General features: G+C 40.5%; 4 protein-coding genes across 6 annotated transcripts; 3 read left to right on the top strand and 1 right to left on the bottom strand.

Annotated features, from left to right (window-relative positions):
* Window positions 1-23,065: 23,065 nt before the first annotated feature.
* Window positions 23,066-64,150, bottom strand: rbpjl (recombination signal binding protein for immunoglobulin kappa J region-like). Of its 2 annotated transcripts, none has more exons than XM_033626244.2 (13): window positions 63,900-64,150; window positions 63,338-63,423; window positions 55,611-55,758; window positions 45,112-45,246; window positions 44,092-44,162; window positions 43,823-43,938; window positions 40,014-40,188; window positions 38,925-39,062; window positions 36,390-36,502; window positions 31,207-31,347; window positions 30,955-31,110; window positions 29,613-29,716; window positions 23,066-23,607 (listed from the first exon to the last, which is right to left on the bottom strand). In XM_033626244.2, the coding sequence occupies exons 2-13, from the start codon at window positions 63,390-63,392 to the stop codon at window positions 23,307-23,309; spliced, it is 1,653 nt and encodes a 550-aa protein (XP_033482135.1). In that variant the 5' UTR covers window positions 63,393-63,423; window positions 63,900-64,150; the 3' UTR covers window positions 23,066-23,306. The 2 variants fall into 2 exon arrangements, with proteins under 2 accessions (XP_033482135.1, XP_078027744.1); XM_078171618.1 differs by having other exon boundaries at window positions 45,112-45,243.
* On the top strand, window positions 55,261-95,358 carry matn4 (matrilin 4). Of its 2 annotated transcripts, XM_033626236.2 has the most exons (17): window positions 55,261-55,663; window positions 75,737-75,878; window positions 79,904-80,079; window positions 80,256-80,414; window positions 80,779-81,010; window positions 82,573-82,695; window positions 83,523-83,645; window positions 84,979-85,101; window positions 85,383-85,505; window positions 86,037-86,159; window positions 87,089-87,211; window positions 89,097-89,194; window positions 89,881-90,012; window positions 90,278-90,461; window positions 90,584-90,736; window positions 92,692-92,796; window positions 93,871-95,358. In XM_033626236.2, exons 2-17 carry the CDS (start codon window positions 75,797-75,799, stop codon window positions 93,927-93,929), a joined length of 2,118 nt encoding a protein of 705 aa, XP_033482127.2. In that variant the 5' UTR covers window positions 55,261-55,663; window positions 75,737-75,796; the 3' UTR covers window positions 93,930-95,358. The 2 variants fall into 2 exon arrangements, with proteins under 2 accessions (XP_033482127.2, XP_033482129.2); XM_033626238.2 differs by lacking the exon at window positions 85,383-85,505.
* Window positions 95,359-109,879: 14,521 nt separating this feature from the next.
* On the top strand, window positions 109,880-111,407 carry LOC117256882 (odorant receptor 131-2-like). The gene is made up of 2 exons (XM_033626621.2): window positions 109,880-110,029; window positions 110,625-111,407. Exons 1-2 carry the CDS (start codon window positions 109,880-109,882, stop codon window positions 111,405-111,407), a joined length of 933 nt encoding a protein of 310 aa, XP_033482512.1.
* Window positions 111,408-114,944: 3,537 nt separating this feature from the next.
* LOC117256883 (odorant receptor 131-2-like) lies at window positions 114,945-118,741 on the top strand. Its single transcript, XM_033626622.2, has 2 exons — window positions 114,945-115,094; window positions 117,953-118,741. The coding sequence occupies exons 1-2, from the start codon at window positions 114,945-114,947 to the stop codon at window positions 118,739-118,741; spliced, it is 939 nt and encodes a 312-aa protein (XP_033482513.2).
* The last annotated feature ends 7,985 nt before the right edge of the window (window positions 118,742-126,726 follow it).

Here is a 126,726-nt window from a genome sequence, read left to right as displayed (position 1 = left end):
GTTTGCAAGTTTGCTTCTTTATATGTTCCATGTTTTGGAGCCAGAGTTCAATATTGTTGCAGAAGCGCAGTGGTGTTTAGTAGGGATGCACGATAATATCGATATGGACTTAAACATCGGCCAACGTGCCTTTTTTTTGTTTTTTTTCACAATGAATGAATATTACAAACATTGAGATGTATTGTATTTCATGTCTCCATCTGCTGGTGGTCCATCATGATAAGAGCATGCATGTATAATATGATGTTAATTCCACTACAGAAGAGACTTGATGATCATTAAAATTAGGTTGGGAAAAAAGTGGATATATCGATATCACAATTGGTTATTGGTCAAATTAGTTGTTGCATATCAGATACCTGCAAAAAATCCAGTATTGTGCATCCCTAGTGTCAGATGAGTCAGTGTTGACAGAATCGAACTACAGCAGAAAAGTCAAAGCAATGCACTAATCCTGTTACCGAAAAACATCTGAGGAAGAAGAGCAGCAGCCAATCATCTTAAACACATGCGCACTCATGTGCACACACACGATGGGACGGATGATCTGTTGACCCTTTATCTCGGTCACATAAATTTACTTAGCCCTTTAGTTCGGTCAGATAGAGCAGCATCAGGGTGGTCATGTGAGCTAAATCTCCTACAGGCAACCAGTGAGTGTGTGTGTGTGTGTGTGTGTCTGTGTGTGTCTCTGTGTGTGTGTCGTGGGAAAGGACAGGGTTGCAGGTGGATTCAGGATCAGGGTTCACCACGCAGCATCACTCCTAATCTCACACTCATAAACTCATCTTTTGTTTCTTTCTGTTCTTTTGAGGGAAACTCGTGTGAGCAGTTGGTGAAGCAGGTGATCTTCATCAGGATCACAACAGTTCACACCTCTTTGGCAGAGTGGAGCGGAAAGACAGAGTATTTCTGAGCTGCGTTAGTGATCATACACCCTCCTTTACTGCAGATATCAGGGTGTTTCCCTCCTGAACGCTCACTCAATTTGTCAGAAACCTTACAGTAAAGTGTAATAACTGTGTAGCAGTAACAGTGTTATTAACATCCCAGTGTGGCGTCTCATCACTTTGAAACCCAGACTTAATGTTTGTTTATACCTAAAGAATGCGTCTCACTGCATCTTCAAGGCTGGAATATCACGTCGTTAGGCCACCTTGCTGTGCTGTATATAAGGCACGACTGTGGAGTGGGGTGACAGAGTTGTCCCCCCTCTAATCCACCACAGGATGTAGTAACAGCAATGAAAACAGTGTCTGTAACAGGACAGCTGGTAGAATAGGATCATGAATGGCACAGGTTTGATGTTTTGATGTTTTATGTGTGCAACCCACTGCAGGAGATTTAGAATGTAGTTTTAAGCATATTAGCAGCTAACTTAAAGACGAGGAACAGCAGCTGTAGATGTCCACAAAATGGGAAAACAATGAGGTCCAGGAGCTCCTCACCCTCCGAGCAGAGGACGAGATCAGCCGCCAGATAACAGGGACGATAAATGATTGTTACTGACATGTTAATGCCACTGTTGTTGTTTGGAAAGTGCTACTGACGTGTACCTTATGTGTCACACTAGAGGCTGACACTGTTGTTTTACATCACGCCCGTCACGCCTCTTTTGATTCCACAAAGTCACAGTGCAGTGTATAATGACACACTGGAGCTGAATGACGCCGTTGTCAGTCAGGTTAAGGCAACAAAACTACTTGGTTATGTTTAAAAAAAAAAACAACATAATTTTTGGGGTTAAAAGAAGTATGTTTGCTATGTAACCTAATGACATGTAAATATGTCACGTGAGCGCAGTGCATGACGACTGTATGTAAGTAACATGAGCTTACGTTAAAAAGAGAAAACTGCGGTTTCCTTGTTGAAAGTCCTGTTTTGTTTGACCAACCCACGTTCCCCCCCTCCCGTCCAATTTGTGTTTAGATTTATAAAGAAAACATCATGGTCTGGCATAAATAATAGGGTTGATGTACATCACATGACATGCATCAAGTGACCTAGGTCACTGATGTAGCATGCTTCACACACTAACATACTATGTTGTTGTTATTAAAATAACTCGACTGACTTTTGGTTTCACACAGTAAATGGACAGCGGGCTTCGAGGCAAAACATCTGACCCATCCAACTCCCCTCCCACCTGCCTTATGGAAACTTTCTTGCTCTTTATATTATGGTAGTTGCCAGCTGTATCACAAACTGCTGCCGCCTTGTGCGTATCTATGGGTGTTTCTGTACATAAGTGTCTGCCACTGAGGTCCACTGACAAAGCGGCAGTATTTGATGAGCTGGGAGTGAGAGAGGGCAGCTCATACAGATGGTAAAGGTTGCCTCTGGCGTCTGACGCCAAGTGGCATGACAAAGCATCAGTATTTGACAATAGGCCAACATAACATACGATTCTGCTAACACTTCTGTATTTTTACTTAAGTAATATTTTGAATGCAGGACTTGTAGCAGAGTATTTCTGCACTGGTGTATTGCTCCTTTAACTTCAGTATAAGATCTGAGTACTTCTTCCACCACTGCTTATTTGTTTTTTGTTTTCACTTCTTATTGTCAGCCAAGTCAGTTTTTCTTCAGTTAATTATGTGGTTTTATATCGGTCAGGACTTTATGTTTCCAGACACAGTCACATTTAGTCTCTTAAAACCAGTAACTGTGTATCAACACTGAGATGTGTTTGATATTTCTCATCTCTCATGCGACACACAACTTTTGAGTACTTCTATTTATCTAATATCATCCAATAAATCACCTCAGCTAGTTTAAATATTTGAAGCCAAATACAAACACCGCCTGGTTTTGCCTGGACCTGACCACCACACAGACCACCTCAAACTCTCCATCAGAGCCAGGACCAAACGTAAAAGACCTCTTTCAAAAGTTTGAGTTTAATGACTTGCACTCAGTTTTATTTGCTCAGTACTTCAACAACCTCGGACATTTAATCATCGCTGTAATCTACACCAGAGAGACCTCTGAGTGATGGAGAACTCTTCTTTTATAACAAATGTGACACTGAGTCTCTGAGTGAGCGTTCACAGGAGTTCATCCTGAGACCGTCTGCTCTTACAGCATGTTACAGTACTGACAGACAAATAATACACACTGTCGAATGACTAATGCTGCTCATCTACTCACATTCATCGGTGAAAGACAGTGGTGGAAAGTGACTGAATACTAAATACTGTTACTGAAGATCTGTACTTGAGTATAGTTTTGAGGTACTTTTACTTTACTTGAGTATTTAAATTTTATGCTCCTTTATACTTCTACTCTAAATCTCAGAAAGAAATATTTTACTTTCACCTTTATCTGGCAGCTTTAGTTACTTGCAGATTAGGATTTTACAAACTTAACATGATGAATTGATAAAATATGATAAAGTGCTATAAACTGTCCAATATTATATGTAGAAGACAATATGTTCTCTACCATTACCAGCTATATGTGAAAGCATCTGTATTAATACTCCAATATCATAATATATGTAAGGGATATATATAGTATGTAACACCTGAGGGTTTACTTAATACCTGGAACAATCATTACCGTCCCATGATGTTCTCATGCAATAGAAATGTTATTCACTACTCCAGTAAATAGGACGAACCTTAGACACAACTTAGCAATTGGAGCTATTTCTAGTCTGCTCAGCTCATGGAGCCCTTTGGCTCAGTGAAGGAGAACCCGTATGAGCCAGAGAACTAACGTTATGCTAGCAAGATTCAAAGTCAATAACACTGCGTGCAGTTGACAAACAGTAAATATAAACTGACATCATGTTTAATAACAAGAAAAGACAGCTATCCAGCCATGCCATTGTCCCCAAATAAATATCAAAACTTTCACAAACAAATGATACACCTTGTGTAATGTGACTGTCAGATGCAACCTGAAGTGGTGAACTGAACGTGAGTTTCAAGTGAAATGACTGCAAAGAGGTTGGTCTGTGTAGGTGTGTGTGTGTGTGTGTGTGTGTGTGTATGTGTGCGCGCATCGGGGAAACTCTGCCGTGCGCGATAAAGAGGGCAGAGGAGAATTTTAAACGTGCATGTAGAGACAGAAATTACATGCCGTCATGTAAACAATATAAGTCATCATGTGCGCCGGTTAATCGAGATTTCAATTTTGACAAAAATAATCGTGATTATTATTTTTTCCATAAGCGAGCAGCCCTACCCAGGGAATTCATTTAGAACATTGGACAGTTTCACAGGACCCATTTAGTAGGTGTGCAATATCAGTTTTTGATGGACACCCTGCAGCCAATCAGAATAGAGTATTCACCCGAAGCATGGAATATAGTAATATGACTGCACAATACTGAAGGTAAATTTTGCAGAGCGGTATTGCTACTCTTTGGCTAAGCAAAAAAACACGAGTACTTGCACTGCTGATAAAGAACCTCGGCTGTTGAATTTAACATGAGTCAGTAAAAAATCCTAAACGAGCAGCCAGGGATCCTTTGGAATTGATTACTACGCTGACCCATCAAGGCCACACACCGAAACATATTGGTTGAACAATAACTCAGTTAATCGGGTGTTTTGGGTCTCTTAAACATCAGACACCCTCGCTCAGGCAACGAAACTGAGGTTGATCACGCCTCAGTCTGTGCCCCAGTTGCACTCACCCTCAGATCCACTTGCTTGATCCAGAGCCAACACTTGTTTTCATCTGGTCACGCCCCTTGCTGCCTCTTCACACTGCTCTGCTGGCCCTGTCCTCCTCAGCAGCAGCTCTCACCTTGTTCTGGACCAGTTGCTGCCGCTCCTTTCCCCGAGCTTTCTCTCTCTCTCTCTCTCTCTCTCACTCTGGCCATCATTCCCACCAGGACTCCATGGAACAGTCATTACTCTGCCTGCTTAACTGCAGCTTCTGCTCTCCACTTCCTGCAGGTCTTTACCGCTACCCATGTCTCTGAAAATTTAGGGTAACTTGACTTTAGGAACTGCAGCACCTCCCTGGCATGCAAGACGTTGAAGTCCTTCTTGATGGACTTCAAGAGGAGCCTAATTGCAGGTGTGTCTGTCAAGGGTGATGTTGGTCAAGCCTCTTGGTAGACCTAGCTATCTCCTCCAGTAGGGGCTGACTCTTTTTTCCAGGTGTGAGATGGTGGAGATCGGGAGCTCATAGAGGTGCAGTGACCACAGGATGTTTGGCAGAATCCCGTGCTGTTAGACCCACGCCTTGAATTTTCCTTTGAGGCCCGTCCTGTCCACATCTTTTAGCCAAATCCCTCCAACTCCTCCCAGGCGCTCTTGGACGCTCCATCTTTCAGGGTGCTGTCAAAAGTCTTCCTGAGGCTTTTCATGGTTATCATCAACAACGGTATACAGCAACACCCCTATTATGATCCACAGTTAAAATTTTAAAAAGTTCTAAGTAGAGTTTTAATGAGGCTAGAACAAAAGATAGTTGGTGGCGACCAAAAACAGAGCTAAAAGAGAGAATATTGGACTGACATTCGTCTGGAGGAAACAAACACAAAGACTAATGAATCATGTTGCTCTGTGACGGCTGGGTGTTGAAACAGGGAGCTGTTTGCTAATAAGTTTTAACCTAAAGTGGGAGGACACATCAATGTTGTGTTCACATCTTGTTTTCACTGCCGACAAGTGGCAAACACTTCCTGGAGATGTAAGGAAAATAAGCCCAGAAAATCAAACTTCATTTGCTACAGCTGTGTTCAGAGAGGAACCACCTTGATATCAGAGGGTCAGTAGAACTGTTTAAATGTTAATATAGCAGCAAGTCAATTTATCAATTTTGCTTTAGTTTTACATTCTTTACAAAACCCCTAATAACTGCATACAAAAGAAGCAAAGTTTCCAGCAGTGACAGATACACAGAGTCAGGCTCAGCTGGCTCCACAGCAATAAACTGGTATGAGTTTGTACCCTCCACACAGGCACCTCCTGGCAGGCCTTTCTCTTTCCTCTGAGCCCTCTGCAGGCCTCAACCCTCCCACTCTCCACTCACCTCCTCCTCCTCCTCTGCCTTTAACTCCTCCTCTCCTCTTCTCTTGAGCACCAGTCAGCACTCTCCTCCTCCTCCTCCTCCAATCCACCAGTCGAGTCACTGGTGTACCACTCCTTCATCTCCTGTTCCTACACTCCTTCTCCTAACCTGTGGTGATTAAAACAGTTATTTATGACACAATGATTTTATATCTTTTATCCAAAGGAAAGTATCTCACAGGTGTTGATTTAAAAAAGAGTGTGAAGCATGAAGGAGACGAGGATAAAAATGCAAAAGTCAAATGCTCGTCATCTTCGAGGGCAGAACTTAAAATGATTTTGTGAGAAATCCCTCATAAATGCTCAAACACCAAATCTAAAGATGTTCACCTGCTGTCTGTTAGCAGGTCAGACACAGAACACCAGTGAGATTTAAAGCAACAGTATGCGGATTTTGAACAAAAAATAACATGGCCTACATCTTAGTGAAAAGTTGAATTAATGAGCAATTACATGCACCGTTTAATTCAATACACTGCTACAGCTTTATTGTATCTAACTTTTTGCAAACTTTAGGTAAGTATTTCTGTATAAAAATCTTTGCTGAATGGTTACTCTTCTCCACAAACTGTTACATTAGTTTAGCATTTTGGCTAAATGTTAGCATTATTCCATTACTGTCAATTACAGAAACAAGCCTGTCGTCTAGTTTTCCAGAGATAATTCAGCCCCAAATTACCATCAGTTACTCACCCCGTGTCTTATTGAATTTGTGAATACATTTTTGTTTTTCTCACATGCCTCCAGTCAATGAAGAATAAACAGAGAAAATTCTTGATGAATTGAAGTCACTGGGGTCCATGTTTAACAACAGCAAAACTACATGAAGACATCCGTCCATTAACTCTCATACAACTCGTGCAGCATAATCAAAGTCTTATTTATCCAGTCATATGCTCGGTACTTCCCAAACAGACGGCCTTGTAATTGTGTGACTTTGCTGAATCTGAACTAACCCTTTAAAACACCAAAGTCACAGTACAATGACACAAAGAAACTAATTTATGGAGGCAGTGGTAGACCAGCAGCTCCTCTGTTCACTGAGGTAAAATTACTGTTTTTGTCACTGGAGTCTGGCTTTGAAAAGAGCATCAATAAGTTTCAGCTTTAGTTCAGTTCCTCATCAGAAGGTGCTGGTGGGTGGTGTTGGTCACTTATACCTTTACAGCATATTTTAATTGATGAAGTTATCCTACCCTTTTTTTAAAGATTTTTTGGGGGCTTTTTTGCCTTTATTTGACAGGACAGATTCAACGTGAAGGGGGGAGAGAGAGCATGGATGGCATGCAACAGAAGTAAGTTATCCTACACTAAATGTGCAGTAGAGAAAAAAGTGAAATGTCTAGTTGCACCTGAAATTATTTTCTTTCTGTCACTGCAGAACCCAGCAGCACTGAGCGGGTCAGATAAAAGAGGGAGAATGATGAGGGGCAGAGACACTCATGTTTGCAGTGTGTGTGTGTGTGTGTGTGTGTGTGTGTGTGTGTGTGTGTGTGTTGGGCTGTGTGTCTCAGTCTGACTTGTCCACATAAACTGAACACACAGACAGAGTGTGTAAGAGGGAGAGAAGAAGTGACCTGTGTGATTAACGTGTACGTTTTTGTGTGTGTGTGTGTGTGTGTGTGTCATATTAACCTTCCTTGGCTGTATCCCTGTAGGTAAATGCTTCCTGCCAGGAAATAGGCTTGTTTTCAGAATCAACACACGCACGCACGCACGCACACACACACAGTTACTGTTCTATTGACATGAATCCTTCATCTCTAAACCTGATGTTGATCTCACTGATTTTAACAATCACCTCATCAGCCAACAGTTTCTGTGTTTTTAGGTAATTACACAGTGTTAGTGAGGACATTCTCACCTCACATGAAGAGCTTCCTCAGTCGTCTGTTTTCATTATCATAAAAACCATTAATCTTAACTGTACATTCTTCAATCCTTTGTCTGGCTGTAGTCTGTTTACTTCAAAGACAGTTGAATCACGTCTCCACTTTTTCAGCAGAAAGCCTGTGTTAAAACAAAGTGTGGAAGACTTTTTTTGGCCATTTTGCCTTTAATGGACAGGACAGGTAAGCGTGAAGGGGGGAGACGTTTTTAAACCAAGAAATGCTTGCTGGGGTTATTCATCATATCAGACTTTATATTATCAGCTGCCAGCTTATTTTGACTAAATTCATTCCACAAAAAACAATCAGCTTAGAGTCAAAATCAGTGCAGAATAGAAATCAAACTACAATAAAAAACAATCAGCACAAATGACAGGCTCCAAAATTACCATTAAGATACTATGCAGGATTTTCCTAAAAAATTGTATAGACTCATACAACAGTAATCCCTCTCTATCATCACTTATTACCCACTCTCAGTGTGAGGCGTGTGTTTATCTGCCCCGTCTGGATTTTCTTCCCATTTTGCTGTGTGTAGGACGCTCCTGGGCACAGCGGCAGCCGGCAGGTGAGGCTAGGACTAAATAAAACAGTAGCATCCAGGTGTCAGACTGTAAGCAATAATAATGAACACAAGGCGACAAAGCTCACTCCAAAAACACGAGGGAATCTAGAGTTTGCTTTCACTTTTGCTGGCAATAGTGTAACGTATCCTCATAGGATACAGTTCATATGATATCCAGCTAATTAGCTGTCTGTGAAAGACGTTATGTCCTTAATGTAAAGTTACGTAACTAACGTTAAGTTACAGACGTTAGGTTTGGGGAAAAAACATGGTGAGAACGTACCTGAAAATGACTCAAAGTTCACTCCAAGTTCACACAGTTCCAAACACTGCTCTCCTGGGGAAAGCCCTGTTTTTGACCCATTCTTCTTCACTCCTGTCAGCAGACTGGTCACGTGATCGAGCCTTCCAAAAATTTATGAGTAATGCAGAAATATCTGGCTCTTCATTACGTGGGAAATGTATGAATTCTGGTCCATTACTTTTCGTACGAAAACGTACAAACAGTGCACGAGAACAGGCTGGTGTACAAACAGTAAGCGACAATTCCTGCATACTTGAACAAACACCTATTATAAACAAAACAAAAATGGAACATTATAACCTTCATGAAAGAGGATTTACTGCTGTATTAGACTGCATGAACTTTAGTTAGTTGGGTGTACCTAATAAACTGGACACCGAGTGTATTTCTTTTATCAGTCACATCAGTTTGGTGAGATCCTGAAACAGTTTAACTTCCTAGTTTCCATGACCTGAACACTGTTCCAGCTGGCCAGCCGGATACACCAAGTACTTCTGTGTGTGTGTGTGTGTGTGTGTGTGTGTGTGTGTGTGTGTGTGCGCGCGCATGTGTGTCATTTTAAACTGTTTCTGCCTTTGTGTGCAAAAAAAGCAAATCTGTTTTTGGGCTCATGCTGTTCGTCCAAATGTGGGTGCCTGTGTTTGTATCTGGTGACATGTATGCATATGTGTGTGTGTTTGTGTTTTTCTTGTCTTTGAGTTTGAATGTGTGCGTATGTGTGTGTGTGTGTGTGTGTGTGTGTGTGTGTGTGTGTGTGTGTGTGTGTCCTCCCAGGGATCCTGTGGCATTCAGTTCACAGGTTGGCAAGAGGATGTGAAGGTCAGTAAGCTCCACTGCAGGTCAACAGTCATTAAAACAAGTTACCACCCCCCCCAACACACACACACACACACACACACACACTGATGTAACCCCTTTCCTCTCACAGTACTTTGATATGTTTTCATGAATCTGGTGTTGTGTGTTCAGGGTTAAAATTAAAACTTTAAAACATAATTATTATTAATAAAACTTGATAAAACAGTCTGGATAGAAGAGACAGATGAAAGCCTAAAATGCAGAATAAGCTCAGTTGTTTTGGTGTGTGCAGGTGTGAACCAGACACCAAGGTCTTTGCATGAAATCTGAGGTCACTAAACAAAACTCTGACAACAAAATTCGATCCAGGACGTGATACAGTCTTTGATTGTATCGACTAATATGGTAAATTATCATGCTGCACTTACGTGAAACACCCAAATGGTGTCAACCAGCACCAGTAAGGTTCATATCAGTGTAATAAAAGCCTGCTCCTCTGAAACATCTGTTTGCCAGACAACATCTTGCACATTCTGCCTCCTGAAAGGAAAAACTAAACTGGATCTTTTCAGCAGCAATCAGTGCAGTCAAAACATCAGACTGGGAGCAGTGAACTCAAACTGTAAACTGCGTTCTGATGCAGAAGAAATCAAATTCATGAAAACCGTGCACACAGATCATGCTGTCACTCCTGAAATCACAATACTGCACTATTGACAAGCCAACTGCAACAATCCTCCTACTCAGTGTTTTCTTTTCATCACAAGGTGAGGCCTCTGTTGTTCAATGCATTGAGGCGCTGAGCATCTAATCTGCACTGAGTGCTGCACATTTATCTTTCTTTTTCTGGTGTCCAAGAGTTGAAAAATGTTTAACTTTGGGCAGGGACTTGCGGCATCAGAAACCAACGAAAAAGGTGTAGTTTAACGTCGGCATGATACTCGGGCAGTTGCCATTATATTTTAACGTCACCTGGCAGCATCAGGGGGAAATGCGGCGGGACAAGGACGAAAGTTAAGGCGGTGAAATCCGAATATGGCAGGCAGGAGGGGTGGTGGATTGTTTTCAACAAACACTGACTTTCAACCAAGAGCAATGTTTGCATCCCGTAAGACTCTAAAGCCAAACCCTGTTCTTTTTTCCTCAACCTAACCACTTGTTTTTGTTGTTGAAGAAAAAAAAAAAGTCAATACACGGTGTTGTACCAATGTAGTGCTTTTATTTTGCAAGAGACTGTATGTAAACATTAAATTTCCCATGAAAACGGAAGTGTATTTTGAAAGAAGACAATGCATGTCACAGGCTGAAGTTGACACGGCGTCTGAGAAGATCAACAACCAACACACCCAGGGTACCTTGGACGTCAGTATGTGGACGTGGAAAGTCCATGACCAAAAGGTCAATATGTGACGAGGTCGGAGTGAGGATGTGTTGGGGCGTCTGCCCTCTCTCCTTACATGCTTCAACATTCCCTTCATCAATTACTCTACCTTGTGCCCATGTTTTTACTTGCGTGGATATTCCGTATGATAGCAACTTAACAAAACCAAAGTGTCTCAGCTGAAAAAATGCTGCGCCCTGTTACTGCACACCTCATTGCCCCTCTGTGTTCTGTATTTAACAATGAACAAGTATTTAATATGTTTTAAAGCTGTGTCATCCTTACTGGATATTAGTCTAATAATAATGTTTATTTATATCGCACTAGAGTCAGGGTAAATAAAGTACTTTGCAAAAACAACAACAGCAAAAGAAGAGGGCGCTAATACCAGATATTACACTGCTGAGCTGCTGTTAATCACAACAGGGAAGTTCTTTAACAGCTGTACAAACTCTGTGAACTGTAGCCCCTGTAACTTTTCTTCCAAACAGCTGACCTAAAAAAAATAACATTACATAACAGCGACACATCTCATCATCCACCAACCTGTCGACTAAGTTGTATGCTTGGCCAACACACCTGTGCGGTATTTCCACATCCAGGTGATTTTCAGAAAGCGGGCTGTTTCAGACTTGTTTGACTGTTTGATGATGATGGATGATATTCGCCGTTAGCTCGTAAAACACTGTTCGCACCACGATACGAGGCGTTTCATGTCTGCAGAGCCTCGTAAATTCTTTCCGCTCACTGTCCTGCTCGACAAATGACCCTGGACTTTCTGGGTTTCTGGGGTAACTTCCGCTGATGTGCACTGTCACTCATACACACACACACACACACACACACGCACACACACACACACACACAAACTGTATGTACACACACAACAATGTCTTGGATTGCGGGGGTAACATCCACACACACACACACACACACACACAGACATAAGATATCATTCTCTGATGCAGCTACAAACACATACCAGAGATAAATGGTTAGACAGTCTTTGAAAACCAAATAAACACTTTCATTATATAACTAACACACACAGACACACACAGACACACACACAGTTCCCATGTGGCAGTGAACAGGAGGAATGTACATCTGTATTTGTTCTTGTCAGGACGGGACTGAGGCCTTGTTTGTATGTCTGATGTACAGGCTGACCCACATAGACAAACTGTCTGGAAGACAGACGACACGACGCACAGCTTCCTCATGACTGTCGCTACTTTCCCCAAAAAGAAATTATAGTACAAAAAATTATTGACCCATAATTTCAATGTGACTGTGACGGTCTATACGATGTGGTTACACGTGTGGAGATGTGCTTCAATTTACTTGTTATCATTTGTATTTTCAGTTTGTTCATAAAACTTGAGTGGAAACAGCAAAAATTTGAAACAAATTGAAAATATTGTGGTACAGTTTGTTTTAGATTGGCTGAGGTGAAACAGGTGATGTAATGATACCACTGAGGGGTTTTAGGGCATTACTTTGTATTGGATTGAAACCAAATTTTGTGGTATCACTCACCCCTACTTGTTGCGTCCTCTTCCTCTGCAATGCTTTAATTTCATCAGACTGGATTAGTGCCACCTACTGTTTATCTTGATGACCCTAATATTCACATAACAGCAGTGGATGGAAACACATAAATTCACATTTAGTTTTGCAGGTTTTCTGCAGTTGGATGTAAACCTGGTTTGATATAAAGTTGCATCTGGCACTGTATACAGTAGATGAGGCTTTGCTTTGGTGTGTTTTAGTGTCAGCTTGAGGTTTTTTGCTCTAAAAGAGAAGAGGAAAACATGAGAAGCTGCGCCACAGTAACTGGGTGTATTTACTGATTCACCAGTCAGACAGCTCTGTCTCATCCCCTCCAGATTAAACACAACACACTGATCCAACAGCTGCTGATGAATGCGGAGTTGCTCACTGATGGCCCAACATTCGATAACATTACCTCACTAGCTGTGTATGTTCACTCATTGTTTCCATCTCCCATCAGCTGAATCACCAGCATCTTGTCACGGTCAAATATTTTTTGCATTAAAGCTGCACTAATTAACATTTTTATTCACAACAGAAATGAAGCTCAGAGAATTATCACCCGCCTTTCAGCTAATTGTTTTGTATTTTACTTCACTTTGTGCAACTTTACTGTTCTGATCCAGTGGTAATATCTGTTATCACGACATTACTGTAAAGCCACTGTGCACTACCTGCTCAGCAGCAAACAGCAGACAGACACAGTAAGCGACGAGCTGGTGAACATAGTGGAGCATTTAGCAGCTCAAGAAAGACATTTGCCTCAGGAGTGAGTGGAGACCAAAACAGAGCTAAAAGAGAGTGAACATTGTCGCCTGTTTTCTATACACACAGGTGCTGGCTTCACTTGGTTTGACTCGATGTAGCGGGGATTTGCATCTCCATAAAACAGGGTTTCCTGATGATGTATTTGTGATTGTGAACCAGCGGATCCATTTTCTGACTGTCCCACTGGTGTTTTTGTGGTCAACAACTTTCCTTTATCATTGTCAGAGTTTTTTGCACGATCCTCTCACTCCAAACAATAAGCAGCGCTTGTGCTTCTTGACATTCTCTTTTCTGTTTGCTGTTTTTTTAAGCAGTTGAAACTGATAAAGTATCTGCTATGTCTGGAAACAGAGGCTATTCAAACATGTTGTTCAATTGTCACTGAATGTTGATGCTGAATAATGATGACAAAGCCCATCTGGTGTCATAGCATCCCGCCTGGAGGCGGTTGGGCGTGCTTTGGTCCAACCCTGGTGATGGTCCATCACAGACATGATTCAGCATGTCTAAACTGGTGACAGAAACACAAACTAGCAGATCATGGTTTACAGCAGCATGGCCAAAAGTGCCAGTGGAGAAGCCCTATTGGACTTCAGGTCATCAAAAACACAAATGTGAATGTTGCCTCATGTCTGACGGAGATGATAACAGGCAACTGTTTGCTAACAGGTTTGCCAAAAAAACTTTAAAAGATACTGACATGTGAGTGTTGTCAGTTCGTTCTGCTGCCTACAAATGACAGAAAAAGAACAATTACTGCTGCTTTAATCCAGAAATTCACCACATTTGAAACAGTCTGAAGGCCAAGTGGCAACGTTCAGGGCCGACAAAAACTGCAGGTCTTTGAACAGCCACTTGAGGCTGGCTCCAGAAGCCAGTCAATCCCCATCGACCCTCAGTGTTAAAATGCTCAACTCTACAGTAGAAAATAAACATGTTTACAGCCTGGTACAAAAAACGGATTTGGTCTTCATAGCTTTCCCCCTTTATGACAGCTGTACGGATTGAATTTTTATATAACTCACCCATTTTCATGTTATTAAAGCTTCAAGTTATGCAAAATTGAGGGCGGGCTGCAAATAGTGTCCTCGGCTTCTCAGTCAGATCCACCCCTCACTCCTCCACAGCTTCAGTCTGTCATCCAAATATGGTCACTTCTGGCTCCAAAACACCAAAATGGTGAGGGCTGCTGAGGCTACAAAACAGGAGTCCACAAACCAATGGGTGACATCATGGTAGCTGCCGTGATATTTACCGTGCAAACAACAAGAGAACAATTAGGAATCGTTTCTGATAAAGAGCTCAATGGCTAAAACAAAAATCTTACCTAATTTAACAAGTTTGTTTCAATCTCATGCCCTCTTGACTTAAGTCATTTACTTTCCTCACTTTCATTTTGCCATTCAGAGTGATTTTATTCTCTTACGGGCTCCGCCGTCTCCAATCCCGATTCAAAATGTTGAACCGTCAAGGGAAAAGAAGCTGAGTCCAACGATGCAGGACAAACACCACAAAAACTAGGGTGACAGATGCTCACCCACAGCCTGACGACTGGTGTGTCAGGGTCCTTACAAAACATTTAGCCAATATTAACGGTACATGTGTCTGCTGAGACAGTAGATCTCCCAACTGAGTGAATGAGAGCTGCTGCAGGTTTAGATTTAAGATTAAAAACACAGAATCATTTCATGGAAAAAGCCAATAGTCAGTGTTCACACAATCCTCCCATCTTCTTCCCCAGATCCTGTTTTGTTCCAGGGCATGACCACCACCACCACCACCTGGATATAATCTCTATTAACCATCATTAGCATTCCTCCCATATTTCCCATGCTCCGTTAGCTTCTGACAATTAGCATTCTGCTCATATTTCTCCAATTGCTCTGACAGGAAGATTCCTCACTGAGAGCTCCTGTCACCACCGGCAGTTGAACAGCTGTGAGCAACAGAAGATGATGTCCGCTGATGAGCTTCTTCTCTGACGACAAACTGATACTGTCTTTATACTAAACCCATTAATGGCTGAACAAAGAGTGTCATCTGTCTGTCATTTGTCTTTTATCTGCCTTTTTTCTTTGGATATAACTTTTATCCTGAGCTCTTTCCTCCTTTCATCTTTCTTTATCTGACGTTCTCCTTCCAGTCAGTGTCGATATCGTCTCTGACGGCCTTTTCTTCTCGTCATATTTTCTGCTTTTTTCAGCCTTATTTTCGCCGGTCTCCCTTCTCTCCTTCGCTTTTCACATCCTCTCCTTTTTTGGCCTGTCTGCATTTTCTCATGTTTCTTCTCTTTCCTCACCCCTCTGCCTGTCCATCACACTGATGTCGAGGTGATGACATACAGGAAGAGGATTGTGGTAAAGCAGAGCGGGTTTGGACAGTAGGCTCCTTTATCCCACTGTAGTACACAAAGAGAGCCCAGAGAGACGGGGGCCCCTTGACCACACTGTGAGGGATATGAGGTCCGGGGCCCCACTATAATACTGCTCCACTGCGCACACAGACAGACATGTGTGTTTTCACTGTGAGGATTCAAGACTTTATTCTTATCCAGTTTCCCTCTGACATTAAACACAACACTGAGCTTTACCCTGATCGTATTCTTAACCTTAATACTAAAGCTAATCCTGACCTTAACCTCTTCACCTCTACCTCAAACTTTAGCCCCAAAAGGACTCCAGATGATTTCCTCTTATTATTCCTGATTAGAGGTAGAACAACATCAACAGAAGATTTTTATCTACCTATTTTACTTTGTGAGCAGTCTCCTTGTTTTTGCATCGCTAAGCCCCCTTAAAAAAACTGAAAATACATTAGTTCAGTATATTTTCTAAAGCTGATGTACCCGCATGATTCTAACTATGTTTGAGGTTAAATACACTAATTATACTGTATGTTGTTTGGATAAAAGGCACTCAGAGGATGAATCCTATTGGCTTTGGTGGTCCTCTGACCTTTCCTCTACTGCCACCATGAGATCAATATTTCAATTGGTCCAGTACTTTGATTTATGATTAACTATCTGCATTTAGCTCAGAGCACAGCAGAGGACGTATGTTAGCCATGTTTTTTAGACGTCCGTCTCACCAATGCGTTCTCATCCCAACTCATCAAATACCGATGCTTTGTTAGTGGACCTACATGTCAAGATATGACGCTCTAGGTACTCTCCTCCGTCAGTTTTGGAAGTTCAGGGAATGTGTGTCAATTTATGCTCCTGTAGGGATGCATACGTCTGCAACAAGAGAGAGGAACGGGATGCACGGTATCATTTTGTAACTCAGATAGCCGACTTTCAACAGTTCAGATTTTAAAATTCGGGTAGATAACGATGATGATGAGGAGGAGGAGGAGGACCGCACACAGACTGATCGACAGTGTGGAGAAAAGGAGGAAGGACAGGCAGATGTGGTGCCAAATGCCAGATGTGGACAGAGTGGCTACAGACAGGGAGGTAACTCCAGTGGTGGAGGAGCAAAGCAGCAAAAGTGTCTTCACATTTAGTCTTGTATCGCAATGAATAGAACAAAACACATCAGACTTAGTGTGTTAGGCTTATCTGCATTGTGTTGTTTTTAAGATGATGGATGGAAAATACACTTCCATAAACAAGAAACTTGGTGTGCAAAGGCCTGAACTTGTATTTGTGATTTGGTTTGCTTAAAATACAACTAAACTGCTTTCAGTTCAAACATTACAATACTGAAACAACTGAATACAGCAGTCTAAGATGGAGCCTCTGTAAAGAGACACTGATGATCGGGTGCAGTAAGCTGCAGAGCACAGAAGAGTCTGAACATCTGAACAGCTGCTACAGCAACGTCAGTGATGTATTTAACCATATTTTATGAAGAGAAATAAAAAAGACAAAAGTCCTAGTACATAGAATCGAAGGGTGAAAACCAGTCAGAGAGACAGATTTTCATCTCTTCAGCACATAAAATATAAAATGAGGGATTATGTATTTTTAAAAAATATGCAGCAGAATGAAAGGCTGTCTTTCATCGTATGATTTGACAAAACAGAGTCAATGTAATGACTGTCCTTCTCATTTTTAGATGGTAAAAAGAGGTTTTATCCAATGTGAAGAAAAACAGCCAAACGACCTCATGCTATGGAGGGTTTAAAGTCATTGAAGTCTTTATGTAACAGAGAGGAGGTGGAGGTTAAGGGCTTGAATGAAGAATGAAGGTGTGTTCCTGTAGATGAGAACCTAAGAATGGGCCCTTTCATATGGCTCCTCATTCATCAGGAAGGATGCAGGAATGGAGGGAAAACGTGGAGGGCGTCAGTGTTTTGGGCACGTGAATCTCTCAGTTTGAAGTTTCGCCCACATGATAGAGATTAGGAGCCCTGAGACCAAATGGTCTTGTGTTTCTACCCGTCTCCTTCCTCTTCTCTTGCACATGTTTGTCTTGCTAATGATGAGGAAGAGGAGGAGGAGGAGGAGAGGAAGGGAGAAAGAGTGCAGGAAGAGAGACACATGCCGCTCAGTTCCTCTCAGAATGTTCAACACGTGAGGTATGGAAGGAAAGTGGAGGCCTCTGTATTTGTAACAGTCCTCACAGATTTTGGTTCATATCGACATGATGACATCACACAGTTGCTGCAGATTTGTCAGCTGTGCATCCATGATGTGAATCTCCCGTTCCACCACATCCCAAAGATGCTCTTTTGAATGGAGATCTGGTGACTGTGGAGGCCACTGGAGTCAAATGCACTGTTATTTTCAAGAAACCAGTTTGAGATGATGTGAGCTTTGTGACATGGTGCGTTATCCTGCTGGAAGTAGCCATCAGAAGATGGGTACACTGTGGTCATAAAGGGATGGACACGCTCAGCAACAATACTCAGGTAGGCTGTGGTGTTTAAACCATGCTCAGTTGGTACTAAGAAAATCTCCCCCACACCATTACACCACCAGCAGCAGCCTGAAGCGTTGATACAAGGCAGGATGGATCCATGCTTCCATGTTGTTTATCAAAATTCTGGCTCTAATCTAATCTCCACTCTAAGATAATCTTAGTATAACCATCATGACTAAATGCCTGAAACCCTTAAGGTGTTTGCACACTAAGTCCATATCTTTTGTTTGCTTTTTAAAAAATCTGTCATCCAACAAATGTTATGCACAGAAACCCTTGCACACTGAGTCTGATGCGTTTTATTTGTTGTAAAAATCCACTGTACAGGTGAAGACAAACGTGCGCTCTTGCTTCTCTCTGATGGAAGTACCTCCCTGTCTGTCGCCACTTTCTGTCTTGCACTTGGCACTGCGGCTACCTGTTGGGGCTGAGCTGTCCTCCCTCACTGTCTCCACACTGTCTCTCTCCCTGTCTGTGTGAGGTCTTCATCCTCTAGTAAATCCTCCTCATCATCTGAATATTACTATCTGACCTTTTGAAAGTAGGTTATCTGAGTTATGAAATGATACTGTGTGCCCCATTCTTTTCTCTTGTTGCAGATGTATGTGTCCTGCAGGTTACGCCACATTTTTTTAATGCTTTTTGTAATCAAACACTCTCCAAAGGCTTTTGCCAGATGCGAGAAAGTGTGCAAACGTGACTGACACAACATGAGATCGAATTTATGTTAACGTCCAACAATTCCAGACGAAAAATACAGACTTGGTGTGCAATGGCCTTTACTCTAACCTAAACCTAATTCTAAACCGAACCTTAAAGCCAAGTCTGAACCATCGAACTGCTTCAAAGGTCTGACTCAAATGAAAACTCAAATTGGTTCTCAAAAAGAGAGAGGTACACACACACACACACACACACACACACTGAGTACAGTATTGTTGCTGAGTTCATCTCAGGTCAAAACATTCATACCTGCCTGCTGCTCTTCAGGAACAGCTGGAGCGAGCTCTCAGTTTGCATTCAGATAACGTCTCTACGATGTGATTAAATCTACAGAGAGAATTCAATGTAAGCACAGTCATGACGACAGAAAGTCTTGTACTGATGCATCGTCCCTACATCAACTGAGATAAAGTCTCACTCACTCACTCACTCACTCATACACCACGAGATGACTGTTTTCTGTGAATGTAATCTAAAATGAATGAAGGACTTCCTCAGGTTCTGTCTGAGCTGATGAGAAGCAGCCATGTTAAGAATGAAAAGTATGCGACGGATGAAAAGAGAATGAATTTTGGGTTTACTGTAGAGCAACGCGGCCACGTGGGAGGTCCTGGCATGCCTGTGTGATTATCTCCTGCTTCACTTGTTTGGAACAAAAGAACTACACAAACTTAATAACTCAAAACTTAACTTCAAGAGATCAAACGTACAGTAGGAACAAAGACGAGAGTCGGCTGATGTCGGCTTTGTGAGTTTGTTGAGTTTTCGCTGCTACCAGACACTTTAATTAATTGGATTAACATAATAAGGATGAGGGCTTTAAGGGACAAAATGTGAGGCTGGCACGGACGTGTTGGACGTGAGCCGAAAGGATTTCTGTCATCGCTCTGCTCTGCAGTCTGCTGTGTATCAAATCTGTAGTACAGCAGAAGATCACAGGCAACAGAAAACAGAACACAATGAAACCCATTATTCCTGAAACAAAAAGGTCAAATCAGGTTTTTTGGGGAGAGCAAAGCAAAGCTTGAGCAGCATTTTACTGTGGAAGCTTTGACTCTGACACACGTCCTCTCAGCTTCCTGAACTGATGATGAACTACTGAAATATACTGGGCCTCCTGCAAGAGGATTTTACATTTTTGTCTTTTATCTCTCACTTTTTTGCATGTAGGAATGTTTCAAGTCAGATTCACCAAACTCTCTTAACTGCACAGACTTGTTTTCAAATCTCTCGTTTCGGCCTGATGAACATCACCTGTTCACGAGCAGGTGTGTGTTAATGAGATCTGATCATCAGTATAATTAACCCAGCAAGCATTTTTTGGTTTAAAAAACGTCTAATAGCCGTCTACATGAAGACCTGACGTCTAGGCTAAATCACGGCTGAATTTGGGCTGTCAGTGAAAATTTGGTAGACGTCTAACCATAGCCAAATTGTAGACGTCATCAATTATACGGCTATGTAGAGATCATGTCAAAAAAATGGAGATAAACATATTTTAATTACTGTTGACTCTTCATATGTGATTGAATATCATACTGCACGCCATCTGCAATGGCGAAAATTACATTTAATCAATTTTAAAATTAAATCGGCTAGATATGGGTTACATGTAGCTAGACTAAATCGGTGCTAAATATAGCCAATACGTTTAAATCACGACTATTGCTTGCTGGGAACACACCTGCAGTGAATGGTAATTCACTGTGTTAATTAAGCTACTTCTTGTGTTCTGTTTGTGGGTTTCATTCACTCAGTTTCATTCACAAAAATGTTACCAAAGAGTAAAAAGAAGAGTTTTACACTGTGGTGCTTCAAATACTGCTGTCAGGAATCAGCAGATACAAGCAGAGTAAATGCAGCGGTGTCAGTGTTTGAACACTCAAAATAATTACAACATATTAAAAATGCAAATGTTAACGACTTGTCATCAGAGCAGAAACAGAGGTGTCACATTAAGTCAAAATGTATTCAAGAAGCAAAGCTGTTTATGACAGATATGGGAGTTATTCAAGGGGACAGGGCAGTCATGAAAATGGATGAGTTACTATTATACAGTAGATGATGTTAAACTGGCATCCACATTATTATAATAAGACAATATTTGGAATTTGATGCAGTTCATGTAAACAGCATATTCTGTTTGGGTTTTCTGAATTAGGCTTTTTACAAATTAGCATTTTCCAATTAAGACATGTGGGATATGTTAGTATTATATGTGTTTTAATAGCATTCTTTGGGCATGTATACAGCCCAAGTTTTCAGACGCTGAGTACTGTGCTCCAGTCTGGTGATGTAGCCCCAATGCCAAGAAGCTGGACACCGCACTCAACGCCACCCTTCACACTGACGGAGTTACTGACTGTAAACTGAACATAATTGCCTGAAGCCTTTTCAGCATGACACGCTTAAAGTTTCCAAACATGGTTTTATTAATATCAAAGAAAACATAGAATAAAAACTGACTCTAAACAGATAAAATGCATTAAATGTAACCGTTATGAGGAGTAACATTACATAATACTTTTCACAATATTTGATATTTTAAACATCAAACAGGCCTGTTTTATTCTATTTCTTGAAAGGTGTGTTGTGTTTTCTCAATGGCACTAGTTTTTTGTTATTTTTGTAAAAACATTTTGCCTAAACTAAACTGAACTGTAAATGTCCTGAGTCCCTTCTGTCACTCACCAAAGTTCTGACGTTTCAGTGATTGAAAGATCTTCTGGGAGAAACTCGTGCTGCTGTTTCACTGCTCAACCCAAGTGAATTATTACAGTTACAGTTTAACAACAAAGTGCCATTCACACACCCACCCACCCACCCACACACACACACACACACACACACACACACACACACTCAGATTACACTTTAACTTCCATCCTTTCACAGAATACTGAGTTGAAAGCTTCTCAGAGGATCAGATGGGAAGCAGACAGAGTTTCACGGCTGCTTTCTCTCACAACCCTCGACCTTCAGCTCGCGTGTTCAATCTCCAGAAAAAACTTCCCCCTGCTTGCGGCAGTCAGTCTGTCCGTCACACTGTAACTCTCTATAGCTCTCTGTTTAAATCTTTCAGGCACTCACAGTTCATTTTTTTCCCACTCTGGGCTCTTTTATCACCTCTGAACACATCGTATAAACGTCTCTGTATCAGGACAGTGTTACTCAGGCCTCATTGTTACAGCGTTAATATTCACAAAGGCAAATTTGTACTTCTGAACTGTAGTGTGGATTGGATTTACACACAAGTTCTTATGGATGACAACAGATCAGTGGTGGAAGAAGTATTCAGATCCTTCACTTCACTTCACTTCACAAGTAAAACTACTGACAGCACACTGTAAACACTACAAGTAAAAGCAAGCTTTGTATCGTAATAACGTGGATAGTGTGTGTAAATAAACCGTGGTAGACTTCCCTCCATCTTGCCAGCACTCAGATCTCCCTGCTCATTTGCCAGCAAAAAGCATTTTATGTCATTCAGCGGATTTTCGCTGCTGTTGCTCGAACTACAGACTGTGGGAGAGAGAGAGAGAGAGAGAGAGAGAGAGAGAGAGAGAGAAATGCTCCTCTCTCTTTTGTGATAAACAAAACAAGTTGCTCTCGTTTGATTGAATCGTCTGTGCTGTTGCCTATTTCTTGCTGTCAGCTATTCTGTCAACATATCCACATAAAACGGTTCATATGATATCCTACAAATTGGCGCCCCATGAATAACGTTACATCCTTAACTATAAGTTACATAACTAATGTAAAGCTGTGGTTTGGTTTAGGAAAAGAAACATGGGGACTACGTACCTTAAAATGACACAAAGTTCACATCTTTCCAAACATCGGTCTCCTGGGGAGAGTCCCTGGGGAGAGTCCCTGGGGAGAGTCCCTGGGGACGTCCTGTGTTTTGTGACAATTCCACCACCACAATCTGCCTCCTTATGGACTGCTCAGGACCACTTTTTGTTTACTCCTGTCAGCGCATTTCTCAGTGAACAAAGCCTTCCAAACTATGTGGTTTATGCACAAATTTGGGTACATTACTTTTTGTAGGAAAATGTACAAACAGTGCAGCCTGATTCTGTACCTTCACCTTTTCTCAATCTGGAGGAACTGGTGTGATCTGGACTGAATTTTGACACCTTGTTTACTATCGTGGACAAATAACTATTTTTTCCAGTCTGCACAATTCACAATTAGTTTTTTAATCTGATTTTCCATCATATCCACAGAATATTTTAATCCAATGAACATGAACTATTAAGAAGACAAAGAGGGAAGATTGTGGTCCAGAATTTACACACAGTTCTTTGACTCAGGAGCAGCACTGATCCACAACGGTAAAAATCAGTTTCTTTAAGATAACCAGACTTTGCTCCAAACATTCACCTGAAGACTCCACCTCTGTCTCCAGGTGACAGACAGGGAGTCTAACTCTGCATGAAGAGGTGGAAGTTGGCTCTGGTGAACTCCTGATGGATGGTCTCTAACAGGATGTCGTCCTGCTGGTCTCCGTCCACGCCTCCCTCTCTCTTCCCTCCTCCCGCTGCTCCTCGGACGGATGGCGGTGGCTGGAGCTCAGGGGTGTAGGTGAAACTGAAGGACGTGCGATAGATCAGGCCATCCAATCGGATGAGAGACAGAGGGACGGTGATGATGCGGCGCAGACAGCGCCAGCCGTCACTGAACACGGAGACATCAGGAACGACACAGAGGAGAGATTTGGGAGACCTGAGAGGAAAAAACAAGAAGACTTCTGTAATAAAATGTGCTGATGGAAAGCGGATGGACCCAGACTGGACCAAGTAAAGGTTAAACTGGAATCCATCACAGTCCTTCTGTTAAATTATCTCCTATTAATACCTTAAAACCTGAGTTAACGGTAGATCAACAAATGTTCCAAATCAAGTAAATTCTGCTCTAATCAATATTTTATATAAACAATGGATCACGTGACTTCTTGTATGTGAGAGGAGTTTCTAATTCTGATGAACCAAATTATCTTCTGACTCTGCAGCTCAAGAGAGTTTACGGTTTGCCGTTTTACAAACTGGGTGTTGAGTCCCACATTCTTGGGAAAAATCACAAGCAATGCACAATCATTAATAATCCACTCTTACAGACACTGAAACATACTGTACATACATGCATACACACTGTTTCTGCTGTGTTAATCCTTTCATTTTACTGCAGCTGCAGGATTTTTGAAAAAAAGCTGATATGAATAAATAACCAGCCTGGTTTCAATCCTTACAAAAAAAAAAATCCAAGAAAACAAAAACTTTCTGATATTATTTTGTTGTTTTTGCAGCAGGATTTTCTTTTTATAAACTGAGCAACAACAACACCAGTGAATACACTGATAAATGAACTATGGACAGACAAAGATTAAACATAATTCTGTGGTTGATATGAAACACTAGCGAGCAGCAGAAACTTCAAATGCCCTTTTATACATACATGTACTTCACTGAAGCCTACACTACACCTCTGGCTTGCATGGCAGTGAGAGATCATGTTCCTAATTGGCTGCAGCTTCTCGTACAAACAGCACATTGTGGATGACTGTGTTATATAAATACGGCTTTCTTCTTCGCTGCCGAGCTGCTGCTGATGGGAGGAATATTTGCAGAAGCCGGTGGCGAGCCGCTCTCAGCCAGAGACCCTGACTTACGATGCCTCAGCACTTCAGTTGTGGGTCTGAGGTGGACTCTGACGTCAGAGAGGTTGTTTTGATTTGGGATGCGTCACATGAGATTCTGCGAGGAGATGCACTGAATGTCAGGTTTCTGCTGCGGCCTTCTGTAACTTCTCCTGCACAAGAGTTAGAGAGATGATTGTTCCCTGAAAGCTGAGCTGAGTTCCTCCACTGATGTTGAATATAACATAAGGCCCTTTATGCCTCTCGGGTCAAAGCTTGGCTCACACTCTTTAAACGGATGAATTCAGGTAAGTTCAGTAGGAAAGTTCAGTACATTGAATGTCATGACTGTCAAGATTATTTTTAGTCAAACTTGTTGGGAAACTGCCCGCCTTCTATCCTCACTGAGTCTTAACAAACAAGATTCTTTTTCTTAACAAAGCCACAACAAAACTCCTTAAAACAGAATCAAACGCTACAAACTAGGAAAGACGTGTTTCACTATTTCATCACAATTTATGATCAGCTGATCAAGAAAATATGTGACAGATTAATGGATAATGAAAATAATAATTACTTTCAGTCGTAATCCATTGAAAGAGGTAGTTTAACATTTTGGGAAATGTGCTTTGAAGCTGCAGCCAGGAGCCTGTTAGCTTAGCTTAGCATAATGACTGGGACCATATGGAAAAAGCTAGCATGTTTGTTTTCACACTTTGGGTTTTGTATGGATGAATCAAATGAAATATATGGTATCTGGGCACAGACAGAGCAGTAGAACATAGGGTGCAGTGAAAGTCAACCTTAATCGTTCCTTGCACTGCTCCTCTTGTCTGTTGATCTGATTGCATTGACTGGTCAACTGTTAACTCCACTAATCAAACTGCTGGTCATAGACCCACATGAACGCAAAGACCTTTGAAACTGAGTGTGGGGAACCAGAATGATACCAGACACACACTGAACAATAAAGTAACAAAAATGTTTCTGTCCTAGTGGATAGTTGTTGTTCAGCTGGGACAACAATAATATATTGTATTGTGACATATTGTATTGTATTATAACTAATCTGCACAAGAAATACCTAAACATGTGTTTCTTCTGCAGATTAGTGATACATCAAACTTATTGGACAAGTCACCTTCTTCAGCAGGACAGACATGTTGTTCTTCATGGAAATTCCTCAACAAACTTCAAAATGACTGCTTTCAAATTCTGGGTCAAATGAAATATAATTTGCTTGGTTACATAACATTTGGTGCGGAAGTGCCACTTAATATGCCATAAAACCAACTTTTATGGGCAGCCAGCTTCACAGAGCTGAGCAGTCGTACTGAAACAAGACTAAAACTTTAATTTGCCCTTTGTGCTGCAGCTCGGCTCTACACCTGGTGTCTCTGTGGTGAAGCAGCATGAGAGCAAATGTCACAAAACGGTCATAAATAAAAGAAACAGGGCCTCCTAGACTGATTGTTAAAGCAAAAATTCACCTACACAGAAACGTTTTACACGATCACCTTACATAACTCAAGTAGTATTTCAAGGTCGATCTACTTTAAGTATCTTATTTTATATCTGAAGGTCCAGTGTGTAGGATTTAGGGGGATAATTAACAGAAAAGTAATAAAATAAGTATGTTTTTTCTTTAGTGTATAATCACATTAAAAAAAACTGTTGTGTTTTTGTTACCTTATGATGTGTTCACACTACAAGTGACACAGCAACAGTTTGCCTAGCTAAATTATCACCAAGGTGACGTTTATGTATTTTCAGGCACTTGTTAACATAGTACCGTCGTTATGGGCACATGTGTGTCTGCTACCTGACACAAAGCACCTCCACTGAACGTCATCTAAAGTGTGTATTAGGACATAAAGTATCTGCTTATGATCAGTGTCTGAGCCCTTTTTCAACATCACATTTTGCCACCCCCTTGTGTCTCCATATGCACCACAATACACAGAGTTAGCTCAGTGTCAGCTAACCAAACTAAAAAACACAGTACCACAGCCATAAACAAACCACGTGATTGGTTGACACCTCACGGCATCACTGGAGTGCTGAAAACAGCACAAGCTAGCTCAGATTTCGTTAACTGCTTGTCACGTCCTCAGCGACAAGTGTCTGGCATCAGTTTGTGGTGTCATGACTGGCTTCCATTAAAAATGAATTGTGGTCTGTTGCTGTCTCACTCGTAGTGTGAACACAGCAGTAGAATGAGCCGTTTATAGTTACATAGGGAGGGTCCTCATCTACAGAGATCACCATGTTGCACCGCTATGCTTCTACAGTAGCCCAGAAGGACAAACCAAACACTGGCCATAAATAGGGCCATTCATGTTTTTGTGTCAGCCTCCATAGTTAGCAGCTCCTCGGTGAGGAGAGCACCTAAAAACACTGATTTTTGATTTATTTAATGTTTTTACTGATTTAAATTTTTTTGAAGAAGAGACCTTTTTAGAGATGTCACCCAAAAAAACAAAAGAAAAGCGAATTAGATGCGTTTTAATCAGCTGTTTTGGAGCGAATTAACGAGGCTACAAAAAGCATGGTTTGGTCAGGTCAGTCGGTCCAGGCTACACTTCACGTATTCTACCAGTAAACAGAGTACAAGAAGTAAAGCTTGTGGACAAAAACAAAACAAGCTGCCTTGCCCATGTAACCAACTATGAGAGAAAAAGGAACACACTCCAGGAAGTGGTTGCAGTTGGGCAAATTGAACAGAATTATGTAATGATTCTAATGCAATAGAAACAGCTTATCAGTCAGACGAGTTCATGTTTGCTACATCAGAACTTTTTCGGCAAAGGTGTTTCTATGACACCTTTAGAGAAGCGTAATTTAATTTCCATTCAGCCTTTCTACTTCAAAATGTGCAAAAAATGTGTTTATGGAAAAACAGCTAATGTTTCATTCATATAATTGTTTGAGACCCAGAGGAGTAAAACTCTCCAATATTTCACAGAAAAGCTCAAATTTGATATATAGTTGAAAACTGAAAATAGATTTATGTACCAGAGCTTACACAGATAACTCACGACCCCTCAGATTTATGTGATAACCCTTTGGAGGGGCCCGACCCCGGGTTGGGAAACACTGGACTAGTACTGATTGAACTTTCCTAGGCCATGGAAATAACATGGGAAATATTAAGATAGGTAGTGCTCCCCTTTTTAACCACAGGACTTTTACTTGCTGTGTTGGTACTTTTACTTGAAGATCTAAGTACTTTTTCCATGACTGCCAGAGACCAACTTTGCTGACAGTTTAGGTCCTGGCACACCAAGCCGACAGTTAGCTGTCAGTCAATGTCAAGCTGTTGGTGAGCGTCTGTCACCCTAGCTTTTTCCCACGCCAATTCAGCATGTTGAATCAGCGTTGCAGACAGCGAAGCATGTTGGTGAATGATCTGATTGTCAGTTCAGCTCAGCGGACAAGAGGAGAAACGGAAGTGAGGATAGTAAACAAAGAGCTAAAATCAAGAGGGAGTGAGACTGAAACAAACTTGTGTTTCTTAAGCCACTGAGCTCTTCAGTAGAAATGTTTCCTAATGATTTATGTTATTGTTCACTGGCGCACAGTAAATATGCTCTGTTCTTTCAACGTTGGATTGTGTTGTTAATGTACTAACCGGCTACCTAGCATCAAGACAGTCCTCTGATTTCCCTTTTTGGCGATCACAGACTACCACCGTCTGCTGGTGTGGAGACTTATTTCCTCTCACGCAGGCACAGAACATATGTGCTGGTTGGCCATCAGCTGTAGTCTTTGCAGTGTATTCATGTGCAATTTTTTGGCTGAGACACAGATGACGTCACATGTACAACAGTTAACTTATGTCACCGCTGGTTCTTTGATGTTGGTTTGGTGTGTCTGGGCCTTTAGCAATCCCTTGATTTCAAAATATTACTGTAACTGTTATTCTGTTGTTGCCATTGACTGCATGTTTGCTAAATTATGATGTAACTTTACTGTAGCTGCCTCTGAGGAGTAAGTGAGAGCTGCAGTTAGGGGAACAGCTGAAAGGCAGAGGGAGAGTTTCAGGATGCCAGATGGCCCGTCCACCCCTGTTGTTGGACAAAGAAAGACGGTTTTGGTGAGTTTTATTCGGTTGCTGTTGAGTTTGAATGAAGTGTGTTTTACGATGAGTTAATAAGGCAATCAAGCTGACGTTAGTGTTCGTTTAGTGGAAGAGAGAAACTTGGACTGGTGAACAGTGGTATTTTTCTGTTTAATAAGGGAAATAGGATATTAAGAATAGGTAAAAACTGTGTGTGACGCACTTTACGGCCCCACTGACGTGTGATGTCGTCATAACAACAACTAACAACAATTATCACTTTCTTTTGTAATTGTCTGGTAACAACAGCAATTAGTTCAATGTCCGCTCTACTCTCAAAATATTTCCATGGTTTCACCAGTAAAAGTCTTTTTTTAATCAAAATAATATTATGTTTTAAAACATGTATTTTATTTGCCTGAGGCAGCGTTCATTCTGTCAGATCTGGAGCAAGATATAAACAATATGTTTCACTGTCTGAAACAAAGTATTTTTCCCATGTGGCCTCCCGACTTTCCAGAAGCTATTAAAGACAACCAGACAACAGAGCAGGCGGCCAGTAAAAGTATAATGACAACTGTTGGTACGTGCGTCTGCAGGTAATACTGTACGCTTGTTAATGGATCTGTGTTTATATTTCTTCCCTCCTTTCTGGTTTCTGGGTCAGTGTGTTCAGGAGAAGTCGTGCACACTGATGAAAAACCAGTAACACAGATACAGTTACCAATGAATCCCATCAGGGTCTGTTTGATGAGCTTTATATCTGCTGTATGGCACCTGAAAGCTTCTAACAGTTCTGAAAATGCCAAATGTTTTGTCTCACTGAAATAGTATTTCCCCTTCATCTCCTCTAGATTATTCTATTCTTCTCTTCATCCCTTTCACTGATCAGTCCTCATCCTGTCTTTTATCTGATCACTTCTGTTCTTCCCTCTTCTCTGCATCCTACCTGTCCGCACTTCTGACTGTCTGTTGACTTTAATAAATTTCCTCTTCTCCTCTCACATGCTGTTTTTGTATCTCCTGTTAACTCACTTAAACATCGTCTCAGCCTCACAGTTTCCAAACCAGACTTTGAGATGAGGGCTGAAGTTTTCTCCGTTGATCTCCAACATGGCGACGTGTCCTCCACCATTCACCTGCACACACACAGACGCACACACACACGTTTGTTTTATCTTCAACTGCTCACATCACCACATATTGGTACAGGTTACAAAATGATGATGCTGATGGATGATCTGCTCTACGTCAGGTGATTTTCAAGTCTTTGCAGGTTGATTTTTGTACTGAGGTAATAAAAAAACTTATGGCTGCTGTGAGGTAGGAAATAAATCCAGAAACATATTTTGTTTTGGAAAATGGTTGACATTAATGCTAATGACCCAATCCTGAATTATTTGACAAACACTCAAATAATAAGGGAGCAAACACAACCATGATTTGTAGTTACATGTCTGAAAAATGCAAAACCATCATCATCTTTATGACCTGTAGCAGTCGTGTTTCCAGCTGGTTCACCTGTCTGTATAGTATAGCAGTCTGTATCGTCAATTATATAGTCTCTATTTCATCATTGATATTTCATTGTTGTTTTGAGTTTTTTCTCTACTAATATTTTTCTATGTAGCACTTTGTAACCCTGTTAAAGGAGCAGTATGTAAGACTTAGGGGGATTTCGTGGCATCTAGCGGTAAAGACTGCAGATAATAGCCAGCTAAAACTTCTCCAGGTTAGAATTCCTTCAGTGCTCATCGTTCAGGAAGTTTTAACAGGAGCAGAGGTTGCTTCCTCTCCAGGGACCAGGTGTCGCATTTATAAACAGTGTGTACGCACAAAATGAGGCTTGAAAGAGGTGTATGTCACTTTCCACGCAAAAGTCGTGATCTGTAATTAACAGACTTTGACCCATGCTTATCAATATTTTGTAGTGTAGAAATTGGTGATGAAGATGGTGAGCTGGAAGCCTGACTGTAGAAATTGAAAAATATTTTTTGGCGCATGCAATTTTTGGCTTTTTCCATACATCCATTTTTTGTATGGATCCTGAGCATTGTTTTAGAAATGAGACCCCTGGTGATTACAACAAGTAAAACATCATACAAATCAGTGTTTCTTCAATGCTGTGGAGGAGGTTTTCACTAGGAGGCTAGTCAATGAATAAATGAATCAATAAATCAATAAATAAACACTGTTTTCTGCCTGTATTCTCCTCATGGAGCCTAAATGAAAAGTATCTTTGTTTAAAACATTCCTGGAGAAAACAGTTCGTCCTCAGCAGCTTTTCTGACTGAGTTGGGGTGAACCAAACCGACTGACCTTTTAATTCCCCCGGCATGTGTGCATGTGTCAGTACCTGTCTTCCTGCCAAACTCACCTCTAACCCAGTGATAACAGGGAAAGGAGTGACTGGTGTCTGGATGCAGGCAGGACCCTGATTAAAGGTGAATTCCACTGCTTCCACTCCGATGATGGTCCAACAGGAGCCGTCGTTCAGCACCGCCCTGCTTGGGTCTCTGACATTGGACGGTGCCTGAAGGAAGGAGAAGATGAAGATGTTTGAAAAGGAAGAACAGAGGAAGAAGAGTGAGAGGGGGAACAGAAAGTGTGGGGGCTGAGGGGGTCTCACCTGGTACTGTATGATGGCGTCATTGGATAAACACAGGTATGTGTGTGGATTGTCTCTGAACTGGAAGGCACACTTGTGAAGCTGAGAGACCGGCTCATCCACGTCTAAGATGGCGTGCTGCTTGTTGACTTTACGAATAACCTGGAGACAAGAACAAGACGAGGGGAAAAATAAGCCAATAAGCATGATCTAATATCTCAGGAATCTTTTCAGAACTGAAAATATGATTTCCTTTGAATAATCAAGATGATATTTTCTGTCATGATACCAGGAGCTCTTAGATTTGTCACAGATACACAGTCAGGAAAAGGGGCAGAACATATGCATTTCTCACAGTGTATTTATTATAGGACTTGCATCATAACACACTGACAAGAATATCAGTGTCTCGTAAAACATAAACTCATCTTGACAAGACTGAGAGTCTGCTGCCATGCTAGCAGCTCTGTGAGTCTGTACTTTGAGCTAAATGTAACATGCTGATGTAGGAAGGTTTACCATTATCCTAATTTAGTATGCTAACATTTTTTATTTAGCATTGAACCCAGAGTCCATCTGAGGACGGTGGAGATGTAATTTTAATTGGACAAATTAAAACTTTTGACCTGATGATGACACTAGATGAAAAAAGAGGATCACCAAAGTTATTACAAGTCATCCTGAGGGAAACATGAGTCTTTACAAAAGTTCATGGCAATTCAGTCTGGACCAAAGTGTGGGACCTACAGACCATTATTTGCTTTCAAAGGTAAGAGCTTTTATTGAATAATAACGTAAACCATCCCTATGACCTCCCTCTAAAATAAAAGACTTACCCAAATAATTTTACTCCCTGGCCTCCATATACTGTATGTGTTTTACTCCCCGAAATAAGTTCACTCTTAATATGAATGATTTTTATATTGAAACAATGAGTCATTGTGTCAGATTTTGGGGGATTGAGTGGATTCTCATAGTGAGGACTGCAGACTGCTTAAACTTCTCCTAGTTAGAATTCCTTCAGTGATCATTGTTCAGGAGGTTTTTACCAGGAGCTGAATTTTTCACAGAGGTCGCTCCCTCTCTGAAACAAACAGACCAGATGATTTAAACCAGTAAAAACACTGAATAAAGCAGTTTCACGTAAAAAATCAAGTATTCTTCCAACGCAGCTCGTCACAGATGGGCTTCTAACTATGGTGGCCAACCTAAAAACACTAGTGTCGCTATGTAGAGCCAGTGTTTGGTGTGTCCATTCTGGGCTATTCTAGAAACATGGTGGTGACATGGTGATCTCTGTAGACGAGGATCTGCTCCCTATGTAGATACAAACGTCTCATTCTGAGGTAACAAAAACAAAAGGATCCTTTTTCAGGTGATTATACACTAAATAAAACATACTTATTATATTACGTTCCACCTCTGCCAGTATATCCCCCTAAATCCTTCACACTGAACCTTCATGTCCAGAAATTTGCCGACCCTATGTAACCCTAATTAGGAATGAAATACACTGCATACTTTCGGTCACGTTCCTGACTGAATCCGTAGCATAACCTAACTCCGCAGCCTCATGAGGGCAATAACAGAGCTTAAAAACAAAGATAACATAAATGTAATTGAGTGTTATCGTTTTCTCTGTTAACAGAGCTGCAAACGTAACATCAAGAGGAAGAGACGGTGTTTAAGATCAATAGTTGGGTCAAAACATCCAGGAGTTACATACAATCACAAAAGGTCCCAAAAACAACAAAACTAGTTTACTTTATAAATGTAGAGTACAAAGAGAGTTTTAAATTAGAACATCACACAGCTGCCTTCAGGAAGCTGACACAGCCAGCGGACGGTTCAGTGATGGGATATTAAAAAGGTGTGTACTCTAAATAAAAACCAGGTGGTCTGCACAATGAACTACTTCTGGTATCTGCAGACCTTGAGCCCCCAGTCCTAAGTATTAACACATTCAAACACACCCTTTACTGCACCGCACGCAGATGATAAAACCCTTACATTTAAGTCTTTTCAGAGCTGCTGATCCAGCTGAACATTTTGGTCTATTCGTCTCCCTTCACCTCTTCAGCTCCTGAACGCTGACCACAACCAAACAACAGAGCCGAGTAGCTCGTCACGCAAAACGACTCAGCAGGAAACATTTCTCTATCTTCAAACAAACTGTGCAGCAAAAGGCCTCAACTACAAAAACATATCAAGGTGCAATGTGTAGATATACCTTCACCATCCACCGGCAGGCAGCAGCTGAGGTTGTTATGACAGCAGTTTAGGAGGAGAAAGAGTCTGCTCAGCGGATTGTGAAGGATTCTGCTAAGAGGTTTGTCTAAGTTTAACTTAAAGTGGAGGTCGGGCTCAACAATAACAGCATTTATGGGATTATCGGGTTATGTAACACTTGCACAAACTCACATCTGTAAGACATATAGACTCAGAGTGATTATACCTAAACTTTGTGGTTGAAATGTTGGATAATCGCACGAGACAGACATCTTTTTTCACTTTCCTGTGGTTATACAAACAGTCACACAGGGCTTGTTTTTGATGCCACAACAACTTTCATTACTTTTTGGCAGAATGGTCAACTGAGTGTGCATCTGTGCTGCTCTAACATAGACTTTATAAAAGAAGTGGATGTAGTCACCAGTAGGTTTGTTTACTTCCATTTTCGAGCAGGCATCCAGGTAATGTGCCAAGCTTTGAAACCAATTTTCATAGTGGCCAAACAGTGTAATTACACTGTCACATGATGCCTTGCGGCCAAAAAAGACTTTTACTGCATTAACTTAATGGCAAAAGAGACATCTGCAAATCAGTGGATACATTTTTTTTGAGCATCACAACCCTCCTGAAATGATTAGATTTGATCTGATTGATCCGATAAAATTCGGAAAGTCTGAAACAAACGACTGAATCATTTTTATCCCCATTCAAGTTATCAGAGGGCTAAACCGTAAGTAGCCTGCTCAGACAATGGAAGTCTCTAGCATGCCGGTTCTATGGGCCGCACAGTGGGGAAGCAGTGCCAATCATTTAGGTAATTTTATAGTAGATGAACTTTTTTGGCTTCATGAGCCCCTGAGAAACAGGGTACTGCCTCCAATGCTGTATTTAGTTCTCTTTATACATCCATGTTTTGAATCCTCATGTTTGGCAATTGGCCGTCGCCATCTTGTTTTTTTATGCAACCAGAAGTGACCATATATGGACAAGAGGTTGGGCCTAGCTTGGCTAGCAAGGTGCGTCCGTAATTAACGTGATATTTGGTATGCTGATTTGGGCTGGAAAAAACAGGTGCGTTCCATTTGCATTGGAAAAGTTGGAATTTACAAATTCCCAGGCAGAAATGTGAACTGGAACTCCCCCTGAAGTCAGATATCAGACTGGGATAGTCAGAGAAACCTCAACAAACCTGACCTAAAATCCAAGATAGCTGCCTCGCCCATCAACAGTAGTGAAAGCTGCAGTAATATACTGGTTATTAGCATTTCTGTCTTATTTGTGTCTCAATAAATCAGTCAAACACACAGTCCTGTCCAACTTCCATCTGTGGACATGTTGCTACAGTGTTTGTGTGCACAAAATACAGCGTAATGCATTCTTATCAACGAGTATTGCTAACAATGGCTAACCTAGCTAGAACTGGTATTGCGGAGTTGTTGCACTGGAACACACGGTCAACTCAGGTCAGCTCCGATTTCAGACATCCAAAGGTAAATGCAACGCAGCACAAAACAAAATCTACTTACTGGAGAAAATGAGCAGACAAGCCCTCTGAGTGGCTTTCAGGACAACACAATGGTTGTGACTTGTCCATCACAAAGTAGCCACACCCTAAAACACACCCTGCTGTATCATCTATTTTACTTTAAACAGGACAGTAATTCACAGAATGAACATCATGCTGTATTAAAGAAGTCTTGAAAGTAGCAAATAAGACTATTAACTCATTTAAACAATGTTTACATCAAGAGAGAAGTCGGGTCATTTTCTCACAGGCTCCTAAGCTATCAGACTATCACAGCCAGTGTGGTCACCCCCTGCTGGCCATTATAAACAATGCAGGTTTCAGGCACTTCGACGTTAGCTTCAGTTTTCACACCAGCAGATTACCCCTTGTGCTCGACACAAACAAACTAGTTTAAGAGAGTGAGATATTTCCTGCTGGTTGAAACAACATCACAGGATTTCTTTTCAAAAAAGGACTAAAACCCAACAATGATTAATCCTTTTCTAAATAACAGTGGCACTTTGAGGTGGTGGGAATTTAGTGTCTTGGGTAAAGAAACAAATTCACACGTTGTTCCTATGGTCTGAGACAGACCAAAAATATTAGTTAACATGAACAACTCTCTCCCAAATCCAAAATACAGAGAGCTAAAATTTATATTTGTGATGTCATGGGGTATTAAGTCTGGGGCTGCTCCACAGACAATGAATGGTAAAAGATGTTACAGATGAAACTAAGAGCAGCCAGGAAAGTGTTCTGAGAGTGTTCTGTATAGGTCCTGTTTGTGCATGTATGTGTCTTTCAGACCTGTGTGTAATTGACAAGCAAGAGTGAAAACATTGAATTTCGCCTCAGGGGGGATTAATAAAGTGAATAAACTTAAACTTAACTTAACTTATATAGAGACATTTTCTGTTTCAGAGCTGAGAGCTCTACAATAGAACAAAGCTCATTTAGGTATAAAAAATAAAAAAAACATTTTGTAGGTCAACAAAATCAGAGTTTGAGACTCTGGTTTCTGGCTTTGAGAGAGAGTAGCTCATGTTCACAAATATTGATTGAACTTTTCTTTCCTAGGACATAACAGCTTGGATTTCTTAATTTAGGTCGTGTTCCCCTTTAAGGACACCACAGCAGGTTGTACACTTAGAGACACGGAGATTTAAACACATTCTCAGTGAATCAGCAGGCTTTTAAAAATTCCTCACTGTTATTATTTTAATTTCCTGAACTGAGCTACGAAGGAAATCCAGTGGTTGTGAGGACATTTTATCACTGCTGAACTTTCAGGGTGATTTTAACTTGGTGGTACATCTGATCCTTTTATGTGACTTTGTTTTGCACATAAATGAAAAACTGAGGAGAAGCATCCAGCTGTTGCTTTTATAGACACCTGGGGTCTTATTGTGTGATACAACAGAAAAGTCTGCAATCTTTTGTGTGTGTGTGTGTGTGTGTGTTTTACCATGGGTGGCAGAGCTACTCCAGACTCGGTGCACACTAACTGGACCACATAGCCGTAACAGATGAAGCCTTCGCTCAGCACAAAGTCCCCTTGGTCAGCACGCTGGTCCTCCACTACACACACACACACACACACACACAAAACTACACATGAATATTCAAACACATTCATGGACATACTCCCATGGAAACACACACACACACACATTACAGTTATTAAATCTTTCCTCATTAAAAAAACACATTTCTTTCCTAGTATGGCCTACATTTCTACCAACAGATGGATAAAGACAAATGCAAATTGCGTGTGTGTGTGTGTGTGTGTGTGTGTGTGTGTGTGTGTGTGGTGATAGTAGAGAGGAGGGACTGCAGACAGATGAATGATTGAGGTTTAGGTTTTGGTGGTGGGAGGTCTGTGCACACTGGGTTTAACTGTGTTAAATAAATAACCTCACAGATCTTTAGACTTTTCCAGACGTGTTTCAGGGAAACGCTGCTCACACACTGACTGTATTTATGCCTGGTGGCCGGGTGGTGAAAGACGCCGTCTAGTGACTGGAAAGTAACTACTTTAACGCCAGTGTTTATCACTGTTTCAGTGTCTTTGTCAAAGACTCCTGATGTAACCCCACAGATGTATGGATCTTAGAAAGTATCCACCATGTTTACAGTTGTAGCGTGGAGTGACTCCAACTGAAAGAATGCAAAGAAAAGCCCAAACATGTCTGAAACTGTCTCGTATCTATCCACCCATCTATTAATTTTCTTGGCAGCTTCACTTGTTTCGGGGTTGTGAAGAGCTGAAGTCTATCCCTACATGCGCTGGGCAAGAGGTGAGGTGAGGTGAAGTGAGGTGAGGTACAGCCTGCACAGGGTGTCAGTCTGTCACAAGGTTTATAATCAATGATTAGGATAAAATGGTTTAGAGACTTTTACTTTTGTAACTTATGGCTGTTTTTATTTTGTGTATGTTTATACAAACTAAAAATCTTTAAATGATACCACAGCTCCTACAGTCGTCACTCCTCTGTTGCATTTTTATATATGCTGGATGTGAGGGTTTTAGCAGGATTTGTGGGCATAGTTACTGTTTAATCAGTATTGGTATCTTAGCTTTAGTTTAGTTTATTACATTTATTTGTCAGGAACCTGAGAGAGAGATGCATTACGAGCTGTTTTTAGTCAGCGGTCCCTGAGCAGGTCGACACAAACACTAACAATTTCAATAATTACACACAGTATATATAAATATAATAATAATTTGTGGCTATGTAGTGTAACGTGGAGGGTCAGGGGACACTGGCTGACCCTCTGGTATGAATGACACAAAGAGCTGGCCCTCGAGGTAACTGGCTGTCAGACTCTCTGTATCTCTGCTGTAAAGACAGGAGGCCAGATGCATAAACACTGTGTAGAGTCACAACTAAAACTATGTGTACGCACAAATACAGAAATATTCATCTGTATTCTTTTCATTGGATTTATAAAGCTGTGCATGTGCCTGATTCTGTTTTATAAATATTGATCATTATGGCACTGGGCGAAAGTTCATGAGCCTCATTTCCAAACCCACAGTTTGCCTTAAATGGACGTAGAAACACCCTTTAACATACTGATAGTTAATAAGTAGATGTTTGTTTAACATCAGTCTGATGTTTCCTGCCATCACCTGCACCAAGTTATAAGGACTGACAGTGCTTTTGAATGAGAGACCATTTGACATCTGTTTGCATATTGATACTTGTGGCCCTCCACCATTCATTAGACCTGTCGATGTGAAATGCAGCAAAGAAAGTGCAGTTTCACTGACTGCATCACATCACTGAGGTTCTCCAAAGGTGCCAGAGCAGCTGTCATTACACATGGCCGTTGATATTTGTCGCGCCTAATCATTATGATTATTAAAGAGTAGAAGAAAGGACAATGATTTATTCACAGCGCTCGTGTTAAAACAGACTTTACAAAGGGCTTCACAGGATCACATTAAACCATGACTGACGGAGATGAATGTAAATTAAAATAATGATAAGTTTAATCACTTATAAATTATTTAAAATTAACTTGAAGAATGCACATTTTGATTGACATTTTACAGAACGCCATATAAGCTGCAAAAATAATAAAACAATCAAAGAAATTGGCAAAAAATCTTAAAACAATGTCATTCGTCTCTCAGCTTATATTTAATTTCCTTCTTATCACATCACCTGCAGCAATCTCAGTTAAGAACTGTGTGTACGCCTGCTGTGAAGAATGCGTGAGGTGCGCACACTCTCCTTTTATTAATACCAGTTTATGTGTGGGAAAAGATGTACACATGATTTTTGTTTATGCATCTGTCTCAGGAAGTCTGGTGGAGCTTTGACTGTCACAACAAGCACATATGAGAGAGTCACTGTGTGGGTACATGTGTTGAAGCAGAGCTAGTAGCTTTACTACTAGAGACACTTCATGACCTTTACAGTATTGGTATCACACAAGTGGTGACACACACAGACATGCACACACACACACAAACACACACACACACACATACCCAGGGTGATGGTGAAGGCTGTCCACTGTCTGGCGCTGGCGATGAAGGCTCCTCTGTCCACTGAGAGGTAACGTGTGCTGACCGTTTGTGAGCGTAAACGGTTGAACAAAGCTACTCTGGAGCACGACGAAATACACACTGAAAACACACACATACACACACAGAAAGAGAGAAATGCTGTAAAGATAAAACGTACACTGACACACACAGAGAAACACACACTGTACAACACAGGGCTCAGTCCCTGTCTGCCTGCAGGAATGTGCATTTTATTGGTTGATGCATCATTTGCAACCTGTTGGACACACACACACACACACACACACACACACACACACACACACACACACACACCATTTGTCTTTCTATACTTGTGAGGACTCTCATTAACATAATGCATTCCCTTGCTCCTTAAACTGACCTTAACCACCATGACTGTCTAACCCCAGCTCTCACCCTCAGCTTATCTAACCTGAATCTTAAAACCAAGTCTGAACCTTCAGAGAGCCCTTTTAAGTCTGTTCCGCACTGAGGATTGCCAAAAATGTCCTCACTTTCCAACAATGTCCTCTCCTCCAAAGTCTAAACCTGAACTTGTTCTTACAAAGATAGATGTACAAGTACAAACACAAGCACTAAAAGGAGATGTCACTCTGAGCTGAGAGATGAGAAAGCAGATCAGGTGCCGTCAGATCGCTCAGGTTACTGTGACTGACTGTGTGTGTGTGTGTGTGTGTGTGTGTGTGTGCGCAGGTTTTAAATGACTGAATAAGACTGACCCTGGGGTCTGCAGTGACCCAACAAGTACAGGAAGTCATACAACACAACACTCAGCCAAACCTGGGAGCAATCTATGAGGTCATGAGATGTTAGAAATAACTAGTGAAAGTTATACACATAAGAAAAGACAGAAAAAAAAGTTGATTCACATGTTACAAAACACTCGTCAACAGGATTAAAAAGTATATAAAAATGTGTATATTAGAATAAACTAAAAGTATATTTTTCCAAAAGGTTAGACTATTCCTTGATAAGCAGGTGTTAAATCAATCATTTGCCTGATTGAAAATACACAGAAACGTGACTCACGGTCGGCGTTCTTCATCGACTGTCTCTTCTGAGACGGTTTGGAGATGACTTTGATCATCCTGCTCTGGAACGAACCCACTTCCTGTCTGTTGCCCAAAAAGAGTCGCAGCAGCAGACAGAAATGTTTCCTCTTGTCCTGATCAGAGATGAACAGCGACTTGGCACAGGCAAACATCTGATGGAGAAACACAGTGAGTGAATGAGTGAATGAGTGAGTGAATGAAGGAGAGCAGGATGTGTCTGGAAAACTTCCATCATACCAAACTTTATTAAAACACTGAGGAGACGAAGCCTTAGATGTTTTCTAATATCAAAGCCACGATCAGAAGATGAAGAGTCTTTGGGATGTTGTGCAGATGAAGAGATTATACAGCAGACTTGTACTCAAGTTGGACTCAAATCACATATTTAATGACTTTAGACTCAACTTGACAAAATCAAAAAATATTTGCAACTTGACTTGGACTTAAACACCAATGACTTGTGACCTCACTTGGACTTGAGCCTTTTGACTTCAGAACACCTGACACCTCCCCTCAAACCCAAAGATGAAAAAGTATGTTATTAAAAAGGTGCGCAACACATTCATTCATTTCCTAAACCTACAAACATTTATCTTTTTAATTCCTTTAGACAATTAAACACAAAACATGGAACGGCATAAATTATCGCTTTAAAGGAAGAGTACAGGAAGAGAAAGTAATAAACATTTCTCCAATATAAGATGGGTAAAATAAAACAAGACGGGACAGAAACATACATGATTCATTCTGCTGTGGTTAATAGTGCTATATCTTATGAGAGTGCCATGTCTTTTTTAAATTATTAAGTTCAGTTACACTTTTCATAACAAACTTTTTATTAATAATAATAATAATTTTACACTTACTTGCTCTGCTATTAAAAAGCCATTACATTTGGTAAAGAGCACATTATGACTTGTTCAGGACTTGAAACTCAAAGTTTAGGACTTGGGACTTGCCTGTTTTGATCTGGGACTTGACTTGGTACATGAGAGCAGAGACTTGAGACTTACTTGTGACTTGCAAAACAATGACTTGGTCCCACCTCTGCTGTACAGTAACACAGATGTAGGATCTCTGTGTCTTGTGTTGTCCCTCAGCCAGTAAATGAGGAAGAGGCCGGAGAACACACACAGAGTGTTTACAGTGGCGTAGTTTTACAGTTCGACATGACTGTTTGTTGAGTCAACAGTGCTCTGTAATAAAAGAGGTGATTGTCTCGTCTGGGTGAGCAGACACAGAGCTGTCTGTCACTCAGACACAGCACACTGCAGGTCTGAGGTCAGGTGCAGTTTCCCATTGCTCATCGACAGCAGCAGTTTGACTGATCAACATGAGTCAAATGTTAAGCATTACAGTATCGCTTTAGAAGCATAACTTTTCGGTCTCAAGTTAATCTAGCACTCGAGACAAACCTGAAGATTAGCTGAAACCTATTCAGAGTGGACAAACTACACAGAAAGTCTGTTTCTACCAACTTACACAGAGTTTTTAAGAATATTTGACAGACAGTCAGTTACAAAGGAGCATAAATCGTATGATGAGTAAGTACATGAGACAACACATCGAACCACTGGAGCTCTGGCTGCCGCAAATTCCGCAAGAACGCAAACTGTTGCAACACCAGCAGTAATTTGCAGTCTTTATGTGCAGTAAAGGCCAAAAGGACTGTACACAAATATTAAACATGTACCTGGACCTGTACCAATTTAGTCTGATCAGTTGTCACGTCCAGATCATGTCCATGATTTTTAGAAACAGTCATGATGTGTGTCGCAGCCTTAAAACTGTCTCTGAAACAGAGGACGCTGGAAACAACCCCATTGTCACTTTCTGTCACTGATCATGTTTCAATCATTTAGTGTCCTTCTATCGTGTGCACATTGCCACACATCGTTGGAGTGATGGAGACTTGGGTATGTTTGAAATAAACAAGGATGTACGATGTGTTGTCTGAAAAAAAAAGTACACATGGATGGCTGCACTTAAAGTCAGGGTGAAAAGTCTGATATCGTAGAGAAGAGCGAGACAGTAATTGACTAAAAAGCCATTTATTCCTCTGGCAAAAAACAAACTTAACAAGATGCAGTAAGGTGACGTGCAACATAAGGATGGAAGAAGGTTATGTGAACTCACAGAAAGGGGGCGTGCAATATGTAGGGACGTACAAAATGACTTGTATTTCTTTTTAATTGTGTCTACGTTATGTCTATTGTTAGTCAAAGTTGTAGATGGGATAACAGAGCACATTATCAGACAGTTTTCCACTATTTAAACGCATGAAAAGTAACGGTAATTAATGGTTTGAAATTTTTAAAAAGAGAGCTGTGGAGGGAGGTGGTTTCAGACAACAGGTTTTCACTTTGTTTGAAGTATACTGACACCATTAGTCATTCACTCCAGTGAAGGGTAAATGGTGGACAGTGTTGGACCCCAGGGGACAGATGCATAAACAATGTGTACACACAAAAACCACATGTACGCCTTTCCTCACACATAACTGGTATTTATAAAGGAAGAATGGGCGCACCTCACATATTCTTCAGAGCAGGCGTACACATGGTTTTAGCTGAGACAGCTGCAGGTGAGATGATGAGAAGGAGATTAAATGTAAGTTAAGAGATGAACAACATTGTTTTGAGGTTGTTTGCCAATTTCACTGATTGTGTTATTATTTTTGCAGCTTACATGGCGTTCTGTAAAGTGTCAATCGAAGGCACATTTATAAAGTTAATTTGTAATTATTTATTATTTATGAGTGATTCAATTTATCATCTTTTTTTAACACTGATCTCCCTGTTAGTGATTGTTTGATTTTATACTGTGAAGCATTTTGTAAAGTCAGTTTCAACATGAGCACCATGAATGAATCATAATCTTGTTGATGTTTAATAATAATAATAATATTAATAATGATTAGGACTTAACCAGAATAGTGGTGTAACGTAATGAATTAGTGGCACTGACACTACAAACATCCACAGCAGTGCATAATGACGCGTGCTCTGGCACCACTGGAGAACCTCATCGATGTGACACAGTCAGGAAAACTGCACATCCCTTGTTGTATTTCTCACTGACAGTTCTAATGAGTGGTGAGGGGCACAAGTATCGACATGCAAACAGATGTTAAATGGTGTTTCTACATCCATTTATGATGAACTGTGGGGGTGGAAATGAGACGCATGTCCATGTGCCCAGCAGTGATTCAAAACACAATCAGGTGTCTGCACAGCTTTATAAATCTGCCAAAAAGAATGCGTATGCATATTTCTGCATTAGTTCATACACACAGTTTTAGTCACAAATTAATACAGATTTTTATGCATCTGGTCTCAGATCGTTTGTGGCTGTTTGCCGACAGAGGACTCCAACACTGAATTTCTCCTTAAATTATTTTTTTCACAGGAAAACACTTCACAGTACTATTGGTTTATACTGATAATGTGTGAAAATAATAAAACTATAAATTCTACAAATCTACAACCCAATAAATATTGATCTGATCCACTGCCGAGGAGGAAGAAGGAAGATGGATACAGCAGAACTTCTGCTGTTTCAAGAGGAATTTAAGGGATAATTGATCCGGGCCAGTTTAAACTGCCAGAAAATTGGTGTCTGTCACTGAAGGAATTTGACAGACGGGCGGAGATGGTGTGGACAGAAACAGTCAAACACAGCAGACAGGTATGCACATGGCATTACATTAGATAAATCTGTCTCTCTCTCTCTCTCTCTCTCTCTCTCTGTCACACACACACACACACACACACACGGTGCTCTCACCCTGGAGTTTGGCTGCTCATCGAAGACCAGTTTGAATGTGTCGGCCTGAGACTGACTGGAACTGTCCAGACACATGTAACCACACACTCGATACACAGAGTCTCCATAGCCAGCAGCTGGAGGAGAGGAGAAATAACAATGGAAGGATGAAGAGCGAGAAACGCAGTGAGGAACAGAGGAAGGAAGGAAGGAAGAGCGTTTTGGACTCAGATTCAAAGAGCTGTATTCAACATTTTCCTCTGACATTGATTATATTTTAATTTCTTCACCTTTCAGATGGTCCTGCATGACTCTCCATCCGTGACCACTGATGTAAACACAGGGAGGAGGGCAGAAGAACCTGTGGGTCATACAACAGTTCAGGCTTAAACTACTGAATCAAACATACTATTGAACATGAACACGAGCTGCGTAGTGCAAACATTTTTATATGTAATTAAATAAGTTATGTTTTGGCACTAAAACTGTTCACTACAGGTAACTTATGAAAATACCTGAAATGCACACAAATCTCAACTGTACCACATTTATAAAACACATTATAGGCTCTACATTAATACTGTATATCAGCCTGTACCTCCAGTGGTGTTCTGTAATCAAGTACAAATTTGAGGTACTTGTACTTTAACTTCAGTATTTCTATTTTATGCAGCTTTTTACTTCTACACATCTCAGAGGTAAATACTGTCCTTTTTACTACACTACATTTGTCTGACAGCTCCTTCCCGTCCAGTGATAACCACGTATCTCTAGATGTGCTGATGTTGAATGTTTGTGATAAACTGAAGGATGAAGTGTTCCTTTAAGTGTTGAGAAATGTCTCCTCCTTCTGAAACTAAATAAACTCTTTAAAAACTGTCTGGGATCAGCTGGAAAAGTCGGCGTCACAAAGCTGAAAACAAGCTGTTTTTCTGACCTTTTAGAGATATGAGGCTCTCCCAGGACAGCCACGCTACATACATATGATGATCTTATAGGCCATGATGCATTGCTGTAGATTTAACTACCCAACAGGATATAAAGGAGTTAAAAATGAGCACAACCTTAAACATCTACAGTGGTAAAATGACACAGACATTAAAGCAGCAGTGCTATTCATCCAAACACATCAGGTAGAAGGAAAACTCTGACAGCATGAAACACTTTACTGCACCATCAATACTTCTACTTCCTCCACCCTCCCCTACCTCTCTCCTCTTGTAAGGACTGGATGTGATGAGTGTATTTTTAGTGTGTTGCATGTTTATTCAGCTAACTGTCTGAAAAGTTGCTCAGAATCATCATCAAACCTTTTCTCATTGCCGTAGGACTTCTGAGCGACCTTGGCGTGCAGGATGGTGACACTCTGGTCTGCGTGAGCTTCTCTTCCTGGTTCCCTCGTTGTTCCCAGTAACTGACAGCCTTGAAGCCCCAGGTTCAGTCTACTGATTGGACAAGGAGCATTAATGGGTTAGGGTTAGGATTAGCATTAACTTCAGCTGCTCAATTGAGAGGTATTCTATGGGTGGTTTTAACTGAAAAGTTAATTGAATAATTGAGGTTCCTATACAAATTAATCTTTAATACAATCTCTTTAAAGTGAACTGAGTGATGTGCTCACTTTCTGATGTACACACTGAAGTCGTAGAACTATATAAAATAATGAACGTAGCTACCATGATGTCACCAATTAGTTTATGGATTCCAGTTTTGAAGCCTTGGGTTTTGGCTGTCACCGTCTTAGGGATTTTTGGAGCCAGAATTGACCATATTTAGATAAGAGGGTGGAGCTGTGGAGGAGCGAATGTTGGATATGACTCACAGACTGTGGTGACACCTCACAGACAGCCTAAGCAGCCCTGCCCTTAATTATGTGTAACTTTAGGCCTTCATAACATTTTAACAGGTAAGTTATACTAAACCTGCTCTGCTGACTCGCTCCTGGTGCCAGCCTCAAGTGGCCATTTCCTGATGTTAAATTCAGACAAAAATGAAGTTATTGTTCTTGGCCCCAAACAACTCAGAGACTCTTTATCTGATGACATAGTTTCTCTAGATGGCATTGCTCTGGTCTCTAGCACTACCGTAAGAAACCTCGGAGTAATATTTGATCAAGATTTGTCTTTTAATTCTCATTTAAAACAAACCTCACGGACTGCATTTTTTCATCTGCGTAATATTGCGAAAATTAGGCCTATCCTGACCCGAAAAGATGCAGAAAAACTGGTCCACGCTTTTGTTACCTCAAAGCTGGATTACTATAACTCTCTATTATCAGGTAGCTCTAGTAAGTCCTTAAAAACTCTCCAGCTAATTCAGAATGCAGCAGCATGTGTACTAACAGGAACTAAGAAACAAGATCATATTTCTCCTGTTTTAGCTTCTCTGCACTGGCTCCCTGTAAAATCCAGAATTGAATTTAAAATCCTACTGTTAACTTATAAAGCTCTAAATGGTAAAGCTCCGTCATATCTTAGAGAGCTCATAGTGCCATATTATCCCACCAGAACACTGCGCTCTGAGAACGCAGGGTTACTCGTGGTCCCTAAAGTCTCCAAAAGTAGATCAGGAGCTAGAGCCTTCAGCTATCAGGCTCCTCTCCTGTGGAATCATCTTCCTGTTACGGTCCGGGAGGCAGACACCGTCTCCACATTTAAGACTAGACTTAAGACTTTCCTCTTTGATAAAGCTTATAGTTAGGGCTGGCTCAGGCTTGCCCTGTACCAGCCCCTAGTTAGGCTGACTTAGGCCTAGTCCCCTATAATACACCGGGCACCTTCTCTCCTTCTCTCTCTCTCTCTCGTATCCTATTACTGCATCTTGCTAACTCGGCCATTCTGGATGTCACTAACTCGGCTTCTTCTCCGGAGCCTTTGTGCTCCACTGTCTCTCAGATTAACTCATATCACAGCGGTGCCTGGACAGCGTGACGTGTGTGGTTGTGCTGCTGCCGTGGTCCTGCCAGATGCCTCCTGCTGCTGCTGCCATCATTAGTCATTAGTCATACTTCTACTGTTATTATACACATATGATTATTGTCACACATGTATACTGCCAGATATTAATACATACTTTCAACATATTGTACCACAGTAGCCAGAACTATAACTATAATATTATTACTTTCAATAATGTTGTTGTAACCTACTGTCATTACCTGCATCTCTCTCTCTCTCTCTCTCTCTCTCTCTCTCTGTCTCATTGTGTCATATGGATTACTGTTAATTTATTATGTTAATCTGTTCTGTACGACATCTATTGCACGTCTGTCCGTCTTGGAAGAGGGATCCCTCCTCAGTTGCTCTTCCTGAGGTTTCTACTGTTTTTTCCCCGTTAAAGGGTTTTTTTGGGGAGTTTTTCCTTATCCGCTGCGAGGGTCATAAGGACAGAGGGATGTCATATGCTGTAAAGCCCTGTGAGGCAAATTGTGATTTGTGATATTGGGCTTTATAAATAAAATTGATTGACTGATTGATAGAGGAACTGCAGATTTTGGCACTTTGTGTTTGCTTCATTTTCCAGCTGTGGAGCTTGCCACTTGACTGAAGTGCATTTAAACAGTGATGCGTTCACTTACTGATGTACATACTGAAGTGAATGTGGTTAGTGGCAGCGATGCAACATTACAGATGCTGGCTGCTGTCGTTAAAACTCCAAAGACAAAGAGGAAGAAGAAGAGGGAGAATGTGTCTGATGACAAATCTTTGAACTGAAGTGAAGAAGGTAATTCACACCTCTACCATGCTGAAGTTTCTCAGGCTGGATTGATAAATGTCATTAAAACCAATAAATGTCCGCTAACAACATGTGTGTAATAAAGTTGCATCTCTAACACACTGACAGAGGGCATCATAAACTACAACATCATCACTCAGCTGTATCTGAAACACTCTGACAGACAAGTGGAAGTGTTTAAAGTTTTCTTCAGTCCCTCAGACTAAACACTCTGTCATCATGTTCAGACACACGTCCATCTTTATAATGGATTTGTTAACAGTGAGACATAAATAAAGACGCACCAAACATAGTTTCCGATATGGGAGAACTGCATTAGTGACACATTGTACAATGGAAGAGTTATTTTTGTATCTTAAAAAATGTGCTCTTACTTCTTACTGTGACTGCCACCAGAGACACACAGTCACAGTGAAATACACAATGACGCCACTTTTGTTACTTATTTTCACACATTTTACTGACTAGAAATTTTTCTACAAATAAAAACAAATCTAGAAGATTCACATTATACAGCAGAAGTAAATGATTCATTACTTAAACAAGCTCTCTAAACTAAAACAGATTGTTGAGGGGAATTTAGATGTCTGTTGCTTTTTGTCAAAATATTTTGACTGATTGATTCAGTTATTTTTTCCTTCATTTTTTGGCTTACTTTATTAAAGTTGATAACAAGAGGCATTTAAAATAATTAAAATCTGGGACATTTTGTGACAGCAGCAATCAAACAGCGGGTAAACATCTGCAAGAACCAAGTTTAACTAACTGGAACAAAAGGCAGTTGTGTGGATAATGATTTAATTTACACAAAATCATTCATGCTTTCACTCATCTCTGCAGTTGTGTAATACAGTTTTGATATTTTTGTGAGTTAACAATTCAACAATAACACAAAGAAGAAACACATTTGAATTCTTTGTGACTAGATTTCCTATAATTCATCTCTGTAAAACTATAAAGTGAAGAATGTGGTGAAAACTCATTTATTCTTCAGTTTGAGCAGTTAATGTGAAATAGTTTGTTGGTGACCAGATTGAAACAGAAACATGGTCTGCAAACTCATCTGTGTGATTAGATCTCATTAAAAGTTCAGCTGAGCAGCAGGTAAGTGACTGAGGGAACAGAAACATTAGCGGACCGAGCGGCCCCGTGTTGCTCCGCTAACAATAGCTGCTGTCACATTAGCTGTGTTTCTCTCTGCAGTAACGATGTAATGAGGAGTTACCACCCTGGGGCCAGGACGCTGGAATGCTACTCATAATGAAGACTACTGACACGAGAGGGAGAGGAAGAGGAAGAGGAAGAGGATGTAGAAAATGTTGATGAGGAGTAGTAAATGATGAAGGAGATCACGGTCAGAATAACTGAGCAGATAACTGCACCTGTTGCTTAAAATATATGTTTGCTTTGCAAGAAGTGAGTCGTGTACCTAAGAAACAAGAATTGTAAGATTAAAATTACAGGTGTGCTATTATCAGATTTAAGAGCTGTCGTATTTTTTAATTTTTTAAATTTGTATCAGTGTGTATGTAGTGTCCTCATGGTGACTGTCTTCTGGTAGTTTGGGAGAGAGGATATTTGTGAGACATGATAATCCACATGTCATTTTATATGTTGATTTCATTTCCTTATTTTCGGGATCATCTATAGGTCACCTGTTAGTCAGTATGTGGTGCTCCAGACAAGACCAGTGTTTGACTGAAAGATACATGAGGAAGTGCAAGAGTTAACATAATGACTTGTTTGTTGAAAGCACTCTGCTATACTATAAAAATAGCGAACACTCCCTTGTTAGTCAGAGACTCTTCTGTTGTACTTTTGTAAATCATGGTCCCATTCAAACAGACCATAAAGCAGGGGATGCATTGGGTCGTGGCTACCTCATGATTGACAAGGTGCTACTACAGGACCTGTCAGTCAGGACAGCGGCGTAGTGATGCGTATCCACGGCACTGCGTGCATTACCATGAACTTGTTTTTGGGTGGGGTCCATGTTCTTGTCTTAGAACTCTGACCCTTTCGCAGTGACCCTTACATATCAAACTAATGTACAAACCAGCACAGATCTGAGCACAGAAATCATCTAATGATAGGATTTGCGTGTGATTCATGAAACATTCTTATCTCTCCAATCACAGTGTGGGAATGATCGGTTGTTGATAAATGTTGCAGCTGAAAACAACGATTAATTAAATATCCCGCTCCCCATTTTCTCGGTGTAGAGAATAAACTCCCTAGAGTTTACGACATGGAAAGGGAGAAACTTCTCTGAGCTGGAAATGGAAACTCTGATGTCACAGCTGTTCAATTTAAACAGCTGGTTCAATCTGGCAGGCTGAAAAATGTCATTAAAGAAAGTGAGAAAAACGCAGTATGTAAAGAGACACTGCTGCAGTCAACAGCGTTGTACTGGACAATAAACAAGCTGAGATTGGAATATTTAATTTATACATCCATGTTATGTACCAATCAATAGTCTGCATATATTAATAATCATAGCCTACATACTATATAATATTGATGTTGTTATAATACTCACATCAAAGCTTATAATTGACCCAGACAGAGGAGCGCATGGCCACACGTATCTGGTCTGCTTCTATTTCGCGCATGGTGGAGGAGGCACAGACGCACCACCTGTCTTCTCCAACTCAACCAGATTTACGCTGCAGCACTGCCAGTCCAGGCTGACTCAAACCTGCGTAAATGACTTGAGACCTGATGTGAGATTTGATCGTAGCCTCCACTCATGTCCACATTATATTATATATCAAGCTTTGCAAGAAATGACCGAATCATTTCAGTTGGTAAATAAGGGCCAGTGTGTCTTCAGTTCATGGTCACCTAAAATAATCTTGTTTAGTGTTCAGTTGAACTAAAAGATACTCTAAGAAGACTGCTGTTCAGTTTTTGTGTTGAGTACTTTTTGTTTTCAGCCTGCTTAAAGCCAAAATTAGTGTCCCGATTTATATCACAGATAATGTGAATTACGGAGGCACCTTAGGAACAAAGCTCGTGAGCTAGTTACAGCTTTATAGTCTATGGTCAGATCCACCCCTCGCTCTTTCACAGCTCCACCTACTTGTCCAAATATGGTCACATTTGGTTCCAAAAACACCAAGATTCCACAACAGGATTCCACAAACCAATGAGTGACATCACGTGTCCACTTCTTTTATACGGTCTAAAAGAAAGAGAATAGGTACTTTGCACAAACATGTAAAACTATTCCTTCGAACCATTTTCAATGAAAAAAGTAAACAAGTAAACTCTCTGCAGGATATCGGACCCACAGCCAGAGAAGTCCCAGATACCGTAAAAACAACTGATACAGTACAAACAACATGACTGCATAACTTCAACAAATTTTACAAATCAAAAAATTCTTATTTAGGCTACCTGCTCAGAAAGTGTCTGTGAACTTAGTTTCTCTTCATGTCAGTCTGAGTGTTGAGGAGAGAAGAGCAGAGCGACTCTCTAAAACAGCAGGACGCCAGCTTTAACAAGGACAACTCAGAAACACCACCATCACACAGTCACAACGCACAGAGAGAACACACTCAGAGGCCAACTGAGTCAAAACTACAAGGGGGTGTTCTTCTCTGCTCATAAAATCACAACAGAAACTTTCGGCAGGATCTTCAGACTCAAAGTGAATTGGATTTAACTTATGTCTCATTTTGCATGAGTATGACCTGTTTCATAGAGTTTTAATAAAATAAACCTGATACAGTATTTACATCAGAATCAGAAACAGTTTTGTTACCAAGTAGGTTTGCACACTCAAGGAATTTGACTGGGTGTTTTGGTGCATGATGATAAACACAATGATAAAGTCAAAAGTAGAAAAAATTGAAACTGAAAATATGAGAAATCATAAAAATACATAAACATATCGCTGTTTTTAAAGTGGCAGAGCTGCACAGTGTTGTGCAGGGATGTGAAAAATTTGACACTGACCTGCAACACCTGTGACAGTGAAACATGGCCGCATGTTTAGAAACATTTATAGAAATATTTCTGAACCTTTCCTAAAGTAATTCTAGTTTTGTAAAGAGAGAAAAATTTCACAGTCTAGTTGAGTATCTTTGCATTTGTCTCTTACATCGTACTGTACGATGCAGCCAGGTGTATTGTTTCAAATTCAACACAAGATTGATGATTATCTTTATGTAAAACACACTAACACCCCTTTTCCACCAAAATAAGCGTGCGTGCGCAGGTTTTTAAAACATGAGTAAACCTGCTGAAAATAGGCGATTGACTCCAGACCAGGAGACCAGCAGAGCAGAGCAGCATAAACGACACTGCAGCAGATGAGTATGCCTTTCTGTGTGTGTGGATTTTTTTTGGTGCTCATGTTGCATGTCATGAACAGGTCAGGAAACAGGTTAGTAAACAGTAGAAAGCAGTATAGAGGCCTGTGAAAACGTCCCAGTGGTAACTCCTTTTTATATATCTCTAACGTATTCAGTCTCTCTTTCAAACTTGGTGCCGACTAATCTGGACAGTGTTTGAGTGCTGCTTAGGTGGAGACGAAGTGTATTTTGTCATGGCACATCATTGCAACTTGCCAGTAAAGGAGCTAAAATTAGTGCATCAAAGCTGATCAGAGCCAGAGCTGATAAACACCAGTGACTACTGCAGAGTCATTTGACCTGGGTGTGAACCTGGTGCAGTGGAAAAGGTGCTTAAGACTGAGTGTTAATTCATGCAGCAGAACATGTCGTCATGTTTTATGAATTGTTTCAAAAATGGGGCCAGTTATTGACAAATTATTTGAAGGGGAATATTAAAATTGAAAAACTGACACGTGGCTTTCATCTAAAAAAACCCCAAAACAATAAGTACTAAACACCGATAACAACATTAGCTTGCATCACGAACTGCAAACGTAATTCTCCACACAAAGGTAACAGTATTACCTGTCATTAAGTCACACATACCTTCTCTCCATATGTATGCTGAGGCAATAAAAACAACATTGCTCACAGCAACAATATTGATTTTTAAGCGACATTATTCTTCAGTCTTGCGACGTCCTAAAATTATCTGTGACACATTTTGTTTCCATCTTTCTGCAAAGTAACATCAGCTAAACTCTTCATCGCGTCTTCAGTTGGATGCACCATGAAGGGTTGAACATGTTATTCATCTGTTTCTGTCTGTCTGTTTTCATAAAGAACTTTGCCTAAAGCTCTCTTTTCTAACCTAGTTCCTGCCCTCACACAGCGGTACATGGATTCAGAGGAGAGCAGGCTGCTCCTTGTAAGGAGGAGAGTCTGTCTGAGCTGTATACTGAATGTTTTGTTCATACATGAGGGGGATCCCACTGACCCAGCACACCACTCTCCACAGTTCACAGTTCAGGGTTCACACTTGACTGGCTCTGTGTGTGTGTGTGTGTGTGTGCTCAGTCACCAGGGTGCCAGCAGTAGACTAAATTAGATCTTTCCCTCTTCAAAGGTCAAAGGTCAGTGTGTCAGGAGCTCAGACCCTCTGGCATTTCACACTGAGAACAGAGAACGGACAGAAGGAAGACTGAAAGAGGGGGAGGAGAGCAGAGGAGCGCACATTCACCTCCAAAAAAGTACATCTTCTGCTCCAGAGGTTTTTCTGCTGGAGGCTGAAACTTGTAATGACTACAGTCATTCTTTGGTTTGTTAGTGAGAGCGACTCAACAGGTGTCAGTTTAGGAGTCGTTTAGAGGCGTCAACCTGAGGCCAGTGGTGGAAGGACTGAGATCAACAATCAGACACCTGAATACTGTATTGATCATATATTTGACATAGTTAGCCAAGTTTCTCATGTTCACATGCTGAATATAATAAAAACTAAGACACTAATGTTTATGCAAACTTGTTTTTGACATTGAAGTCTTAATCTGCTGATGATTTTTCAAAGTCTGACTGTGGACAAGTTTTGGACTCTGATTTAATCTCCATGCTGTGACATTCTGCTAGATACTGTGCAAAGTTGAATTGAAATGTGACGTCTAAGAGGTGCAGTTAGGATTTAGGGGGATGTTGGCAGAAATTGAATGTAATACAATACGTATGTTTTCTTTATTGTATAATCACCTGAAAATAAGAATCACTGTTTTTTTCGTTACTTTAGAATGAGCCGTTATATCTACACAGGAAGCGGCTCCAGATAGGGCCATTCATGTTTGCAATCCACATGCATTTTAGCATGTTCGCAGCAAGTCAAAGATGTCCAGCACCTACTATGTGTGCTCACCCTTTTTCTCTGATAACCCAGTGTGTGCTCACCTTCTATCTGATCCAGACTTTCAGGAGGTTTGAATCATGAGCCAAATTATTTGTATAGGTCTCCTCGTCTCACAAACCGACAAGGTGGGTTAAACCAGTAAAAACACTGAATAAAGCAGCGTCACGTTAAAAAAGCAGTTTTTTTTGTCACTGCTTGTCGTGGAGGGGCTGTTAACTACGCTGGCAAACGCAAAAAATATCTGGATGTATTCCTGTCCAGAGTAGGGATAGACCGATATGGATTTTTTAGGGCTGATGCCGATACCGATTTTTTTCCATCACCCTTAGCCGATGACCGATTATGGACTGCCGATTTTCTTGAGCCGATATTTGGGGCCGATACTGCTTTTGCTCCCTCAATTTACATCAAAAAAATGACACAATGATAACAAATATTACAGGTCTCAAGTTTAAAATAAGAAACATTTATTGAACAGTAAAAAATACTAAAACAAGATGGAAAGTTGAGGTAGAACAGGTAGAATATTATTATTATTATTATTATTATTATACATACAAATAAAAAAAAGAGTTCAGTGCTCTTAAATCTTCCAGTAATGTCTTTATAAAATAAACAAATATTTAAGCTGAAGCATAAATAAAACAACAACTACTGTACACAGTAGGATTCGCTGCATGTGCGCTGCAGGGTCTTTCGGCAACACAGAGCTGCCCGTGGATGCCTGTCTGTAAATCATGCCAGGGAAAAATAAATCCGCAAACCCACGCGTGTATTGGCCAATGCCGATATAAGTAAAAAACTCAAATATCGGCCCGATATATCGGCCGGCCGATGTATTGGTCTATCCTTAGTCCAGAGCCAGTGTTTGGTTTGTCCATTGTGGGCTACTGTAAAAACATGGTGGTGAAACATGGTGATCTTAGAAGAGGAGGACCTGCTCCCTATACAGATATAAATGGCTCATTCTAAGGTGACAAAAACATGATACTTATTTCCGGATGATTATAGACTAAAGAAAAACTTCATATTTATTATTCCATTTCTGCCATTATATCCTTCTAAATTCTGCACACTGGACCTTTAATACAATTAAAAAATAAACAATAAACCAACATATCATGAGCTCCGGGAGCACATATTTGAACATACTTTGTACATAAAACGTAATGCAGCTCCTCCTGATGACTTGTAAATGAAAATACAATTAATATAGTACTCATTTAATTCATAAGCCTGTTTGTCAGATAAATCCAGCTGATCTCACAGAAAAAAGTCAGCGTGGCATTGAAGACATTTTAAACAACATATTTGAGCTTATGCAAATATTTAACAACTTTAACGGCTTCAGATTCAGACAGTTATTCTTAAACAGTTTAAGACTGGTCAGTGATGCCACTCTGTCGTGCGCCTCGCTGCGCTCCGTGCGCCACGGCCCCACCTCACCTCTCCAAACGTCTCCAAGCTGCCTGCACAGACTCTGTTTCTCACTCACTGCTGTTCGGATTTCAAAAGGCGGAGGGGTGGGGTCTCTTCCTTCACAAAAACGTCTCCTTCTGTCGTTTTAATACCTCCACACCATCCCTCCACCACCTCATTCCACCAGTGAGTAAAACCGAGGAGAGGTCACGGAGCGAGAGACGCAGAGCGACCCCACCATCCTGAACGCATTTTCACGCCCGAGCGCTCATTCATCACGAGACGGCGAGTTTTCTCTGAGAGAAAAGTTGGGGATAAACTTCAGCAAACCGTGACCTCACCTCTCTGAACTCGGGACATTGTCTGTGTGTAACGGGACTTTCTGTTGCGGAGGCTGAGCATCCAGCTGGTTCGCCTGCCTTACCTGTCCCATCCGGCCGTCCTCGGTGCGTCGTGTCCCGCCAGCAGAGACCCCAGGTGAGTGAGCGGGCTGACCGGGTCCGGGGACCGAGGAGGGGGGTAGAACAGAGCTGAGTCCGCCTGGGGGAATCCTGGCTGGGCCGCCGACGTGTCTGTCAGATTAAAAGAGACAAACTCAGATGCTCAGTTTGAAGGGACATTTGATTCAAAGCAAAGATAAGCAGGAGGAGATCTGCAGGGTAACATTAGGACTGGAGCTTCATCATTAGAGATGTTCAGGATGCCAACAAGGCTGAAATCATTAGTCATACAAGAGAAAACAATTGTCCAAGAAAAAACAGTAAACCAAACTGAATATCATCAGATTTTGAACTGCTAATCCACAAATCAAGACAGCTGCATGTCATTTTAAATCCTTTGAGAAACTGTGACCAGCCAAAGTCTTTATTTTTTGACACTTTATAGGCAAAACAATCAACTCATTATTCAGGGAAATAATTGACACATTCATCTGTAATGAAAATAATCTTAATTGCTGTTCTGAATGTCAACATTAGCTGCTTTGTTTAAAGTCTGCCTTTCAAAAAAGCTCTCAGTTTTGTCTAAAATTAACTTTTGAATTCTTGTCCTACAGAGTCCAGTGTGGTATTAATAATACATGTTTGATAAAGAGCTCTAATGAACTTAAAACACATTTGAATTCTTGTTGAGGAATTTATCTTTGCTGGTGTTGATATAAAGTTATAAAGCCAAAAGTTTTTGGTGATTTATGAACATTTCGTTTGAAATGAAGTTAAACAATGAGACAAAAAAAGTCTGGCCATCTTTTAGTCCTCTAATTCTATCAAGCTCAAGTCAGAAAAATGTGATGTGCTGTTGGCAGGCTTAGAAATAGATGTGAGTGAGTGAGTGAGTGAGTGAGTGAGTGAGTGAGCGTAATGCTTTGGGTTCACACTGGTTGCCTGGAGGTGATGCTCTGCAGAGCTCAAAAGCAGCATTCATGCAGGAAGACAGATCAGTCAGCAGCGAGCAGAGAGACAGGCGGACAGTTAGACAGGCTGATGGACAAACAGACAGATAGGAATACAGTTTAATGAGAAGTGAGTGCAGACCTGGTTTTACAAAGATATTTCAGACTGGTCTGTGGTGTTCAGTTTTAATTTTGCCCTTAGATTTATCCAATACAAGCTGGACAGTTTGACTAAAATTAAGAAAAAGGTGAGGGCCTATCAGGTTAACTCTGAACTAAAGGAAGGGTCCATATAAATTCAACAAAAATTTTAACCCATTTTCAGGGAATTGGCAAAAAAAAAGTATGTCTCCATCTACTACAACTTTTAAGAGTTGTTTAATCAAACAGATGGTGGTGCTAATTCTTCAGTCAGTGCCATTAAATGACGGAAGACAGGATGAGAAGAGGTCATTGAAAGAGCTCCAGTGAAATCTCAAACAATGGAAAACCATGTGGAAGAAAACATGATGACACTGACAGTTGTGTTTGTTCCATGTATTAATCGTTTACAGTCCTCTCATCGCTCCACACACAGCTTGTGTTTTCTGCTCTTCACTTTAAGTCATATGAGTCATGTTCTGTTTCTGTTGCACTTTGTTAAAGCTTGTTTTCTATTAACTGGTTTTATTTGCTAAATTAAAGTACCGTCCACACATGGCTGGGAGGAAGGCAGGAATAATGAATGACATGTAAATGCTTTCCCATTTTTTAACATTCAATATTCTGTTTTCGAATTCCATCGTCTCTACTCAGCGCACAAAAACAGGTGGATGCAACACACTTAAGTAATGGTTCAGGTTTTCTGTAGAGAGTTGGATGAAGTACTTCTCCATAGTCAGTGTATTACATACCATAGATGTTAGTCGGCACGCCCCCAGATTGGAGAAGCAGACTGGAGTCCGAAATGAAAGCTAAGCAATGTACTGCTGTGGACTGAGGCAGCAGCAAAACATATTTTAGCCACCTAAAAACCTTTAAGTCAGTTGAAGTGTATGCTATATTGAGAGTATTTTTACTGCTTTACCTAAATACCAGACAGTTTTTTCTAGCGGGAAAATGAAGCTTTTATATCACTCTTCTCAAAGCCAGACTCCATTGACAAAAACAGTAATTTAACACTGCAGAACACAGGAGCTGCTGGTCTACTGCTGCTTCGAAAATGTTAATTTGTTTGCGTTACTGTGTGACTTTGGTGTTTACAAGGTTTAGTTTGGATGCACCAATGTCTCGCAATAGTAAAAACAAACTGGTTGACTAAGGCAGTGGTAGACCAGCAGCTCCTGTGTACAGCAAGTTAAAATTACTGTTTTTCTCAAATCAGGTCTGGTGGTTTTGACGAGAGCATAGACAGGGAACTGGAACTGTTAACAACTTCCCCACTGGAAGAGGCTGTCTGACAGAAAGGTAAAGTGGTGAAAATACTCTCAATACAGTGTACACTTAAACTAATATGGATTTCTTTTAGGTGGGACTTCTTCAAGGCAGCTTAAATAGGCTAAGTTTTGTTGCTGGCACGTCCACAGCAGTATATTGCTTAGTTTCTTTGGTGGTGCTCCAGCCTACTTCTCCAAACTGGAGGTGTGCCGACTGACGTCTACTGCAGGTCACACACTGACGATGGATAAGTGCCCCACACAACTGCACCACAAAATGAAAACAGAGCTCATAATTTGTGGTTTGTTAACAATGTTGTGGAGCGTGTTATGAGAAGGGAAAGGAGTTGTTAGAGAGCTCGGTAACACGTTGGAAACAGAAGTGAGGACCTTGTCTGTCTTTTTTGTTTAACCAAGGAAACTCTGCTGCCTGTTGAATTAGAGGAAGCCACAACATCTGTTAAACGTCTGCTCAGGTTTTATGCTTCTGGAAGTTTTTGTATCATTACACTGTCCATGAATTTTCACATTTAAATGCCCTCATAACTGTTGAATTCTTCCACAAACATTTTATAAAGGGAGCTGAGTAGTTTGACATGGTTGCTTGATCAGCCATGTTTTTTTCAGTTTGAAAAATGTTTAAATTTACCCAGAATTCACAGCAAATTTTAGCTACTTAAAGGTCCAGTGTGTAGGGGGATTTAGTGGCTTCTAGCTGTGAGGACTGCAGATTAAAACCAGCTGAAACTTCTCCCAGTTAGAATTCCTTCAGTGTTCAGGAGGTTTTTACAGGGAGCTGAATCATCCACAGAGGGCTCTTCTTCTTTAAAACAAACAGACCAGGTGATTAAAACTAGTAAAACACTGAATAAGGACCTGATCACACAGAATGTGTTTTAGCAGCTGGAGCCGGCTTTTCGTAATTGTTTTTAATGAAAATGAAGCTTTTTGCTCGCATTAATTTGTATTGCCACGTCTCGCATTTCTGCGCTCTAGGCACCTGATGTTCAGAGCGCTCTGAACTCTTTAAGTTAAAAAAACGTAAACTCAGATTGAAAAAGCACCTCACGTCATCTCTTTTTTCCCATTGTCCAATTGGATGATTTGAGAGGCGGGCATTCTGTGGTGGCCGAAACAACGAGTTTACTGTAATGGAGGAGAAACTGGTGTTAACATCTGCTGGATACCCAGAGCTATACAAGCCGATGATAGACAGCAGGTTGTCAAACTGCCCCCGAGTCCTCCTAAACTATGCCAGGAAACGTCCATCATAGATATAAATGGCTCACTGTAAGGCAGTGGCACTCAATTTACGGCCCACAGGCTAAATCTGGCCCGTCATAGGTTGCTGGGTCACCCACCGACCATTTCAAAAAAAGTGATTCAAACTGGAAGCCTGAATGTCCTCAAATCCTAGAAACACTCCTGTGACACCTGATCTGTTCCAGTCTGCTGTGACTGGATTTGCCTCTTGGCAAAGATGAGTGAGGAAAGCAAATGTCCAAAGGTTGAAAGCAGTTAATTATATGTAGTGATGAATATTAACAATGTTTGTTTAATAACTGGCCCCTGGCCTCCTGTCACTTTGCAAAGGTGGCCCCTGAGCAAAACAAGCTGAGTATCACTGCTTTAGAGCAATGAAAACACAATTCTCATTTTCAGGTGATTCTTAATTATTCTAATAAATTCCATTGCTGCCAATATATCCCCCTCAATCCTACACACTGGAGCTTTAATTAAATCAAGAGCTGGACCGTTCTGGCTTTTATCTGAACACTGACCATCAGTGTGATCTAACCATAGTCCAAGTCTTCATGAAACCAGCCTCAGGTCTACAGTCAGACAGATAATCACACAGTCAGACAGACAGACAGTCAGTCAGTCGTACAGGAAGTCAGGCAGTGAGACGGGCACACAGGTAGACAGTAAAACAGTCAGCAGTGAGTGAAACTGCTAACAGTAGCAGAGTCAACATCTGGTTCCAATCTAACGCTGCTAACAAGAAGTGCTGTGTCTTCATCTCAGTGTGGGCTCCAGCTGTCACTCCAACCACCTACAGTACCAACCACAGGCTCCCTGCTCACATCCACCCTCACTGTGCCTGTCTCACTGCTCACATCCACCCTCACTGTGCCTGTCTCACTGCTCACATCCACCCTCACTGTGCCTGTCTCACTGCTCACATCCACCCTCACTGTGCCCGTCTCACTGCTCACATCCACCCTCACTGTGCCTGTCTCACTGCTCACATCCACCCTCGCTGTGCCCGTCTCACTGCTCACATCCACCCTCGCTGTGCCTGTCTCACTGCTCACATCCACCCTCGCTGTGCCTGTCTCTCTGCTCACATCCACCCTCGCTGTGCCTGTCTCACTGCTCACATCCACCCTCACTGTGCCTGTCTCTCTGCTCACATCCACCCTCACTGTGCCTGTCTCACTGCTCACATCCATCCTCACTGTGCCTGTCTCACTGCTCACATCCATCCTCACTGTGCCTGTCGCACTGTTCACATCCACCCTTGCTGTACCTGTCGCACTGCTCACATCCACCCTCACTCTGCTCTGTCTGTCAGAGACAGACTGTCAGACCTCTGTTTGTCATCAGGTTTTGGCCAGCTCAACCAAAAAGTATTTTTTTCCACTTTGCTTTATTTATTGAAATAATTTATGGAGGCATAATTGTGAGTACATTATCTCTTCCTGTTCAAACAACTAAATTAACCGTATCTGCACTCTGAATGGGTGGGGTTTAAATTGGAAGTGGATGGGACCTCACTGGAAGTTATTTTAAGCTTGAAATGAATGTGAGTTGATCAGGAGTTGCTACATTATGTATTTATTAGAAAACATTTTTACCGAACAGCCCCAGAATTGAGCTTTTACTTGAATGACACTGGTGCTTGTAAAAAGTAGGAAGTGTTGTCATGATACTTAAATTTCTACCTTAGATACAATACCTTGAAAAAAAAACAATATTCAATACCATTTTTGATACCACAGGGAAAAAGGCATAAAATTTAACATATTTATTAAAAGGTTAATATAACAAGGCTTTCGCATGACTACAACTAATTTTTCTCTTGGATAATAGCAGACAACGGCAGAATAAATGTAGTAAACATTAACAATGAGAGAGAGTAAGAAAGAGCAGCTGGTAGCGGTGTAACAATACAGAGGAAAATGACAACAATTCAACAATTTCAAATATTCAGAACTGATACTCAACCTTAACACAAATTATGAGATATATAGGCTACCTGAAATTTAAAAATAGCAATAGAGGAAAAAAGTAATATGGAATCTTTATTTTGTGCAGATGAAAATATCCTTTCTTTCTATCCTTTTAACTATTTTACAACCCCTCAGATTTATCTAGTGACAACCAGTTTGAAACCCACACTGGTCTGCAGATTCAGCACCAGGTACTTTTTTTGACAGTTTTTTTAAGCTTGAATGTGTAATAGAGTCAATGTAGTCTCTGTTTTAATGACACATCAATACAAAATAATGTGTGTATGTTAATTCAAACACAGAGCTGGCTGATTTAACAGGAGCATATCTTCTGCAAGTGCAGGAAGAACACACAACACTGACACACATTGACTGAAGTTTAACTACAACAACAGTGGATACTACATTTCTCTGCTATGGTGGAAGCTGTTGAGCTCCAAATCTGCAAAGACCTTGAAAAAAACACATTTATCAGAGCACAGCACTCTGACGGTCAGACAAATGCACACTAAGTTTTTCTTTAACAACTCAAACTGTTGTATCAAGCAGCTCCTGCAGTATGTTAAATCGTCCTTCCTCTGACAAGCTGAGGAGCAGTTAGGATGTCAGAGACAGGGTCAAATATCTGTGACCTGTCACCGTTTCTCAACCTCAGGGTCACAACCCCGACAGGAGGTCGCGGGATGGTTATCAGGGGTCAGGAGTCAGATGATTGATTGAATGTGAAAAAAGTAAATAAGATATTATCACATAGTGTATTTTTAACATTGAAGTATACTTTCAGATTTGGTTTCTAGTTCTGTTTGTGAGCAGGTAATGCTTCTCTGCAGTTTGTCAAACAAAAATAAAACCAGATTAAAATGTCTTTGTGTGGACAGAAAGACTCAAATCTTCTGCAGTTACAATGGCAGTCAATTAACACCTTTGTACACCAAGTCGGTATTTATCTCCTGAAATTGTTGCACTGTTATCACTTCACATTGAGTCAGTTATGTTTACACACTGACCACTGAACTTACGTCAGTCATTAAAGTTTTCTGAACAGGTTCAGTTTCAGCATTTTTTGCATTTGTGAAAAGCCTTCAGAGAGCTGTTTGATTAAGAAGCTGAGAGGAAAATGTGGCGTAACCTGCAGGACACTTAGATCTGCAACAAGAGAGAGGAATGGGACGCACAGGATAATTTCTATCGCTATCATAACTGACATAGCCGACGTTCAACAGGTCAGATAGCAATAATCAGGTGGGTGATGATGATGAGGATGTAAAAGAAGATGAGCACCACACCAAGACAGAGAGAGATACAGAGTGAGAAAGTGACAGTGTAGAGACAGAGAGGACAGACAGCTCAGCATGGAAAGTCTAGAAGAGCCGCAAGAATAAATCATTTTATCCCCATTCAAGTTAGTGGAGCTCTAAATAGGAAGTTAGCTGTTTGGCTGGCGGAAGTAAGGCTGCACTCGGTTGTGCTCAGCTGCTTCAAGTCTCCAGTTGCCTGATCTACGGGCTGCATAATGCGGCAGCAGTGCTGATCATCTGGGTAATTTTAAAAGCGGCAGTTGAACCATTTTGGCTTCATGTGCCACTGAGCAACTTTCATAAGAATAAACAGGGCCCCGCTGCCAATGCTGTATCCAGCTCTCCTACTACATCCACCGTACCAGCACAAAATGTTGTTATTAGAATAACTCCACTGACTTATAGTTTCACACGGGAAACAAACAGTGGGCTCCCTTGACTTTGTTGCTCTTTATAATACTCTTTATAATTGCTGCCGGCCACCGGTTTGAATATAGCCATGAAGGGTGCTTCTTTGCATCGGTGTCTGTTGTCGATGTCTTCCGACAAACTGGCAGTATTTGACAAGTTGGGAATGAGACATTTATGTTCCCCTCAGGATGACTTCTAATAGCTTTAATAAGTGTCTTACTTTTCATTTGGCACCATCATCAGGTCAAATTCAATTCAAACGTGTCCAACACTTGCTACAGAACTACTGACACTCCCATCAGCCTCAAATGTTCTGTACCTTACATGTCAGAATTGTCTGCTGCTTGATGGCACTCTGATATAACTCTGATATCAATAAGATGACAAACTCATCTTCTACTCACCTTTCCTGCCATCTTCTCCGATGTCTAATTCATCCATGATGGTCTCTGCTGACATTAAGAGGGGGCGTTCCTCAGGTCCATCGTCACTGTTTTCAAGACAACTGTTAACTGTGATGATCTCTTTGTATGTGAAGGAGCTGCACAACAGATCCTGAGTGATGTGGATTAGCTGGACAAACAAATGCACACTTGGCAGATATTGTTATGGAAGACTAAAACAATGACTTCAGTGTCCATCAGCAGGTCTTCGAGCTGTGTAAATTGATTCATGCAGCTGTCCATTTAACGTCACGTTGGCTTTGTGTTGCAGCTTGATGGTCTGTTGAAATGTTAATATCTGTGTAAACTAATCCTGTGTAAACTAAACAAATCTGTCTAACTGGAGATGATGCATCATGTAGTTAAATGTCTAACAGACCCAAAAACAGACCATGAGAACTTGAACATGAAGTAAAAACATGAAAAACTCATTAATATCCTCTTGTACTGTCAGTCAGACAACAGCTACACAATACATAACGAATAAATAAGCTCTGTTTATTGTTTCTGAGCGGGAGCTGACCTGAAATCAAGCTGGTGGTTAAGATCCTCTAGTTGTTCTCATGATGCAGGTTCAGCTTCTGTCCGTCCAGATGTTCCACACGCTGCAATGATGCACAGTTATCTCACAGTTTCACCATCATCACAGCAGTGCAGGTCAGCTTAGTTAAATATGTCCATCAGCCAGCGTAACCAGTCAGCATGTTTCCACCTCAGCGTACAGTCGATCTACAGTAACAGAGGCTTTAGTGGAAAAGTGTGTGTGTGTGTGTGTGTGTGTGTGTGTGTGTGTGTGTGTGTGTTCATGTTTGCCCTCCATCCCGGATCTGTTATCTGACCACTAGTCTTGGTGTGTGTGTGTGTACACTACTGTATCTCTCAGTCTGTGTGGGTAAGGAGATAATCACCTGTTGCTGGACTGCAGCTTTCTCACACACACCTTTCCTCTTTGGCAAACACCACAGAGACGAGCTGCTTTTTCTGTAATATTTTGTTTTCATCAAGTGATCATATCAGTCTAAAATACACACCATGTCATCATTCTTATGGCTGACCTCTTCTCCTATTAATTACACTTCAGTTTTTGTACAGATTAAACAAAGGAAACAAAAGTAGTCGTGAGCTTTAGATGTACTAGCGGGTGGATTTAGTCATCTATGTTCTGAGCCACTGTGTCCACCTGTTTGCAGTCTTTATGCTAAGCTAACTGGCTGCTGATGGTAGCTTCATACTGAACAGACAAATGCAGTGGCGGCACTTCCTGTAGGTGACATATGAGGCTTCCTAGGGCACCACCCAGAACAGGGTGTCAAATTTGCATCCAATTTTATTTACATTTAAAAAAAAAAAATCAAACATAAGGGGAAAAAGTGATACAAAGATCTACTGCTAATGATCAGTTTGTACTACTTCTAGTCCTGACAATGCAGTTCAGCAAAATGGGTTTATCAGTGAGTGATCATCACAGACAGAACATGCTCAAGCATCGATGAGGATGGTGGAGTGTATGTGGAGGAGTAAAACACCTTTCTCACTGCACAACAAACCCACTAACACCCACTAACATTTGGCTTTTGTGTGTAATGGCAAAGGCTGCAATCAGTATTCATGCCTGTGTCAAATGACTGCAGTAGTCATGGCTATTTATTGGCTCTGACTTTGATTGGCAGTGATGGAAATACAACACCCAGGTGAACATGCTAATTTTAGCCCCTTTACAGGTAAAACGCAATGAAGTGCCACCTTAAAATACCCATCATCTCCGCCCAAGCAGTGCTCAAACATTGTTCCTAATTAGTCTACATCAAGTTTGAAAGAGAGACTGAATAAGTAAAAAATAAAAAGAAGTAACACCATGACATTTTCACTGGCCTCCATGCTGCCTTCTACTGTTTACAAACCTGTTTTCTGGCCTGTCTGTGATGTCGAATATAGGGAGGAAAGCTAGGGAAAGCTGGCCTAGGGTGTTGGACGTGCGAGGTCCAGCTCTGCAGATATGAGAGTGAGATCAAGCTTTTTGTTTAACTCTAACCAAGACTAAAGAGTAAAAGTGTATTTCCCACAATGTTGAATTATTCCTTTAAAGTGAAAATGAAGCCAGTAATATGATTATAAAACAGTAAAAGCTGTCAGTAAAACAATATCACCCAACTATTTAGTTCAAATGCAACAAGGCTGATAAGTTTGTGCCCCCAGAGAAACAAAACTTGATGTTTACCTTCAGCAGCCTTTATCTTGCAGGGCTGACGTGTCCAGAAGCGTCCCTCTGTCACACAGTCAGAAGCTGCTAAAAGCATTACAATCTGATGAAAACAAACAGCAGGACTCGACAAGAGGTCTGCGTTTCCTATCAGACAGCAGGGAGAAAAACAACAAATAACAGTCAGGGTGATCAATCCAAAAATAAATGCCTAAAACATGCTATAGTTTGAGATATTTACTGCCAATTGTGACCAATCACATTATTTCTGGTTATTTAGAAATTCTGTTAAAGAGATTTGTTTTGTTTAAGATGACGTGAGACGCCAGAGGGACAGTTTGAAGTCACATCAGTCAAACTCTGTTGAGCTGCGATGGAAAGACTTTGGAAGGTTTAGAAAAGGATTGATCCAAAATAAACTCAAAAGTAATCAGTTTTGATTGAAATATGTCGTGTCTCTGCCTCGGCTCTGCATGAACGGCCAGCACAGATCAAACTTTCAAATTTATCATTAATGTGATCAATCCATTTTTTTAAGAGCATATGGACTGTGCAAAAATGGGGTTGAATCGTGGGTAAGATAGAGAGGCCAGAGAAGTGAACATTTCCAACTGAGTCTGAAGTTCAAATACAGAGCACACACATGAGGTTTTTATCTCTATCTACTCTTTATTTCACCAGGACGTCTCTCTATCTATATGAGAAGAGAGACCTGATCTGGTTTAGGTTGTATTAAAATAATGACGTCCACAGTTACTGTTATTTAAGAATAGTGGACAGGTAATCAAAACCAAACAGGACAAATATAGAAGATTGCTCCTCTAGAGCTGAAACAATTTATCAGTCAATCAACAAAATTAATTTGCAACTTCTTTGATAATCCTTGATCATTTCCAGGTTTTCTCCTGCATAGATGATTACAAGGTGGACCCCTCTGTCAAATTTTGTCTCGCCCCCACCTCTCGATAAAACTCTGACGGTATCTTCAAGGGAAACATTTTCCAAACACTGAACTTTTGGATTTCTGTTATTTTAAGGGCAACTGCAGCATCATGCCAATGTGGTGACAATTTAGATATTGAATAACATCCCAACCCTCACCTGTGGTCATGAGCTTTGGGTCATGACTGAAAGAATGAGACTGTAGGTACAATCGGCCAAATTGAGTTTCCTCCATAGAGTGGCTTGGCTCAGCCTTGGAGATAGGGTGAGGAGCTGGGCACCTTCCATTAGAAGTGTTCTGGGCAAGTCCAACTGGTAGGAGGTCCTGGGCAGACCCAGAACATGCTGGAGGGATTACATGTCTCATGTGGCCTGGGAATGCCCAAGGATTCCCCAGGAGGAGCTGTAAAGCGCCACTGGTGAGAGGGACGTCTGGAGTACTTTGATCGGCCTGCTGCCCACATAACCCTGGATAAGCAGATGAAATTTTCACTGCTGTATAATTGGACATGTGAGTCAATTGAGAGAATACTCAATGATAAATCAATAATCATAATAATCTTGAGTTGCAGCTCCTCTGACACATGATTAAGTTGATGAACTGGTACATGCTGAGTGCAGCTGAGACTTGTTCTCTATAATCTGTTCTGCAGCAGTCACAGAGTGATGCTGGGGTCAGGTGAGGGTCCACTGACTGTCGTTTGAGTGGACATCAGGGGCCGAAACACAGGAAGTCTGGAAAATGCATTAACATGTTCTGCTCCATAGGGGGCGGCAGTAATGGGACACCCAAGCCTGTTATGTACGTGTTAGTGTTCAGAGTCACACGATGCTGTTGTTTACGCTGCTGCTTCTTCATTAAACACAAAAGGGATTCTTTCTTCTCTCATTTCTTTTCTTCTTTTATTGAGAAGTGATCGTCTGCGCTTTGTGCTGTTCAGAATAAAAGAAGTGAAGAGATGCTGAAGCCTAAAGTGTTTAACTACTGTATTCTCAGGGTGAAGGGAAGAACAGATGTCTTTCAAAATGTCCTGAACCTAGACCCAGAATTTTATTTCGCCTTTGAGAAATTAACTAAATATATTTACTCATTGCTGTATTTAAAATACAGTGTTTATTGTGTGTGCCGCTGCTGCAAAGACGACCAAAGTGCTTTCCGTCTCATCAGAGCCCAGCAAATAATTACACTAATATCTGGGTTTCACAACGAGTACCAACACACTCATCTGTAAGCATAAATGCACAGCAATAAAGAATAATAAAAAGAATAAAGGTGAATAGCAAGAAACAAAAGGAAAAACACAGTCGTCATAATATAAATAACATATGACACTGAAACTGAACTGCATTAACATTAACACAGCACCACTGATGATGTCATTTGGTGAGACAAAGTAAATTACTATCAAAACAAAGCAAACAAACTTGTATTGCAACAGACAAGCAAAATTATTACACAACAATGTGAACTTTTTACATACACTAATACTCTATCCAGGTGAGCAATGGTCGACGCATTACCTTTGTGCCGTAAATTGACCCGTCATTCATCAGCGTTTGGTTCGTCTGTTCTGGGCAACTGGTGCAACCATGGCACTGCAACATGGTGGGCAAGGAGCCGCTCCCTGTGTAGACATAAAAGGTTCATTCTAAGTTAACTTAAATACAACAATTCTTATTTTCAGGTTATGATACACTAAAGAAAACATACCAACGCTTGAACAAGGCTTGGGCACACATTCCACACTGAATGTCCACAGAGAGCTGTGGTCACTTGGATGTGGTTTTATTCATAGTACAACTGACAGCCCGCTTTAGCCCCCATCAGTAGACGGGACGGCCAGAAGGTGAGCTTACCGCCCTACTGCCGACACACCGGGTGAAAGTGAAACAAAATGATGCTGCTGTGTCTAGACTGAACATCTGTCGAATATCCAACTTAAACGTAACTTCGCCATGGTAAGACATCTGCGGCTGGCTTGGGACCAGACTGGAGTGTGTGGCAAGAGACTGGAGCAGGCGCAGTCCGCAGTGTCACAAAAATGGGCTGCACACAGACATCCACACAGGGGTCAGCGCAGACCCTCACGGATATGGGTACATGACAACATTTACATCACATGGACCAGGGCACCAATGTTATTTGTACTTTAAATTAAGAAACAGATATTTATATTTATTTCCAACACTAATTTGGCTGTGTACCACACTGTGAGAGTTATATTTTTAAATATCCATCCTGTCTCATTAACTTCAGCTTCATGCAGCCGACGGTCGCACTGCAGCTGGAAAGTTACAATAAAACAGGTTTTTTCTTTGAATGGCTGCTGCAGCATAAATCAGACTGGAGGAAATCCAGCAGTTTATTTTTACTGCTTGAACTTGAAAAGACCTTTTAAGAAACAGCCACTGTTTCATTTGTCGTGGTAATCTCACGTTCATGCCAACGTCAACAACTGCTGCTGCTCTTTGACTCCTGCAGCTCTGTAAACTGAGCGCTTGGTCAACACTCTGCTACTGTATGTGGCATTAAACTGCTCCAATATGTGCAGTTACCTGCTTTTCTTTTGTGTTTTCATGTTGAAATCACATTTTCTTCTAGATAACACATCAGTATTGAGATCATTTAGTTAATCATCCTGTAATTTCATGCAGTAGTTACACAACACAATTTAGGTCTATGAAGAAAATGTGCATCACAGTTTACAGGGTTCCCACAGCTGAGGTAAGTTAGGTTTGATACTTTAAAACATTTTAATGCCACTTTGAATTCAATTTAAGACCAATTTCACCAACCAAATCACCACATACTGATGTTTGGTCAGTAGCCCTTTGATGTCGGACACCAAAGAACACAGGCACAGTCAAGCGGCAGTATGAGATGCACCAGCAGCAGCATTTGGTGACACTTCGGGCAACTGCCGCAGTAGAAAGAGCAAGAAAAGTCTCCATAGGACAGGTGGGAGTGGAGGTGGATGGGTCAAACAAACTCCAGACCTTGACCCGGGAGACTGCTGTTCATGTCTCATGGGAAACCAAAAGTCAGTCGAGTTAAAACAACAGTACTTATTTTAAGCCAAACCTTGATGTTTTTTCTAACCCTACCTACGTGCTTTTGTTGCCGTAACCAAAGGAAGTTAACCTAGAAACCTACGTTTTAAGATTATTTTAAAAAGAGAAGATGTATGTAATGAGTGTAAATTAACACACCAGCCCTGAACGTCCAAAACTGATGCAGGAGTGTACCTTGCACGTCATGTTTTGATGTCACAGGCTACTGGCCAAGCATCAAAACTTGACAAGTTTGAAATGAGAATGTGTTGATTTTACAGTAACCAAACATGAAGAACAAAACTACAGAAAACAGCAGTTTTTACTTTGAGTTAAGAACAATTTTGCCCAAATGTTAATTGTAACATAAAACATTTTTGATCAAAAGAAAAAGTTAGATTTGAAAGCGGGAAATATCTGGCGTTTTCTGGAGAGTTTTCTTGGCAATTTTGTGTCTCTCACTCTGCACATGGGATTCCACTGCTTTAATTCTCATCATGATGACTTCCAGTACAGATCCAGTAAATTAGAAATATAAATTATATATAGAGAGAGAGAGATGTTATAGATCATTTTAGGATGTCAGAAAAATATGATGCATTAAATGCTACTTCGCATGTCTGAGCATTTTAAAGACATATGAAAGATTGATTTGAGTCATTTTAATACCCATTAAGGTCTTATTTTTAGATGTATAAAGTCAAGACTTATGAAGGATCCACAGTGACTGTGGTTCACATTTAAACTCCGAGGGTGAACACGGTGTATTCCCAGAGGTGGCAAGAGAGCAGACACTGTTTTAATTAGTTTAAAGTGTTAATTGAGGGAAATAGGATCTCCACTTCCATATTTAACAGCTGAGTAAGAAACACACTATTAACTGACTCACAGTCACCACAAGCAGCAGCCTTCACCACCGACCAGTCAATGAAATGTTTAACAAGAAAATATCTGAGCTCAATGATTCGCTTTGTGGATAATTATAGAACATATGTTGGTCTGTGACCCACACTGAGGGGGAGCAGAGGGGTGTGTGTGTTGCACGTGCTCAGTAGCGGTGGGATGGTAGTAGATTGTTGTTTGGTGAGTGGCTGGTGAGGGAGACAGGAAAGGGGTGTTGGTAGTGGAGGTGTCGGGGGAGCGAGTCATACTGAGGGTTCTTTGTCCTACACATATACATACACACACATAACACACACAAACACACAGTCCTACAAGACTTGGATCGAGCACAAACTCTGAAATTGGTTGATAGCTTGAAAACTCTCCTCTGTGTTTTCAGATAAGCTTAAGTGCATCATCTTTCTCCTTTACAGTATATGTCTCTATTAGTGTCCTATGAAATCACAGTGTAAAGACATGACGGACAATATCTTAATAAATACAGCTCAGTCACCGAAAGAGCGCTGCAGTACTGAGTCTTAAAACCCAGAAATGAATTAGCACTTAGCACTCTTGGTTCCGGCGACTTGAAGTCAATGGGTTTTTGTGAATGTGTTTTAGGTTAGATGCCTGAAATAAGGTCTGTGGTTAAGACAAGCTTAAGAGACTTTTACGTTTTGTTCCACAACATAAAACACTTCAGTAAATACCCCACTGTGAATCTTTAAATTTTTATTTGTCTTAAAATAAGATGGTTGCTAACAACTGACAGAACGTCATCATCTCGAACACGGCTTTACAGTCTTGTTGTGGTTGCAACATTAAGTCTTGCATGATATGCAGTACATGAAAAATATCACATTCTCAGCCTAATTAAAGTTTATTTATAGCCCTATGTGTTTGCATTTTTCTCTTGATGTTGTTTTCATTATGTTTAGGTTAGGTTTTCTAAAAATGTTGAATATATTTTGTGCTGTTATTAGACAGTTGGCAGTAAAGTAATAAGCTCAAAGGTTTTCATTTAAATAAATGTCTGTTAAGTCATTACCTGTCACCGAATGAGGTAACACAGCAGTGACTTGAGGCCCACTGATGAAAGCCCTTGCATCTGAAGCATTACAAACAGGGTGTCTGTGGCAACATTCTGGGAAAGATCCAGCCCAATCACCAGAGGAAAATATTGGCATTGTACATTTCTACAAACCACAAATATGTTACATTTGTACATTTCATACATATATCAGCATTTCTAGTGAGGTAACATATGAGCTGACTTTGTCATCTGGAGGTGGAGGGGATGGTGGATGGCGTAACACCTAGGCGAGATGGCTGCCAAGCTGCAGACCACCGTTCAAGACCAACAAACTACAAAACAAGTGATTTAGCGAGTCATTGCTGTGTTTCCAGCAACTTTTTAGGCATCAAATGTGGGTGTTTTGTAGCGACCAGTCACCGTTTTTTTAGTGGCATTTTAGGCACAAAGAGCAGTTGTTTTTTTATCAAGACACTGCTGCTTTTCTTGCCTCACTTTTCTTGCCTCACTGTTAACGCGCTATTTTAAGCCAAACATGTTTTTTTTCTAACCACAACCAAGTGAGGTTTGTTTGCCTAAAGCAACAATTTTTTTGTGTCTCCGCTGTGGTGACCATTTCATCGTAAGACGAGCTGATAAATTCACCAGCCTTGTATCAAACCTTTCATCACCAGGTTCACTCATCTCGTCTCTTCCTCCCACTCCTTCCCTTCTGTCTTCCCACTCTCATTTACATCTGACATTAAACAGGCTGCCTATGACATCTTTTGGCATGTGAGTGTGTGTGTAGGCCTCTGTGCATTTTTTCCTTCTGAGAATTAGTTTTAGACTTTGCAGAATGTGGACTTTGTTTCAAAACGCAATGCTGCTGGTTGGTCCGAGTTTTAATGTCGAGGAATGACATTATTATTGTTTTTTTTCATTGATTTAAAACTTTATGTCTCAGGTTTCATTTTAAGCACAGGACAAATCAAATCTGTTCCACCATAGTACTGATCCTGTACTAACAGTGTATGTTTAAGTAATGGCTAGATTAAAGCTAGTAAATGATTCAGGGTTCATGTTAGATCCTGTAATAGATTCAAGAAAAATAGATGTAAAAGATGAGGTATGTATTAGCTTTTTAAGTTTGTTTGTTTTAAAAAAGATCCTGTATCACAGTATTAAGAAGAAATGGTTTTGTGGCCCAGCCTTTTTTTTCTGTTAAGTAGGTTTTGGGATATCCTGCTTCCCCCCAAAAAATATGACCCCCTTGCTGGAGGTAATGAGAAAAACATACAAACATGCACACAGAGTACACACGATACCACAGGACATCCAACAATGGTATATGAGTTGAACATATTAAAATGATATAAAACAGTTCAACATATCCACCTGGTCTGATGGGCGGGGATGACGGCCAAAACACAAACAGTTACCTTTTGTTTTAGTTTCACATGAAAGATTTCCAGCAGGCAAGTGAGTTGGAGGAATAAAGAATGGATGTTATATGGGATCTGTGACTAAACTTAAATGGGACCTATAATGTTTTTGTCTTATTTTCTGTTTTATATGTGTATATCTATATATATATATATATATATATATATATATATATATATATATAAGGTCTGATTAAGTTTCAAATATGAGATAAACCTATATTTCCAACATTTTCCAGCTCATATATATATTTATATATGGTCATTTTCTCCTGCTACTGCAAGTGTTTACATTACATACACTGCTACATGTAGCTACATGTTAACGTCAGGGAAACACAAAATCTTGGTTGATGATGTTGCTAATTTCTCCACATTTTCGGATCATATTCCTGCTGGAACATGTCGGGTTGCAAAGATTTTGGATTAGAAACTTTAATTGGCAAATTCTGACCATAGAAAGAGCCGCTATTCTCCATTATATTTATTCCCCGGCTGCAGTTATGGTACAGAGACACTGTGACATGCTTTTTCAGGACTCATGCCCCACTCACACCGAGATGCGTCACTACAGGTGTGACCGCTTAAAAAATGCCTTGGCACGGCACATCAGGCAAAACAGAGTGGTACAACTGCAAAGCGGGGGCAATCAAATGTGATGAATGGAAAAAAACACAAATCTCTTTTGGTAATCCCTAAAGGTCTGCAAATTTGATTGATGGATTGATAATTGAACTGCTAGTAAAATGGGACATAAGACACATGAGAGGAGCACATGCTGAACGTGCCACACCACAGGAAAACAATACCCATTTCTAAGGACTTGTGTCGTTGATTGGTACCTTTAAGAGAGTTCAACTTAATTCAATTTTATTTATAAAGCCCAATATCACTAATCACAGTTTGCCTCAGAGGGCTTTACAGCATGCGACATTCCTCTGTCCTTGGACCCTCACAGCCGATAATCTAACAGGGGGTGGGGGTGGAAGAGGCTAAAATGGAGCATCTCAGACACTAAAACATGTAAACGTGTTCTAGTTGAAACCTAAAATACAAGTACAAGCTTGAAAATGAGCATGAAAGGTCCCCTTTAAGAATGTGGACAATTCATTCTGTCCATGCCACTGTCAGAATGTAGAAGGCATTACCGCAGTAACAATAATAATGTGCTCCAAATGTTTGGCTGACCTTCCGACCACGACAGAGATATAGAGATGAAGAGATGAAAATATGAGGATGACAGTGAGATGATGAGAGAAAGTGGGCAGTGAGCGACAAAGCGAGAGCCACGAATAAAGACAACGAGACAAACAGAGACATAAATAAAGAAAAGAGCCTTTGTGCTTGGCTACATGTGTTGACTCATGACTCAAACCTGAGCCAGCGATGACCACAGGCTCTGGCTGCCACTCAGACAGCGATAAACCCCTGAAGGACCCTTCTCTGTGGACCAGAGGGAGAGAGGGGGCTTTCACTGTAACTGTTTGAATTGACCGTGTGCCCTGAATGTAAACACTTCCCAGACATTATCATTATCCCCGTGCTGCTGCTGCTGCTGCTGCTGCTGGAGCTGACAGCCTACAGGGATACTGACAGACACATGGGCAGATTAAGAACCATGTGTGTTTTTATCTGCAGCCTTCTATTAGCAGGAGTTACTGTGCACCTTCTCCAGGTGTTTGCAGCCGAGTGTTTTACAATGGGGCAGGACTGGAATGTCCCTCTGCTGCATGCCCCATCATCGACATTATAATCACTTTACAAACACACAAAGGGCAGGAATTTACTGGAGCTGCTACACTCATCACAGACGAGCGATTAGAGAGAGTAGAAACAACAGTAAATTCAGAACAGATTGAGCTTCACATGACGGCACAAATCAGAACAGATTTGTGCCGTCATGTGAAGCTCACAGGGAAAAACATGGAACCAAAACTGGAGGAGTTAAAATATGAGGTATTCTAAGGTTCCTTTGTGTTGTTCTGGCCACATCAGGTAAATCTTTTTAAATGCATGATAACACGACCTTTCAACAGTCTTGGTTAATGTTTAACAAATTCTGTGCTCCATGTCATTTCTCAGCCTCAGACTCCCAACAAGTCCTCCACACACAAATAAAAAATCTATCATGAATGACACGAAACAAACGTTTTCTGACCCGTCATTTGGGGGTAGGGGACAGACGCCAGTTTACTGCTTCTGGCCGTACATTATTGGAAATATAGTGGTTTCGAAACTTTTATACTATTGTTCCTAACATTGAAGATTAATAGCATCTTGCAAATAGCTTAAGTAAAAAAAAAATAAAGGTTAGAGGGTCACATTAAACGCGATGTGAACTGGAAACAAGAAAAACTTTAAGATTTTTACCTCTCATGGATCTGTTTCTCGACTGAGGTGGAACCCAAAACACATTTCTGTGTTTGCACCTCCTTTTAAGCACACACAAGTTCAGCTGTTTCTTACGTTCACTCCAACCTGTGAAAGTAAACTAACACAGACAACACAATAACACAAAGATGACACTTAACATGAAACATGTGGTCATAACATGTTTCAAACAGTCATTAAAAACTGTTAAAACAACAACTATTTGTAACCTAGGTGTCTAATGAAAAATCACTTTTAAACCACATTCGGTCCATTTCTGACCTTGACGTCGGGATCTGTCTGTTATTTTGACACATCATTACATTTGTGAAAGTCAGCCATAAAGCTGAAATAATTCTGACTTTCCAAAGGGCACCATCAACTCAGGTCCTCTCATGTTCCCACAAATAACCTCTTTTGCATTTCTGTCTGCTTCCTTTCTATCTCACCCACCACAGTTTGATCCAGCTCCAGAGTCCAGCTGTGAGCGACCTGTCTGTTAGATCAGTATCATCAGGATGAAGATGAGACAGCCGGGAGCTCTGTGTGGCTTCATTCTGCTGACCCTGACTGCCCTCGCCACTGCCAGGCCGAAAGCAGGTCAGTCTGCCGATACAGTGAGAGAAAAAAAACATGAAGACAAAAGAAAGACTGTTTTTTATTAGCTTCCTCAACATGGGGACATGTGCCTCCTTCCAATGGAACAGATGAAACTGAGCACACAATATATCTGGCAGTAAGTGGCTTGAGTTGTGAGAACACTGTTTCACGAGGCAACTGAGAGAAAGGGACTTTTCCTTCTTTATTGTGGAGAGAGTCTAGCTGCAGAGCTCCAGGCTCAGGCCCATCACCTCCGTCAGATCCTTTCTGGTCTCAAGCTTGAGGAGGAAGTTTTAAAATGTATACACTCACCAGGGACAATCATCAGGATATGGTGGTACGTGTTTATTTGTTTGAATAAGCCACATGACCTCCGCCCAAAACACCAAGGTAAACAATACAACCTTAATATTTCGAACTGTAACTTATACAGGTATAAAGTTTAGGTAACATAACGTTAGCAGCAAATAACTTGAAATAAACTTATTGCTAACATATCCAGGTAGTGTAGGATGACAATATGATGTAAGAAAGATGAGGTTGGCATGTGACGTCTGTAAGATAATGGATTTTGGTTACTAACAACACAACTTAAAACCAACAAAATATCATCTGTCATCAGCGTTCTACATTAAATCGAGGATGGCATTAGATGTTGCTCTGACATTGAATTTTGGTCACCTGACATCACAATATTAATTAAAAATAATTTCAACGTCTAACAATGTCCTGTGCTAGCAGGGAGCTAGCTATGGTAATGTTGTGGGCCAACTAACTTTAACGTTAACTCAAAATTACATTAGTGTTCGCTAACGTTAGCTAGCTATGCTAATGTTGTTAGCAAAATAATGTTTACGTTAGCTGAAATGATGTTGATTTGCTAACAACAACAGCACAAATAGCTAACGTTAGCAAACCCATTAGGCTCAGACAAGTAATTTGCTGCTTAGCGTTATGTTAACTTTTTCCAGTTATAGTTATATCGAAAGTTGAGGCTTTATTGTTTACCTTGGTGTTATTAGTCAAGTGTGAGTGGCTTATTCAAACTAATGAACACATGCTTATATGTCCTAATGATCATCCTCTAAACTTGATAACTTGATGATACATTTTTTCATTAACATCAAGCACCACAAGCTAAACATATGTAGCCTAAGTGTGAAAACAAATCTAATCAGTCAACTTATAATAGGCCTACTTATACACTGTCATGGATGTGATGCTCCGTATTAAATATATGATCAGTAGGCTACTTTATTATTGATAAGCGGGATAAAACAATGCCCTGTGCAGTCTAATACAGTAGTATGTAAGCTTTAGTTATCGATAAGAAAGCAGGATAAATGTGATTTTCCATAATGGGTCCTGGCAATGGAGTTGGGCCTGAGAGTGGAGCTCTGCAGTGGGACCTCAGTTTTAGAACAAAGAAATACATGGCAACAAAAACCAAAAAAAAAAAAAAAAAAAGAGTTAAAAGCATCTTCCTTGGGTGTAGACATTTAATAAAACATCAGCCGACATCACAAGCTGTCAGAAACTTAACTTCTAAGTTGTGAAAGCCTCCCTGGTGTTTACTGAGCAGGACTCTTCTCATAAGCAGCTCAGTCATGACTTCACCTAAAGGCACTAATGTTTGGGGACATATCAGACTTGTACACTTCGACATTGTTTACATTGTATCTGCAGCTGAAGGTTGACTTGATAAATATGGCCAGACAATGAGTCTGACATATTTATAAGATATTAAAAACCAGCCGCTACTCATCAGTTTGAAACTAAAGACAGATTCCACAACAATCCCACATGTCTGCTCTTACTGACACCCAGTCTCCTGTACTGTGACTTTCAGTTGAAGCCTTTGTGAAGAAATCCTGGAAGTGCATGAATCAAACAATTCCTTCTTGACTCATGAAGCCACACAGAAAACACAGACTCGCCTCATACCTCATCCATGACTCCTGTGTTTTTGAACCGAGATGATGTTACAGCACGGGAGTGTGTTCACAGTGATGTTGAAAAATTAAAGACAAAAACAGGTGCCTGAAGTCATGGAGGACTGAGTTCAGATGGTAAATAATGTGAAAGTTACACTGGTGAGCAAAGGCCTGAACTGCTGCTTCATTCCAGAGAATTGTAAAACTGAAAACCACACACACATACTTTTGAGGTCACAGACATTTGAAACATTCACATGCAAAAACAATGTCTCTCCCACATTATAGTATTCTGTGTTAAGTAGGTGACACCTTGTTCACAAAGTAAAAGTGTCACACATTAATTATAAAGACACTTCAGCTAGAGTTATTCTGTGTTAACTTATTGTATAAAGTCCCATGAAAAGAGCTGAACCAACAGTGTGTGTTAGTCCCACTCTGTCTGTGGCTCTCAGCTACAAACCCATTGATTCCCACAAAAGATGTGTGTCTTTAAAAACACAAATATATATTATCATGTTTAAAAAAGTCTCAGTAATTTCCTAAAACAGCTGCTCACTGTAGTTTTTATCAAACAAACAGGAGAAAATAGTGCTTAGCTCTTAGGGACTATTTTCAGCAGTGGATTAATCCATATTTTGTTCTGTAGTAAGTATTTGTGACAGCCGGAGAGTGTGTGCGTGTGAGGCGACATGGTGGTGCAGTGGTTAGAATTGTCGCCTCACAGCAAGACTGTTTTCTGTTCAAACCCATGGTGGCTGGTCAACCCAGGGTGAGGAGCCCCTCTATGTGGAGTTTTCTCCCTGTGTCAGCGTGGGTTTCCTCCAGGTGCTCCAGCTTCCTCCCACAGTCCAAAGACATGCAGGTTAATTGGTGACTCTAAATTGTTCGTAGGTGTGAATGTGAGTGTGAATGGTTGTCTGTCTCTATGTGTCAGCCCTGTGATAGTCTGGTGACCTGTCCAGGGTGAACCCTGCCTCTCACCCAATGTCAGCTGGGATAGGCTCCAGCCCCCCCACGACCCTAAACAGGATAAGCAGTTATGGAAAATGAATGAAGGACAGTCTGTGTGGGATTGAGTCAAAATAAACAACAGTGTGTGTGTTGTATGGATGTATAAAGAGAACTGGATACAGCATTAGAGGCAGGGCCCAGGTCATTCGTATGAGAATTGCTCTATGGGGCATGAAGCCGTAATAGTCCAGCTATTGCATATAAAACTGGCACTTCTTCTGCACTGTGCAGCCCATAGAGCAGGCATATTCAAGACTTCCACAGACCAAGCCAGCTACTTCCAGTTAAGGGCTCCGTTAACTTGAATGGGGACAAAATTGTTTAATCCCACTGCTCTTCTAGACCTTCCAACTGTTATCAGAACAAATGGGTTAAATGTGGATAGTGAAATGAGTCATTTTGCAGGGGTTGTGATGCTCAAAAAAATGCATCTACTGATTCAAAGATGTGAACTGAGAATGTTGATGAGAAAGTTGGTCCAGCTGGTGGGCGGTGCTAAATACTCTCATTTCAGTGTATCCAACATGGCAGCTGGGTCAAAACTCTTGTTTTACAGCTAAACAGTACACTAAAATATGTTTCTGAAAATATTTGAGGTGAGAAACAGGCAATGCAATGACAGAATCTTGATTCATATTTGATCAGTGCTGCCTAGTTTGACCGCAGTTCATGAGCAGTGACTAACATGATTGACAGCTGTGTTAGAGACTCCTTGGCTCTGACTGGTTATTTTTGTTCATGTGCAGTAAGGCCATAACTCGTGCTACACGGCCATAAAGTAGGCAGTGGAATCTATTTTTTCCACAGATTATCTGTCTCATTTAGTGCTGCGTGAATAGAGTGACAGTTTCAGCACAAAAGACAAAAATCATTTTTATAAAACTCATCAGCTACAGCTTTAAATTAGGCAAAAACAATTATGGGGATCAACTGGTTGAACATCTTAATTGTTTTCTTCAGTTCTTCTTCTTACATTGTATTCTACCTCAGTCTTCTCCTCGATTAGAAACTGAGATGAAAATTAGATTTTTTTCGATTTCATTACTCTAAATTGAATATTTTTATTCCTTGTGTCAGGTCCGGAGCAGAAATGTAAGTCTGGTCCAGTGGATCTGGTCTTCCTCATCGACAGCTCTCGCAGCGTCAGGCCACACGAGTTTGAGACCATGAGGAAGTTCATGATCGACATCCTTAACACCCTGGACATCGGACTCAATGCCACCAGAGTGGGAGTGGTTCAGTACTCCAGCCAGGTACTGCAGACACACCACATCCAGATCTTCATACATGTTGTATTCTTTATTTAATCTTCCAATGATGTAGTTCAGTGAAGTCTGATGATGAAGGTGAGGATGATACTTCGTCTCTGCCTTGATGAATATGAAAAGTGGATTTGGATGTAATGTTGTCTCGCTCCTCTTGTCTTCAGGTCCGCAGTGAGTTCTCTCTGAAGACACACGCCAAGCTGGACACCATGGTGAAAGGCATCAATCAGATCATCCCCCTCGCTCAGGGTACCATGACCGGACTCGCCATCAGATATGTGATGAATGTGGCTTTCACGGCGGAGGCGGGTGACAGGCCAAAGGTAGTGAAACACAAGTTACTGGTTTTGGTTCATAGTTTTACTACATTTCTGTCTTTTCATGTATTTATTTTAGACTCTGCATCTGACTGCGTACACACTGCCATACATCTTTAAATCACATTACATTTAATTTGTTAAACAAAGTGATTAGGTGGAGTGACGCAGAGTTGATGCTGATCTGACATCCTTCAGCAACACACATTTAGATATGAAGCAAAAAATGTATATTTTAATTTGTCTCAGTTTTAAAGTGTTTGTCCTTGTCGTAGTTTTGTGATCCTTTGAAACAGTTTTCCATGAATGTAACACAACACCATGTCCTCCCTACATTACCTGAGCTCTGATCCTGTTGTCTCTCCTTCAGGTCCCCAACGTCGCTGTGATCGTGACGGACGGGCGTCCTCAGGACCGTGTGGCGGAGGTGGCAGCTGAGGCCAGAGAGAAAGGCATTGAGATTTACGCTGTGGGGGTGGCCAGAGCTGATATGGCATCACTGAGGGCGATGGCATCACCACCTTTTGAAGACCACGTCTTTCTGGTGGAGTCCTTCGACCTCATTCACCAGTTCGGTCTGCAGTTCCAGGACAAGCTCTGTGGTAAGACTAGAAGGAACCCCACTGTCTGTAAAAAATCCAAAGTACACATTACGTGTCATTAACATATTTGCCGAAACCATTTTTCAATCACGAGAGGATCTTTGAAGACGGTTGGTTTACTGTAAGACAAACCAGTCATTCATGTCAAAATCAAATGAGGTTTCACTCTGACTTGGTTTGGATGAGTTGTATAATTTCAGGTTTTGTTACATTAATTCTTTTCAGAAAGTGCAGAGTTTTATGTCAGTACAAAATGTGAGATGAGCAAAACATTTTCACAAAATTAATTTGACTGGAAATTTTATTGAAACATAAATCCTTACTCTCCCAAGACCATATTCGTTACAGATTAAAATACATCTCATAAATTAAATACCTGCCCTAGGAGAGGAGTAATGCTTTATGGATTTGACATCACATTTTTGTAAAATCTGAAGTCTGAAACCAGTAAAGACCTTAATGCCACTGATGGATTACTTTTATTTGAAGCCACCTCAACATAAGACACGTAAAAACCTGCAGCCATGTCTCTGGAATTTAAATTTCATACTGTTGGCTTCATCTGGGGCAACACCTGATTCTTTGTCTTTAAAAACACAGTGAATGTCTAGTCTGAATAGAAAAAATCACCATGCCCATCTAACCCCACAGAGCCTAATACTTTTTCATAACAGCATTCATAAATCCTTTAAGTGCAAGATATTTCCCCTGCTGCTATTAATGTAGACTGATGTAAAAAAAATCTTTGGTTTTCCTCAGTGGGAGATGGAAAGGGAGAACAAAAGCTGACAAAGTTTAAAACAGTGAATGAATACACAAAGAATAAGGGGCCTCATACAGCAACATTCTCTTAAATATCTTAAACTTGGTCTTAATTTTTTGTTGAGAGAAAAAAATCAAAGAAGTCAACTTGAGATTTGCACCAAATATTCTTACCGATCCAGATGTGTTCTGATAATGTTCCAGATGAATCCCATTTGATCATAAGAAAACTATTAGCATGGGTAACTCCCTCTAAGCACTTGGTAGATGTGGTGCAAAGAAGTTGATGTTGGTAAAGTCCCTAAAAACGTGGTTTCAAATCAAATCTAATTAAGTACATCTCTAGAACATTAAAGGGAAACCTTCTTACACATTAAAGTGTGTATACAGATGTTAGGTGTGGAGTCAGAGAGAAGTGAGTTTACCAGACCGCTGCAGCCTTCTGCTCATCTCTGCTGCAGGCCAGAGGCTCCAGGATACAGTAGCTGCTGTTAGCATGACACACCTGAATCTCTGACCCAAATGTTGGTGGTCAAGTGGAATTGTGGGTAATGTAGGCACCAGATTTGAGAGGGAAGAAGAATGAGTGGAATAAAAAACAAGCTAGAAGAAACAATCAAAGTCGTACAGAGCTACAACAGAAGTAAAACACCTCACCTTTTTCCCAACTCAGCCTACATCAATCAGTGAGAATGTGTTCATGAAAGACTTGTGTGTTCATGTAGGACCCTTAATACTGATAATGACCCTCCAGCTGATACTTATTTTGGCTACTGAAGTGGATATCATCTCTGCTGTAGGTGTGGATCTGTGTCTGGAGTCGGACCACGGCTGTGAGCACATCTGTGAGAGCTCCCCAGGCTCCTACCACTGCCTCTGTCTGCCTGGATACACTCTGAATGATGACGGGAAAACATGTGCAGGTAACAAAAAAAAAAAGGTCACACACAAGAAATAAAATCAACAATATGGACAATTAGGTTGACACACTTCCTGGAAACATGTTTATTCTACATTAGAGGCGCAATGTGCTTTAGACCGGAGGTTTTCAAAGACACCTTAAGACTTTTTTTTGCCTGAATTTGTTTGTGTTTTAGCTCCATTAAAAGTATGCCAAATTAGCTATTAGCAGTTCCTGTTTGCAGTATAGCCTTGAATGTACAGACAGCTGTCACTGGTTTACTTTGATATGGAAGAAAACATCAAACTGTGATGATTCTCAGTTAAGTTCTGCAGTCATATGGAGGAAGAACATGCCTCTCTGAGAAGGAGTAAGATGTTTGACTCAAATTGTGGCTATTGTGTGGTAAGGGTTAATTACCTTGAGTTCCTCCATAAGCTGTGTGTCTCAGTCACTGCTGACTGTGTTGGTAAGTTGGCCAAACCTCAATAATTACCTTCCTGTTGTTTTCAGAACACAAGCATGTGCCGGCTCCTTTCACCTCACACAGTATCATTACCTCATGTCTATCTCGGTCTGAAAACCTCTGTTTAAAAACAGAGTGTTAATTTGGTTAAAAGGCTCAGAGAAACATTCAAAGAGAGGAAGACTTTCAACACTCCTACCAGTATAAATGTCGCCTGACATGAAAGTTAAATTTATCGTGAGAGAAAAGACACCAAGGTTTTATTAACTCAACCAGTGCTTAAGATGCTTGAACGCAAAAGGTGAAATTATTCATTAATCCACAATGAATGAAAATGCAGTTACTCAATAAATAACTGGCGTGTGTGTGTTTGTGTGTTTCAGCCATTAATCTGTGTGCTGAGGGGAAACACGACTGTGAACAGATCTGCGTCAGCTCTCCTGGTTCATTCACCTGCGACTGCAACAAAGGATACAAACTGAATGACGACAAGAAGACCTGCTCAAGTTAGTCTCACATACACACAAACACACATGTAGAAAACACATGTAGAAACTATGATACAACACATGTATTTAGTATCATTTCACACAACACACACGTGATAACATCTGCTGATAGCTCCTGGCTTTACATTAAGAAGTGTGTTTGCCTTGAATTCATGTTCGTTCATGCTGAAATGGATTCTGAGCTTCACAAACTGCTGATTCATGATTTCTCTGCTGATTCATGAAGCTGACTTTGGGTTTGCACCATGTTCCTCCCTTTGTCTCAATAAAAGAAGTCCTTTTACTTAAATAATTTATATTTCAGCACGTCCTGGCTTGAGATCCTTCTTTTACAAGAAAGCTGTTAAATAAAAACACTAAGATATGTGATAAACAAACAAAAAAAAGCTATACTCGTAAATCATAAATCTTAAATATTTAAAACCTGATTTGCATTCAACCATAACTTTTGTTGTAATTTTGGGCTTTGAAAGACAGTGTGTCATGCTGCTCTAACAACATATATCACCTTAAAGACATAGTTCAGATATAAGTGGAACTATATGAATAAGTTATCTGTAGTCAGTGTATTATCTACAGTAGATGGCGGTCAGCACATCCCCAGTTTGGAGATGCAGGCAGGAGTACAGACACAGAAACTAAGCAATGTGCTACTGTGGAGTTTTAGCGTTTGCCATATTTAGAATACTTTCATTGCTTTATCTTGGCATCAGACAGTGATTTACGATGGAGAACTGAAGCAGTTACATCACTTTCCTAAAAGCCAGACTTCATTGAGAAAATCAGTGATTTAACATGGCTGAACACAGAAGTTGCTGGTCTACTGATGCCTCTATGAGTCAATTTGTTTGTGTTATTGTGCGACTTTGGCGTTTAAAACAAGTTAGTTCAGATTCACCAAAGTCACACAATAACACAAATAAACTACCCATCGAGACAGCGGTAGACCAGCAGCTCCTGTGTTCAGCAAGCTAAAAATACTGTTTTTCTCAATGGAGTCTGGAGGCTTTGACAAGCTCAAAGATGGTGAACTGAAGCTATTAACAACTTCCACATTGGACGTTGCTGCTTACCTCTCCAAGCTGGGGGTGTGCCAACTGTCATCCACTGTAGATAATACATCAACTACGGAAAAGAAACCTGTACAACCCCATTCCAGAAGATCAGAACTATCCCTTTAAGGAGCAGAACTCAACATATTATTTCAGTGGTAGTCTTGATTTGTTTAAGGTAAGATTTATAATGAGACAAAGGGAACACTGATGCAATCCCACACATGTTGCTGCTGTTCGCTCTGCTGCTTATGGCCTCGCTGCTTTCCTCCCCTCAGTGATCGACTACTGTTCGTTTGGGAACCACAGTTGTGATCATGAGTGTGTGAGTGTGCTCAATGGCTATCACTGCCGCTGTAACGAGGGCTACAGGCTGCTGGACGACGGCAAGACCTGCCAGGGTGAGTAACACACATGTGAGACACAACTCATGGTCACTGTTGATGACACAGATAAAAACACACAGTGTTGTCTGCCGCTGGCGTAATGGAGGTGAGGATCAGATTTTATACAGTAAAACCTGCCTGACAGAGCCGCTTACCCACATGCATGATTTCAGTGGAAACACATAACCCTCCACAAACTGAAATACCGGCTACTGGCTCATTTTAAGAGTGAGTATGTGTGTAAATAAATGCACAGAAACACACACACTTTAACTTAATGTGTGTGTGTTATTTAGCCATTGACCTGTGTGCTGAGGGGAAACATGACTGTGAACAAATCTGCGTCAGCGCACCGGGCGTCTTCACCTGCGACTGCAACAAAGGATACACACTCAATGAAGACAAGAAGACCTGCGCACGTTAGTCAGGCCCTCGTGCACACGCACACACACAGCTGTACACACACCAACAGTAACACACACAGTTACAATGAAGGGAAACTCCTGTTTGTGCATCTATCCTGCAGCAGGAGTGAGGCCTGTTCTGTCTCCATTAGTAATGTCAGTAAAAACACAAAACAGTTTCTGCCTCAAAGCTTCTTAAATGTGAAGACTTGCTGCTTATGTTTCATGTCGTAATATGTTAAATCTTTTCAGATCTTTGGACTGTTGTTCAGGGGTAAATAAGCAGTTTTAATATACACCACTTTAGACAACTACTTAATAATGAACAGATTATTTAAGCTGTAGAATATTTTGTTTGTGTAGCTGCAACACATAACTGTCTTTCTCTGGGTGATCAGTAGCATATTTCTTCTTCTTGTACTTTCTAATAAATACATGATCCTCTAGCTAAACCTGAACTTGTGCCTGAAGACATGTAAAACAACATACACACAGAAGTGGAAATAACTTTGTGTGTGTTTGTGTGTGTGTGTGTGTGTTATTCAGCCATTGACCTGTGTGCCGAGGGAAAGCATGATTGTGAGCAGATCTGTATCAGCGCTCCCGGCGTTTTCACCTGCGACTGCAACAAAGGATTCAAACTCAACAAAGACAAGAAGACCTGCACAGGTCAGTGAATCTCACACAAAAACATTTACTAATATCATGGGTTTTTACATCAGCTCATCTTATGTGAGATCTCACTCTTTTATCCCTGACTTAAAGATTTACCTCAGCTTCAGTTTGTTGTCAAGAATCAACCTGGACCCTGTTTTCCTATGTTTTGGCATCTAAGTGACTAATGGAGACAACACTTTTTGAAACTGACCCAGTATTGAGAGAGAGCGCTGCAGCTGGCAGCGGCCAAACAGGCTGCAATGTAACCATTCTGGCCATTTGTGCGTCATCAACGTACATCTACTAAAAGTAGTTGGTTTCATCACTGACAGGCTCAGATAATTATTCTAAGTGTCTGACAACATTATGGAAAGGATCCCTACAGAGGCAGACCTTTTCGTTAAAGAGTAAGATCCTTACTCAGCCCCAAAATCGCCATCACCAAACCCACCAGATTCCATTTAGCGTGTATAGAGGCAACTTATTTTCACACCAAACTGCTTGAACTGAGGATTTATTTCAACCAAACCAGAGTTGGTGATTGTTGGAGGAGTGCAAAAGCGAACCAAGATGGTTACTGTTAGTTTTATTTTGTTTTTGTGCACTCTGAATGAAGTTTGCTTTAAGATGATAAAATTACTCTTAATTTAAATGGAGTCTGGTGTGTTTGGTGATGGTGATTTAGGGGCTGTTCCTGGTTATACAAAAAGAATCTAATAAATGTCTGTCTTTGTAGAAATCCTCTCCATAATGTCAGTTACTTAGAATAATAATCTGAGCCTGTCAGTGACAAAAAAACAGTACACAAATGAATTTATCTCATGTGTTAAGTAAAGATTAAATAAAAATGGCAATGATAAAGTATGTATTGTATGTATGTATGTATGTAAAGTATGTATTTGTGCAGGTGTAATTTATATGTAATCTGTGTGTATTTGCAGACATGAACCTGTGTAACACAGTGGAGCACGGCTGTGAGCACCAGTGTGTGAGCACTCCAGGATCTTACTACTGCATCTGTCCTGAAGGACAACTGCTGCAGGAGGACGGAAAGAGCTGCGGCAGTAAGTCTACTCTGATAATAATCCGTATCATATAAAATCATCTGACCTGGCTGAGCAAACACGGAGGTACAAGACTGATGACCACTGTGCGCAATAATGGACAGGTTTACTGCTTCCTAACACAGACCTGATTATAACACTCATCACTCAGAGTCATTAAAACACAACTTCATAGAATAATGGAGCAACTCACCACTGTGCTGCAGTCAGGGGGCTGCAGGGGCATGAAGACCCTGCAGGTCCTGCAGGACCCAAAGAAGCGTTGCAGGTGAAGTATTTAGGTGGAGCAGGACCTCTGAATCCCATCACATTTGTCTTCGATCACTCAGATGAGCTCTGCAAAGGAGAAAAACATCAAGAGCTGAGATTAGGATTAGAATAGGAGAAGGAAGGTTATTTCTCTGGAGATGAGAAATATCTGTGTGAAAATAAACCCAATCCCATGCTGATGTTAAAAGCAGCTCAGTTATGTCTGGCAGGACCTGGCTGGACAAAGATGGGATCTTCTTTTGAGTTTTCTTTTCCTCTGGGGAGACTGAGCCTGCCAGTATCCTCTATTTGAAGATTTGTGGCCGTGCAGACGGTCTCATTCATCATCCATCCAAGATTTATACTTGGAGACAACTGCTCCAACTGCTCCAGATAACTGCAACACATCCTCTGTCACCACGGCAACTCTCATAGTAACCAGAGAACCTGTGAGCGAAATATAATTTTTGTCTTATTTTGTTATGTCTGAAAATTTGAATAATACAGATCTATCAGTCAGTTGATATGTTATACTGAGGACATATCGTTCATTTTCCAAAGAGAAAGCAGCAGTAATGGAAAAATAAGGCTGAGACAAAATAGTCTGTTCTTTTTTTCTCAACAAATCGTCACACAGGGTTCCCACACATTTTTACCATTTAATACTTGTTACCATGACTTTATTTAAGTACTGTCGTTTAGAGTAGGTTGGCCTATCTAGTGATACAGCCGTTCCAAGCACTTCCAAGGCATTTGCAGATGAGCAAACTGGTAGCACTTGCTAACTTTCCTCGCTCATTAGACAGGGTACATAAGGGTACTTCACAAAACGTCAAGGCTGCACCCCTCTTTGGGGGATACAGAACCAAGAGCCTAAAGATGTCAATGCACTTTGACGTGTTTAGATTATAATTTTGACAAGTTTGTATGCGTGTCTTTCTTGTTAAGTAAATGTTTGTTTTATGGACATGTCTGATTATTGTCTTGCAACCTTGTCTGAACCTGAGTGTACGTGATAACTTAATAAATTAAAACTGATTGCCCTCATGTCATGCAGAGCAGCACTAGATTTTAAAATAGAAATACAAGAAACATACTTCACATAACATTATACATGATTTGGTATTTTGTTTTTAACAACAGACAAACTGTATGCTCAAAACTTTTCCAAAACATTTTGTTAATTCCAAACCATTGCCAGATCTGGAAGACTGTTTTTCCAATTTCATAAATTTTCCAGGAATTTCATGACCATGGGAATCCTGTATTTGTGTTACCAACATAGTTTTGGACTGAATGACTGACTTCCTCAAATGCACATATTAAGACTACAGCTAATTAATTTTTCAGGCTAAACTGAAATCTGATACTGAAGATCTGACAGTTTAATAACAACATGTGCAAAACTAGAATTTTCTTTATAATGAACACTACACAACATAAACACATTCGATGTGAATCCTGTACAATCCTGTACAGAGAACCTGACAAATATGCATGTGTCTGTATTACTGTACCTCAAATAATTTTGCTATTTCTGTGCAATAAAAAAAATACTTGTGGTGAATTTTAAAAAAGCAAACTTATGACTGTGTATATTGTCAGTATCTATCCTCCGTCTCTCTCTCTCCTCCAGCCTGTAAGTCAGCCAACATCGACCTGGTGCTTCTGATTGACGGCTCCAAGAGTGTCCGCCCCCAAAACTTTGAGCTGGTCAAAAAGTTTGTAAACCAGGTGGGTCATGTCGTCATATAACAGCTACAGTATTTTGATGTCATTGTGTATTGCACTTTACAAAAATAACAACGACAAAAGAACGGAATATAATTTAACACATTCAAATCTAGTTATTTATCTGCAAGAATAATTATTTCCTACACAGAGCAGATGTTTGTTTACAGCTAACAGCTGATTGGTTGTGTAGGCAAGCTGCTCCCGGGGCAGATAGAGAACTGGTATCGCTTAACAGGTATCAAAATAAGGTAATCCAATTGTGTAACAAACAATTGGTCAACAAAAGCTCAAATATTCATCATACTGTCCTGTATGAGCACCGCCATATGATCACACCTTTAGCTTTGTCAGCACTGCTGCCAGCGTGAGCCACCTCCACCTTTGCTTGTGACGTCTGAGGTGACTGCCATGTGTAATCCAGACCCAGACTACGACTGTCGTACATTGCAAATAAAAAAAAAACCTGTGGATTCGCCATGTGATTCAGATCCACTCCAAAATTTAATGACTTCTTCGTTGACCAATGCTTAATTTTCACCAAGTTTCATGAAAATCTGGTCAGTAGTTTTTCTGTAATCCTGCTGACAAACTGACAAACAAATGCACAAACCAAGCTGAACACAATCTCCTTGGCCGAGGTAAACATGGAGGTACACTGATCAAGTATCTGTGCCTTGTGCCCCCAGGTTGTGGACTCTCTGGATGTGTCTGCACATGGCACCAGAGTCGGTCTGGTTCAGTACTCCAGCCGTGTCCGGACAGAGTTCCCTCTCAACATGTACCACACTGCTGACGAGATCAAAGCTGCAGTCATGAAGGTAAAGTTGTTGCTTTTCTCTGTTTTCACCTGCAAGTGATCTTCAGTTTTATATTCTACTATCAGATGCATCACCAGCTACCGGTGTTCAGAAAGTATTAATAAGTATTTCTGAAATGAAATCAATCAATTATTTTGGTACAAACATACTACAGACTTTTATTTCATGGGCGTCCAGCAGGAACAGCTTCTTTGTCCTTTTCTAGTGTGAGCCCATAATAAAAGCAGACACTTGGGACTTGAACTGCTGTTTTGGCCTTGTCTAGGTTGACTACATGGAGAAAGGCACTATGACAGGTCTGGCCCTGAAACACATGCTGGAGAACAGCTTCTCAGAGGCGGAGGGCGCTCGTCCTTCCAGCCGCAACATCCCTCGAATTGGACTGGTCTTCACAGACGGACGCTCGCAGGACGACATCACAGAGTACGCCAAGAAAGCCAAAGAAGCCGGTAAGACTCAACTGGTGTGAGGGTCGAATCAGCGCTACAGTTTGTATTTTTAGGGTAATACTCTGAGTCCGGTCCCTGCAAAAGTACGTTTGTGACGTGTATGTTTATGTGCATGTACGCAGGTATCACCATGTACGCCGTGGGTGTTGGAAAAGCTGTGGAGGATGAGCTTCGTGAAATTGCATCTGAGCCTGTGGAGAAACATTTCTATTACACCACCGACTTCACGGCCATCAGCACCATCGCTGAGAACCTCAAACTGAACGTCTGCCCAGGTACTAGATACTACACCTGACTTTAGTCCTGTTCGCACAGGACTGGTGTTACCAGGGGACCTCATGTGATTTAAAAATGACCCCCCACCACTGAGTTTCATGCGGCACATTTCCACAGGATAAGCAAAGTCTGTATTTTGCTGTATTTACTGAAACACTGTCTCTAGACAGGGACATTCAAGTTTTCACGTTGGCAACCGTAGTCAGAAGACCAGCTGCGATGATGATTTTTTTTTAATGTGAAACATATGTTTTGGAGAGGAGGAGGCCTCAGCAGGGAATTCAGCTCTTGGTAAAAAACCCTGAGCGTCTGTTTTTTAAGTTATCAGAGAACAAAGGTGAGCAGGTGTTGGGGACGGGGCCCGTCCCAAGTGCCAAACAGCATCAAACAAACACTGATTTGTAACATTTAACTGCTTTATTCAGTGTTTTATCCGTTTCAAACATCTGGTCTGTTTGTTTTGGAGAGGAAGAGACCTCTGTGGATAATTTGGCTACCGATGAAAAAAACTTCCTGAACAATGAACAATGAAGGAATTCTAACCAGAGGAAGTTTCGGCTAGTTGCAGTGCTCACCATGAAGTCCCCCTAAATCCTACACACTGCTCCTTTAACCACTTTTTTTAGTGGGGTAAAAAGGCAGAACCGAATGTGACACAAATTGTCACATCTCATCTAATCTCATCTCTTTTGAGATTTTGGCTCTTTGGATGGGTTTAAGCTTGCTCTTTCTGCCAATGGGTCTCCACACTGTGTAGCTAAATGAACCTCTTCGACCCAAAGGGCTGTCAAAACTGTCATTTACAGTTGCCAACATCAGCCTCCACCATTTCCAACCAGGGAAGAGGCAGAAAAGAGGCCCGCAGAAAACAAAAAACCTAAATAAGACCCCAAATCACCCAGATGCAGATTCACACGGGACGAATATCATCCCATAACCTGTGTTTGGAGAAATATAGGAGGTAATTTGCAGCAGAAATATTATTTGGCAAATTACAGACATGGCAGATGGTACAGGATTAAAATCTCAGACAACCTTTACAATTATTACAATGACCAGAGGTCACCAGGTAATACTAGTCCTATGTGAATAGGGCTTTAAACAAGCAATATAAAAGAGGAAACATACAACACTCCTAAATATTCCACTGCTTAGCAGGGATGGAAATCTTAGTGACTGCTGTTTCATATTTAAAAGCACCCAAATGGTCACTGATCATTGTCTTAATGTCTGTGTACAGTTGATTGAAAAATCAGTTGTAAAGTAACAACCTTTACTTCACTGCAGATTAACAAACTGTATGTTTACTCAAACATATTCACTGTATATGGTGGCTGAAATTGCTTTGCATTAAAAAAAAAAATATGATGGGTTATAAAATAAATGATTAATTGAAGAGGTTCGGTGCATAAAATGGGAGAAATATAACCGTAATGCAGCACACTGTACAGGCCCATGATACAACCTACAGGGGGAATGTCTACTTTCAACTCTTTTGTCACATTGTACTTTTTAATTTGCTTTATTTCAGTATCATAAACATTATTGTTAAAAAATATTAATTGTAATATTTTCAAAAGACTTTGTTCAACATAAGGAAAATGTAAAAGATGAGACTCATGTGAAACCTGTCCAAGTGTCTGCTGGCAGGTCACTGTGATGTCTTGTTCTCTGGCTCCATCTGCTGACAGAAGTAGAAAATGCACAGCAGTGTGAAGCAATTACAAAACATAATACCAAAAATATGATAATATTACCTTATTAAACAAAGAGGCCTGTGATTTAGAGTTTTAATTTGTTGTTTCATAAGGGCAATTTAAACTGCAACATGCTTTATGAGCCTATCATATGTTTTTCCTGTAAGTAACAAAAGACAAATGTGTTGAGGTGAAAGTATGAAGTGTCACAAAGAGTTGAAGTAAAACTGTTTGTCTGTGACGTTATTTCTTTGCAGAGGAGAGTCAGGGGGAGATCGAGGTGAAGGATCCGTGTGCCTGTGAGAGTCTGGTGGAGTTTCAGCAGGCCACCATGAGCAGCCTGGAGCAGCTCACACAGAAACATATCCTTTAAAAAAAAAATCTTTATCCAAACACAAGAAACCAAAACAAAATTAAATAAATATTGTGTAGAAGCCTCTGTGACAGGGGAAGAAGACTCACTTACTCATCGTGATCTGCAATAAGAAAAGTCCCCACAAGACACCAGAGTAAATACACCAAATTTGGTTGGTATTCTTCTGTGTGTTCACGGTATGAGGATCCTGCAGAATTACAGTCATGGATTCAGTGGTAATATAAAAATGATTTAAAGGCAAAGATAATGGATGTAACAGATGTGAAACTGCAGCTTTAGTTACGGCTGTCTTTTGACTGATTTAGACTTGAGTCTGTAGAGCGAGAGGTCCATTAGCACACTCACATATCTTACATCATGCACATTTGATTTTTGCACCTTGTTAGTCTTTGTTGTTTATATTTTGATTTATTTGCACTCTTTGCTACTTTGTACTGCAACGAATGCACAACAATTTGTTTGTATAAACAGATCTTTTTAGTTCCAAATTTTTCCCACAACTGTTCCAAGTCCCACAATGTGACATAAAAATCAGGTAAAACTAAATAAAGAAACTAAACTAAGGAATAACGCTGCTGATATTCTGCAATGATCGATTTCTCCTTCATATTTACGACAGAATGATGCTTACAAAAGAAGGGAAAGGTATCTGCTGACTACAATTGGTTGTTCGTTCTCACATGACATGCGGTGCACACTGATGCCTTCCAACAGTTTAACTTTGTGTATCTCACAATACAGCCATTGCACTCTGGAAAATAGGCACTTGGAAATGTTTGCACACTGGGACAGAATTGCTCTCACTTTGAGCGTGCCTACCATGCGTCCACTTTGACAACAATAGATTTGAGGACAAAAAGAAAAAAACAAAACAAAACATAGCATGTAAACGGTGCTAGATGTGGTCTACCAAAAATTACCTGAAAGCATCTTTTTTTCAAAAACAAAAAAAGATGTCTTAATTTCCAATAAATATTTGACATTTGTTCATGCATGTATTTATGAGCAGACTCACAGTGAATACCTTTATATCATTATCATTCCTTAATCACCTGTCTACTGTCTGGGATGACTGCTCGTCTGGAGCAGCTGGAGAACCAACTTCTCTCCAGGAAGTGATCTAATCATCATCACAGTGAGCTAACGGGACGCCACAGAGGGAGAATAACAGAGTGAGGAAGAGGAGGGAGCATCAGAAACCTTCCAAATCGATGGACAAAACCAAAGTGTCTTTTCACAAAGCCTTTGTAGCTTTCAGATGGTCTGTTCCTCGTCATGCTCATGAGGACGACATTTATCTGAAAGCTTGTGACAGAATCATAATTCTGGTGTAGATGTAAAAGACCCAACTGTACACTTTTTGTCTTTTAAAAAAAAAGAAAAGAAAAAACAACAGAAACTTTCCCACACGTCACCAAGAGAACCAGCTGTTAAGATGAAAAACAAATGCTTTCATAAAACAGATGGATATTACATTTCCAAGATTCCCCAGAACATCTGTGTTTTCGGTGTACCTACATTAAGGATGAATTCAAGACTGTTTAACATTTGTTACTGATAGTCATCATGTAACACATGTTATAACAGTCGCACACACACACACACACACACACACACACACACACACACACACGGGTTTGTAGGCTATCTTTGTAAACTAGATGTAATCAGTGTACTGTAGATATTAGATGGAAGCACAAAATATTATTCAGTGAAAAATGTTCATCACAGACTGTGTCATTCACACACACACACACACACACACACACACACACACACACACACACACACCCCCTCCGTCTGTCAGTGCCCTGTTTATACTTGATCTGTTTTGTACGGTTTGTTAAGTTTTATTATGATGTATTTATAGCAGATTGTTTTTTTCTACCACAGTAGAATAGCAAATTTAAATTAAAAAAGGAGTTATAAAAATGAAGTGTTGTTACCACTCCCAATTTCAAATTGGCTCGAGTCATTTTCATACAAAGTCATTACTTGTTCGATCACAGGTCTGACAGTTTCAAAGAGAAAAGCGGTTTGGATTTAAAACAAAAAGGGACGTTATAAAGTCTGAAGTGTCGTTCATAAAGCTGTGGTCTGAGAAAATGTGATGAACCAATTGTGACAGGACTCAGTATTTTTTTAGTTAGAACAAATATGGCCTTACCTTTTAAAAATCAAATTCATTCTCTACTGTGCACTTTCTAAATTTTGTCTTACAGTGCCCTTAACATGTCTGAGTATTAGAAATAAAAAAGTGTTTGATATTTTTCTCTTTGCCCTAAAGTGGTCCATCACATCATCAGCAGTGTCTGAGCAGTCTGTTATAATCCAGTCACATTAGACTAACAGGGAGGCCTCACAGGGCGCTGTATGTAAATTAACTTTGGTAGATCATCTCACTCTTGTAGTTTTGTATAAAAATATACCCTTTTATATTTGAATGTCTCTATGTTTTTGTATATTTTCCAATAGCTTTACCTTTTTTTACTTTTCTGATGGATCCCTGTATTACAGCACAGAAGGCAATAAAAGAGTGAACTTTTCACTTTTGAGTAACGTATTTTATATTTCCAGTTTCTGTTTCTGTTCAGAATTTGGTGTCTTATTAAGAAAATGTGTTCGTAGACGTGTTGTTTCTCTTTCTGTGACATTTTGCAGGTGAACAAGAACTCTCGGGTTGAAAAACTGCATCTTAACATCAGTACTTAGTTCAGTGGAGATGAAGATTATACAAATACGACAGCAAATGACAGAAAATATTAAAGGAAAAAAATCAAAAGAGCGCGAGAAGCAGGTTCTGTTTTCTTAGAGCAGAGATGTCCTGCTGTCAAACTGATTTGAACTGCTTTACTCATGTCACTGTATGTCAATGAAATGTTGCTCAGTGTGCTCTGCAGCTGTAACATGAAAGACTAAATAACTGAACAGAAGGTAACACTTGATTTACAGGTCTGTGACAGTTTAATAATTTCAAGTTTCCTGTAAAGAACTATTTAACTTGAAAATGTTCCTAAATGAAAAGCTCCATTTAATCCCACATAAATATTTATTAATTATTCATTCATTCCCTACTGGAAACCTTTTCTATAAATGTTGAACTGTATGTTTGCCTGCAGACAATATCTGCTGTGCACTGATAGGGTTGGGTACTGTTCACATTTATGCCAGTTATACTGGCAGAAACTGCATATAATATTACAAGTATGTTTTCTTTGGTGTATAAGCAGCATCAGAAAAACAGATTTTTTTGGTGACATTAAACTGCTTCATTAGGTTTAAATCACCTGGCCTGTTTGAGACCTCTGCAGATAATTCCTCTAAAAGGTAAAAACCTCCTGAACTACTGGTTATCAGAGACAAAAGGTGAACACAGATTGCACAGGTGCTGGGCTAGTGGCCTGTCTCTGACATGCCCAACAGAGTAGGAGAAACAATGATTTGTAACATGAAACTGCTTTATACAGTGTTTTTACCAGTTTAAATCACCTGGTCTCTTTGTTTTGTGGGGTAAACTTTAATAGTGAGAATTTCTTCACAACTGAAGTTGCCTCTGAAAGGTGACGAGTACCCTGATGACCAAAGTTCATTCTCAGTGGGTCAACAGTAACTTTTGTTTTTCTAAAGATAAGCAGACAAGCAAGTAAGAAACCACTGCGGATTATTTGGCTCCTGCTGAAAACCTCCTGAACAATGTAAACTGAAGCAACTCCAAGGAAGTTAAACTGCAATCAGCAATTTTCACCACTAGGGACCAGTAAAGCTCTCTAACTCTTACACGTTGGACCTTTCAGGAAAACATTTGAAATCTATTTTGGAATTTTGAATGCGTAAAATAAACTTTATCAAAAACAAATATTGGATTTACTTTGGTTGGCAGATACTTGATATTACAAGACTCTGATCTGGATCAGGAGAAAAGACAAAGCAGCAAAAGCAGCCGGTCCAGGGGCCCCTGACCCCCTGGACCAGTGGGCCTGTTCACTAATCTATCTATACCCATAAAGCACAAAGAGTTGAGTCATTACAATGTGTGGGATAGTTGCATAACAAAGTGTTATCAGGGATAAATCTCGTCTTTATTCCTTCAGTAGTGCAATTAATTTCTCAAGTCCATGGAATCTCTAGTACAGGTGGACAAAATATATCCTTGTACTCTAAAGTGTACTTATGTCACTAACATGATCTGCCTATGAGGGGAGCGTTCAAAAAATGAATAAAAGGTGGGTTTAAAAACAGAGTTTTATCAACTGTATGGAACTCAAAACTTTCTACTAAACTTTTCTTTGTGGGACTTTAATAGTGAGAATTTCTTCACAACTGAAGTTGCCTCTGAAAGGTGACGAGTACCCTGATGACCAAAGTTCATTCTCAGTGGGTCAACAGTAACTTTTGTTTTTCTAAAGATAAGCAGACAAGCAAGTAAACGAAACACTTAAAGGAACAAAGCTATTTCCCTGTGGATCCACAGTGTTTAAAGAGCAGCTCCACAGGGATCAGTTACTGCTCTCAAACAAAGAGCTTCATTACTGACAATGACCTTAAACATATTTTCTCTGTAGACTATGATGCAACTTGTTTGTTCCTGTTATCCCTTATTTCTTACTTTCAAACTAGCATGACTAACTATAACAATAGTTTTACTAAAACTGCTTAGACTTGTTATTTGGACTGAAATCAACAGATTGGAACAAATACGCTTTCATTGTAAATGTCATAAAAAATATCCACTCACTCAAGGCCTGACTCTTTTTTTGCTACAGTGATATATAGCTTAGTGTTTATCGTACATAAAATCATCCCAAAGAGTTTCAAACAGTGAAAATTACAGATTTTAAATGTGGGGAACCAGAGATCACTGGCACAGCACAGTATCAGTACTCGTTATAGGCATTTTATGAGGAAAGAAAAAGTGGGATTGGCGCATCACTACTTAGTTCCTCTGTTAATTGATTTATTATGTAATGTACAAGAAAGGGCCATAATCCCTGGGAGGGGGGCCATTTTCAACCGTCATCTTTTCCGACCCAACACTCTGAGGTCTCGGGAGAAGTTTTTAGAAACTCAACAGCTAAACTGGTTATTTTAGAGCATTTTGAAACATAATTTTCAATGAGGGGTTCCCAAAGTTTTGATGACTGAGTGCCATTTTAGGGAGCCAGCATAGGATTGAAGGCCTCACAGAAAAAGTACACATAGTAGTCCTCATTTACAAAATGAGCACACAACAGAAAACTGGGTGTGTGGTCATTTTCACACAAACCTTGGCATTTATCAATGAAGATTTAAGCGGAGGCTACAATCAAATCCCACGTTAGACCTCCAGTGTGGAGGTCAATAAAACGTAAATCCTATGCGAAAATATTGCCTTTTGTAAAGGCCTACAACGATGCGTTCACAGCTCGCAGTTGCTTGGGACTGGCTCCAAACTGACTGAAGGCTGAACACCACTGGTGCCTGGCTCTGATTCATCTGAATTTTTTTAAACACCAACAAACCAAAGCATGTTTATATCATTTAAACATTACTGAAAAGAAATAAATAAACCCTGAAACTTTGTAAATATTAAAATACTAGTTACCTTGGTGATTAATTTTTCACCAGTGTCTGGCTCAGACACAGGTGGTGTGTCTGTGTCCCCACCACCACCTGTTATGCTGGAACTAGAAGCAGACAGATATCCGCGGCCACACACTCCTACTTCTGGGTCAATTATAAGGTTTTGTGGGCAATATTACAATAATATTATTATTATATAATATCCAGACTAATATTATTAGTATATGTGGGCCATAGGTCAGTACATGACATATGTGTATAAATCAAATATTACAACCTCAGCTGGAGTTTGTCTGCTACAACCCTGTTGACCGCAGCAGTGATTTCTTTCCATACTGTGTTTTTGCTTCTTTATTTGATGCCACTTTTCAGGCAGCCAAATAAAATGCAATAAAAAATACTATACTGGTTAAATTGGATCTGGGATATGAGTGTTTCCAGTTCGAGCTCAGAGAAGTTTCTCTTCTCAGCTGTATTACACCTCTCCATGACGTGAACTCTTGGAACAAGGCCTCTAAACCGAGAATATTTTGAGGCAGGATATTTGAGAGATATTATTTTGTAATATGACTGAATTTTCTATCCATACATATAAACTTTAAATATATTAAAATTATAAGGCATCTTTGAGTAAACTGCGAGTATCATTTAAGTAGGCTATGTCGTGGCCGGCTGAGTGTCCTCTTTTTTGGATATCAAAATATGGTCACCCTACCATTACAAGTGAAAATAGATATAGCTGCTTCAAACGTAAATGTCCTTTATGATGGCATAGATACAGCCAATAGATTGTACTGGAGGGTGCAGTTTAACACAACAAATGAGGCAACAGTGGAAGAGGTCGTAATATTGCACCTGTAGGAGGATGCAGTGCTGTAGACGGCAGTGTTAATGTGGCCATTATATATACATCCCAGTGAGGACGGAGAGTTCTTTTCATTATATAACGGATTCTTTTCTTTTCACCATAATTTAAAGTTCTTTGTTGTCTCCTAAGGTCGTCTCTCGCTTGAACTATGCTACACTGCCTTTGCGATCTCCAATGGCACAGCTCTGTTGCGTGCATTTCTGTAAGCTTTCAGGAAATGTACACAAGAACGGAAAAAAACAACGCAGAGTACGGACAGAAGGCTTTGTCCGTCTCTGTTTCTGTATGTAATAGTGAGCATAAATGAGCCCTCACACTGTGATTGGTGAGAAAAGAACGTTTCATGAATCACCTGTAAACCCCATCATTAGATGATTTCTGTGTCTGGATCTGCGCTGTTTGTGTGGTAGATTGAACAGTGAGGGCCACTGACTTTTTTAATGACATACTATACTATGACAATTTTGACGCGCATGACATACAAACACATTACAAAAACTAAAATAATGGTCAGTCATAGAGGCTACGTAACACTCATATTACTTTCTAGTTTTCAGCTTTTAAATACATTTGAAAGTAATGAAATAGAGAAAAAGCACAGTGTTTGACACTGACTGTACCCACAACACTCAAGCAACTGCTTCTGCTAGAGTATGGCAACACCACTTGGACAAACCACATGTACAATTGCAGTACACCATAATACTTTAAACACTTTAATAGTTGTAACAAGTTGTTAAATGGTTTTATGATTACATTTGCTAATGATTACTTTTGGATGGCGGTGTGTGTGTGTGTTTTTTTTTTATTCATATCTTTTCATGACTATAAGAGGGGAGGGGGCAGACGTTTGAACGTATTTGAATGTTGGAATATCGCAATATTTATAATAATCACAACCTAGCTACAAAATATTAGAACACAGTAAAATACATGGCAATTACAAGCTCTCAGAAACCAAGTTGATGTATTTAAATGGCTTCTTTTGTCAGACCAGCAGCCAGAAACCCAAAGATATTCAATTTACAATCATAAAAGACAAATAACCTGAAAATGAGCTTACTGAATATGTAACTTAATTCAAATGTATGTTTTATGAATTTAAGATTAAAGAAGTGTGAAATGATGCAACAACTTCACGGTTAAGTTGTGATGATCATTAACAAACTTCTCTAAAGCAAAGTTTCTGATAATTGGTTTCAAAGGTAAAGTTTATGAAAGAGCAAAGAAGTCAGACATGTGAGAAACGAAGACATTCTCCTTGTGGATCAGAGATAAAGAGCAGCACCACAGAGAATATTATTGTTTTTAAACAGCCCTGTTAATGTCAGTGAACTTAAATCACTTGTTACCCACTGAGAATTCTGCAACTTGTTTTTAATTTACTAAAAAAAGACAGTTAAAGTAAATCATCTTAAATATCACAGCTAATGGAGTGACCCTCCGGCTCCTTCTAATTGCAGATTCTTTTAATGTCAATAATGAGAAACTCTCTCTGAAGACATATCTAATAAATCCCTGTGATGCTGTGTGTGTGCACTGCATGCTACATAACAAACAGCCCCAGTGTGTGTGACCTTTACTGATAACAAGGGCTGATTAGGTAGCTGCTTGTTCTGTCATGCAGCATCACTCACTTCCTGAATACACTGAGGATTATTGAAAATGTCAGGAGGTCCCAGAAGTCCTTCCTGTGGAAAATGCAACTAAGGTCTTGCTTACAGTAAGTTTACCTGAGTGTTGTACTTCAGGAAGTGTGGGAGGCTAAACTGAAGAAGACACAATTTGTTTACCAACAGCAAAAGTTCCATGAAGCACGAGTGACTTCAAAACAAAATGTTCAGAGGAATAATCTCCTTCTAACATTCTATAACATGGCTGTGTGGGTAATGAAAGCTGTTAAACATTTAGTCACTGAGAAAGAAAATTTCACACTGTAGAGCAAAAGTAAGTCACTTAATCATATATTTATAAAGTGGATTTACTGGATTTTTGAGGCCAGTTATAATATCTAAGGATTTTTGGCTCAAAATGACACGGAGGCGGTACCATCCTGATCTCCTGATCACACATACATGTGTTCAGTGCCTTTAACTGGCTCAAGCAATCCCTACTTACTACAGGCAGCACACTTTAAGAGCGCTGATAAGTATATGCTTGAAAAAAAAAAAAAAGACAATAATTAATAAATTGCAGCTTACCGGTAATTGTAAAATGTTTATCTCTTATTTTCTGTAGTCCCATTAATATTTGTTCCCAAAGCAGATCACATGACTTGGATAACTTATGTTTGAGACTGAGAACATGACCACAAATACTAATATACTGAGTATCAATTTTATTCTGCTGGTCGAATATTATCTACTCCAATGTAGACCTCCTCCTGTTTTCGTAGCATATAAATAAATTTAAAAAACTAAATTTTAAGCAACCACCTCTTAGACACTTTTACAAGACACTTTTAAAACACAGCCTTTTCTTTATATCCATCAGTTATATTGCGTATTTCACTTCCTATTTTAAATTATCTTTTTTCTCAAGCACATGTGGAAGTGATGTTGTCACGTATTGTAATGAACAAATATTATGTTTTACAGAATCTGTTTGAACCTTTGTACTGATAAAGTGGGAATACAGTTAATGAAAAAAAAAAAGCCTCTTCATTTCCTTAGATTTCACTGGGCTTCCCTTTAGGCGCATAATGACGCATAGGAAGTCACGATCACAAACGCAAAGTATGACTGTCTACGACATTTATAAACGCCAGCTGGCAATATAAAACTATATTAAAACATTGAATGGCGCAGAAAATGAGTTTTGGTTTCTTTACTGATTTTTTTGCCGTGGTGGCAGAAACACTGTGGCGTACAGGGCTGGCGGTTGGCCACAAGTAAGTATAACTGCAGCTGGAGCAGCTACGTGACCCGTCCACTTGCTACATGACTCATCAACCATACCTAAATGTCAGTCCATCATCAGCTGACTTTGCACCTTGGTCCAGGAGTGAAAGACCTGACAAAAATGCCGTGTTAGCGATTAGCTAGCAATGAATTGTTTAACACAGTGGATTACTGCAGCATTTGGCTTCATATTTATTCGCTACAGTGTCACGTTGTAGCAGGGTTCAGATCATGGTTGTCATAGTGGGTTTGTCTTGTACTAATGGTGGCTGCAGCTTGTAGCTTGTTGTCATGTGAGCTACAAACTGAAGGTGTCTTAAGCTACACGTCTTGCCAGATCAGCCTTGGCTCTGGAGTGACCTGTCCTTTTAGCCTCACATGTTGGGTCATTTTGCCAGGCTCGAAAGGCTTTCTGTTTTTTGGAGATGAGTTGTTCTATCTCTGTATTATTCTCATCAAACCAGTCTTGATGTTTCCTAGACTTATACCCAAAGGTGGTTTCACACGAGTCAAGGCTTTCCCCAAGAGAGTCCTGAAGTAGCTGCTTGGTGTCGGCTTCATTCAGGCTATCCAGGTTCAGTCTTCGCTGGGTTTGCTTCTTTTGAATCCATCTCCTTTTTTAAAGTTTGATGGACATTGTGGATCGAATGAGGCGGTGGTCTGTTCAGCAGTTGTCGGAGTCTATCATGGCCCTTGTAATGTTCACATCACAGCCGTCCCTGGCTCTTACAATGACATAATCGATAAGATGCCATTGTTTGGAGCGAGGATGTCTTCAGGATGCCTTGCATTTGTTTCTCTGGCAGAAGAGAGCATTGGTGATGATGAGATTGTGCTGAGCACATTTACTGAGAAGCAGCACTCCATTGGAGTTTGTGTTGCCAGTGCCCTCTTTGCCGATAGTGCCCCTCCAAAGGTGTTGGTCCTGGCACACCCTGGCATTGAAGTCTCCAAGAAGGATAATCTTGTCTTCCCATGACAGGATTTCCTCAAGGCAGGCATAGAAGGCCTCTTTTTTATCCGCATCAGAGTCTAGAGTAGGGGCATAGGCACTCACTACTGTCGCCATCTGGTTGTTGACTAGCACCAGACGGATGGTCATGAGGAGCTTATTGATCCCTACGGGAAGTTCACAGAGGTGGTTGACAAGCTGGTTGTTGATGGCAACCCAACCCCATGGATTCTAGGCTTGTCAGCAGACTTTCCTTTCCAAAAGAAAGTACAGACACCCTTTTCCTCCTTCAGTTGCCCTTCATCTGCCCACCGGGTTTCGGATAGGGCAGCGATGTCAATCTGGCATCTCTGCAGTTCTCTGGCAATGATGGCCATATGTCCCTCAGGTCTTTCACCAGTGGTGCTATCCATAAGGGTGCGCACATTCCAGGCTCCAAAGTTAAATTGTCTGTGCTTCTGACCGCAGTATGGTGTTCCCTCTGAATGCGTTATAACGATAAACTTTTCACGTAATAATGTAATACTGATCCATTTTTTCCCCTTGATGTGGCAGCATACACTTCCGTATTTATGTGACGGCATTCACCCAACTGCTAAAACTCTTGTTTTCCTATAGAATATTGTTTTAAATAAAATGTTATTTGTTAACTTTGATTTAGTGAGTTGTTGCTGTTGTTATGAGATAATGTGCAAGGTGCGACATATTTCAGCGATTCAACACAATTTGGCTATTGAAAAATATGACTTCAAATAGCTTTTCTAATATACACAATATCATTTCACACATATTTACCCTTAAAGATTCAAATGTGTCAATTTTGACTGCTAGCCACATCTCTGCTCTGTCATTCTCAATCTGTTTTTCAATGAGCGTCAAAGAGTGAGCTGTACCCAGCAGGCTGTTTGGCAGTGTGACAGTTAACAAGGGTTCCCTCTAACAGGGTGTGTACATAACTCAACTACTAATAAAAAATGACCTGTAGATTTCAATAGCTTGACACGGTACTTTCTTGGATCCTCAACAATAAACCCACCAAGTGTTGAGTCTACCAGAGGAACAGGACATACAGACAGTAGGGGTGGGAATCGCCAGAGGACTCAGGGTATGACATAATCACCATATTGCGATACAATATATTGTGATGTATTGCAAATTATTACCTTTTTTTTTTACAACTGCAAATTATTACCACAAGGGAAAACTTTGTCAGCATCAGTTTTACATCACAAGACAAAGATTTCAGTCTGCTCATCGACTTTAATCATTTTTACTGCAGCAAAACGTGATGCAAAGCAGACAGACTGAACTGTGGGCAGATTCAACACCCTTTGAGTGGCCAGATTAAGAGCATGTGCGAAACACTTAATATGCAGGTATCCTGCTAACTGAATGACATCACTATTATTAGAAGCGTTTTTTGTTAAATTCTTGTACTGTATTTTGCAGGAGGTCTGCAGTGTTTGCTCTGCTGTGACTTTGGTGTACTGTTCTAGTTTGGAGAACGTGAGACAGCTGTCTCCAGTCCTCTGTCAGATAATGTCCTGTTCTAGTTAGGAGAACGTGTGACAGCAGTCTCCTGTCCTATGTCAGATAATGTATTGTGCTAGTCTGGAGAACGTGAGACAGCAGTCATCAGTCCTCTGTTGGATAATGTGTCGTTATAGTCACACATGAATCCACTGACCTTGAAGTCCAGGCATCACAGGTTAACGCCACCCTTCCTGCTGCACTCAAAGATTCCTCAACGTAATGCTGCATGTCTCTGTAGGGCGTGGGTACAGCTGTGTTGTTGTAAAGACGTGGGGACGGAGTCATATACCTGGGCTCACGTGTTTTTAGCATGTAACAAAAGCTTTTGTTTTCAGCAACACTGTATGGACGTGGATCTTTGCCCATAAAGTAGGTGATGGACTGTGTTATTTTCTTAGCTCTCAGAGTTGGATGGTAGTTTTGTCAAGCTAACTGTGTCAAGTGTTGGTTGATTTTTTGGCAGAGCAGGTTTAGCATTAGTTTGTCCGTCAGCGGCTAACGCTATCTCTGGATGATGGCGTGTGAGGTGAGCCCTTAATGTTAGTATTCACAGAGTATTTTATTCTCATGTGACAATGCTTGCAAATTGCATGTGTCATATCCAAGGCCTCCTTTCCCTCCGTGTTAAAAAATCCAAAATAAGTCCAGATGTTTGATTTAAACATCGATGGCGCATTTCTGATTTCTTTCTCTGGTGCCTCCATCTTTGTTTTGATGAACTTCCTGCCTACTAACTATCTTGGACAATGTCTCACACCCACTCCACCATGTGCTGGTCAGGCACAAGAGTACTTTCAGTGAGAGACTCATACCACCTAAATGTACCACTGAGTGCCACAGGAAATCATTCCTGCCTGTGGCCATCAAACTGTACAGCTCCTCCCTCTGAGTGGCCCTGACACTATTTCACCTACTGTCAATAACCCCATTTTACCTTGACTGTATATATTCTGTGTATTATCTATTTAGGTTATTATATATATTGTGTAAATAATCTTGTTTAGGTTACAATACACATATATATATATATATATATATATATATACATACATACTAGTGCTGCACGATTAATCTAATCGCGATGTCAGGCTGTGCGATTACATAACCGCATAAAAGGCTGCGATTTGTGATTTAATGTAGGCTAAATAAATGTTAACGTGTGTGCCTGTGAACGTGACTGCCTCTCCTGTAGTGTGTGGAGTTTGTTGACATCACGCCCACAAGCTATCCAGGGGCCTGTATCACGAAGCGAGATCAACCTTTCCTGGGTTACCCAGACCTATCCTGGGTTGACTAACCCTAACAATGGCAATCAGGATAATCGGTAGCGTCCTCATATGTGAGGGGAAAAAAAAGTATTTCTCATGTGAGGATCAGAGATTAATTCTACTAAAATATGAGAAGGAGGAAAGCAACATTACAGAAAAGGCCAACACCGTGGCAGCTGCAGGAGGAGGAAACATGCGTGGCAACGCATAACAGGATGAATAATGTTTAGTTTTAGTTTAGATTAGTTTATTTGCACATAATGTTAAAAACAGACTATAACATTTACAAGATTAAAAAAAGAAAAGTGCTGGAGAGGTTAGAAGCCACTAAAAGCTTATCAAAGAAATTCCCCTGTCAGAACATCAATGAAATCACATAATAGAGAAGAAAAAAAAACGGGTAAGGAAAGAAGAAATAGAGGAGGAGAGAGGGAAAAATCAAGACAAAACAAGGTAGCAAATAAAATGATGTGTAGGTTAAATGACTCATCACTGGTTCAAGTAGCTACAGTACCTGTACCTGTACATCTGACACTGATCACACCCTTGAATCCCATGAAATCAATGCTGCGCAGATGAATTGCGTGTATTGCAATTATCGTCTAACATCATTGCATCTGATAAATTGGTCTTCTTTGTCATAACGTTATATATGCTACAATAAAGCTTAAAGCTGACGCCACAATTAAATCATATCAACACCAAATTGATAGTCTGAATAAAATCATCCTGATATTGAGCTGTGTTAGAAATTAACAGCTGCGCAAAAATATACCTAGTCTCCCTCTTTAAAAAACAAAAAGGAAAATCCCTCAGACACCATGAAGTGTAGACATGATAGGCTACTTTCCACATTTCCAGCAGCAAAGCTGTCAATTAGGCCCATTATCTTTAACAGGGATCATTTCCTCCAACAAAACAAAATGTTGGCACTAATTAATGGTGCTATTAAGTGTTCGCAAATTATCAGTTTCTTTCTTATGAAGGGGTGGGATGAAAGTTCGACTTCTTTCCACTCCTTTCTGAACAATCTTTTCATTGTCTGTTGTTGTTGCTTTCTTTTCTTTTTTAATGTTCAAAATAAACTTTCAAATCAAAATCAATCAAATTAATTAAACTTCCCGTCATGACTGCGCTGCATTTCTGTCAGCGGAGTCATTTTTTTCCGAACAGCTGATTGGCCAGTGGGTGGTGCTTTTTATAGGATCAGATTCAACCCTGAACTTACCCTGCTCCGGAGCAGGATAGCCGTTCAGAGTAAGTTACCATGGTGATCTACCCCGATAAGAACTGAACCGGCTTCGTGAGACCGAAAACCCAGGGTTAACCCTGAAGTTACCTCGCTAAGACATTAATCCTGCTTCGTAATACAGGCCCCTGGTGCATGCAGCAGGTGTGCAGCAGTGACCAACACAGACACTGAAGAAGAGCGTGAGCTTGACCAAGAACAGGCTGAGTTGGTGGTGAAAAAAACATCTGTTAAAGTCAGTTAAAGTTGCCACGTCCCGCGGCAACACGACCAATCTATATCAGCACTTGAGACGGGACGTGGCGACTTTAACTTTTAAACTTTTACACAACACTTTCAGGTACGACGACGTTGGACAGAAAGACGCGCTGTGTAAAAGTGTAAAAGTTAAAGTTAAAGACAACTGAAAGCCGCCAGAGCCTCATAAAACAACATCCAAGCACAGTTAAGCAAACATTTGTAAGTGTCACACAGAAATCACGGACTCCATAACAAATGAAAAATTGAGCAATTTTGCTCGGGTTCGGCCCACTTGACATGCTGCTGTGTTGTGCTATGGCGTGCTGGAATTTGTCATTTACGTGACAACGCCTGAACACAACACAGGCTCGCTCCGCTGTGTGTACAGTTCCGTGCTGCGCTGCTGTGTGAGCAGCGAGTTTATACTGTGCTCAGTCTATTGATGGTCATTGACACACTGTCTGTCCATAACAATAACTATGTCAGGTCAGTGCCCCCCTGATATAATGTAGGGGAAACACTGAATCAAGCAAAAAGACTCATGATACCATTTATTTATTACATTTTATTGTAATTATATTGTAATCACAATTGCAATCGCAAATCGCGATATTGTCCACCATAATATATATACATATATATATATATATATATATATATATAATCATGTTTATTTGAACTATATATTTGTAAATAATCTTGTTAAATTTCATATATTTTCACTTATCTTTCCACTCTTGCAAGGAGCACCTGTAACGCAAATAATTTTCCCTCGGGGATCAATAAAGTATTTCTGATTCTGATTCTGATTCTGAAATGGCGCTGACTGAGACCTCTGCTGACCTCACCAGGAAAAAAAAACATCAGCACCATCTAGTGGCCCGAAAAAGCAACTGATTTTATTATTGTAGTACCAAAAGTTGTATTAAAATGTGTATTTGCAAAGATGAACTATGTATATAGTAAAAGATCGATACTTGACATCTGTGTATCGATACAATATTGCCATGCAAAATATCACTCTATCGATTTTTCCCCCCTAGACACCTAACAGACAGAAACTCCTTCCATTTTTAGTAAAATGTAAAAATTTTGTTTAGCATGTGCACATATTTACTCCTTTACTTTGATACTTCTAAAGGCATGTACACAGACACACACACACACACACACACACACACACACGCAATATCTAAAGATAGATACGCACACCCCTGAATCCTTGAATGATTACCCACCGAAGCACATATATATATAAAGTCATAGCTTTTCCAAATCAACATTGTTGGTGATCTGGACTGAATGCAGTGAGGTGAGTACTGTGCAGTCATGTGGCTTCATATATGTGACAGTAGAAATGAATGGGTTAGGGCTAGAATTGTAACGACAACATTAAACTGCTTAATAATTCATTCATGTTGCTTTGAACTGTTCTGTACCTACTGACACATAAAGTGTATTTACCCAAACTGGTCCTGGTTGGTTGTGTATTGTCAGTCTCTACAGAATGAAGTGATAAAATCATCTGAGTGTATTTTACTGGAGTTTTTTTTTTCTCTGTTGCAGGACATTTTGTACTTTAAATTCTCTCACCCAGGTTCCCAGAATACAAATCTGTGTGCTGGATGAAACAACCAGAAGATAATAGTTTGGTTAAAAATTCAAACATCAACAATTTGACAAAACATAACACTTAATTCTACAAAAAAAACCTTGAAAAAAGACCTTGAATGCCACAACTATGATGCAATTTAAAAGAGCAATCATTTAATTGAAGTATCACTTCTTATCAAAGGTAGATGTGTATGCTATACTTTTAATTCTTAATCAGATTATTTTTTATGACAGTTTGGGAGTCACACAGACAAGTTATGTTCTTTTGATCCTACATGTTAACAGCTAAAATTTTCATACATGCACTTTAATTACAAAAAACAATACTTTGATATTTATCTTTCAAGTTGACACCCTGACCCTAAAGTGAGTGCTTCTGTTTCGCACTGTTGGAAAGAAATGAATACATTGAGGGTGTTTTTATATTTGAATTGCAGTATCAATGAAAGTTTTAAATATATACAATAAAATTATATCAAATTAAATAAATATGTATATATATATGTAGATGAGTGAAAGTAACTGTGGAAATTGTCATGATCCAGGTTAAATTGTGTTAATCTGAGATTCACAGCCATCCATCATATTGTAATGAGTAGTGATGCACTAATGGGATATAATAATGATTTCTACAAGAGTGTAACAAAACTGTTTTTCCTCAGTTTAACAAACCTTTTGTTTTTACTATGTATTTTACTATGTCATTTATATAAAAAAAATCATACTAAATGTCTAACTTTTAACAATAAGTGTAAATGATAATGTTTTTTCCCAGGTTCCTATGGTCTTAAATTTGAGGGGACTGTCTCATATGTGGGTCAATAATGTGATTCCTCGCACTCTATAATTATGCTTTTTCCTTTGTTGGATCTTCAGGTTTCAGGAGATGAACGTGTCATCTGCCAATGTGACTGTGGTTATCACATATCGGGACTCCTTCACTAAGGCTGTGACCAAGAATGTGATTGTCGTGGTTCTCAGCATCTCCATCAACTATATCAATGCAGGCCTCATTCACACTTTTCGTAAACACCAGGTATGACTTTCCTTTAATTACACGTAAACACAAATATCAAATGCACTACAGAAATATGCTTTTTCTCCCCTGTTCCCAATCTGATCCGATTCTTATATTTGCAAACAGGAGCTGCAAGAGGTATACACTGCTGATTCAAGTCTTTTCCAGGCTACATAATCCAAATACTGGAAGTCCTGATTCATGACAGGGCTTCAACAGTTCATACAATGATACAATACATGAGTCACTGTTCAGTGCCAGTAGCCACATGCTGAGTATATGGTATGTAGATTTATGCACGTGATGTGGAACCAAAGTTCACAGAGTTCCACCCAGAAATTTTTCAGCCAAGTTCAGAGTTCAGAGTTTATATTGCCTCTCAATACATATTGTCATGCTGTTCAACCCTTATTTATGCTCTAAAGGTATCCACATATAAATGATTTAAGGAGACTGTAAAAACTGACACCAACATAAAGTTAATGCGATCACCAAGCTGATATTTGCTGTTTTGAAGTAGTGATTCAGGTGTTGGTATTTTTGTACTGCAGTTCCACATTTAATGTAGGACAAACCTTTACTTTTTTCATGTGCTTTTCTTCCCACCCTCTAGATCTTCTACATGAATCCACGCTACATCCTTTTTATTCACCTGGTGGTCAACGACATGATCCAAGTGATGCTGACTGTTATGCTGTTCATCATCAGCTACATCCTCTACAAAATAAATGTTTCCGTCTGTTGCACCTTCATCCTGATTGCTCTTTTCACCACTGAAAACACCCCTCTGAACCTGGCCTGCATGGCGGTGGAGTGCTACATCGCCATCTGTCTCCCCCTTCACCACGTGCAGCTCTGTACAGTCAAAAGAACGCTGATGCTGATTGGTTTAATCTGGGTGACAAGCATGTTGTCAGTCCTTCCTGATCTCTTCATCACTTTGGCCACAGAGCCACTGGACTTCTTTCATTCCAGAGTCTTCTGTCTCAGGGAAACTGCCTTTCGAAATCCCCAGATTATCAAGAAGAGAGATATTACCTATATTGTGTATCTGGTAATCGTTTGGTTTGTAATTTTTTACACTTACTTCAGAATTCTGTTCACTGCTAAAAGAGCTAGCAAAGATGCTAAAAAGGCCAGGAACACAATCATCCTCCATGGGTTTCAGCTGTTGCTTTGTATGGCAACATACGTAGAACCCCCAGTAAAACAAGCTCTGCAGCAAGCGTTCCCTAAGAATTATCCAGACACCCTGTTCGCTTGTTATATTATTATACAGGTCCTGCCACGATCTATTAGTCCCATCATCTATGGCATACGAGACAAGACTTTCAGGAGGTATCTGAAAAGGTATGTGTTTTGTTCAATGAGCCCACAGAAACAATCAGTTCAATAATTTCAAAAACTTTCAAAAGCATTAGGGGTCCGTACACATGGCGTATTTTTTGCACCCTTAAATCCATTGTTTTCTATGTAGACACCCGCCAGGCGTGCTCAAAAGCCAGAACAATGCTGCACTTTGAGATGAGAGTTCAACTTCTGTAACCCAGCAGCACGCACTGCATGTCATTTGACAAGGAACAACTAACCATAGCCGGCAGATATCGTTCCCTTCTTCTGTAAATAGCTAACTATAGATGACTCTGGAGAAGGAGTAGATCATTTTAGTGCAGGGCTACCCAGAGCTCTACATCTGTCCCGCGGACTAAAAAAAGGCTATGATACACTGCTGGATGTGGTTGCTGAGCAACCTTAGATGCAACCTGCCTCCATACTCTTGGAAGTTTGCACAGAGTAGGAACAAGAGTAGCATCCAGCTCCCAACCTTGTGTTTTCCAGACGGTTATAGACATGCCATGTGTACGGGCCCTTACATGGAGTCAGATCCTAAAACCGATTGTTTGTTTGACTTTACTCTGAGTTAGAATCTACAGTATGTTTGGTCATAATTTAGTTACTCTGACTGAATTTGTAAATTTTTGTTTTGGAAAATGAAATTATGAAGAAATTAACAGTTCTTTAACTAATGGTGTGTTAAAACAACAAGTTCTCATCCCAACTCGTCAGCACCATGTGAAGCTTCCTGCATCATTTTTAGATATTCAAGGACAACGTGTCAATTTACACTTGTCACGTGTCTTTTCAAAATACACTTTCGTTTTCACAGATAATGTATAGTTTCTGCTTGTTACATGGATATAGTCTTTTTTTAAATAAACTTATAACATATGTAAAACACTTCAAAGTTATTTTTACTTCCTTAACTTTAGGCAACGGAAGCATGTGGGTAGGTTTAGAAAAAAAACAATTACAGCTTGGCTCAAAATAAGTGTGGTTGTTACTGATGTAATGTCACATCGTGTTTGGATTTTTTTTTTAAAGATTATTTTTATGGGCTTTTTGCCTTTATTGACAGGACAGAGAATGAAATGGGGAGACAGAGAGAGAGTGGGGACTGACATGCAGCAAAGGGCCGCAAGCTGGATTCAAACCCGTGACCACTACAGGCGATGCCTCTGTACATGGGGCACCAGCACTATCCACTACGCTACCGACGCCCCATGTGTTTGGATTTTGAGTTCGATTATCAGTGATCTTTCTACAAAATCACAGACTCCATTTTTGAAGTATTAACACACTGAAAAAATACTTACAGTTGATTATTTTTTTCAAATTTCCTGTTACAATTTCTGTCACATAATCTTGTCCCCAATATGTTGAATATTAAACATGTCAAAGCTGTGTTTGTTTATTGAAGCTGACACATTTACATTTAGTTTCCCACATTTATGATGGGGCCACTGTAGATTTGCAACTTTTTATAAAACACAACAAATACTCTTGTATGCATGAACACCTCAACATGTTAACACACACACAGGGAGTCCAGGGACATTTGCCACCAAACCTCATATAAAGTTTGTGATTTCCTGGAGTCATATTGTTGGTGTCCTGGTCTCTAAGCATTAACTGAGGTAAGCACTACCTGCTGTGAACTACTTGACAGCTTTGAACTGTGTTCTGACTCCACTACACAGGCCTGTCTGTGGTGAATTTTTCTCCTGTGTGTTTTAAGATTGTTCAATGTGATCCTTTTCTACCTGCTGACATTTGATATTTTCACTTCCCTGATTCTCACAGCACAGTTTTAAATCAGGTCAATGGACGAAAAAGAAATTTGTTCCAAACTAAAACAAGGAGACATGACTTCATGGTTAATCCTATAAAAAAGTATTGAAAACAAAATAAGTAATATATAGCTATTAGAATTTTAACTCAGCTTTAATGTGAGAATTTTATGAGTGTTTGGCAAGTGTACAGACTGTACAAAAACTATATACAAAATCATCAAATAACAAAAACTCTTGTTCTTTTCACTATCAAACTTCAATTGTATGATTGTAAATGCATCTATTATTATTACAAAAGTTACATATTTGCTTTTAGCTTTTAATCAGACGATGAAATGAGGACTTCTTTCTTGTGTCACTGTTGTCATTGCGGGGCTTCATGCTGAATTATCCATAAAAACACTGAACTCACAACACCAGCTCTGAATGTCCGACAGTGTCTTGCTCCCTCAGACAATTTGGGAAACTGTTTTGTTTAAACTATCTACCTTTGGCTGTAATGAAGCTCATAATTTTAGTGCTAACCAGATGTGAGTCTGACATCTCAGCTTCTGATATTAGATTATGAAACACAAATGGAGTATGATTAGTAAACTGTTTTCAGGGGCTTTAAAATCGAGACATGAAGGGCGTTATGGATTTATCACCCTTCCTGTCTTTATGTCTGTTTACTGTCAATGTTGTTGATGGAAATATAAAGACACACGACTGATAAAAAGTTATATATCAGCTGTTATAATGATGTTTTTCTTTTTTTCCATAATCAATGGTCACTTTAAAAGAGATAAAACAGTATAAATCAGGAACCAAATATATTATTTACACTTGAAAGTGTTTTGGCCCAAAAAGAAGACGATAATTAAATGATTCAAACTTCAGTTTAGTCGATGTCCCCACTGTGTTGCATGACAGAGGAGAATACTATTGGAATTTGGATTTTGAATACGTTTTTCCAGTCCGAACAGTGTCAGTGACCCTTGATCATTACTGAACTACAGCCATGCAACAAGACTGTAAATGGTTAGTGTGTTTTTCTTCAGGCCCTGTGCAGTCTACTCAGTGGTTAGACTGAAGAGGTTTAAACTGTGGTTTTTCTGTCCATAGTTGTTCCACTGATATTCCAGCAGTGCTAACCCCTCTGTTTCTACTGTGAAGTCTGAAGAAAAGCTTTGCTAAACCAACACATTGCCTGGTAATTGTTACAGGCATTATTGTGCTCCTGACAGTGAAACAGGAACCTGTTGTTACACACACTCTACTTTTTACACACACAGGAGCATGGATGTGTTGTGAATGGCTAAAAAAATACATCATTAATAAAGAAAATATTAAAATGATTCTAAACTGTGAAAATAGCAGAGATCAGAGCAGAGCTGCTGTCAAACTCCCCATTAAGAGAGACACTATGCACATTTATGAACAAGGAGAAGAGGAACTTAATTATTTTAAAAGCTGAAAGTTTAGTTCTGTTTCTTCTGTCAAGTTTCAAACTACAGCTTTTAGTTTTGCTTCTATAATGCCCACCATATTTGCTGCAGTGACATCACTGCTCTTACTGCATTACTCTCTGCAGAAAACTGCAAGCTTCTCCAATTGTTGAATCCGCAGTGTTAATATCATTCCATTACGCACCTGAATACAACCTCTCTGCCCCTTTGCTCCTTATTTGTGAACAGATTATGCACCGTTTAACAAGAAAAGTGGAGTTGAAATCCTTGAAATAAGGCCCACTGTCTATAATTGCTGTAAACATCTATTTATGTCTGAAGATTTTTTTAATCTTTTCTTTTCAGTTTCGAAAGATGAACACATCATCTGCCAATGTGACTGTGGTTGTACAGTCTCGAGACTCCCTCACTAAAGCTGTGACCAAGAATGTGATGGTTGTGCTTCTCGGGATCTTCATCAACTACATCAATGGAGGCCTCATTCAAACCTTCTGCAAACACCAGGTCTGATATTCATTTGGCATGTAGGAAGTAATAATGAATTACTGAGGAAGATATCAGCCGCTATGTATATATATAAATATGTATGTGTGTATGTAAAGATATATATATATATGTATATATATATATATATATAGATATATATTTAGATACATATATATAGATATAGATATAGATATAGATAGATAAAAGAAAAAGAAACATCATGCTCATATTCTTTACTGTGTGGGATTATTTTTGCTTTGTTTTGTCCTAACCAATCAGGAGCAGGTGACGTATCCATCACACCACTGTTATAATTATAAAAACAAAGAACATTTCAAACACTGACTTATCACACAATACAAACACTTTCCCAAATGAAAACAGGCCTGAACAGGCAATAAAACTGAAAAACATCTATTGCTCTTTAAGCCAAAATACAGTTTGCTTTGTCCTCATCCAGATCATAGGCATGTGTGGGTGATGCTGTCAAAGGTACGTTAACATGGTGGATGTTTTTCAATTCACAAATCCTACAACAGTAGAGCAACGCCAACACACCATCTTCATCTTTTACAAAACACCCTCTCTGTTGCTGTTTTATCTGACCTGGAAGCCGTGGGTCTTTCTGCTCGGGAGTTTCATTTGCAGTCCCTAAAGTGTGACTGACTCACGCGCCAATCAGCTCATTGAGCTTTATCTTGTAAACTGCGCATGGCCAAAAGCTTCCAGAAGGAATTTTTGCTTGTGAACTTTGGCTCCATATTATGTACATCAATCTACATACTGGGTATTCTGTATACTACTGCGTGCACCAAAATATGACCTTGGGTCATGGAGCCCGTTCGCAGTGCCCAGCACATTGCAGTGTGTGCCAGGTGGCAGGCAGGGGCGGGAACCCAGGCACGCTGCCCCCTAGCATCCATGACTGACTCCAGGGATGTGGAACATCATTTATCTGGCAGGGAAGGAAGCAAAGCTGGCTGGGCTCACCTCTACACACGGCACTGTGTGTAGCACTTTTGAAACTTTTCTGGGGTTGACCAGAGTGAGAGGCACCAAGTTGGCGTGGAAAAACTCACAAGCCCCCAACTTAACACTGATGTGTTGGAGTTCTCCCCAGGAAACGAGAGGGTCGTCTCAATGTGACTGTGAGTTGCTGAGAATAGGTCTCAGACTGTTGTTTCTGCTTGTGCACCAAACAGCAATTTGGAGCACCTGACCCGTAGTTGGTATCGAATACCATCGGCCAAAAATCGATGATCCACCTTGTGGCTGTATCATCAGATCTGCTGCCGTATATCTTGGACACTAAGGTGAAGAAAGGAGCAGAGCTGTAAACTGATCATCAACTGGTAGTGAGTTGGATCAGATGGCGGGGGGCTGCCAGATAGACCTGGTAAAGCCAAACGTGTAGAGAGGGTGAACTGTGAATGTCTGGCTGAGGCCCCTGTCAATAAGGTCTTCAATTCTCACCTCGGGAACAACTTCTCATGCATCTTGGGGGAGGTTTGGGACATAGAATCTGAGTGGTCCATGTTCAAAGCCTTCATTGTGGAGGTGGCTGCTAAATGTTGTGGTCAGGTCATTGGTGCTTGTCCTGGTGGCAACTAAAGAACCCACTTGTGGACACCAGTGGTGAAGAAGGGCGTCAGGCTGAAGAAGGAGGCCTTTTGGGCTTAACTGGCCCAGGGGTCTCCTGAAGCAGCAGACAAATACTGGTTGGCCAGAAGGCCTGCAGCTGAGGTGGTTGCTAAAGCAAAAACTTGGGTGGGGAGGCTATGGAGAAGGATTTTCTATGGGCTTTGAGGAAGTTCTGGCAAACCATTAAATGCCTCAGGAAAGGGAAGTAGGGCCAAGGAACTCCTGAACCCAACCGTCCCATCCTCTGTAGAGGACGCAACGTCTGAAGACTCGGGGGAACTCTGGTCCATATCCCTGGCAGAGGTCGCTGAGGTAGTTGAAAACATCCTCAGTGGCAAGGCTCCAGGTGTGGACAATATTTGCCCTGAGATGCTGAAGGCTCTGGACATTGATTGGCTGTCTTGGCTGACACACTTTTTCAGTGTTGCCTGAAGGTCAGGTACAGTGCCTGTGGAGTGGCAGGCCGGGGTAGTGGTCCCCATTTTTTTTAAAAAAAAAGGGGGGCCGGAGGGTGTGCAACAATTATCAGGGTAACACACTGCTCAGCCTCCCTGGGAAAGTCTACTCCAGGGTGCTGAAAAGGAGGCTCTGACCGACTGTCAAACCTCACATTCTGAAGGAGCAATGTGGATTCAGTCCTGGTTGTGGAACAGTGAACCAGGTTGCTGGAAGGGTAATGGGAGTTTGCCTGTCCACTCTACATGTGAATTGTGGACGTGGAAAAGGCTTATGACAGTGTCCCCCTGGGAGTCCTGTTGGGGGTACTGCATGTTTACAGGGTACCGGGGTTGTGTTACAAGCCACCTGGTCCCTGTACAACCAACGTAAGAGCTGTGTCTGCATATGAGATGGATAGGCAGTTTAGTGCCGCATCAACAGTGATGAAGTATTTCTGGGAGGAGGGAGGTCTGAAGTTCCTTGCTCAGCCTGCTGCCTCCTTGACCCAGCCCTGGATAAACAGATGAAAGTGGATGCAGCAGCTGAGCTGGGGGACTGATGTACCAGACAAGCAGAACCATTAATATGTTGTTAAGATGAAATCACAATGTTATTGTGTTCAGGTATTAAGCAGCTAGCTAAGTAATGTCGCTGTTGAACGCAAATGACTGACAACTGGCACAAGTATTTGAAATGCCCGATAAAACATGAGCATGGTGTCCCTGTTTCAAACTTAAAGCTCTAGGTTTTCTAAAATAATTTTTCCCCTCATGTGTGCTTTTCTTCCCACCTTCCAGATATTCTACATAAATCCACGCTACATCCTTTTCATCCACCTGGTGGTCAACGACACGATCCAAGTGACGGTGACCATCATCCTGTTTGTCATCAGCTACGTTCTCCACAAAATAAATGTCTCCATCTGCTGCATCTTCATCCTGTTTGCACTCTTAACCACTGAAAACAGCCCTCTGAACCTGGCCTGCATGGCGGTGGAGTGCTTCATCGCCATCTGTCTCCCCCTTCGCCACCCGCATATCTGTACGGTCAAGAGGACATTGATGCTGATCAGTTTAATCTGGGTGACGAACATGTTGTCTGCTCTTCCTGATCTCTTCTTCACTTTGGCCACAGAACCACAGGACTTCTTTCATTCCAGAGTCTTCTGTGTTCCACAAACTGTCTTCCCAAACCCCCTCATCATCAAGAAGAGAGATATCTTGTACTCAGTGTTTCTAGTTCTGGTTTGGATCACTATCTTTTACACTTACCTCAGAATTCTGTTCACTGCAAAAACAGCTAGCAAAGATGCTACAAAGGCCAGAAACACAATCATCCTCCATGGGTTTCAGCTGCTGCTTTGTATGGCAACATATGTAGAACCCCCGTTCAAACAGGTTTTGCTGCAAGCGTTCCCTAAGAATTATTCAGACTCCCTGTTCGCTTGTTACATTATTGTACAGGTCCTGCCGCGATCTATTAGTCCCATCATCTATGGCATACGAGACAAGACTTTCAGGAGATATCTGAAAAGGTATGTGTTGTGGAAAATAACCCCACAGAAAGAATCAGCTCCTGGAGTATAATTTAAGAAATGCTGAAAAACTTTACTTGGAGTCAGATCCTAAAACTGATGAGTTCTTTGACTTTACTCTGTCCAAATTAAAAACTACAATTTCTAAGACTTGGGCCGGTGTACAAACGGTCAAAGCCAAACCCTGTACCAGACAGGTATACTGAATTTATCAGGGGACTCACTAAAATCTCCTCAGCAGAACATTTTGACATAAAACTTGTGTCTGATGATTGCAAAGCTTCAAGTTACAACAGTTCTCTCTGTCCAAACTGAATCCCTTACATATGTATTTCTGTTATGTCATGTATACAAACCATGTAGCTATCAGCTGTGCCCTCTACGTCAAACTGAAGCTGTAACCTGTAACCACTTATAAAATGGGTGAGTAGCCTGCTTGATATCTTCCTATGTTTATAATATTACTGTAAAAACAGAAAGCACACATTTTATGCCGTTATATTTACTGAAAATGACATACAGAAGAGCAAACAGCAAGTAGCCTAGCTTGTTATTAGCAATGGTCACTTACCCACCAGAAACTTTCAGCTCTCTGGGGATCCTTTCAGCCAGTTTTCACCTTTATTGTAGTGAAATAAGGAGGTGTCAATTGGATAACTCTTCATTTCAATTTCATTAATCAGCAGTTCCACTAAAATGTTTATTGCAATATTTAATCGCAGTTTAAATAGTAACCATCAGTCCCAATCACTCTTGATGTGATTCGGCTATGGTGATATTTCTGAGTGAGCAGGATGGTGGAGTTTTAGTTTTCTTGAGTGATTAACTCTGCTAACTCTCCTCTCATTATTCCAAAAATACAGATGAACTTTCATAAAAATAATAATTAAAAAAAAACAGTATGCCACTCAACCTCTCCCACCTCTTCAAAAGGCATCTTGATCTCCTTCATGTTGCAGACATAATCCTGGGCTTGGCAGTAAACTGCACACAGCTGATCTGTCTGTTAAAAACACAATATCATATTCATCAAGTTGTCATTATTGCTTACTACTAATGCAATGTGAGATTTCACACCGTGACAGCATCAGCACAGGTTGCCAATGTAGGCAACATAATTTTTCTGAAACATGCCATGATTTAAAATGTAAGTCTCAATCTTAAAGAGGCAACAGATAGCATTTGTTTATTGTTAGTTTGGTGCCACCTAGCGTCAATGGTGTTGTGTCGCACTGTCGCAATGACCAAATTGAGCGTGGGGATCAGAGATAATCAATAAAATGTAGGCTGTAAAGCCACCAGTATACCTCTACGTATATGTAGAATGAGAAGGTGTGTGGACACTCTACTAAATAAATGAGTAAAGAGACCGAGCAACAATTATCAGATTTATCTGAAGAAAAAACAAATAGTAATGCAAATAATTATAAAAGGAATGCACAGTACCAGTACAAACAACTCACAGTAAATTCTACCAATATGTACAGTATCAGTACAAACAACAGTAGACACATAAGGGATAATGTATAGTGAGCCAGTGACTGTTGAAAAATAACCCCGACGCGCAGCGGGGTTATTTTTCAACAGTCACTGGCTCACTATACATTATTCTGCTTAGAACATGGCTTACTACTAAAACATTCAAATGTTACAACTGGCATCAATATTATTAAACTGCTGGCAGAGTGTATTGACAGAGGAGAGGCGTTCACCAGACAAACAGGAGCGGAGGAGAGGATTTTACTCCACTTCTCCCAGTCGGAGATGCTGGGTGCCCAGTAGCTGCGAAGGCTGCCCTCACATTTATGGCCAGTGACCGACATGATCTCCCTGCTCTCCAGGCCAGCTTGGGAGAGCTGTGTGGACTAATGTTAACTGAGTTTGATGCTCCTCAGTCTAAGGCCGTTGCAGTGAAAAGTCCAGTGTTCACTTTAGCTGGGCATAACTCAGCTGGGCGATGTCCGTGGATAGCTGCCTCCGTAAGAAGAGAACAGAAGGAAGGGAGGGGGGTATCACTGTCCGAGGGCTGCAGTAGAATGGCAACGAGGATGTCAGCTGACCAACACTCGCTACCCGCTCCCTGGTTGCAGCGATTTGCGATGCTGGCCAGCTAGGAATGAACTAGCAGCCAGTACAGTACAGTCCTCTCTGGTCTAGCTAACATTTAGCCGTGTTACTTACTGATCCATTAGAAAGAAAGCTAGCTGGACATGGGTTTTGAAGCCTCTTTGGTCACGGAGCTCCCTCCATCTCTTAAACACCTGACTGAGGTTTACTCTTGTTTTTCCTCTTCTTTTATCACTCTCCTTTTTGCTCTTCTTTGCCTCCTCAGCAGAGGAGCTCCTTTTCTTTTGGGAGGCCGTATTTCACTTGTCTCCAAACTTTGTCCGTCTGCCATTGTGCTCGTGACTCAACTATCTCATGCCCCGGCCAGTTCCTCATAAGGACCAGCTCCAGTCCCTGATTGGCTGACTGACCAGTTTCGCAATACATGGCGCGTTTCCTGCCATAAAGCAGATTTTTTCCGCGAAATTTCGCCCCCGGTGGCAGAAGCTTATTGCAAAGCCACTAAGTAACCTATGTAAACGCTGATAGTCTGATTTTACTGTGGCCACTACCCTGTGCAACCCACATTATTTTCATAATGATTTATTTAGGAAAAGATGCTATCTGTTGCCTCTTTAATGTTGCGTTTCAACCAGTTCACCCATTGGCAATAAAAACAGTTAATACAGATAAAAAGTTAACAACAAATCCTTTTAATCATAGTTTTGCTAATGCAGGCCTGTTTGTGTATACTTTTTATTTGTCACTTGCCTTTTCATGACTGTTGAAATGTTTTTCCTCAAAAACCTCTGAGTCCTACAAAACTGTTTTAAATCTGTTCAGTGAAAAAAGAAATCTGTTCCAATCTGAAATGTGAACAATGTAAATGAAAAAAAGGGTTTTGTTGAAAAACATGTTCATATACCTGAATGAAAGCAGCTCAGATTCATTTCAAACACATTAATACCCAGAACTGGTTACAATATCAACAGTGTAATGATACTTACAGTTGATGTTTACTGCTAGTTTGGTATTTCTGAATTAATTTATGAAATTGATTTTTTCTTTTTAAATATTGTGTGCTACAATTCCCCCCCGGTTCATTCCGAAGTTTAATATTGACGCTTAGGCTATGAATTCAGCATCAGACAATGACCAAAACCCATCCTTTTACGGCATGATATGCAGCCGGTCACTGTTATTGTGTAATGGCAACCAGCAGCATCAGGAGGAAATGCGGCAGGACAACAACATTAGTTAAGGGGGTAAAGGTCCACGTGGTGTCGGCAGGAGGGGTGGTGGATGGGTCCAGCAACCGCTGACTTATACCTGGGAGGCCGGTGTTCACTTCCTTTATGACTGTAAAGCCAAACTCTGGTATCTCTTTCTAAACCTAAAAACATGCTTCTGATGCCTAAACCCAACCATGTGGGTGTGTTGGCTACAAGGAACCATGTACACTTGTTGTTGAAGGAAAAAAATGTCACATTGAGGTGTTGTCCTGACGTGGTACATTTCTTTTGAAGAAAACTGTATGCAAATTCTACATTTGCTGTGAAAACAGAAGTGTATTTTGTAAACACACAATGCATGTTACAGGCCGAAGTTGACATGGTGCCCCAGAACATTTACAACAAACGCACCCAGGGTACCTTGCAGGTCATATGTCAACATGGAAAGTCCACGACCAAGAGATTATATGTGACGTAGTCAGAGTGAGAATGTGCTGTTTAATCACCCAATCTAGTCACCAATATGTTGAACATTAAACATGTCAAAGCTGTGTTTGTTTATTGAAGCTGACACTTTTACATTTAGTTTACCATATTTATGATGGGGCCACTGTAGATTTGCAACTTTTTATAAAACACAACAAATACTCTTGTATGCATGAACACCTCAACATGTTAACACACACACACACACACACACAGGGAGTCCAGGGACATTTGCCACCACACCTCATATAAAGTTTGTGATTTCCTGGAGTCATATTGTTGGTGTCCTGGTCTCTAAGCATTAACTGAGGTAAGCACTACCTGCTGTGAACTACCTGACAGCTTTGAACTGTGTTCTGACTCCACTACACAGGCCTGACTGTGGTGAATTTTTCTCCTGTGTGTTTTAGGATTGTTCAATGTGATGCTTTTCTACCTGCTGACATTTGATATTTTCACTTCCCTGAATCTCACAGTACAGTTTTAAATCAACTCAATGGACAAAAAGTAAAATTGTTCTAAACTTAAACAGGGACAGTTCAAAGACATGACTTTATGATTAATCCTATAAAAAGGTATTAATAACAGATGAAGTCATGCTGTTGAGGATCCTGTCTAAAAAAACAAATATTATTTTTTCATTTTTATTCAGGTTTAACATGAACACACAGGTTAACATGACGTCTTTCTTGTGTCACTGTTGTCATTGTGCGGATTAATGCAAGATTATCCATAAGAACACTGAACTCATAACACCAGCTCTGAAAGTCCGAAAGTGTCTTGTTCCTTTGAATAATTTGGGAAACTGTTTTGTTTAAACTATCTACCTTTGGCTGTAATGAAGCTCTAGCAACTGTAGAGCTAACACCAGATGTGAGTCTGATGTCTCAGCTTCTGATGTTAGATTGTGAAACACAAAGGAAGTACGATTTGTAAACTATGGTTTCAGGGGTTTTTAAAAACTAGACATGAACAGCATTATGGATTTATCACCCTTCCTGTCTTTATCTCTGTTTACTGTCAATGTTGTTGATGGAAATATAAAGACACACGACTGATAAAAAGTTTTATATCAGCTGTTATAATGATGTTTTTCTTTTGATAAGCAATGGATATTTCATCAAAAGATACAAGTGAAAGTGTTATGGCCCAAGAAACACAAGATAATTAAGTGATTCAAACTTCAGTTTATTTGATGTCCCCACAGTGTTGCATCACAGAGGAGAACACCGTTGGAACATGGATGTGAAATTTGTTTTCCAGTCCGAACAGTGTCAGTGACCCTTGATCATTACTGAACTACAACCATGCAACTAGGCTCTAAATAGTTAGTGTGTTTTTCTTCAGGCCCTCTGCAGAGGTTTAAACTGATTTGTCAGTCCATAGTGTGTTCCACTGATATTCCAACAGTGCTAACCCCTCTGTTCCTACTGTGAAGTCTGAAGAAGAGCTTTGCTAAACCAACACATTGCCTGGTAATTGTTACAGGCATACTCTTGACAGTGAAACAGGAACCTGTTCCTCTTTAAAGCTGCACACAGTTTGATGCTAAGCTCCCAGTTTATTTTTTACAATGACTGATGATTTTCTCTGTTCTGATTCAGCTGTTGCTCAGAGGGATCTTTGTCTCTTTCTGCCCTTTCAGACTGGTTGATCCGTTGTACAACAATTTGTTCTCCATATACAAAACAAACCCTTCATACAAAACAACAGCTATTTGTAAAGAGGACTTTCTATGACCTAAAAGTATCAAAGACCATTTAAATATAGTGTAGTCCTCGAAGCCATCTGACTGGACCTGATCAAGCTTTTGTGGCAGGAGATTACAAACTTTTGAATGATGTACAGTACAGGCCAAAAGTTTGGACACACCTTCTCATTCAATGCATTTTCTGTATTTTCATGACTATTTACATTGTAGATTCTCACTGAAGGCATCAAAACTATGAATGAACACATGTGGAGTTATGTACTTAACAAAAAAAGGTGAAATAACTGAAAACATGTTTTATATTCTAGTTTCTTCAAAATAGCCACCCTTTGCTCTGATTACTGCTTTGCACACTCTTGGCATTCTCTCCATGAGCTTCAAGAGGTAGTCACCTGAAATGGTTTTCCAACAGTCTTGAAGGAGTTCCCAGAGGTGTTTAGCACTTGTTGGCCCCTTTGCCTTCACTCTGCGGTCCAGCTCACCCCAAACCATCTCGATTGGGTTCAGGTCCGGTGACTGTGGAGGCCAGGTCATCTGCCGCAGCACTCCATCACTCTCCTTCTTGGTCAAATAGCCCTTACACAGCCTGGAGGTGTGTTTGGGGTCATTGTCCTGTTGAAAAATAAATGATCGTCCAACTAAACGCAAACCGGATGGGATGGCATGTCGCTGCAGGATGCTGTGGTAGCCATGCTGGTTCAGTGTGCCTTCAATTTTGAATAAATCCCCAACAGTGTCACCAGCAAAACACCCCCACACCATCACACCTCCTCCTCCATGCTTCACAGTGGGAACCAGGCATGCGGAATCCATCCGTTCACCTTTTCTGCGTCTCACAAAGACACGGCGGTTGGAACCAAAGATCTCAAATTTGGACTCATCAGACCAAAGCACAGATTTCCACTGGTCTAATGTCCATTCCTTGTGTTTCTTGACCCAAACAAATCTCTTCTGCTTGTTGCCTCTCCTTAGCAGTGGTTTCCTAGCAGCTATTTGACCATGAAGGCCTGATTGGCGCAGTCTCCTCTTAACAGTTGTTCTAGAGATGGGTCTGCTGCTAGAACTCTGTGTGGCACTCATCTGGTCTCTGATCTGAGCTGCTGTTAACTTGCGATTTCTGAGGCTGGTGACTCGGATGAACTTATCCTCAGAAGCAGAGGTGACTCTTGGTCTTCCTTTCCTGGGTCGGTCCTCATGTGTGCCAGTTTCGTTGTAGCGCTTGATGGTTTTTGCGACTCCACTTGGGGACACATTTAAAGTTTTTGCAATTTTCCGGACTGACTGACCTTCATTTCTTAAAGTAATGATGGCCACTCGTTTTTCTTTAGTTAGCTGATTGGTTCTTGCCATAATATGAATTTTAACAGTTGTCCAATAGGGCTGTCGGCTGTGTATTAACCTGACTTCTGCACAACACAACTGATGGTCCCAACCCCATTGATAAAGCAAGAAATTCCACTAATTAACCCTGATAAGGCACACCTGTGAAGTGGAAACCATTTCAGGTGACTACCTCTTGAAGCTCATGGAGAGAATGCCAAGAGTGTGCAAAGCAGTAATCAGAGCAAAGGGTGGCTATTTTGAAGAAACTAGAATATAAAACATGTTTTCAGTTATTTCACCTTTTTTTGTTAAGTACATAACTCCACATGTGTTCATTCATAGTTTTGATGCCTTCAGTGAGAATCTACAATGTAAATAGTCATGAAAATAAAGAAAACGCATTGAATGAGAAGGTGTGTCCAAACTTTTGGCCTGTACTGTATGTTGATGAAGAAGTCTCAAACAATAACCCACTAGTTGGTGCTGATACTCTTTGAGATTGTAAAATTGAGAGAGAAGTACAAATAGCCTACACGTTATCATGTTTACTGTTACTCAATTTAAAATGATTTTCTCATAGATTTATTCCATGTTTTTGATTTAGTTTAAGACTGGCTCTAACTATTTAAATATGTTTATAGTTTTCTGTTACATTAGTATTCCAATCAAACCTCTGTGTTTTAGTAAGACTAGCAAAATTACCGAAAAAGCATCTTAATATTAATTAGTAAGCATCTTGATGATTTCCCCCTCTTATATCCTCTTTTGCAAATGTACCATTATGAATCAATCTTTCACTTATAGACTACTTCAACTAAAAATGATCAGATATGTTGCTCTGCCGTCTTTTGGTCAAAGTTTCTCTGATCCTCAGAAAGTTATCCCTAAGCAGGTTTTAAAATCATTTTTGTCTTATATGGTCAATATGGGCTACAATATAGGGCCCTATCTTACAACTGGCCCAGCACAACTATCACAGCTAGTTTCAGAACAAAACAGTGGTTATTTTCACGGCCAGTGCCCATGTTTTTTAAGTACCAAATGTTCTTGCGCCCATCTGTGTGTCCATGGGCATGTAGTTCTTAAAATGAGGTGTGGTCAGGCGCACTGTTGGCATATTGTTATTTTGAGGCAGTGGAAAGCGATTGTGCTACTGACCAACAAACACCTGGTCTAAAGTCAGTAGGGCTGACCCAAAAAATTCTCAGTTTCGAAGCTTCATTCGATGGCACGGGATTT

Source organism: Epinephelus lanceolatus, chromosome 1, assembly GCF_041903045.1.
Source record: "Epinephelus lanceolatus isolate andai-2023 chromosome 1, ASM4190304v1, whole genome shotgun sequence".
In the NCBI taxonomy this organism is placed as follows: Eukaryota; Metazoa; Chordata; class Actinopteri; order Perciformes; family Serranidae; genus Epinephelus; species Epinephelus lanceolatus.
The sequence above is the reverse complement of the archived record's forward strand: the minus strand, read 5'-3'. Positions and strand labels throughout refer to the sequence as shown.

Excerpts from the sequence above, each read along its gene's own strand:
- rbpjl (XM_033626244.2), bottom strand. The coding sequence starts at position 63,392 with ATGTCAGCAGAGACCATCATGGATGAATTAGACATCGGAGAAGATGGC. Across the intron at positions 43,939-44,091 it reads CATGCAGGACCATCTGAAAG|CTGCTGGCTATGGAGACTCT; the intron begins GTGAAGAAATTA and ends CCTCTCCTCCAG. Across the intron at positions 31,111-31,206 it reads ACGCCATCATACAGTACCAG|GCACCGTCCAATGTCAGAGA; the intron begins GTGAGACCCCCT and ends TCCTTCCTTCAG.
- matn4 (XM_033626236.2), top strand. The coding sequence starts at position 75,797 with ATGAAGATGAGACAGCCGGGAGCTCTGTGTGGCTTCATTCTGCTGACC. Across the intron at positions 87,212-89,096 it reads GGACGGAAAGAGCTGCGGCA|CCTGTAAGTCAGCCAACATC; the intron begins GTAAGTCTACTC and ends TCTCTCCTCCAG. Across the intron at positions 90,013-90,277 it reads TCAAAGCTGCAGTCATGAAG|GTTGACTACATGGAGAAAGG; the intron begins GTAAAGTTGTTG and ends GGCCTTGTCTAG.
- LOC117256882 (XM_033626621.2), top strand. The coding sequence starts at position 109,880 with ATGAACGTGTCATCTGCCAATGTGACTGTGGTTATCACATATCGGGAC. Across the intron at positions 110,030-110,624 it reads ACACTTTTCGTAAACACCAG|ATCTTCTACATGAATCCACG; the intron begins GTATGACTTTCC and ends CCCACCCTCTAG.
- LOC117256883 (XM_033626622.2), top strand. The coding sequence starts at position 114,945 with ATGAACACATCATCTGCCAATGTGACTGTGGTTGTACAGTCTCGAGAC. Across the intron at positions 115,095-117,952 it reads AAACCTTCTGCAAACACCAG|ATATTCTACATAAATCCACG; the intron begins GTCTGATATTCA and ends CCCACCTTCCAG.